This window comes from Malus sylvestris, chromosome 12 (assembly GCF_916048215.2).
Source record: "Malus sylvestris chromosome 12, drMalSylv7.2, whole genome shotgun sequence".
In the NCBI taxonomy this organism is placed as follows: domain Eukaryota; kingdom Viridiplantae; phylum Streptophyta; class Magnoliopsida; order Rosales; family Rosaceae; genus Malus; species Malus sylvestris.
In genome coordinates this window covers 31,397,688-31,521,523 of record NC_062271.1, presented here as the reverse complement: position 1 = coordinate 31,521,523, position 123,836 = coordinate 31,397,688, and the positions used below count along the sequence as shown (strand labels likewise).

The following is a 123,836-nucleotide window of genomic DNA, read 5'->3' as shown; positions in this document are numbered from 1 at the left end:
CTAGTAGTTTTCACTATTTAACTTTGGGGGTTAGTATCTTGATAACTGTTTTATTATTATATATATAACTTGGTCCACTCACCTTTGTTTTGTGCCCCCATTCAGGACTTAGAATCAAGGCACATAATCCCGGCATGAAGGCACTTCCGCAGCAGCATCTTTGAATCCTTTTGATGTATGACCCACTTCTTTATTCATTAAATTTTATTTAAATTCTTTTTAGTGATTAGGTTAGTTGTATGCTCTGAACACGTTCCTAAATTGTTAGTTCATTGTATTTCAAATTTCTAACCCTTATTTATTTCTTATTCTTAGATTTTATATCAATTAATGGCTTTCGTCACCCCCGGGTGTCGGCCAGCACGTGTCGATCCTGGTATTCGGGGAATATCAGGGTCGGGACGTGTCAATGGTTGAATGCCCTGGCATGAACCCGAATTGGTTGTCCGAAACCCGTGTCTCTTGCCTCAATCTATGCTCAATGACTCTCTCCCAGAGCTTCATTGTATGACTCATTAGCTTAATACCCCTATAGTTCATGCAATTTTGTACGTCGCCCTTATTCTTGTAGATAGGCACCAAAGTGCTCTTTTGCCACTCATTTGGCATCTTCTTCGTTTTCAAAATCCTATTGAAAAGGTCAGTGAGCCATGCTATACCTATCTCTCCTAAGACTTTCCACACTTCGATCGGTATATCATCTGGGCCCACTGTTTTTCTATGCTTCATCTTCTTCAAAGCTACAACCACTTCTTCCTTCCTGATTCGACGATAAAATGAGTAGTTTCTACACTCTTCTGAGTTACTCGACTCCCCTAAAGAAGTACTTCTTTCATGTCCTTCATTGAAAAGATTATGAAAATAACCTCTCCATTTGTCTTTGACCGCGTTCTCTGTAGCAAAAACCTTTCCATCCTCATCATTGATGCACCTCACTTGGTTTAGGTCTCTTGTCTTCTTTTCCCTTGCTCTAGCTAGTTTATAGATATCCAACTCTCATTCTTTGGTATCTAGTCGCTTATACATATCGTCATAAGCCGCTAACTTAGCTTCTCGCACAGCTTTCTTCGCATCTTGCTTCGCTCTTCTATACTTTTGGCCATTTTCATCGGTCATATCCTTGTATAAGGCTTTACAACATTCCTTCTTAACCTTCACCTTTGTTTGTACATCCTCATTCCACCACCAAGATTCCTTATGGTGTGGAGCAAAGCCCTTGGACTCTCCTAATACCTCTTTTGCTACTTTTCGGAACAACTAGCTATGGAATCTCACATTTGGCTAGCTTCCCCCTCTCTATCCCACACACACTGGGTGATTACTTTCTCTTTGAAAATGACTTTTTTTTTCTCCTTTTAGATTCCACCATCTAGCCCTTGGGCACTTCCAAGTCTTGTTTTTTTTCTCACTCTTTTGATATGTACATTCATCACCAACAAGCGATGTTGATTAGCCAAGCTCTCTCCCGGTATAACTTTGCAATCCTTACAAGTTATACGATCCCCTTTCCTCATTAGAAGAAAATCTATTTGTGTTTTTGACGACCCACTCTTGTAGGTGATCACATGTTCTTCTCTCTTCTTAAAGAAGGTGTTGGCTAAGACGAGATCATATGTCATTGCAAAATCCAAGATAGCTTCCCCATCCTCGTTTCTCTCCCCAAAATCATGACCACCATGAAAACCTCCATAGTTGCCTGTCTCCCTGCCCACGTGTCCATTTAAATCTCCTCCTATAAATAACTTCTCCGTCTGAGCAATTCCTTGCACCAAGTCTCCAATGTCTTCCCAAAATTTCTCCTTCGAACTCGTATCCAATCCTACTTGAGGTGCGTACGCACTAATCACATTGATAAGTTCTTGTCCTATTACAATCTTGATTGCCATGATTCTATCTCCTACCCTCTTGACATCTACAACATCTTGTGTCAAGGTCTTGTCCACGATGATGCCAACACCGTTTCTCGTTCTATTTGTGCCCGAATACCAAAGTTTAAACCCTGAGTTTTCTAGATACTTTGCCTTAAGACCAACCTACTTAGTTTCTTGTAGGCACATAATATTTATCCTCTCCTCACCATAACTTCCACTACTTCTATAGATTTTTCCATTAAGGTTCCTATATTCCACTTTCCTAAACGCATTCTACTCTTTTGAACTCTACCCTTGTGTCTCAGCTTCTTCACCCTCCCCCGTCTAATAGGATCAAAGTACTTCTTTTGTGTGTCCTGTGTAAAGTTGATAGGAGCATCTCCCAAACAACTTTGAGTGGAGTCGTTCGAAAAGAAGTTTATATGGCCTCCTTGCTCATTTAACACTGCATTCGGGTGCCGATGGAGATAAAGCGACCCTTGCTCACTTATCACTGTGCTCAGACCACACAACGCGCCACTTATGGGTGACGTCCTAACTTTAGCGCGAACAGAAAATTCATATACCTGATGCTGCACTCTGTGCCGAACTACGATGCACAGACACGGCACATCGGCCGCGTATCGCGTGTCGGATACGCAAATGGACACGATACGCCTCTGATACGGTCGGATACGCATTGGATACGTATTTGGATCAACGGATACGGCATTTGATAGATGGATACGGGTATCCGACGGTTTAGATACGGGTATCCGACTGTCTGGATACGGATGAAGGACACCTCGCGAAGAAGATGACGCCGTCGCACGGAGACGACCCGATCTGGTGGAAAGACACCTCGCGAAGAAGATGACGCCGTCGCACGGAGACGACCTGATCTGGTGGAGGAGGCTTCGGGAAGAAGATGACTGCTAGGTTGACATGTCGTTTGTTAGTTTCTGTAGAAAAAAACGACACCATAGTTTTTTTTTTGTTAGGGTTTAAATGAGACTAAAGCCCAAAACTACATAGCCCACCGAATTTACACCACTACCATCCTGTTTTTTTTTTTTTTTTGAAGAGTTTGAATAATATAAATTAGATTTTGAGTAATTAATTTTTTTATTGTTATTTAAAATATATTTTTTAAATATATATTTATTATATAAATTGTCGTATCCATGCCGTATCGTGTCTTAGTTTTTAGAAATTTGACGTATCCCCGTGTCGTATCGTGTCGTATCCTCGTGTCCGTGTCCGTGTCCATGCATCATAGGTGCCGAAATAACACCCAATTCATTCTTTGCAGTTGATAGATAATATGCCCTAGCGTCTCCAAGGGACAGCTTAATGAAAGAATCAAGGAAAGTAGGAAACTGTTTCTGTAATTAATCGCTGCAATACGAATGTTAAGCACAATTGACGTGGTATTAAATGTATCATGGAAGTTCACCCAGAAAAAAGATCTGCAATGGAAAGCCGTCATCTGCTAACACCTAACCGGTCAAGGGGTAAATGTTGAAAATTAATTAGAATATCTACGAAATGCCAATCTTTTCTGCATGACAATCTTTTTAACCTGATATTAACAGGGGCATTCCACACAAAGGATACAACATGAGCTCTGACAATGTCACCCGGGCGAAAAGACGAAAGCATATCCACTTTATCAATTTCGGTGGCTCTTACATCTTGAAGCCTGTTAATAGAAATAGCTTATAAACAAAATAACATTTTGAAAACAAAACAGAACAACAAAAAACTTCACTAGACAAACTGCAATCCAAATATGCACGAGATAAATGCAATGCCTATGTAGTCATTCTTCATAAGGAGTACTGCATACCTAATTATGCCACTAAATTCTTCTCGCACGGACTTCGTGCCGAGACACAAAATATCAGCAGAAGCCATCCTTTCCATCACTTTGGTAACCTGCCATAATGCCATGGGGCGAGATTTACATACACGAATCAGTCAACAATCTGCCTCATAATTAAAGAAAGGGAGCTATGTTATGCAATAATCTTGTTGATGAGCCCTTACTCTAGCAATGACAACTGATCCAGGCTCTGGAATGGCACCATGGGCCTTGTGACCAGTTACTTCCACAGTGGGTCTCTACAAAACCACAACAATCAATCGATATCATCAACGGAAATTCAAAGACCCCCGTATCATAAAAGTTCAAAAAATTAATACTGAAGTTAAACAAACAATATGAAAAGGAAATGGGAATGGGAATTGAAAAGTTCCAAACTTTTCTCCTTAATTTGGTGAAGCACTTCAAACATTCATAATTCAGGGCATGTTCGGGAATGCTTCTTAAAGGACTAAAAGTGTTTTCTAACAACCAAATCACTTCTAGCATAAAACTGCTTATGAGCGCACTTCTAGCATAAATACTTATGAACACTTCTAATGAAAGCACTTATAGTGTGTTTCGAATAAAAATGATCACTTCTACCATAAATGCTTATGACCACTTCTAATAAAAGGGCTTAATGAAAGCACTTCTAGCATAAATGCTTACGACCAAAAGTACTTCCTACAACAGCAATAAAAGTACTTCCTGCAATCCCAAATGATAGCTCTAAAACGGATAACTTATAACCAAATTTTGAATTTTCCATCCCTGAATCTCAATTTTCTATCCAAATAACGACCTTAGCCAAACTAGAGTTGGGCTCTAGAAAACTCAACCCAAGGCCCATACATAAATGGCCTATGTGACTATGTCTCCACAAATAAAACTAAGCCCGGGCCCAAAACTGTTGTGAAACAGACGTAATGAGGGGCTGATTGGAAGAGCGAGCTGCTGGAGAAAATGAGAAGATCTGAAAGTTGTTTTGTAAGAAGAGCTTCTAAAATACTTTTCAACTTTCAATCATTTATTTGATGAATTTATGTTTTTATTTTTGTGTGGTTATAATGTTATATGACGTTCGAAATCAGTGTACTTTCTAATTCACTTTATAAACATTAAATCTGTTAAAAAAATCAATCAAATTAGAAATTGTTAACCATTCAATTAACGTTGTCAAAAATTCAACTTCAGTTGAATAACATAGTTTTTTTATTTATTAGATAATTGTTAAATGCCTAGGCGACTTCAAAATTGATTGATTTTTTACATAATTGATCCATAAAGGGTCACCTAGAAAATATACAATTCAAATCATTCGGCAATATTAAAGAATGAAAAGGAAATCCGAGAACGTTCAAATGAAAATGTTGCTACCATTCATTATAGTCGTTTGGTCTAAATGGGCCTGTCAGTATTTATTGTTATTGTCAAGTCTTGTAAGGATATGCAATATTAAAGAATGAAAAGGAAATCCGAGAACGTTCAAATGAAAATGTTGCTACCATTCATTATAGTTGTTTGGTCTAAATGGGCCTGTCAGTATTTATTGTTATTGTCAAGTCTTGTAAGGAAATGCAATATTAAAGAATGAAAAGGAAATCCGAGAGAACGTTCAAATGAAAATGTTGCTACCATTCATTATAGTTGTTTGGTCTAAATGGGCCTATCAGTATTTATTGTTATTGTCAAGTCTTGTAAGGAAATGCAATATTAAAGAATGAAAAGGAAATCCGAGAACGTTCAAATGAAAATGTTGCTACCATTCATTATAGTCGTTTGGTCTAAATGGGCCTGTCAGTATTTATTGTTATTGTCAAGTCCTGTAAGGAAACTTGTAAGCAATTTCATTCGAACTCCAGTGTGATTAATTGGTGAAATCTCCCATTTGGACTTGGAAGAAATTGTGGTGCAGTTTCTGGATTGACTTGTCAAAATCCCAAGACAATTAGGCATGTCTCGCACTATGAAATTGATTTTGAATTGAATGCTTACATTGTATTATGGGAAACGAGCTATTTACGTGTTGGCTTGGTCTAAGTGCACCTATGAATCATCATTGTCATTGAATGGTCAAAGTTTTCCAAGGAAACTTGCAAGTAATTTCATCCAAACTCCATAGCTTGACTACTTGTTGAGCTTAATATCGGCCATACGTGCTCTCACGTCATCCGATATATATGTATTGTCCATGTATGTCGCTGCACGTGAGGTGAGGCGGAGAAGAGGGGATTGTTGAGAGTGTAAATCTCAAATCGGGAGGTTAAATCAATTGGTATTTTGCAAGATTTGAAAGAGCTTGGTAAAAATCAATTATTTGATGAATTTCTGTTTTGGGTTGGATTGTATTATGGGAAACGAGCTATTTACGTGTTGGCTTGGTCTAAGTGCACCTATGAATCATCATTGTCATTGAATGGTCAAAGTTTTCCAAGGAAACTTGCAAGTAATTTCATCCAAACTCCATAGCTTGACTACTTGTTGAGCTTAATATCGGCCATACGTGCTCTCACGTCATCCGATATATATGTATTGTCCATGTATGTCGCTGCACGTGAGGTGAGGCGGAGAAGAGGGGATTGTTGAGAGTGTAAATCTCAAATCGGGAGGTTAAATCAATTGGTATTTTGCAAGATTTTAAAGAGCTTGGTAAAAATCAATTATTTGATGAATTTCTGTTTTGGGTTGGCTTCTCATGTTCTAATAATCATTCTAACCAAAAACATGATACAAGTGCTTATTTATTAACTACTAGCTAGTAAAACTTAATTGAAAAGCCCTTACAATACTAATTTTCGCGCTACGTTTACAAATATGCAAGACACTACTGATTAGTGTGACAAGTTAACTTGACAGTGTTGTTCTTGGTTGATCTGTCTGAGTACTCGTGGAAGCAAATGGATTTGGTGGCATCATCAAGTTTTCAAGGCCTCCTTCTAGCATTCTAACAACCGCTTTCATGGAAGGGCGATTCACCGGGTACCACTGGATGCACCAGAATGCCACAGTCACTAGTTTCTTAGCAATCTGAGCATCTTCATCAGTATCTAGCTTCAAATCCAACGCTTCTCCTTGAACTAGACGATTGTAAACCAATTCCGGAAAGTAGACCTCACTGGATCCAGATGTAAGAGCAGGTTGTTTTCTGGATCCAACAATTTCAAGCACTAGCATACCGAAACTGTACACATCTGACTTGTGGGACACGCTCCCGAAGTTCCCATTGAACACTTCTGGTGCAATGTAGCCCACGGTGCCTCTAGCAGCTGTCATAGATATGATACTGTCTTCCTTGGAACAGAGTTTAGCAAGACCAAAATCCGAGATCTTAGGATTGAAATCATGGTCTAACAGTATGTTATGAGGTTTGATATCAAAGTGGAGGATCATGCGGTCGCACCCTTGGTGAAGATACTCGATTCCCTTCGCTGTACCATTGACGATGTTGTGAAGTTTCTGCCAATCAAACGAAGTGTTGTTGGATCGATCTTTATATGTGATGAAGTTCTCTAGGGACCCGTTTGGCATGAGCTCGTAAATAAGCGCACGCTTGCCTCCTTCAGCAGAAAACCCAAGTAGGCGAACCACATTGACATGGTGAATTCTGCCAATGGTTCCCACTTCATTAACAAAATCTTCTCCGTTTCCTTTCGAATCACTGAGGACTTTTACGGCGACTGGAACTCCATTAGTTGGAAGCTCTCCGCTGTAAACACTTCCAAAACTTCCTTCACCTAACTTCTTCTTGAATCCATTTGTCATCTTTTTAATATTGGCATAGGAGTATCTTGTTGGTACGTGAGATTTGTGATCCTTTAGGAACCTTTCAACCTTCAGTTGATTCTCCTTTTCCAGTTTTCTCTTTGATTGTTTTACATAGAAGAAAACTGCTACTGCTGCCATTGCCGATATTAGAACAAAAGAAGCTAAGCTTGCTCCCACAATAATCGACCTCCGAGTTGATAGACAACCTGAAATTACAAGAGTTAAACAAATTGAGCTGGTCAGGAATGGAATTTTAAAAATTCGCCTTGGCTGGCAGCAGGTAGAGTACTAGCATAACCTTTTGGTTTTGGCGCTTTTGGGAATGGTAGCGCTTGTGGGGGATCTCGAACGATAGGGTCAGGATGACACTCCATCCGGTTGCTGGTGTCATTGAATTCACACGATCCTGTTCCTTCTGTACAGTTTTGACATTGCGGGAAATAACTATTTAATTTCCATTTCAGCAGTAAAACATTGTCCGGCTCACAGTCATTCCGAGTACTATAGCCATCATCCACTCTTCGTAGCGGAAGCTCTAGTTGTTTCAAGGTACTGCAAGTTCTGAACGGCAGCTCCGTGACAGAAGCTGATGGCGAAACAGCCAGAACTTGATGATGTCCGACACTAAGACATGTGATTGGTATGTAGGAGCTCCCCGTGTTCAACTTTTGTGTCGTGGAACAATTCAAGAGCGTAAAATTAATGAACTGGGGATATCGCATGCCATATGGGTACCCATATGGGTAAGGGTCATATGGGTACCCATCTGGGTAAGGAAGATCACTAGGACGAATGTTATAGTAGGCACAGTTGAAACGGGAGCTGTACATCCCGGAATTGACCATCCTGGGATCGCTAGAAGGTATTGGTTCCTGAGAAGGTATTGCTTCGAAGAGCGAGGTGGTGGAGATTGTAAAATTAAGAAGGCGTCTCGGAAAGCAACCCTCTTCATCATCGTAGACGCTGAAAGTTCGCCTGCTGTAATTGACACTTTGGATGGGAAACAGTCCTGATGATGAGGAGAGCTGAATCATTGTCTTGTTTTTTAAGCAAGAAACCTCAAACTCTGGATGGCCACATTGAAGGGGGTGGTCTTTGAGACGGAAGGGAAACTTGATGAGGGGGCCGGCGTCGCTACAGTTTGAAACCGGGCAGTCAGCGACACGATCATAAGCTGCTGCTTCGCTTGGAACGACGTTAATCGCCATGGAGAAGACGATTACTAGCAAGGAAAACGCAGGTAGAAGGAGCAGGCTATCCACCATCTTTACTCTTTAGGCAGACCGGTGCAAGAACTGTTATTTTGAAAGTTTTGCCTTTAGTGTAAGTTTTCTTGTATATTAACATGGATCAATTTATTCAGTGTTGAAATTTCCTTCTCATTTAGACTAGTCGTTGGTCAATTTTGTATATTTTAATGGGGATGCTACCGACCTTTCGGACTTTGTCATTCCACCATCCATCTCTTCTTTTTAGGGATGGAAATTTTTCCCAAAAATCCCAAATCAAACAAAAAAAATTCTGATCTCATTCCTAAAAATTCTAACACCGATAATACTGAAATTTTTTATATCCATACCAAACCGATCTCGAACTTTTCGGTATAAGAATCGAGATTACATATGCAATGATTCGGGAATCCTAAACCGAACCAAAAAATATATATATATATTTATTTTGGTTGCATGCATCTTGAATGTTAAATTTAAGTAGTTTGATAGTAGACTATATTAAAAATAGAAGTATGAAATTAATTAGTTTGGAACTTTGGCACATCAATTTGACTTGGTAGAAATGAATTGGTATGAAATTTCAAAATAGTATAATGTAAAAAACTTAAATTTCAATTGATATGAAATTATGGAACAAAATTTTAGGCGAAAAGCCCAAATTTTTTAGTCAATAGTCCAAAAATTTCAAATTTCAACCCAAAAGTCCAATCCCAATTCATCTCGAAATACCGAACACATTTCAGGAATCCCGAAAATTGGGAATACCGAAATTTCGGTTTGTGATTGGTCTTCAAGTTCTCGTTCCGAAAATTTTCGGCTTGGGATTCGGGATCCCATTTTCGGTTTGGGATCACATACCAAACCACGCCTACTTCTTTTTATCTTGCAATGTCGTATGATAATTGAAATCGTCTTTTTTCTAGTTCACCATTTAACTTTGCAAAAAACAGCCAAATAAAAAATTGTTGGTTTTGAATTTTTTATTAATGTTGTTAGAAATTTCGATGTGAATTACACGGTTCATCTATTTATTAAATAACCATTAGATGAGTAAATGATTCCAAATTTATTAATTATTGGCAGAGTTAATTTTTAAAAGATGCTCTAGAAAATAGATGATTTGGGTCTATCACATGACATTGTAACAAAGTAAGTATAGCCGAGGTGAGATATAACCGGACTAGATACTTGGAGGAGTTCATGAGCAAGTTGGAGGTGTTTGACTTGGGCTTTAACGGCCCAAAATTCACGTGGCGTGGGAAAAGAAATGGGCAGCTAGTTGAGGCTCGGTTGGATAGGGGGCTGGTGAATGAATTTTGGCAGACTCTTTGGCCTAATTCCAGGGTCACCAATGGTACTACATTGGGCTCTGATCACAGCCCAGTGATTGTTCAGTGCGAACCACGTATTGGGAAAAGGAAGAGGATTTTCCGTTTTGAAGCTCACTGGGCAAATGATACAGATTGCAAAGAAATTGTGAAAAATGCTTGGGATAAGGTCCGAGTGGGTAACTCGGTGGAGAGGTGGAATCTGAAAATCAATGAGACTCGCTCTAATCTTTCCAAGTGGAGTAGGGATAAGTTTGGTCAGAGATCGAGGCAAATTCAGAAATTGACGGACCATCTGGGACAACTCCAACTTAATTGGAGAGGCAACTCCCATGAGATAGAAGAGCTGACTAAGAAGGTTGATCGTTTATGGAGACAGGAGGAGAGCGTCTGGCAACAAAAATCTAGGGTACAATGGCTTAAGGATGGAGATGCGAATACTAAATTCTTCCATCAATCTACCATTCAAAGAAGAAGGCGAAATCAAGTTATTTCGCTTAAGAATGGGCAGGGGAACTGGGTGGATACTCCAGGGCAGATTCGGCGCTTAATTGATAATCATTTTGTGGAATTATTCACGTCTTCGGGCAATAGGGAGTGGGGTGACATGCTCGACTGCGTTACCTTGAAGGTTTCGGAGGAGATGAATGTTGCGTTAACGGCTACGGTCTCTGTGGAGGAGATTAAAACTGCTGCCATGAAAATGGGAGGACTAAAAGCTCCGGGTCCTGACGGATTTCAAGGGATATTCTATCAATCACAATGGGACATAATAGCTTCTGATGTTAATAATATGATTGTTGATTTGACGAATGGGTCTCTGCAGCCTCTGCGCCTAAATGCCACTCATCTGGCTTTAATTCCAAAGGTTCAAAATCCGGATTCTGTGTCTCAATTTCGTCCCATAAGTCTTTGTAACTACTCCTACAAGATTCTCTCCAAGGTCTTAGCCAACCGATTAAAAAGATGGCTGCCGGTGTTGATCTCCACTACACAAAATGCGTTTGTGGAAGGAAGACAGATTCAAGATAATATCGGTATTGCGCATGAGCTTTTCCACTTTCTAAAAAATAGAAAGACAAAATGCAACTTTGAGCTGGGAATTAAATTGGACATGCATAAGGCGTATGATCGTGTGGAGTGGGATTTTTTAATGGCTGTTATGGAGAAGATGGGTTTTAATAGTCGATGGAGGAATCTGATTATGGGATGCATTTCTACAGTGAATTTTTCCATTCTTCTAAACGGACAGCCAGGTTCCAAATTCACTCCCTCAAGGGGGCTTAGACAGGGGGATCCCTTATCCCCTTATTTATTCTTGCTGGTCAGTGAAGTATTATCATTACTTATTCAGCGGGAGAGTGATGGGGGGCGGATTGAGGGGATTCAGATGGATCGTGCTGGTCCCATGATATCTCACATTTTCTTTGCGGATGATACGTTGATCTTTCTGAAGGCGAAGGCGAGGAACTGTAGAAATTTAGTCCAGGTTATTGATGAGTATTGCTCGGCCTCGGGTCAACAGGTAAATAAATCAAAGTCCTGTGTGTTCTTTGGGGGGAACGTGCCGGATCAGTTAGCTCTCCAACTGGCCACCATTCTTGGGATGGAGAAAGTTGGGAACCCGGGAGTTTATCTGGGAGTGCCGGCCATCTGGGGGAGATCAAAAAGAAGTGGCCTTGCGTATGTAAAAGGAAGGCTTTTAGGCAAAATTCAAGGATGGAAACGCTCCACTCTCTCTCAAGCGGGGCGGGAAGTTTTAATTAAGGCAGTGGCGCAAGCAGTTCCGGCTTATCCTATGAATCTCTTCAAGTTTCCGAAGACCTTCTGCAATGATCTGGATGCTTTGATATCCAAATTTTGGTGGGGGCAGAATGATGGGGAAAACCGGATTCACTGGGTTTCAAAGGAACAATTGGGGAAGTCGAAAGAAGAAGGTGGGCTTGGCTTGAGGTGCTTCACGGAGTTCAACAACGCTCTTTTGGCGAAACAGTGTTGGCGACTGTTATCGGAACCAAACTCTTTGTGGGCGTCGGTCATTAAAGGCCGATACTTCCCCAACTGCTCTTTCTTCGACGCGAAGAGGGGTGGAAGAGCATCATGGGCTTGGTCAAGCCTCCTGGTTGGTAGAGAAATAATTCGGGGTGGCGCTCACTGGCAGATAATGAATGGAAAGGATGTCAGAGTCTGGGTGGATAAATGGCTGCCTTCTATCCCTTCTGGTCATCCATCTCCCCTGGGGTCAGTTCCCGTTTCTTTAAATCTCAGGGTGAATTCTTTGTTAAGCACTGATTATGGTAGCTGGGAGATTGATTTCCTTAAACCCTTTCTGGTGGAGGAAGAGATCAAGGCGATTTACGAGACACATTCAGGTGATCCGAGTTCGAATGACAGATTAGTGTGGCCTTTTGTGAAGAATGGAATCTATTCTGCCAAATCAGGATATCATTGGGCTATGACCAGGAATATCCAGCAACGAATTGAAAACCCTCACCGATCTGCCCTCATCCCAAAACAGGTTTGGAAGTGTGTTTGGAAGCTTGAGGTTCAGCCAAAAATCAGATCCTTCATGTGGAGGTCCTTACAAGAGGCAGTGGCCACGAAAGTAAATTTGTTTATACGTCGATCCTCTTCGTCTACTCTCTGCCCTATTTGCAATAGGTATGAGGAATCTTTGGTACATCTATTTCTCCAATGTTCGTGGGTTGAGGAGGTTTGGATGGGGGTAAGGTTAATTAGAGGATTGCGGAGGGATGCGGTCACAAGTTGGGCTATTTGGTTGGGCAGTATTGTTGGCTTAGCTAATGGGCAGTCGGGTGTGCGGAACGATATGCTTTCATATGTTGCTACAACTTGTTGGTTTATATGGAAGGCGAGATGCAAGTTTCTGTTCAATCAACAACCTATAGTTCCTCGACAGATCATCGCAGTCATCACCCAATCTGTGGCTGCTTTTAAGGAATATACTCAGGCTACGGTATGTAGTTTGCCTATTTCTGTCAATGGTTTGGTTTCTGATATGCAGTGGTCTCCTCCTTGTGTGGGTTTTATAAAAATTAATGTGGATGCGAGCTGGTTAAGGAGTGGAGCTCCTGGTTTTGTGGGGGTGGTGGCTCGGGACGATGAGGGCAGGTTTATGGCAGCGATCAGGAGGAGGGTCACGGCCTCGTCTGTGGCTGTGGCAGAAGCCTTGGCAGTGCTGCATGGGTGTGAGCTTGGAAGAAGTATGGGATGGAATTTTGTCATCGTGGAATCAGATTCTCAGGAATCAATATCCTGTATTCGAGACTCGGATACGAGGGGTAGTTGGGAAGCTTTTCCAATTCTGGCGCGATGCAAAAGAATGGGGGAGGCTTTTATTGACTGCCGCTGGTCTTGGACTCCAAGATCGGCAAATATGGCTGCGGATCGTCTGGCGTTGCGGCAAAGTAGGGAGGTATGTGATAATGTTTGGGTCAACAGACCCCCATCCTCTCTTGTTCATGTTCTGTGTAATGATGGTCTTCCTTGTCCCCATTAATTTCTTCCTAGCAGTATGAGGAGTGACATTTTTAGCATTTGGTGCGATGTCGGTTGTACCTCTTTGTACTGCTTCTCCTTAGTTGTTTGTTGCTTGCTTTTGCCTCGGGGTAGGCTTCTGTGTATCTTTGGCATCTTTGCCCGGTTGTTATTGATTCCTGTTCGCCAAAAAAAAAAAAAAAAAGTAAGTATAGCCGAGAAGGTAGCACGAAAGGTTTCCGCTAGCATTACTGTATTCTTAATTGTCATCTTTCTAATTTAACCTTCCTGGCAAGTGCAAGCGACTAGTTTCTCCCTTGACCAAATTTTTGAGTGTCAAATTTAACTTTTCTGGCAAGCGCAAGGGCATGTTTGATATTCTATTTGAAAATTTTTATCATTTTTCAAAACATTTCTTAAGAACATTTTCGAAAAACAATTTTCTTTAAGACTCAAAAACTTGATTGGTTTGAGATTTAAAAATTGTAAATCTTACGACCTAAACAAAAATATCTAAAAAGAGGGGGTCGCAGGAGAGGGAGAAAGATGAGAGAGGAGGAAAGGAAGTAAGAGATGATTGAAGGAAAGAGAAAAAAGAGAGAAGATCGGACGAGATAGAGGGGAAGAGGAGTGAGAAAAAAAACCGAGAGAATGAAAATAGCGAATTGGAGAAGAGACGAAAGTTATTAAAAAAAAGGAGAGAGAGAAGAAAAGAGAGATATATTTGGAGTGAGAGGGGAGGAGGAAGAAAAAAAAATTAGTAAGTTTAAGTTTAAAAACTCTAAAAACTCATTTTTTATATTTTTAGATAATAGACTATATTTTGAGTTAGTCTTGAATTCGGTTTTCGAAAATAATCATACCAAATAAGTTTTTAAAGCCTAAAACTTGAAAATTGTTTTTTTAGTTTAAAACGTTGTATTCAAGTAGAGTACCAAACATAGCCTAAGTTTCTTTCTTGACCAATTTTTAATTGTCTTCTTTCGAATTTAACCTTCCTGGCAAGTGCAAGCGACTCGGTTTCTTCCTTGACCAAATTTCCATGTGTAATATGCAGAATTCAGCCGGAAACTTGTAAGGAGATGAGTTTTCCCTCTTTTTCTTCCTCCTCAATTCCGTTCATCTTATCGCTTACTACAATGCTGAGAAGAATCCGGTTACTAGCATGTGTTATAGCTATCAGCTTTGTAGTGTGCCATGATGCTAAGGAAGAAGGAAACTGTCGGAGGCATGCTTCATGTGGAGATCTTCTAGACATTCGATACCCTTTTCGCCTGAGAACCGGTTCTGAAGTTAATTGCCCCGGCTATCCAGCTGAGCTATCGTGCGACCATAACCGCACCACCTTAAATCTCTTCAATGCTACATATTATGTCAAAGCGCCAATCAACTATGAGCATCATACAATCCATGTTGTGGATCCTGGTTTGCTAAACGATTCTTGCCCTTTCAGGCCTCTCAACTGGCTAACAAGCGAGAACTTTAGCCAAATTTCATATAGCTATTACGTTGATTACCGTTATCTATCCTTCTTCGATTGCTTGTTACCAGTTGAGTCTCCGGATTACGTAGAACTGAACTGCAGTAATACTAACTCATCATCTGCCACAACATCACATTCTTATATTTTGGTGAAAGATGGGGTGAACAATCTTCAACCCTCTTGTACTCTGACCGGAGTCGTTATGGCTTCTGATATTATCCCAGAAGATGGAAGTGGCCCTTCAGTTTCTTTTATCCGTGATCTTTTAATAAATGGTATGGAGCTTTCGTGGGATGGAATTCTCCCCCACAACTACTGCTACGCCCGATACCAATCCCTCTACTGTGAGTATGGTTGCATCAGTTTGGCGAAGAGTCACTAATTCAAGTTAATTTTATATGAATAAGAAGATTTTTTCTCCAATATTCTCTTACTGAGACTAGTTAACTTTTGCAGGTTTCGGTGAAAACATGAAGAAGGGTAAGTTTTGACTAACACCACATTTTCTACTAGCTAATGTTATAAGATTGCTCTTAAAATTGCTTTGTGTAATCCTTTCCCTTTGTTCTGTTTTCCCACAGATCTCATAGAAGCCGCCAAGATCATCGGTAAGTCTTTCTCAAGAATGTTTACGTTGTTCAAATAGCTTAAATTAAATTCAAAAGAATATAGAGATAGAAAAGGAACAAGTATCCATTTTTAGGCACTTGCTACTATTATAAATGAAATTAAAGTGCCTTCGGAACTAGTATTGCGCGGTGGATTTTGAAAACTGAAGTTCCAATTACAGGATGAACTTCTAATACCCTCCTGTATTCTTATGGCAGGATGGTTTCTGATGGCGCGGATGATACTCGGCGTTGTTGTTTTGTTGGGTTTCTGTTGCTACAAACTGTACTGGAAAAAGTTCCCCAAGCATGAAGCAGTTGAAGAATACTTGCTTGCTTGCAAGAATCGAATAACAAGGTACTCGTATTCGGATATTAAGAAAATGACGATTGAGTTAAAAAATAAAGTCAGACAAAAGGGCTTCTGGAAAAAGTTCCTGAATGATGCAGTTCAAAAGTTCTTGGATGCATGCAAGAATGTTAAGAGAAGAAAGTACTTTTATTCAGACGTCAAGATGATTGTAGTTTCTTTGAAACAACGGAGTCAAGGAGTGTATTCGAAAAAATTCCAAAAGGATGATGCAGTTGAAGAATTCTTGGATGCATACAAGAATCTTATGCCGAGAAGGTATTCGTATTCAGATATTAAGAAGATTACAATCGATTTCAAAGATAAACTCGGCCAGGGGGGCTTTGGTTCCGTCTTCAAAGGAGAGCTTTCGGGTGGTCATCTTGTTGCAGTCAAGATGTTGAGTGGCTCCAAAGGTGAAGGGCTAGATTTCATCAGTGAAGTTGCCACAATTGGAAGAATTCATCATGTCAATGTGGTGCAACTAATTGGATTTTGTTCTGAGAGATCCAAAAGAGCTCTTGTTTACGACTTCATGCCTAATGGTTCCCTCGAAAAACATATATTTTCGGAGAAGGAAACAGGCGTTGTTCTTGGTTGGGATAGAATGCATGAGATAGCTCTTGGGGTGGCTCGTGCGATCGAATATCTGCACCAGGGATGTGATATGCAAATCCTGCACTTCGACATCAAACCTCACAACATTCTTCTTGATGGAAACTACACTGCTAAAATTTCCGACTTTGGTCTTGCGAGATTATACGCTAGAGATCATAACACTCTTTCTCTTACTGCTCCAAGAGGCACGATGGGATACATAGCTCCAGAAATGTTCTACAGAATCCTCGGAAGCGTTTCATACAAAGCTGATGTTTATAGCTTCGGAAAGCTGCTAATGAAAATGACCGATCGGAGGAAGAACTTGAATGCACATGCACAAAATTCAAGCCAAATATACTTCCCTTCCTGGATTTATGATCAACTGGACAGAGGATTGAGTGTTGAAATTGTGGATGCCTGTGAGAACGATAAGAAAATAGCCAAGAAGATGATCATGGTTGCGTTGTGGTGCATACAATTGAAGCCGGCGGATCGCCCTTCCATGAGCAAAGTCGTAGAGATGCTTGAAGGGGAAGTCGAAGCCCTACAGATGCCTCCGAAACCTTTCTTCTGTCCCCAACAGATGCCGATGGAGGATCCGCATGGTGGCACGGACAGTGAATAGGAAACGATCTCCATGGTATAAGGCAAATGCAATGCCGAATTCCACGACTTCCGTGTTGTATCACGGATGTCGAGGATTCTTAGTCTTTTATAAGAAACATTTTAATTGTGTTCATGAGCTATTAACTCAAATAAATGAATGATGATAATGGAGTAGGATGAATATATGCAGCACATACAACTACAACTCAACTTGAGAAGAAACCGCAGTCTCTTGCACGATTTTTCAAAATAATAAAACGTAAGCGAACCCATAAACCAGAGACGCCGGTTCGGAAAACCCTCGACATAGAGGTGCATGAGGGCTACCATTACTTCTGACTTTAACCTATAAGAAACTGTAAGGTTACAGACTCTCTTTGGAAAAAGGAGAAGAAAGAAGAACTATTAATTCCGAATTCATCTTTTCATCCTCCGACCTTAGCGACCTTTCTTTGCTCGATTTGCCCTGTCCTGGGGCACTGCATCTCTGTCCAGCTTATTGGTACCATTGTTTCACCTACAATGAACAAATAGAAAATCACATCTGAGTTCACATCATGCGGATATGATAGGGTTACTAGTGATACGCCGATGCACATATTAGATGTGGATAAGACGCTGTAAATGTGTCATAATACGCTTGCATTTTGTCAAAATGTTATAGCACTCGCCGAAATTCAATAAATACCAGCAGAAAATTCATGTACCTGATGCAGCACTCTGTGCCGAAATAACACCCAATTCATTCTTTGCAGTTGACAGATAATAAGCCCTAGCATCTCCAAGGGACAGCTTAATGAAAGAATCAAGGAAAGTAGGAAACTATTTCTGTAATTAATCGCTGCAATACGAATGTTAAGCACAATTGACGTAGTATTAAATGTATCATTGAAGCCGTCATCTGCCAACACCTAACCGGTCAAGGGGTAAATGTTGAAAATTAATTAGAATATCTACGAAATACCAATCTTTTCTGCATGACAATCTTTTTAACCTGATATTAACAGGGGCATTCCACACAAAGGATACAACATGAGCTCTGACAATGTCACCCAGGCGAAAAGACGAAAGCATATCCACTTTATCAATTTCGGTGGCTCTTACATCTTGAAGCCTGTTAATAGAAATAGCTTATAAACAAAATAACATTTTGAAAACAAAACAGAACAACAAAAAACTTCACTAGACAAACTGCAATCCAAATATGCACGAGATAAATGCAACGCCTATGTAGTCATTATTCAAAAGGGATACCACATACCTAATTATGCCACTAAACTTTTCTCGCACAGATTTCGTGCCAAGACACAAAATATCAGCAGAAGCCATCCTTTCCATCACTTTGGTAACCTGCCATAATAACATGGGGCGAGATTTACATACACGAATCAGTCAACAATCTGCCTCATAATTAAAGAAAGTGACTATGTTATGCAATAATCTTGTTGATGAGCCCTTACTCTAGCAATGACAACTGATCCAGGCTCTGGAATGGCACCATGGGCCTTGTGACCAGTTACTTCCACAGTGGGTCTCTACAAAACCACAACAATCAATTGATATCATCAACGGAACTTTGAAGACCACCATATCATAAAAATTCAAAAAATCAATACAAAGTTAAACAACAAAACAATATACAAAGGAAATGGGAATTGAAAAGTTCCAAACTTTTCTCCTTAATTTGGTAAAGCACGTCAAAGATTCATAATTTAGGGCATGTTCCGGATTGCTTCATGAAGGGCTAAAAGTATTTGCAACCAACCATCCAGAAGTGCTTCCTAAAAAGCACTTGGATTTTAATAAAAATCTCACCGTGCATGAAAGCACTTCTAGAATAAACGCTTATGAGCAAAAGTACTTCCTCAAACCCAAAGGACATTAAAGATTCAATGCTTATGAGCACTTCAAAGATTCAAAATTTAGGGCATGTTCGGGATTGCTTCTTGAAGGACTAAAAGTGTTTTCTAACAACCAAAATCACTTCTAGCATAAAACCGCTTATGAGCACTTCTAGCATAAACGCTTATGAGCACTCCTAATGAAAGCACCTCTAGTGTGTTTCTGATTAAAAGTACTTCTATCACTTCTAGCATAAATGCTTATAACCACTTCTAATAGAAGGGCTTAATGAAAGCACTTCTAGCATAAACGCTTACGAGCAAAAGTACTTCCTACAACAGCAATAAAAGTACTTCCTACAAAAGCAATCCCAAATGACAACTCTAAAACGGTGCATTTATAACCAAATTTTGAATTTTCCATCCCTGAATCTCAATTTTCTGTCAATGGTGAGCACCCAATAGTAAAAATTTCATATTTTCAGGCCAGAATACACCAAAAATTCAAACTTCATAATAAACTAATTTTCCCAGAAAAAAAAATTCTCAAACTTTCTCAGCAGCCAAACAGAACGAAAGCTAATAGAAACCTGGTCGGGCGAGTCGGAAGGGGGGGATAGGATACGGCGGGACCCAGTGAGGGAAGCGTAGACGGTGAGCTTGTCGGTGGACACGTAGGCACCTCTGCCTGCTTTGAACTTGGAGGCTTTACCGAGAACTTCCCCTGGGGTTACCCACTCACTATTTTCTCCCATTCTCAACTGTCGGGGCTGATTGAATTGAAGAAGAAGCACAAGAGAAGCGGTGCCGGTGCGGCGGCTCAGCCTTCACAAATAGAGCTCTGCTTTTTACTTTCTTAGCGGCGGGACGCTTCCTTCTCTTTTTCTAGTTCTTATTTTCTCTTTCTTTATTTTATTTTGTTTTTCTTTTTGTTTATTTGTTTAACAAAATATATTATCTACCCTAAGAATAAGAGGAGTAAGTTTAGCCTCGCAGGGTTAGTTCATAATGAACTAATAATAATGTGATTTAAATTCGTTTTTGATGATAATCAAACCTAAAAAACATTTTACTTATAAGCGAAAAGGAGTACCACTAGACTGTAGTATTAAGTAACAATTTTCTTTTGGTTAAATTACATTTTATCCCCTAAGTATGGGGTCAATTATAACCTCATACAATATCTTTAAAACAATTCAATTTTATACATTCAGTTATATTTTCTTTTTAGTTTCATACATCCAACTAAAAATCTGTTAAGTTAACCGTTAAGTGATGACGTGGCAAATGTAAAATCTATATTTGTGCTGACATGGCTGTCAACTTTGCACCACGTGAATAAAAAATAATTAAAAATGATTTATTTAATAAAAAATCAATTTATATTATAATTAAAAACAAAACAAAAATTGGTAAAGGGAATCTGGGCAATCACCCTCTTCCTCGTCTCCCTCTACCTCACCTCTCGCCACCACTCCCAGGCCTATAAGCCCCAGCCCAAGCCCGTCGCCGCCGTCCAGCTGGTTCCGCCGAACCACATCCATCATTGTGAGGTCCGATTTCTCCCCGTGTTCTTCGATTCTTACTCAAACTCGACGGTTTTCGAACAGAGCAAGTCGCTATGGCTTGCAACAATCTCTCATTTCTCACCTTCGTTCTTCACCTTCTTGGCGATAGGAAGGATGAAGAACTTCCATCACCGGAGAACCTATGCCGAGCTTGCAAATCTTTCTCCGATTTTGAGCGTTGTGCTTCTTCTGGCTCCGGAAAGCGGAGCAATGTCGAGGTCTTGGTCAAAGATCTGGCATTGGGCCTGACTCGTCTCAGCAACACGCCAGAGCGTGGCAAAGCTTGAGCGTCAAACAGTGTGCACGGTAGGATTAGCGACTGTGTTCATCGCCAGAGTCACAATGTCGCAATCCACGGATCTTCGGATATGGTTGGAGTCTGAGCCCCAGCGAAGTTTCCATGGGCCGAGTCGTTCAATGAGCTGGGTTTTAGGGAGAAGGTGGAGGTGAAGAGAGTGAAGGTGAGGGAGAAGGTGGGTCGAGGAGGTGAAGAGAGAGTAGTGGGTTTCAAAGAGAAGAGAGGGGAGAAGAGGGAGAAGGTAGGTCAAGGAAGATGGGTTTTAGGATTTTTTTTTTTAATAACGTAAATTATTATCTTTTAAATGCATAAAAAATAATTTTTTTAACCACGTCAGCATAAATAGATTGGAACTTTAACGAAAAACATCCGGTACTGTTCACTTTAACGAAAAACCACATTTTTACACTAAAAAGTCAATCCTGGTACTATTTACTTTACCCTTTATTTTGTCCTTATCATTAAAACTTAAAATTTTCAAGCTCTTTTCATTAGTTTTCCTTAAATAGATCTCATATTTGCCACATCATTACTTAACGGATTTTCTAACGGATGTATGAAATTGAACTAAAATGATAAGTAAATGTATGAAATTGAAATGTTTTGAAGATGTTGTATGAGATTGCAATCGACCCTAAACCTGAGAGGTAAAATGTAATTTACCTTTGTTTATACCATACTTAGGGTCTTCATATTTAGATCTCGTACAAATACTCGGGGGACTTAAATGTAATTATGTAATAAAGGAATGGGTAAATATGTAATAAGTGAGGATCCCTTATTCTATAAAATGACTCTTCACCCTCACAATTGGGGGAGGCCATTTTCTTAGGTCATGGGAAGAGTTCTCTCACCCTCAGAAGCCCTCTCGCATCCCCTAAGCTCTAAGCTCTCACCCTCACACTCAAGCTCTTACACAAAAATACAATAATCAGTATGGACGTAGCCTAAACATTGTGGTTAACCACGATACATCTTGTATTTACATATTCACGGTCGGATTTACGTTGTTCCAAGACCCCTCCAGTTTTATGCATCAACAACCTTTTTCTTTTTATTTTAATAACAAACGATAATACTACTCTAAAAAGCATTTTCACAATAATTTTTTTTTTTTTTTTTTTTTTTGAAGAAACTGATTTAATTCAAAACCAGAGCCAAAGTCAAAGAGACACAATAATTTAAGTGTAGTTAAAATGAGTGGAATACCTATATGAAATATTCAGGCACCGTAAATTTAAGTATTATACTATTGTGAATTGTCGATTTGAGTTTGATAGGATAGAGTTTTATATATTATGTGGGGCCCATAGATTTTTTATTTTTTTTAATTTGACTACCTATTTCCTCTCTTGTTTTTTTGTGTATAAATATCACACTCGTATAGTAGACATAGTACGTAATATTTATACCATTTTATAAAAAGAAATCCATAAATTGATCCGTCAATAGTTTCGTTGAAATCGTTATTTAAAATGGTGTTTTAACAAAACATTCTCTTACTGTTTACTTTTAACGAAAAACCACATTTTTACTTTTTTCTGATACTATTCACTACATCTTTATTTATCATTTTTCATTAAAACTAAAAAAAAATTGAACTTTTCATTAGTTTTTCTTATTTAAAACCTTGAACATATTCACCTATCCACCTTGTATCATTCAACTCTCCAACCCCTATGTTAAACCATTTTCTTCCAGCTAATCCAATGTATTTTTAAGAATTTTATAGTGTGGGGAAAATGACAAAAATGAGTTTTGATAGGAATTCGCAAGTGATAAAAAGTCATGAGTTGCCACTTAGTATTAATGTTTAGTGATATTTTTCTTTACTTATAAGTGAGAGGTCTTAGGTTCGATTATCGTCAAAAGACGAATTCAAACTGTATTATTGCTAGTCTATTATGATGTTAAGTCCACTTTAGTGTATATAATATTGCTTGTTCAAAAAAAAAAAAAAAAGAGTCATGAGTTACATCGCATAGTTTTTGTAAAAGATAAGAACCTAGGCTCTTTGCAAGATTTTTTTTTCTTTTGCGGTAAAGAAATAGCACTTTATCGTAGTGGCGAAAAACAATTATATGCATATGCACTCTGTTGTGTGTTTGATCGTCCTCAATTTCTCTTCCCTTAACAACTAGATGTCAATTCCACTATGCTACCGCATTACTGAAAAGAAAAAGAAAAAGAAAAAAAATATATATATATATATATATCTTTTATTAAAACTCTAATATGGAAAATAGGCAAATTAATAAAAAGAGTAATGTTAGGCAGACAAATTTTTTAGATCATATTTGCAAATTATATGACGTATCACCAATAAAATATAATTAACACATTAATTAACACTTAAGTAATAATCTAATTATTAACAACCATGTTATATGATTTATACTATATGATTTAAATGTCGGCATAAGATATTTTTGGCAGGCATAACGCCCTTTGAACGTCCTCCATGAATTTCGAGGTTATGGTGCGATAAGAATAACACGAAGTTAGGTTTCATGTATGAACGGGTTTCGGAAAATGACACAAACATTAAATATGATATGAAATGTCTTTTGTTTTTGTAAGCCTGGGGCCTTGAATGGCATGTTTCAGAGGACGACCGACGAATATTGAGCTGATTTCTTTGGTTCGAGGCATCGAGAGCATGCAGAACCAAAGATATAAAAAGACATCGTACGCATGATATGATCAAAAATTATAAGCACATTCACACTTGAGTAACGAAAAAGAAGCAAAGAGGACAAATATACGATCCTCTCCCTAATCCACAACCAAGACCCGACTCAAAGAAATCCTTACTTGAGCACTAATGTGACACGTAGCTAAGACATATACAAAGCGAAACTCTTTGTATTAGGAATTTTAAACGAACTATATTAGTAAACACGAATTTAAGGACGATTTTTGTGCGGTGTATGTCCCAAACAGATGTACAACGTGGTGCGGAAGGCACTATCCAAAAATGTTCTCTTATCCAACTCAACCCTTCATTTGACTCATTGATCAGTGAGATAAACATATACGATAGTTGGAATTGTATCACAAACTTCCAACTTGAAGAATTGTAGGGTAGTTACTTTTATACCACTTTATAGGTCTGCTCAAGACATACACAAGAACACCTCCATGCATTCGGATAATTTCCAAGATTCGAATTCAAGGGAAAGATTGCTAAAATGGACACTTTGGATGCGATCTCTAAGTATCAATATTCTTTGACTGAAACCTTGTGGGTTTTCAATTTTTGATCAAGGTTCCTGAAATTAATTTGATAATGTATTTCTATGTAGGTTACTATATTTTTTAAATTAAAAATTGAAATTTATAGTTGTTTAATGAGATTTTAAATAAATAAAAAAACCCATAATTTGTGGATTAAAATTATTAAAATATAAATTATACTCTCCAATATATTGTGTGTGTATAAACATGAGTACAGTCATCATAATTAACAAAAAATATATTGCACCAAAATATGGGTACATTCTTCAAAACCACACAAAAAATAATAGATATTAGGCTTAATAACATTAGTAAATTTATTTGATTAAACTTGACATGAATACACTCTCAAATCAAGAAAAAGAATGTACCCATATAAGTTTAAAAATAGATTAGAAAAAAATTGAATATATTTTATATAAAAAAAGGGTACATTTTACTACAACAAATTGGTATATTTAAGAATGGGTACATTTTAAGATTAAAAATTTGAAAAATTACATGAATGGGTACACATAAGATTAAAAAATTGGAAACCTTTTTATAAAAAATTAATGGGTACAAACTTATTCTAATTTATTTATTTATTTTGTAAATGTTTTGAATTGAAAATTATTTAGGAGTTTAATGAAGGTGAGAGTATTAATATCCAAAATCAATTATTAATTTTTATTTTAAAAAGTATGTAACTGATATGTAAATTCATTATTGCATTAATGTTAAGAACCTTAATCAAAATCTAAAAACTAATAAAGTTTCAATCAAAGTACATTAGTAACTAAGGACCTATACTAATTTTTCCTTGCTAAAATGACCAAAGGAAGGGGTATATACACCCATAAAATTATAAATAGTAGACCAGAACCGTCCTTGCCGACCTATTTTCTTATGTGTTATAGTAAAAGATGACGATGCATAAGGACCCTCGATCCCTAGTCAAAAGTCTGACGACAAAAACCTATGTGACATTTGGAATCGTGTGCATTTTGGGGGAGAGCAACTGAAAGTGAACTTTTTTCTGCTTTTGCTTGTGATATATTGTTAATTTGTCATTGTATTATTTGCATGTTCACATTGTCAAAAAAGTGATTTCTGAAAATTTAAGCATGGTTTCACGTGCATAAAGTTACAAAAAGAGGGCTTTTCTAGCTGCATTGCATTGCAAGATACAGATCCTACCTAAAAAATCAAGCTTTTGGTCAACAACCTAGCTAAAAATAAGCTTACCGGTCAATAAAGCAAGGAAAAGGCACCACCATAAAATCATAATCTCATCCGCATATGGAGTAAGATCGCCTTGCATTAACAAAAGTAGAATTATACTGTATTCATCCCTTCTTTTCTTTCTTGGATCCAAAGAGCTTGAATACAACTTTTTCATCAACGTATGAGATGCTTAATGGTGCTTAAACGCCTATTTTGAGATTATCAAAATTCATACATACAGGTGCATTGTAAAAATAGTAGTACTATCCACACATCTATTTTTACCTTGCATGCAGCCCTTACTAATTTCTTCATCTTCGACTCATTCGATCCGACGACTGGAGATTAAGAGAGTGTGTGGGAGATTATACTTAATTACATGCATTTCATGATTAGCTAAACAGAAACCAGAAGCTACGTACAATAATTAATGGAAGATGGCTAGCTTAATTAGCTAATTAATTATGATGATGAAGATGATATGATCACGAAGAATCGAATTTGTAGTGTTTATCGATAGCAACTGAGACGTCCCATATGCAACTGACTCCCTTGGGAATGGTCACAAGGTCCCCAGCACCAAACTCTACAAAATCTGAAGACGATGATGATGATGAGCCTTTTCTAGGGTATACCTTCACTTTGCCTTTCACCAGATAACATGTTTCCGCTGCGTCAAACTTCAATGTGTACTTTCCAGGCGGACACCCCCATCTGAAATATTACACGTAAAAATTAATAATATATCTCAAATCAGAATCAAATATTCGAAAGTAAATAGCTAACAAATTAATTACCAAGATTTCATAAAGACGGATCAACTAAATAGTCGGGTTAGTGTGGCCGGTCCTAAATTTGGACACGAGTTTGAATCTCTCTCTCCCGGTTGCTAGCTAGAGTAGTTTCAAAAGTATAACTAGCAAATTAAGTGTGTCAAGACTTGAGAGATATCATCATGAAAAACAACATATGTGGTTAGACCTTAGACACGAGTTCGAATCTCTCTCTCCCGGTTGCTAGCTAGAGTAGTTTCAAAATCAACGTTCAAAAGTATAACTAGCAAATTAAGTGTGTCAAGACTTGAGAGAGATCATCATCATGAAAAACAATATATGTGGTTAGGCCTTAGACACGAGTTCAAATCTCTCCCCGGTGTGTTAAAGAAAAGGATCATGAAAACGAAGAACTATAACCTGTGATCTCATTAGGAGTAAACTAAGCGAAATTAAGACTTACTTGGGCCATGAGTTAATACCCAACTCAGATAATCGTGAATCAGAGAGATTGCTTTCTACTACGATTCTTAGATTGGAAAGTGCTTCTGCAGAAGCATTTGATGATGCTGTAGCTGCCATGAGGGACAATGGGATAGTTGAGAGGAAAGGAGGAAGAAGAAGAAAGAGACAGCTAGGAGGAATGGATGAGAAAGGAGTTGTGGGGTGGTTGGCCTACTCATGTTTATATATATATATATATATATATATATATATAAACGATCGAGAGAGAGGACAGGAGAGGAATCTTTACATGAACCTAAAGCCAATAAAAAATACAGCAAAAAAGCCTTAAAAGAACAATTATATTTACACATTTAGACACATGTTCGAAACGTGGATATGTTCTGTGTTTCTCAGAATCTGATTCTGATATGTATGAAATTTGACTAAAATGCTTCTCCTCAAGGATAAATACAAGAGGCTATGTCCCAAAAAGCAGAAGCAGAGCAGAAGATATGTGCAAAAGTGCTTCTGGGGAAGAAGAAATCTCAAGGATACATACAACAGGCTATCCCAACAAGCAGAAGCAGAAGATACGTACAAAAGTGCTTCTGGGAAAGAAAAGAAAAAATAAAAAGAGAACAACCGGAAGCCACTCCTTATCAGAGCCAGGTTTCGATCCTGGGACCTGTGGGTTATGGGCCCACCACGCTTCCGCTGCGCCACTCTGATTTGTTAATGTCTGTCTAACATAAAAGCATATTAAGCTATTTACATTGGAGTGGGCTCCTAATTTAAAAGACCCCAGAATTATGACCAAACAAAATTATATGTTTTGTCACCAAGTAATATTAAATTATTTTGTAATACCAAAATAATTGGATTTTTTTGAGGATTTGATGCAGTTACTAATTCATATGATATGGAATGTATAAAATGAAAACTTTATTCTCAATTCTACGAGAATTTTATGAAAGTTTTTCATTTGCTTTACTTGATGGAAGTTTTATGTTCCAATAATGTATTCTAATTTTTTTCCTGGTAATCGATTCAACACTTGATATAAAAATATACTTTAGTTATATTTCAAATCTCTTCAACAAGTTTAATAATGAGCATAACGGTCCTATTGTTCAAAGTATGCAATAAAAATCTAAGAAAAATGCGTGCACTCGTAACGTACTTGTACGAATGGAAATTATGGGGATACATTTATTTTCAAAGAGCAAGATGCATTTCTGTTTTAAAACTAATTAATACCTTCCATCTTTTCATTTTCAACCATAAATGGAGTCATATCATATGATCCACTACAAAAATGTTGACAGACTCGGATGAGAAGCTCACAACAAAAACCAAATTTCACAATATAAACCCTAATTGTTGCTTCTTTCAGAAAGGGTTTCTTCGTCTCCCTTTTCAGTTTTGCTATCTGCAACTCTCTCTCTCTCTCTCTCTCTCTCTCTCTCTCTCTCTCTCTCTCTCTCTCTCTCTCTCCCTCTCTCTCTCTCTTTTTAGTTTCTTATTTATATATTTGCATGATGTTCATATGTATTTCAGGTGCATCAATATTGTTATTAGGAGTATCTGCAGAAGTAGAAGCAAATATCGAGACAGAGGCTGTCGACGTACAACGATGCAGACGTGATGTGGATTGCTTTTTCTTCCTACCAATATGCGAAGGCCTCAAATACTGTGATCGTGGCTGGTGCAAGTGTTTTGAAGGCCAAGTAATCATCGATCCTCCTCTTGCTAGTGTCGAGGCTTATAACTCGGCAACAGCAGTAGAAGAAGCTGCTGCCGATGCCAAATGTTGGCGAGATGTTGATTGTGAATTCGCAGTTAAGTGTCCGCCTGGTGACATCAAATTTTGTGTTCACGGAAAATGTGAATGCGTTGAATGCTCAAAGAACCCTCCTCCAGCTGATGAGGCACCTAACTTGGAAAATTAAATGTATCCCAAGCGGCCTCAAACTTATGCAAATTATGGAAAATGCGAAGGAGGCTAATGAAATTAAGCGTGCACGAAGATCATCGTTCTCTGTACCAATTAATTTTAATCAGCTACACTTTTTCTTTATCTAATGAATAAATCATTACAAATTTCGTATCAGTGTTGTGATTTATGTTTCCATTTTATTTAATGAATGAATACAATTAAGATGATTGTTATTAGTATTCTAAAAATAGATCTTCTGCATTCATCTTACTTTATTTTTCAATAATTAGCAAGCAATGCAGACGACTTTTTGAGATCGCAAATAAGAACATCCCAAAATGAATACAAATTTGCATGCATAGTATTTTTTTCTTATGAACTATGACATTTTATTCGCAATCAATAAACATCCAAATAAAACATTATATATCCATATCATGTGAACAAAATGAACAAAATTGCTACTACGTACATCGGATATACCACTGTACCAATGGCGGAGCCACCCACAAGGCTAAGGTGGGCTGTAGCCCAAGGAGGTTTTCTATAAGGATAGTGATATCCATGCACTCATTTTTACTTCTCACATATCCTTCTCAATTTTCTGTTATCGGATTGAATAAATCAAAGATTATCAAGCGCAAAAAAAAATAATAATAGTGTGTTGGAGGTAAAAACGGGTGTGTGGACAACACTATTCTTTTGTAAACTCGTACTTATAGCCCACTCAATTTCAATACAGGTTATTGTTTATTGTATATTTAGTAGAGGATAGGTAGTAAATAAGGAAAACTAATGAAAAAGACTTGAAAATTTTGAGTTTTAACGATAAAGACAAAATAAAGGGTAAAGTGAATAGTACCATGTTTGACTTTTTAGTATAAAAATGTGGTTTTTCGTTAAAGTGAACAGTACCGCGGGCTTTTCGTTAAAACTCCCTAGTAAATAATACGTTTTATGCTAAAAATTATAAATTAATTCTATCTCCCATCCCCCTTTTATCCTATTCGTTAAAGAAAAAGATCATTTACCCTATGCAATTTAGCCTCTATGCTTCTTACTCAAGAAAAGAAAAATAAATTTTTTAAATCAACAATTAAATCCCTATCTTCGCAATTCCTTACTTATATTGTAATTTTCCAATGAATGTAACCTTTGAATGTACCTTTTATACTGATTATTATATAATTTTTTATAAGCAAAAAAATAACATATGATTTTATGGTACTAATTTCAGCTAGCCCACCCAAGAAAATAATCCTGAATCCGCCGACTTTACCAATAAGAAAAAAAAAAACAAATGTCAAGAAAATTGAATTAGAAAGTTGATGTTAAGGAAGAAGTTTTGAAGCAAATTTGGTGGCAGATGCTCTTGCTATTGTTAGTCAGTTTTGCTCTAATACTCTGTCTTGTACGCAAACTCTTCCTATTGAGGTGCCTTCAGCTTTGGTTTTGAAATTTTTGTAGCTTTCTTGCCCTATCGGCTTTTCTTTGTAACTTTTCCTTTCCTATCGAAAAGGGAAGTTTAAAGAGAAAATAACAGAAAGAGATGGGTCACCAAAAAATTATATGAAATGGAAAGAGATGTTGATGTTATATGGTGTACATATACATTCATAGATGGCAGAATCCGCAAACGTTGCGGTTGTATAAACAAGGTCTTTGTCCTTCATTGACCAAAAAAACAAGGTCTTTGTCCTTCATTGACCCCAAAAAAACAAGGTCTTTGTCCTTCACCTTCTATAAATAGCCCAAGTCTAATAAAACAATATGGCAAATAGTTTCACTAGAAAATGACATAAAATTGACCCATTTCTTTTCGTCCTTCGTTCATTCTTTGTTTTTAAAATTTTATTATTATTAAGGGAATGGAGGGAGCTCGAAATTATTATTATAATAAGGAGAGATGAGAGTTTTAAATTTGGGATGCAAAGGTAAAAATTCAACACCGTATTCATCTTTTTCGTTCACGGTGTATCTTCATAATATCCATTATTATTCATAGTATGATTTTCATATTAGCATAAGATGAGCAAGGTACGTGGTCCAATATCCTAGTGGATAAGGTATTAGCTTTATACTTATGAGTCTCGGGTTCGAAACTCCCAATCTCTTAAATTACTGTAATAATTTCAAACCCTCCCCTTCTTAATAATACATGAAATAAATAAATAAGATGAGCAAAATTAGTTAATTGTGATATGGGTATGTAGCTTAGGCTCTTAAACTTTCAATAATAATAATAATAATTACTATTATTGACAAAATCATACCCTATTTTATTGAATAGGGAGTAGTTAGGTTGTAATATGGAGGTTACACTGTCTTGATTAACTAATTCATGTAATATTAAAGAGCTAATTACAAAGTACACTGTTGCTTGACGTCACTTTCACAAAACGGACACCGTCTTTTAAAATTTTACATTACTATTTACAATATCAAATTGTTAACAATTCAATTCACTCTTATGTCTAGCCGGCCATAACCCAATTTTTTAATCGCCCAATCTTTATTAAACACAAAAAAATGACTCGAATTATTAAAACTTTCATACGTCGGGTAGTAATGTGAAAAAATTGAAATGTCGTGCCCTATTTCAACGTTACCCCAAACTTTGTATGTATTTTGTAATTAACTTTTTATGGGTAAATTTTTGTAATTAGCTTTTGATATTAGGTAAAAAACCCAAAGAAAATGAAAAAAAAAAAAAACAAGGGGAGAAAAACAACCTCCACCAGGCTTCTGATAAAAACTTCCATCTTACACTCACCCACTAACCCCCACACACAGAGCATTCCTCTCTCTCTCTCTCTCGATTTGATGCGCATACTCTTCCCCCCAAACCCGATCAAAACCCCAACTCTCTTCAACTCCCTCCGTCTGCGATTCAACTCGCTCCGATCCCAGTGTGCCAACTCAATGGCCGTACCTCCGCCGAAGTCAGCCATGGCTTCCGCCGTCGTCGACAACGAGGTGGGTCTCGCCCGCCGCTTCTGGATCAAGTTCAAGCGAGAATCGATTTTCGCTAAGTACACTCCCTTCACGCTCTGTTTGGCTGCTGGGAATCTAAAGATTGAAACTTTCCGCGATTATATTGCCCAAGATGTTCACTTTCTCAAGGCCTTCGCTCACGCGTGAGTTGTTGATGCTTTCTTTAATTTCACTTATTTGTTTTTGTTCAAATTTGCTTAGTATGTGTTTCTTTTTCTTTTGGGGTTTTGGGGACTGTTTGGTTGCTGGGAAAATGTTATGATTGAATCTGAATCCGAATTTGAATCTGGGTTTGTTTAATTTTTTAATGACCCTTTAAGTGTTTAAGCAAATAAAGATAGATTATACTTGTCACAAAAAAAAAAAGAGGATAGATTGTAAGTGTGCCAAGAAAGTTTATCGCGAAGTATTCATTGTATTTCTTTGATCGTTAATTTGGAATTATTTGCTTCGTTTTATTGAGTTCTTTTTAGTTAGAGTGCAATTTTAGGTAGAAGGTTTCATGAATTGTTGAGATTGCAATTTACAGTTTTACTCTTAACACAAATAGTAAAGGGTTTGGTAAATTTTTGTGCTTTCGTTGTTGTGGTCTTTGTGGTGACGGGAAAATGTGGGAAAAGAAATGAAATTAGATTGTGATTGTAGAGGTTTTAATCAATAGGAGGAAAGGATATATGGTTTGATGAAAGCTTTGTATCGATTATATATTTTTCCTGGACACAGAGTTCTTGATGTTTCATTTTAGGGATTTTCGCCAAAAATCAAGAGTGGTATTCTTTTCGTTATCGACTTCTTACTTTTGCTGGTTGCTGAGGAAACATAGGAAATGACGCATTTGTTCTTGTATGCACCTTACCATGCTTGACCTTATTACTTACATTAGGTCATATTTTATGTAAGTTTTTTTGATATTATGTCATGATTTTTAAAGAGTTTTTCCCTTAATCGTCCCAGAAGATCAGCTAGGATTTTCAACAAAATTTGTTGTTTGGTTGCTGAGAAAAAGGTTTGAAAAGAAGATGAAAGAACAAAAATTAAATCTTAAATTTTGATTGGCTATGATGGCGAGAATTATCTTGTAATTTTGCTGATCATAATTTATCTGATTGATTAATTTGGGTGATTCTATTGTTCTTTAGTAATAGGAGCTACTAAAATCATATTATTTAAATTTATACCTTCATTTCTTTTTTTCAGTCTTCTCAGCAACCAAATGGAGGGTTAGTTATTTTGGAAATATTTGTGTGCATTGAATGAGGTAAATTTTTTGTTTTTAGTTTACGCAGAAATCCAAAATACCGTAGAAGATAAGAATAACTTTTATTTTTGGTTTATTCGTAGCAGCTGGAGTTTAGATTTGATATGTATCTTTAGGCGATTTATTGGTTTGATCTTTTTTTATGTATGAATATTTAGGTATGAATTGGCAGAAGATTGTGCAGACGATGATGATGCAAAGCCTGTGATTTCTGAGTTGAGGAGGGCAGTTCTGCAGGAGCTGAAAATGCATGATTCATTTGTGAAGGTATGGTGAAGCGTTATTTTGTCTGACATTGGTGTAGACATGTATATTATAATTGATCTGCAACAGTCCAACTAAGTATTTTGAAAGTAAATATTGGCAGAAAATGACTGTTTCATATTCTGTTAAGTTGTGTTTTGCATTGTCTAAAATATAAGAACCGTGCAGGAATGGGGTTTACAGGGTGCTAAAGAAACCCCTATCAACTCCGCTGCAGTGAAGTACACAGATTTCTTATTGGCAACAGCCTCTGGAAAAGTTGAAGGAGTTAAGGGACCTGGTAAACTTGCAACTCCATTTGAAAGAACCAAAGTGGCTGCTTACACCCTTGGCGCTATGACTCCTTGTATGAGGCTGTATGCCTTTCTTGGTAAGGAGTTCAAGGCACTTCTAGATCCCAGCAAAGGCAGTCACCCGTACTTGAAGTGGATTGACAGTTATTCTTCTGAAAGTTTTCAGGTACGTCATGTCATTGACTAATCACGTTTTCTCACCTTTTTTGTCTGAATTTATTTTCTTGATTCTGATCTCAAAGGTTCATGCATTCATAAATTGCCTATTTCACTTTAACAGTTGAATTATTGTTATCTTTGAATCTAGGCATCAGCTGTGCAAATCGAAGAGCTGCTCGATAAACTAAGTGTCTCTTTGACAGGCGAGGAGCTTGACATCATCGAAAATCTTTATCACCAAGCAATGAAACTTGAGATCGAGTTCTTCTCTGCTCAGTCTCTTGTTCAGCCAACTGCAGTTCCTCTGATCAGAGAACATAACCCTGAAGAAGATCGGCTCATGATATTTTCTGATTTCGATTTGACTTGTACAGTCGTTGATTCATCTGCCATTTTGGCTGAAATTGCAATAGTAACAGCACCAAAATCTGATCAACATCAACCCGAAAATCATCTTGCTCGGATGTCTTCGGCTGATCTCAGGAATACATGGGGTCTTCTTTCCAGGCAGTACACAGAAGAGTATGAGCAATGCATAGAAAGCATTGTTCCCACTGAAAAAGGTATAGTAACAATTATGGTAGTCTTGTTTGCTATTCATGAATGTTCAACTTTATTTTTGAATGCATGACATTGTTACAGTAGCATTTTATAAAGGTTACTAGCTCAGGTGTGACCATTTGCCTTTCTGTGGTTTTGCAGCCGTGTTTGACTATGAAAATCTGCTAAAAGCACTAGAGAAACTTTCAGATTTTGAGAGGAAGGCAAACAATAGAGTCACAAAGTCTGAAGTACTCAAGGGTCTAAATCTCGAAGATATAAAAAGAGCTGGTGAACGTCTCATTCTTCAAGATGGTTGTATTAATTTCTTCCAGAAAATTGCCAAGAGTGAAAACATCAATGCAAATGTTCATGTTCTTTCATACTGTTGGTGTGGTGATCTCATAAGATCGGCCTTTTCATCAGGTATACTTTCCTTCTGAACATTCGTTAACTTACATTGTTTCTTAATTTTTATGTGTATGCATTACTCAAACCAAATATACTCTTATTGTTTCGATCCCTATAGCATATCCTGATTGTTATGAACAAGCTGAGTTGGTTATTAAAGTATGATTCTTCTTGCCTCTAGAAATTAGACTTGAACTTGATCATAAGAGAATCTGATGTTTCAACGTATTGCTTCTTTTCTAGGCGTAGTTTCAACAGAAACATTCATAAGGCACCTTGAAGTTGGTATGCCTGGATTTTTAGGAGAATATTCTGGAACATATGAGTTATGGGAATTTAGCGGACATAGATTTTACCATAGTTCAGGATCTTTAGGCTCTGACCTTTGGTGGACATATAAGATTCCCATTGTTGACATTTGAAGTGCATATAATATCACCCGTAGCAACTTTATCGACATTTCTCTCAGAACTAAAAAAATAATAATTCGTGTCAGTTAAGGATGCATGGCATCTCATTCTTGTTTATGTGGTGTTTGGAGCAGGGGGTTTAAACGAGCTGGATGTACATGCAAATGAGTTTACCTTCGAGGAATCCATCTCCACAGGTGATATTGTTAAGAAGGTGGAGTCCCCTATTGACAAGGTTAAATCTTTTAAAGATATTTTGAAAAATTGCAGCAATGACAGAAAGAACTTGACAGTTTACATTGGAGACTCAGTGGGTGACTTACTTTGTCTGCTGGAGGCGGATATTGGAATCGTAATTGGGTCAAGTTCAAGCCTTAGGAGAGTGGCGACTCAGTTTGGGGTATCTTTTGTTCCGTTGTTCCCGGGTTTAGTTAAGAAACAGAAAGAATGCACAGATGGAAGGTCTCCTAGTTGGAAAGGGTTAACCGGTATTCTTTACACAGTGAATAGTTGGGCGGAAATACATGCCTTCATTTTGGGGTGTTAGAGTTCATTTTCTTCTTTTCGGTTCTTGTGCACTCAAACAACGTGCTTGGACAAACGAATCATATTCATATAGTGGAACACAGATTAAAGTTGGTGTCTTGTCAAAAAACAAAGATAAAAAGTTGGTGGCTGATTTTACAAGGGCCACAGATTTGCTCCTGTTTTGCTGTTCTCTTTTCTTTTTGTAAACAGGGGGATCTCTTTTGGAAATTTGATGTTTGCCGCTTGGGGTGCTGTAAACAGGGTACGTGCAATTCTCCTCCACTTCTTTCATCTTTTTTCCTCAGTCATTCACGTTTGGAGTTAGAGAATTGATTTTCACAGCCCCATTTTATCTTCCTACACATCCCTGTTTAATCCTGGATGTTGGTTCCGTTTGATTTATTCAATCCAATGACCATAAATAGAGAGGGGTGTATGAGAAGCTAAAAACAGTATGAAAGCACTTCCCTGGGTATTATTGTAACCGCGTTTTCTTATCAGTTTCTTGAAATCGTCTTTTTTTATTCTTTCAGGTATGGAGAGTTCTCAGGCAGCAATGATTTCAACAGACTGATATCATCATTTGTCCATAGAAACATTTCAAGTTCTGTATCTGTAATTTTGGTTAGCTGATTGCTATTCGATATTTAGGATGTATGGCAGTTTCAGAGTGTATTTCCGGTCATATAATACCTATTTCCTGCTATAAATGCAGATGCAAATGTTCATGTCAGCATGTTGGATCTAATCGTTGTTTTGGTTGGGTCCCCATATTTTCTCAGAATCCACTGTTTGAACTCCATGCTTTGCTTGGTTGGTTGCATCAAATTGGAAATATGCCAACCTGACATCCATGATATGCACTTGGAATCTCAAGGGTTGGTTTTAAAATGTCTCTTGATGACACTTTTGCTCGTAAACGCTTTTACTAGAAAAGTTTCTATTATATCATGATGAAATTTTTAATAAAGATTTAGGTGTTCTTTGAAATAGGTGCTTCTTTAAGAAAGCACGTCTAGATGTTTTTCTAATATAGAAACACAATTTTTTCATAAAACTCTGACGGTAGCGTTTGTAGTTATTTAAAAGCACTCAAGTGTTCCTTTTACAAAGCACTTCCATGATATGCACTATTGGATTTAGAAATCATTCTCCTACTTTCAAGTTGATCAATAAATTTTTCATTTTTTTTAAACATACATTTAATGTAGCTTGTCTAATTTCAATCCAATCATTTATACCAAACGGGACCTTATAGTTGTCTAAAAGAACTTTTACAAGCTCTTTGGACTGGTTTGAGGAGGCTTAAAATTTTCTTAAAAGCAACTTCTTAAAAATATTGGGGCCTTAATTGTGTTTGTAAATGAAAAAAAAAAGAAAACTTTTTTTTTTTTTTTAATTATGGGTCCAAATTAGCTGATAGTAGAAGCAGCTTTATAAATGCTTCTAGAAAAGCACTTTTTTTGAATTAGAGACAGGTAAACAGTACTACATAAAAACTTCATACTGACAATCCAACTCCATCTTTTTTTATTTTTTATTTTTTTTGCTAAAAATACTTTTAGCATTATAATTTACCAAACACTTGCTTATTTTTTTCACAGTTGTTTACCTCAAACTAGCCCTTAATCGGCAACGTTATTCTTGTGTTTCGACAAGTTGTGGAGTCAGAACAAATCCAACATCAATGCCAAAGCAATTGGAGCCCGAAAAATATGAAACAAAAATCTCTATTAATTCTATATTGCTATATAGTGCATAACGTGCATGCACCTAGAATGGCATACACGAAAAGGATGGTAAACCAATGGATAAATGACAGAACAGGTTGACCACTACTTTGTATATGCAATCGGACAAAGATATTTCCCTTTGCCTACACTTTGTCATTTGTGTATGTTTTGTACTTAAGAAACAAGGATAATAATTGATCCCATGTAAGGCTTTCAGAGCTAGGATTAGACAGTTAATTATGGTAGTAGATCCGCTCTTACGTCTGATTTCATTTCATTTTTTTTTTTGTTGATAAATGATAAGAATAACAAACTACAAATATACGCAACAATGAATCGTGATTTGGTATTAAACTCAAAGACGGAGCTAGTTATACGCTCTCATGCTAATATTTAGCATAAATTTGTGAAATACAAAACTTTTGACCCTCCCCAAATTTAATTTACACTCCATGCTCCAACACAAAGAATTTATTAGCCGACACCTATATAAATTCTTATCTCCGTCTTTTATTGAACTTACTAAAAAATTATATTTCATTCTCACATCCATATGGGTCGCTCGAAAACCACTTCTAAGTGAAAATTGGACACATTGAACTACGGTTGTGTGCTAAATCTCCTTCCCCAATCCATGGGTACGTAGTTTATAACATCGACAATTAAAAAAAGCAGCTTACTTTTTTTCCTTGGTTACATTTGAGATTTTCGAACTCTTAATATGACATATTCTTACATATCATCCTCTACTCCACTCTCACTACTGACTACTGAGCAAACCTTTGTATAAACTTTCTGTTTTCTTTAGAATAATATTATTCACACATCCATTATTACATGCCTCACATTCTTGTTATTTTTTTACTATTGATACGTTCAACTCATTCAATTCGAAAGTAGAAATTGAGAGAAATGTGTTAAAAGTAAAAATAAGTGTGAATATCACTACTTTTTTTATTTCTTTTTGGAAAATCACTACTCTTACTTTAACTAAAGAATTCTTACCTTTTCACACGCTTATTTGTGTATTAAATTTAAAAGAATTGGGCTTCCTAGAATTTCAATTTTCTTTTTCGTTTTTCCTTTTTAAAGGTGTCAAGGTAGAAAATCTTGTTTGGTGGAGACCATGATATATGGTGGGGTAGTTTGTCCAGTTGTACGAGATTATTGTTTAAAAACTATTTGGGATCATGGTCACTATTCCTGATGTGCTTCGTCCTGAAGATTTCATAAAATCATTATTGAGTTGAATATTTTTATTAAAAAAGAAAACTTTTCAGTGGGGTTGTAGCTTTTAGGCCATGAGGATCCTCTTTGGATTCTCTTTGTCAGGATTCTAGAAATTCTTCATGCACATTCTTTTATCGTACATCACGTGATCAGAAATTATTATAATTTTTTTATTTAAAGTTGAATATAAACAATACTTGAAAAAAACTGACCGCAAAATATACAATAAACGGATATGATTATAAAATATTCAAGATTTTTACAAAGAGAATCCGACGAGTATCCTTTCTCTTTTAGGCTATGAATTCTAATGCACTTTACCTCCGGGTGTCTGGACATGTTTCGAAATCCGATTGGTTCGTGAGGTTTTTTCAATTGTATACTGCTAATGCTCTGGATCTTGATTAATTTATATGCTTGTAGGGTTGATTAGATTAGCATTTGGTCGGACCCAAAATCAGGTTTAATAATGCAAAGTCCCCCACTCTACTTGAAACATCCATTAACTAGTCTGAATAAATCCAACAGACGTGGCCTTGACTTTGTTAATTCTTGTCCTTAATCCGGATTACTATTCAAACCACATGTTTACAGTAAACTCCCCACTTACGAGTCCTTACAAATTAATGGTGTCTATCTCTATTAAGGATAAGGATGGAGGGTAATAAGTACTCAGAGCTAGTTCAAGTGGAGAGAAAAGTAGGATCCTAAAGTAATGAGAAAAATCAAGATAGTCAGTTAGAATCAAGATAAAGATTTATGATTTGATTTTTTTAAAATCAAATCAAACAATGGAGGATGAAATGGATACTTCAAAAGAAAAGTCCTCTTCAATATTCATATAACTAAACTTCTCAAATGCATGCATGGGTGGGTTAAGACAATTAGCAAAGATAGTGTGTTCTAATCCCCATTTCTGCTACATATATACTAGTTTAGAATAAAATATCTAAAGAAAATTTGTTAAAATGATTAGAAATTAAATTTCAATTGTTGAACATTAAAAATCGACAACATAAAAAGTTGAGGATGTAACGGTATCCTTTCAACAATTGAGATTGAGGAGTTGAAGACCATTTACAATTTGACACAAGTCACAAGGCAAAGTCAAAGTGGGAAACTTACAAGAACCTCAAAAACAACTACATAAGTAACTAATTTAAACTAATGCTGCCAATTCTTGTATATAATGTCACAATTATATGGAAATACCAATAACTATCTTGTTTATTATTATTATTATTATAAATCCCTAGTGATTGACTTAAGGTCAGCTTAAGGTTGTCCAATATATTGGTAGGTTTTGGCCAACTACAAGATAAAAAATGAATATTGTATTTGCTTTGTTTTTATTAATGTTTGGTATGTGAAATTGTGAATCCAAATTGGATAAGGTCACCTCAGATTCCAACTTTAATTTATAAGGTAGGGGTCCTTTTTTACTTAATGGATATTCCTTTTACCAGTAAAACACATAGAGGACATGTGAAGTAGGTCCTCCCCATGTTCTTACGTGGCCTAAATTATTTAATTTTCAAACCTTTGTTTCATCTGTCTCATTATATAAGCATGACAAACCACCCCAAATTCTGTGGCCTCTCCTCTCTCTCTCTCCTCTTCTTCCTATTTCTCTCTCTCTCTCTCTCTCTCTCTCCAACTTAATTCTAATTTCTGCCTAACAAGTGACCAGTTTCTGAAGGATTCATAGGATCAATCTCTATTGTCGTTCAATTTCTTTCATTTGGTGTCACTGAATTTGTCCAAGGAACAATGGCTATGGTGCTTCAAAAGCTAACAAGAAGGTCATCAAGAGGAGATTATCAGTCTTTGATGTCGAAAAGTTGGGCCGGAGGAGGAGGATGAGGAGGAGGATTTAGGGTTTTCATCATCTTTCAGCCATGACCTAATTTACAGCAGTAAAGAAAGGTGATGAAATTGAGGAATGTAAACTCAGGCAAGTCTGATATTCTTGGCTTATCACATATGATATATAAAAAATAGTTATATATATCATCCTTAATATTCCTTGATCTTTTTCTTTCCATTGGAAGAAAGACCACCTTTTCTCCTGATTCTTGGCTTAGTTATCAAGAAATTAATTAATGGAGGAATTGCTGAAATAAATTAAGGAATATGTTCTAGCAGGCTGAGCAGCCAAAAATGGATATAATTTTGTGTTTCCCTTTGTTTGTCTCTAATCTTTATGCATTTGCTAAAAGATTTGCTTGTATTTTCCATGACTGTAAGATTTTTCTTCTTCTTCTTATTGATAAATGAATAATTGATTGCTTGACACCCACAATTGCTATATATATATATATATATATATATATATATATATAATTTTGTTCTATTTTCTCGTAAGCTTGTACTATATACTTATCTAAACTGGAATCCAAAGCTATAATTTCTAGGTAAATGGTTAGGGTATAGGATAGAATCTTAGTGCGTGGTTGGATGAAAAAGCTCCCTCTCGTGTCTGATTCTTTCCTAAAAATAATTTCACGCTATACATATGTATATATACGCCGTTGAATGATTGTCTGCGTGGTTTTTTTACCAGTCCATCTTCCAGTTAACAGGCATGGCAGCAGCATTCTTGATCTCTTGTTCAACGTCTCAAAAACCCCAAAACTTTGGTAAATGAATGAAATGCTGGTAGCCTAGGATCCCAAAATCTCAAATTTGTAATTAATATCCCCATCTGAAATCTTCATAAAATGTTTTTTATACAACATTCGAGCATTTCTGAGAACTAACAATGCATACATCTTTAAAAGGATCAAGGGCCTTGATTAGAGTTATATCACTAGATAATGTGAAAGAAGACTGAACCAGAAGATAATGTAGTGAGAACTTTCTAGTTAGTGACTAAATTATGTGATCCCTACCATTGTTCCTCCGCACATGTCTAGCTAGGGCACAAGAATAAAGAAGATTTGAGATCTATCAAAAAGTGAAGGGTGGGGGCTAGCAGACATGATAAAATGTTGAAGTATAACTGGTATATATGGAAGGGCTAGCTCCAAATAGTTGGGAAAGTAAACAGAGGAAAAAGAAGAAGAAAACACCTCGGATAATGTATATATTAAACTCCACTTCAGTAAATAACACGCAAAGTGGACTACTGCAAACGTGACGGTGCCTGTATATCCAGAGGTTTATGTTTGAGTAGTACATAATGTGTCCTAACATGGAATGGTTGTCAATATGCCAAATGTCTACATTTTATAGGAGTTTAATTGAAGTGCTACATGGAAAATGTTGCATGAGTCATGACCTTGCTCTAGGTGAGGGTTTTTACTACATCAATAATGAAATGACACTTAGTTATCGTTAGCGATACTTATCTACATATAACGCATATATGATGTAATAAAACTGTTATCTTATACTTTTTAAAGATAAGTACGCATAGTGATTTTAAAAACCTAATTCTATTCAAAGAAACAATAACACAAATTCTTATCGCTCTGTATACGAGCAAAATGCCAAAAACTTATATGATTCGTAGATCTTATACCAATAAAAACTAAGAAATGTTAATCCATAGACCCAATACCAATACAAACTCACAATTGTTGAAGAATCCTAAAAGAAAATGAAAAAAAAGGGATTAATTGGAGGATAGAGATTTCTTTCCAAATGATGCAAATTTGAGAGTGAAGGCTAATCTGGTTTTAGGAATCAGGTCGTTTTAGGCATGTGAGGACGGTGGGTGCCCTTTTGGGTCCCTTTAGTACACATAGCTATAGCTAGTCATTTTAGTTTGGAGCATAGTAATGGCATGGCAAAATGACTCACCATGTGTGTTCAACATAAATTGTTCTCTACATATCAAACACTCATGTATAGAAAGAAAAAAAGAAACTCTTAAATTGAACTTTCATGGGGAAGATAGAAATTTTTGGTACTCCAACATCTTTCACATTGTAAAAGCCATAACACATTCTGGGATAAGGACGACGAGGCGATCGCTAGCAAAGTCTAAACCCTCCCTCATTTTTTCTCTTCTTTTTTTCCTTTTAATTATTTAAATTTTGAGTAAGTCACCATGTGTGTGCCAAATGACGTGCAACTATATAAAAAGAAGAAGAAGAATAAAAAGACAATCCAATTTAATTTTTCTATTGGTCCGTGACTTATCAAAGACTCAGCGACAAAGCTAATTAAAAATAAGAAATTAATAATTAATAAGAATTGAAAAAGTTGATGATTAGTTCAATGACAGTTCATTTTTAACCTGTTGAGATTCAGAATCCCATGAGCAAATTAGAGAAGACAGACCAACTTCCAGCACCAAATCAAAAATCTTGTTGTAGCTTTGACTTGGCATTTACCTTCAAAGTGTTCAAGTGGCATGTATCATTATTTATAAATATTGCATCTTGGTGAAGGTACACTTTGTTGGGGTGTCCGTACAACTTTAGGGGTTTATTCAATTCAGCCAGTTGGATTAGTTCAAAGAGAATCCAAATATATGGATTGATTGAATTCAAAAAGTGTGCTTTCAATCAGTGGAAGGCGACGCTAATGGAGGAGGCTGTTTTTATACATTCATTTCTTGAACTGTTAAAGCATAGTGAACATGGTGAACAACAAGCACGGTTTTAGATTAAGATGGTCTCACCTTGGCGATTCTATATGAGAAAAAAACATTAGTAGGACAATCTAATCACATGGTTGACAAACCACTCTCTCAAAGCAGCAAGCTCCTCTATGTTTAAGTACTATATGGCTCCACGTAGTTACAATCCGCTAAGCATGAAAATTTGCATAAAGCAGTAGAGAAACCTTCGGGTTTTGAGAGGAAAGCAAACAATAGAGTCGCGAAGTGTGGAGTATTCAAGGGTCTTAATCTCGAAGATATAAAAAGAGCTGGTGAACGTCTCATTCTTCATGATGGTTGTATTCATTTCTTCCAGAAAATTGTCAAGAGTGAAATCTTGAATGCAAATGTTCATGTTCTTTCATACTGTTGGTGTGGTGATCTCATAATGTCGGCCTTTTCATCAGGTATACTTTCCTTCTTAACATTCGTAAACTTTACATCGTTTATTCATTTTTATGTGTATGCATTATCCAACTGCATGCTTTGCTTGATTGCTTGCATCACACGTAAAGAAATTTATACAACGCTTCAAATTGGAAATATGCCAATTTGACATCCATGATATGCACTTTGGATTTAGAATCTTAAGGGTCGTTTTGAAAATGTTTATCTTGACAACATTTTTGCTCGTAAACGCTTTATTGGAAAAGTTTCTATTAGATCACGTTGAAAATTTGAATAAAAATTCAAGTGTTCTTTGAAACAAACACTTCTTTTACAAATTAAGCATGTCTAGATGATTTTCTAGTTCAGAAACACAACCCTTGGCGGAAGCGCTTGTAGTTATTTAAAAGCACTTAAGTGCTCCTTTTACAAAACATTTTCATGATACACGCTAGTTGATTTAGAAATTAATCTCCTACTTTCGAGTTGATCACAAATTTTCAATTATTTCCTTCATCATTAATTTAAAGTAGTGATTTATCTATTTCAATCCAATCCCTTATACCATACAGCCCTTATAATTGTCTAAAGTACTTTAAAAAAAAAAAAAAGCTAGCCATGATTCATGTGTTTGGGCAAGTTGTGGAGTCAGAACAAGTCCAACATCAATGTCTACTATGAAACAAAACTCTCTAATAATTCTATAAGTCCAACACATGATTCATGTGTTTATACAGTGCATATAACGTACATGCACTTAAAATGGCATACACGAAAAGTATGGTAAACAAATGGATAAATGAGAGAACAGGCTGACCACTACTTTGCACATGCATTTGTACAATAATTTTTCCATTTGCCCAGCATTTTGTCATTTGTGTATGTTTTGGACAATTGAATATAAGGCTTTCAAAGCCAAGATTGGACAATTGATTATGGAAGTGTATCCGTCCTTACATCTGATTTGATCTCTTTCTTCTTTTGATGAATGATAAGATATGACAAACTACAATGATACACAACAATAAATCACAATTTAGTATTGAACTCAAGGACGGAGCTTGTTACCTTAAATATAAAAAAAAGGACAAAACTAGTTATAGGCTCTCATGGGCAATTACCTAGTGCAATTCTTGAAAAAAGATGGAAATTACTACTAATATTGAGCATAAATTTGTGAAATACAATATTTTTTCCCCACCTAGATTTAATTTACACTCCTTGCTCCAATACAGAGAATCTATTAGCCAACACGTATATAAATTCTTGACTTCATCTTTGATTGAACTCACTACAAATATATATTGTTCTCATATTTATGTGAGTCGATTCTAAAACCTCTTATAAGTGAAAAGTGGATACCATTAACCAATCGTTGTGTGCTCAATCTCCTTCCCGAATATACTGGTAGTTTATAACACCGACACTTTCAAAAATAGAAGCTTACATTTTTCTTTGGTTACATTAGAGATTTGGAACTTCCGATCTGAAATATTCTTACCTATCATCCTTTACTCCATTCCTCACTACTGACTATTGAGCAAACCCCAGTAGAAACTTTCCCTTTTCTTTAACTAAAAAATTCCTACCTTTTCACATATCATGCTTAGTTATGTTAAGCATTAGCCATTAACCAAGAAAACGAAGGAATTTAGAGAGAGAGAGACAGAACTTAGAGAGAGAGATTTCGGTAAATGTATTTCTATTTCTTCTTACTGAAGCTATTACATCACACTAGTATTTATAGAGAAGCCATACATCACAACTGCCTCTCCAATAATCCTAACTAATTACTCCTATCTTGAGCTGACAAGTGGCACTATATCTACCCTTGATTATACTCTAACATCCCCCCGCAATCTCATGTTTGGATGAACCAAGCATGAGATTGCTACAATGAGTGTGAAATAGGGGTGCACTAAGACCTTTAGTGAAAATATCTGCAAACTGTTCTCGAGATAACACAAACTGAACGTCAAGCTGCTTCTTGGCAATCCTCTCCCTTACAAAATGAACATCCACCTCAAAATGTTTTGTCCTTTGATGCTCAACAGGGTTAAATGACAACGCTATAGCCGACAAGTTGTCACAAAAAAGGACAGGTGGAGAAGATATTTAAACCTGCAGAAACGCAAGGATTTGTAAGATCCAATCAATCTCAGCAGAGGTAGTAGACATAGCCCGATACTCAGCCTCTGTGGAGGACCGAGAAACAGTTTGCTGTTTCTTGGAAGACCAGGAAACAGGATTTGAACCCAGAAACACTACCAATCCAGTGGTTGACCTGCGATCATTCGGATCACCTGCCCAATCCGCATCATTAAAAGCTCGTATTGTCAAGTCACTCTTGGAGTAAGTAAGACCAAGCTGCATTGTGTCTTTCAAATATCGTAGTATTCTCTTTACGGCAGTAAAGTGAGACACCATAGGATTTTGCATAAACTGACAGACTTGGTGTACAGAGAATGAGATATCTGGACGAGTAAATGTAAGATATTGTAAGGCACCAACAATACTTCTATAGGCAGTGGGATTGTTATATGGAAGGCCATCATCTTTCAAAAGCATGTTATAGGGTAAGCAAGGAGTATCACAAGGCTTGGCCTCGAGCATTTCTGTCTTCTGCAGCAGGTCCTGAATATATTTAGACTGGGAGAGAAACAATCCAGAATCTATTCTAGTGATTTGGATGCCAAGAAAATAATGTAACTCCCCAAGATCCTTAAGATCAAACTCAGAAGTAAGTGATCGGATAACCTGTTGGATAACAGTGATAGAGCTTCCAGTAATGATAATGTCATCAACGTATAGTAATAGAATCACAACATCGCTACCAATGGTGTTTATGAACAGAGAAGAATCTGAATATGTTGTTTTGAACCCAATTGTTGGAAGGAATGCAGTGAACCGTTCATTCCATACTCGAGGAGTTTGTTTCAAGCCATAAAGAGACTTGTGAAGCTTACAAACAAGATGTGGATGGCTAGAATCTTCAAACCCCGGAGGTTGTGACATATAGACCTCCTCTTGCAAAAAACCATGTAGGAACGCGTTCTTCACATCTAATTGCCTAAGAGACCAGCCAAAGTGAGCAGCAAGGGATAAAACTAACCTGACTGTAGTTGGTTTGACCACAGGACTGAAGGTCTCCTCAAAATCTAAACCAGGTTCTTGGCTAAATCCTTTTGCAACCAGACGAGCCTTATGTCGACCAATTGACCCATCATCATTCCTTTTGAGTTTGAACACCCACTTACAGCTTACAAGATTCTTCTGAGATGGTAAGGAAACCAATGACCAAGTGCCTTGAGAGTGAAGTGCATGGATTTCCTCCTGCATAGCCTTGTACCAAACTGGAACCTTAAGAGCATTCTTATAGGATGTGGGTTCAATAACAGATAGATCCACTTCACTGGATTCCTCCAAGGTAGCAAGTAATGCCTTTCTTTTGACAATACCACTTTTGCTCCTAGTTTGCATAGGATGCAAGTTAATGGGAGCAATAGGCAGGACCACTGGCAAGTGCTCATGACTAAATGTTGAGCCTATAGAATCAACAGGACTATGTATAGAATCCACAGGGAGCGTGGAGGAAACATTGTGACCAGCAGTAATGGACTGTGATGGTAATTGAGGCTGAGACCCTGCAGGAGAAATGGATGCTAGTGGCACTGACTCATGGGTTGCAGAAACAGTGTGGGTATGATTTGAAAGAGGGCATTTAGATGAGGAGGAAACCAAAATGTTATCTAGTGTGGGAATTAATGATGAATGTGAAATAGTGCTAGAAGACTTGGTAGAGAAGACTGATGCTTCTGAGACAGCAAGACTTTGTATGGAAACTCTAACTCATTGAACACCACATGCCTGGATATGTATGTACTTGTTCCGTGAGACATCAAAACAAATATAACCCTTGTACTGGGAAGCATAACCAAGGAAGACACACTTGATGGTCTTGGGTTGTAATTTAGATGCATTATAAGGGCTGAGAAATGGAAAACATGAACAGCCAAAGATCTTAAGATGTGAAATGATGGGGAGTTTACTATACAAAGCTTCAAAAAGGGAAGCAACTAGAGGATCGAAGATGCGCAAGCAATTCCGGCAATTGATACCATGTTAAGCATTAGCCATTAACCAAGAAAACGAAGGAATTTAGAGAGAGAGACAGACAGAACTTAGAGAGAGAGATTTCGGTAAATGTATTTTTATTTCTTTTTACTGAAGCTATTACATCACACTAGTATTTATAGAGAAGCCATACATCACAGCTGCCTCTCCAATAATCCTAACTAATTACTCCTATCTTGAGCTAACAAGTGGCACTATATCTACCCTTGATTATACTCTAACAAGTTATGCATTAAATTTAAGATAGTGTTATTCACATATCTATTTTTACTTTCACTCATTCTTGTTAATTTTTTATTATTAGTCTTCTTCAATTCACTCGTTCCGATGAATCAATATTGCAGGTTTCATCTTTCATCTCTCAATCAAAAATTAAAAAAAATACTAAAAAAAATAAATATGTGAATAAAAGTATTCTAAATTTAAAAGAATTTGGCTTCCTAAAATTTCAATTTTCTTTTTCCTTTTTCATTTTCGAAAGGCGTCAAGTTAGAAATCTAGTTTGGTAGTGATCATGAGATATGGTGGGGTTAGTTCGTCCAGTTGTACGATATTATTATTTAAAAACTCATTGGCATTAAACCTTCATCGTCACTATTACTGATGTGCTTCGTACTGAAGATTTCATAAAATCATTATATGTTTTTTTAAATAAAACAAACTTTTCAGTGGGGTTGTAGCTTTTAGGTTATGAATTCTGAAGCACTTATAACCTCTGTTTGTTTCGACATGTTTCGGAATCGGATTGGTCCGTCAGGTTTTTCAATTGCATTACTGCTGTACACTGGGTCTTGATTAAATTTTAAGTAACTTTAACAAAAAAAATTATAGTATTGTTCATTTTAACGAAAAATCACATTTATACATTAAAATATCAATTTTGATACTATTCATTTTATCTTTTATTTTATTTTTAGGGGTGTGCTATCCACACACCCCAAATTACTTCTCACACACCCTTGTTAATTTTTGTCCGTTGATCTTCTTCCATTCATCCGATCCGACGGCCGAAAATTAAAAGGGTGTGTGAGAAGTAAAATGGGATGTGTGGATATCACACCCCTATTTTTATTGTTAAAACTCAAATTTTTCAAACTATTTTCATTAATTTTCTTTATATTTTATGCATGTAGGGTTGATTAGATTAGCATTTGGTCCCCGACCCAAAATTAGGTTGAATAATTAAAAGTCACCCACTATAATTGAAACATCCATTAATTAATCTGAACAAATCCAACACCCTTGACCTTGTTAACTCTTGTCCTTAATCCGGATTATTATTCAAACCACATGTTTACAGTAACCCTTCCCACTTACGAGTCCTTACAAATTAATGGTATTTACCTCCATTAAGGATAAGGATGGAGGGTATTAAGTCGTCAGGGCTAGTTCAAGTGAGAAAATTTGGCTCGAAGTAATGAGAAAATCGAGGCTGTGAGTTAGGAATTAAAATAAGGTTTATGATTAATTGCCTTCAAAATAAAATCGAACAAAATGAGTTTGAAATGGATATTTCCAAAAGAAAGTCCTCTTTAATATTTTTAAATTACTGAAGTTCTCGAATGCATGCACAAGTAGTTAAGTCAATTGGTAAAAATAGTGTGTTCTAATCTTCAGTTTTACCTTGGAAAAAAAAATAATCTTCATTTTTACCAATTATATATGCTAGTTTAGAATAAAATCTTCTTTAAGTAATTTTTTTTTTTATCAAATGCCTTAAAACTCTTATTAGGTTGTTGAACGAAAATGGTTCTCTGAATTTTCAACTGAGAACTAGTCTTTCTATCAAATCAATAGACTTCACGTCTATAAACAATTGACAATTGAAATCATCCGAAATGCCTATATTTCTTTCATAAAAAACATCTTGAAAATGATGAAGTTAACATAACCAAAAGAGATTTAATGAGAATTTGCTAAAATGATCAAAAATTAAATATTAAATATCAGATTGATCAAAATTAAAAATCGACAATATCAAATAGTGAGGATGCAGCGATCAAATATAAACAATGTATTAAAAAACTAATCATTTCAAAAATATTGAAGAGTTGAAGATTATTGATACGTCACAAGGCAAAATCGAAGTAAAAAACTTACAAGAACCTCAAGAACAACTATATAAGCAACTAAACTAATGCCGCCAATTCTTATATATAATGTCACAGTTATATGGAAATAACCAAGAACTATCTTGTGTTATTATTATTATTATTATTATTATTATTATAAAACCCATAGAGGCCAGCTTAAGGTTGTCAAATATATAGGTAGGTTTTGGCCAACTATAAGCTCAAAATGGATATTGTTTTTGTTTTGTTTTTATTAATGTTTGGTATGTAAATCCAAATTGGATAGGTCACCTCAGATTCCAACTTTAAATTATAAGGTAGGGGTCCTTTTTACTGAATGGATATTCCTTTAACCAGTAAATTAAACACATAGAGGACATGTGAAGTAGGTCCTCCCCATGTACGTACGTGGCCTAAATTATTTCATTTTCACCTTTGTTCCATCCGTCTCATTAAATAAGCATGACCAACCACCCCCAAATTCTATGACCTCTCTTCTTTCTCTCTCTCTCTCTCTCTCTACAACTTTATTCTAATTTCTACCTAAGAAGTTACCAGTTTTCGAAGGAATTCACAGGATCAATCTCTATCGGCGTTCAATTTCTTTCTTTTGGTGTCACTGAATTTGTCCAAGGAAAGATGGCGATGGTGCTTCAAAAGCTGAGAAGAATGTCATCAAGACGAGACTATCAGTCTTCGATGTCGAAAAGTTGGGCCGGAGGAGGAGGGGGAGGAGGAAGATTTAGGGTTTTCATCATCTTTCAGCCATGACCTAATTTACAGCAGTGAAGAAAGGTGATGAACTTGAGGAAATGTAAACTCAGGCAAGTCTGATATTCTTGGCTTATCACATATGATATATATATATATATATATATATATATATATATATATATATATATAATAGTTATATATATCATCCTTATATTCCTTGACCTTTTTTCTTTCCTTTTTCTTTCCTTTGGATGAATGACCACCTTTTCTCCTGATTCTTGGCTTAGTTTCCAAGAAATTAATTAATGGAGGAACTACTGAAATAAATAAAGGAATATGTTAGCTCCTCTAGCAGGCTGAGCAGCCAAAAATAGAAATTTTGTGTTTCCTTTTTTTTTTTTTTCCCTCTGATCATTATGAATATTTGCTTGTATTTTTCATGAATGCAGGATTTTTTCTTCTTCTTATTAATAAATGAATCATTGACTACTTGACACCCCACAATTGCTATATTATTTTGTTCTATTTTCTCATAAGCTTGTACTTTATACTTATCTGAACTGGAATCTTTGATGTCCAAAAGCTATAATTCAAGGTAAATGATCAGGGTAGAGGATATAATCTTGGTACGTGGTTGGATGAAAAAGGTCCCTCTCGTGTCTGATTCTTTCCAAAAAAAAAAAACAATTTCACGGTATATATAGTACACACATATATGTATATATACTCCGTTGAATGATTGTCTGCCTGGTTATTTTAGCTGTCCATTTTCCCGTTAACTGGCATGGCAGCAGCATTCTTAGTCCTTTGCTCAACATCTCAAAAACCCTAAAAACTTTGGTAACTGAATGAAATGCTGGGATCCCAAAACCTCAAATTTGTTAATATATATTCCCATCTGAAATCTTCACAAAGAGATTTTTATACAACATTCGAGCATTTCTAAGAACGAATGATGCATACGTCGTTAAAAGGATCAAGGGCCTTGATTAGAGTTATATCACTAGATAATCTGAAAGAAGAATGAACCAGAGGATAATGTAGTGAGAACTTTCTAGTTGGTGACTAAATTATGTGATCCCTACCATTGTTCCTCGGCACATGTCTAGCTAGGGCACAAGAATAAAGAAGATTTGAGATCTATCAAAAAGTGAAGGGTGGGGGCTAACAGACATGATAAAATGTTGAAGTAAAACCGGTATATATGGAAGGGCTAGCTCCAAATAGTTGGGAACGTAAACAGACGAAAAAGAAGAAGAACACACCTCGGATAATGTACATATTAAACTCCCCTTCGGTAAATAACACGCAGAGTGGACTATTGCAAATGCGACGGTGCCTGTATATCCAGACATTTATGTTTGAGTAATATATTATGTGTCCTAACATGGAATGCTACTCAATATACACAACATACATATGTACATTTATAGAAATTTAATTGAAGTGCTAGTTGGAAAATGTTGCATGAGTTATGATTTTGCTCCAGTTGAGTGCTTGTATTACATCAATAATGAAATGACATGTAGTTACCGTTAACAATATCTACGTGCTTATAACGCATTGATGATGTATTAAAATTGTTATCTTAAACTTTTTTAACGTAAGTACGTACAATAATTTCAGAAACCTAATTTCCATCCCACGTTCGTATCGCACAAAATCTTGTATGGATTCGTAGACCCTATACCAATACCAACTCAGAATTGTTAATCCATAGACCCAATACCAATACAAACTCATAGTTGTTGAAGAACCCTAATAGAAAATGAGAAGAAAAAAAAAGAGATTGAATGGAGGATAGAGATTTCTTTCCAAATGATGCAATAGCAATGAAGAAATTTGAGATTAAAGGCTAATTATGATGCAATAGCAATGAAGAAATTTGAGATTAAAGGCTAATTTGGTTTTGGGAATCAGTTGGTGTTAGGCCATGTGTGTAAGATCCCACACCGTCCAGGGGAGTGGATCGTGTAAACCTTATATGTATATTCTCATCTTTACCTAGCACGATGCATTTTGAGAGCTCACTGGCTTTGGGTTCCATCGGAACTTCGAAGTTAAGCAAGTTCGCGTGAGAGCAATCCCATGATGGGTGACCCATTGGGAAGTTCTCGTGTGAGTTCCCAGAAACAAAATTGTGAGGGCGTGGTCGGGGCCCAAAGCGGACAATATCGTGCTACGGCGAAGTTGAGCCCGAGATGTGGTGGGGGCCCAGGCCGAGATGTGACAATTTGGTATCATATATATACTAAAACAGTTATAAACGTACTAACCCCCATGTTTTATGAAAACACATATATATCATGATAAACATAGGTTTTCTGAAACCTAGCATGTCGTGCAATGTCTCAAATCATAACTTGTATATATAATAATCACTAATTAATGTCTGATAACCCCCAGGCCCCATGCTGGCTCCCCATCTCTGAGCAAACAGTCAGAGGAAAATACACTCCAGGCCCCATGATGCCAACTCCCCGTCCCTGTGCTAATAGCCAGAGGAAACACACTCCAGGCCCTATGCCAACACCAAATCGTCGCCCGGGACGGACAAGAATCTATCCCTACGTCTCGTAGCGGAATAAGGACCACTAGATAAGTACAAAATCATTGAACATACATTTATTGAAAAGCAACTTCATAGTATAAAGTCATCCATCATCTATACTATAAAGAGGTGTTCTAAACATGTTCTAAATATCATATCATCATCCATCAGATATTCTATAAGAACACGGGTTATAGGAAAAATAGTAGTAATTCAATCTATGCTCAGTAAGCATGTTATCTCAAAGCGTTTCATAGAACATAATCATCAAATCATGCTTTTCATGTATGCATTTCTACTATCAAAACATGCATTTTTAGAAGGGGTCCACTCATGTTTGTTTTGCGCCCCCTTCAAGACTTAGAATCGAGGCCTAAAATCCTGGCATCCAAGAACCTCCGCATCGGCGTCTTCGAGTCCTCTCGGTGTAGGATCCATCCTTTGTTTCATTAGTTAGTTGTATGTTCTGAACACGTTCCTTAAATGCATATTCATTATTCGTTTATATTTATAAGTCTAATCCATCCATTGTTTTCAACATTTGCATTCAATAAATGGTTTTCGTCACCCTCAGTTGTCGGCCAGCACGTGCCTATCCTGGTATTCAAGGAATATCGGGATCAGGGAGCATCAGATTGGTATTCAGGGAATATCGGGATTGGGGCGTGTCAAATTGGTATCAGAGCCAATCCCTGGCCGGATGTGTGTCGAAGAGGACGTCGGGCCCCTAAGGGAGGTGGATTGTAAGACCCCACGTCACCCAGGGGAGTGGATCCTGTAAGCCTTATATGTATATTCTCATATCTACCTAGCACGTGCCTATCTTGGTATTCAGGGAATATCGGGATTGGGACGTGTCAATGTAGGGTCGGTGGGTGCCCTTGTGGGTCCCTTTAATACACATAGCTATAGGTGTCCATTTTAGTTTGAAGCATAGTAATGGCATCGCAGGGTTCTTCTCTTGCCAATCGATGCTTGAGAGAATCTCTCCTCTTACGCACATTCACACCTTCTATTTCTTCGTCACATTTTTAAACGCTTCCTCGCCATCTCTCCCTCTTTTCTAGTTCATGCTCTCTCCTCCTTTTTTTCTCTACCCATGTTTGAAAGAGAATCAGTGATATAATGTGACAGTATTCATATACAGTTGTTCAACACAAAACATTGTCTACCTTAAACACTTGTGTACAAGAAAAAAAAGGAGGATACTCTTTAGTTGAACCTTCATGGGGAAGGTGGAATCTTTTGGCACTCCACCATCTATCACATTGTAAAAGCCATAAATAGGGGGTGGGGGCATATCTGTAGCTTTTTTCGTGTTAATATTTATACTACTTGCTTATCTACTACTACTACATACACTTTGGGATAAGGACGACGAGGGGATCACTAGTAAAGTCTAAAATCCTCCATCATTTTCTCTCTTCCTTTTTCTTCCTTCTCATTATTTAAATTTTGAGTTAGTCACTATGTGTGTCGCCTAGCGCCAAATGATGTGCAACTATACAATGAAAAAGAATATAAAAAAAAAAAAACAATCCAATTTATTTTTTTATTGGCTCGTGACTCATCAAAGACACAGTGACAAAGCTAGTTAAAATTAAAATTAAATAAATAATAATTTATTATTATTTTACTATAATGGTTGAAAAGTTGATGATTAGTTCGATGACAGTTCAGATTTAACCTGACTGAGATTCAGAATCCCATGAGCAAATTAGAGAAGACAGACCAACTTCCAGTACCAAATCAAAAATCTTGTTGCAGCTTTGACTTGGCATCTCCTTTTTTTTTCCCTTCAAAGTTTTCAAGTGGCAACAATGATGTGTCATTATTTATACAGATAATGCATCTTGGTGAAGAATCACTTTGTTGAGGGGAGGGGGGTGTGTCCGTACAACTTTAGGGTATATAAATTCAGCAAGTTGGATTGATTCAAAGAGATTTTTTAATCCAAATGTGTGGATTGATTGAATTCGAAAGTGTGCTTTCAGTTAGTGGACGGCGACGCTAATGGAGGAGGCTGTTTTTTATTTATTCAATTCTTGATCTGTTAAAGCATAGTGAACACGTGCATGCTTTTAGGTTAAGATGATCCCACCTTGGCAATTTCATATGTAAGAAAGACTTTGGTATGACAGTATGATCACGTGATTGACAAATTGACAAGTCATTCTTTCAAGGAAGCAAGCTCCTTTATGTTTAGGTATTGTATGGCTGCATGCATGTCCAATCTGCTAAGCACAAGATCTCACTCTTGTAAGAGTGGCCTGACCAACCGTATGGTTAGATTACCCTACTAAAGCTTTTCGCGAAAGCAATTCAATAGAGGTCGTAAATACAATCCCTACTAAAGCTTTTCTCCATGAAAGCATAATCTGTGAGGCACAAAATCTCATTCTTGTGAGAGTAACCTAACCAGCTGCTTGATCATGTTACCTTACTGAAGCTTTTCTCCAATACATTTCAACTATAGTCATCACATCAAACACTACATATTTGCTAATCCACTCATCTTATAACACATTCTTTATTTTTTATATTATATTTTAAAGGGGACCAAATCATGTCACCATTATTTTTACACAACTTTTTACCCACGTTTTTATGAGGCCCACTTCATAATTTATTTCAACGATCTAAACCGTCTATCTTTAAAGTCTTCTCTCAAATATTACATCTACCAAAAATCATCGAAATTTGAAATCATATCGTGGTTGGATTCAGGGTTAGGTATTCTTTGTAGAACCGTATTTGTCCATTTTTTTTTTCCACTACATATGAATGCCTTAATGGATTTAAATTTGTCTAATATTTTGTAAGAATGATCTATGAATTATAAAAAATAGACGGTTCAGATCGTTAAAATACATTAAGAAGTGTGTCTAACAAAAACATGTCAAAAATTGTGTAAGGAAGTTGACACCGCGGATCCGTCCCTAATTTAAATCCATAACATACCAACCCATCCGCTCGTGTTATAAAATAGAGCTCTTGAACAAAGTGGGAGTATTTTGAAGGATTTTTAAATAGTAGCTAGGTGAATGCAACTAAGAAAACTTCCAACTTCTAAATGTGTGAGATATTTCAAATGGTTGTACCATTGTACAGAAGAATGTCGGAACTATGATTTATAGCTTTTGAAAGAATATTGTACCAAAATTTTATGAAAAGCAAAAAAATTCTAAAATCAACGAACTTACTGCAATACTTTACAAGCTAATCGTGGGGATTCCATGTGAAACAGGTTACAACAGACGGAATCAAACACAGGTTCAACTCGGTTTGCTCGCGGGTCAACACAACAAACAGAAGCTCCTACTTCTCGTACCATCTCGGTCTTCGAAGCCTCTCAAAAATGACCTGGTTGCAAGGTGCTCTGAAGCGTATGTCATGAAAGATGCCAAAACTAGACCTCCAACGACCATCAAACCCAGCCTGTTAAATGTCGTGACGATGCATATTGTTATTAATCGTTCTCTTTAATCGCATTATTTTCAAAGATGAATACGTAACCCAGAAAACTATAACTGGTCAAGCAAATTACCGTAAAAATAGAGCTGTTATCCCGAAAAGACATGGCAAAGATGGCGCAGCGACAGCCAGAAAAGCCATTCCTAGCCCATAATACAATGTAGCATTATCACATAAAGATGATTGCCGTTGATGACCTATGACACATCAAATAACCATTGATTGAGTTGGAAAACAAATACACAAGCAAACAAGGAACTAATTAGCTGAACTTGATCCATGAATGTCGACACTGGTTTAATTCAAGAAAGCTTACCTTTTCCAGAATCATAACCAACTGATTCGGGAGCAGAGGGCGAGGTTTCTGCTTGCACTGCTGTTGTCTTTCCCCACTGATAAATTAGATGCAGATAACCTCCAAATAATACAAAGAAGATAGTGAATGTCCACTCGTACATCAACAGTAAACCAGTCCACGGCATAACTTGTCGAGGCACAATTGCAAGAGAAAGGGCAAGGGCCACCAGGGCAGCCATGAAACAAACAACAATAGAGATTCCACCCATGTAAACTGGCACCTTTGACTGCATCACATTAAGGATTGTTTCACGACAGAAGTCTCTAGAACAAAGAATTTCTAATGACAACAGAACATAGTAAAGTTTGGGGTGAAGTTATTTTGTATATGATCCAACAAACAAAATTGAGACAAGGGATCTAACCTGATGATTGGGATTTATAGAGGAAGACGTGGAAACAACAGTATAATTAGGTGTCCCCATAGATCTAATTTTGTAGCAAAGGTGCTTGATTTGATCATACAATGAACTTCTACACAATGAGCTAAAGTAATCCTGTGTCTGCACCAAAATTGACACACCTTGATATCCAGAAAACAAAATAACTATTTCTCAACATTCGGCCAAATTAATCATGTAATTACTAACCTGAACACAAGACCGATAGTAACAAAATAGTAGAGCACAAAATGGTAGCAGGAAAAGAAACTTCACAAGAAGAGCATCATTTGGATTTCCGCCACCTCCAGTTTTTGGAAGGGTTTCCCTAAGCTGTACCCTAACATTCTGCAGTATAAATGAAAGTCATTGATTATAACTTCTTTGAATGCAAAAGTTACAGTATAATATTTAAAATGAAAAATCAGAGAAACACAGATTATTAGAAAATTGAATTCAAAGCAGTACCTGCCAGACATCGACCGGTTTCAAAAGCCAAGATGTCCACCAATCCCAAGGCTTGAGGGGGCCTAGCGTATAGTGAATGACATGGAGTTCACTTTCATCTACCATCCACTGAGAGTATAAAGCATAAACAGATTAGACACCTTAATTGGCATAAAAAATATTTTAAAAAAGGTGAAAAATAGAAATCAAAGGTCCATTTCCATTTATAGCCACTTCATATGTGTCACACCTTATTGCTCAAAAGGACAAACTAAGAAAATTCTATTCTAGAATGTAGATATAACAAATTTTTACTGGTCGAATTTGGAGTACCCTCTTCAACTATATACATGGGTCAGAAAGTAGAACCACAGAACCAGTGATATTCTTGGCAGTTTTTTAATCCAATTAGCTTCACATGTACCAATTAAAGGGTTGTTTTTAATTTATCATTAGACTCTCATATAAAGGTTCTACTTGGGTTCCGGCCCTGAGGTTTCACTATTGAAAACCAAATAACTTCTCCAATGCCAAAACTTATTCCTCAAGTGTATACAACAGAAATATTATCTCCTTCTATGGTACTTTAAATTTGGGAGTAAATGTGCAGGCATCGATATCATGCATGGCAATGAAGACATGTAAACTAGTTAAAAAGGTCGTACCCAGTGCACAAGACTCCCGCTTTACGCAGGGTCTGGGACATGTAAACTAGTTGATTAGAGTTTATATAACATGTCAAAAAGCTATTGATACATACCTTGTTTGCCAGCATATAAAGACCGACATCTGCATTATATAAAGTGGAAAGTCGCTCCATTTCAGGAACTGGTCTAGACTTTCGCACCTCCTGCGATAAATTGGGCTCAAAGAGATGGGCATTTGGAAAATCGGAATAATATGAATTCAGAAATCCCTGATCTCCTGTAATAAATAATAAGGGACATAAAAGTTTAGAGAGACGAACGACTATAATGGATTAGTGCTTTCTCCAAAGAAAACCCAATGAGTGAGAAACATATGATACACATTATAACAACCAACTTGACACTAAGCATGTACTTGAGTATTTAACCAGGGATATCAAGGAACTTGTGATATCAAGGAACTCCTTTTGACAGAGCGACAGATATGTATAAGAAATTATTTGAGCCATTGACATCAACAGTGCAATCCAATTTAATATGAAATCAGTTTTTACAGAACCATATCAATAAAGTTGAACTAAATTCCTTTTCCTAAACATAAACTTGACTTGAAAGCTCAAACTTTTTTCTCACATTGGGTTTGACTATGCATTTAAACTACACTCCAACAGTACAGACTACAGATCAATGTTCAATACAACATGCAGATGGAGAAAGAATTACGCTGAAAGAACTCACAGGTAGTGCAAAGTGATTAAATTAACATGAGGATTATGTTACCTCCAGTGTAAGAAGGCAAAGTGGTCACTTTTCTCATCATGTCGTTAAAAAGAGTTTCTGACGGTTCCACTACCATCACCCCAGAGTTCAGCCTCTCAGAATGCTTCAAGTTGGCACAGAATTTACTGCATTTGAAAAGATCCTCAATGCTCTTGACAACAATAGTATCCGCATCAAGATACACAACTGCACAATCAAACTCCCGGCGATAAGAAACACAAAAAATAGAGTGAAACTTCAAAATCTTAAAACTAAAAATATTGCATCTTTGATTTGTTATATCCTATGAGAACTACGAAATCATCGAAGTTTTCACCTTTCTTGTAGTTAGTCATGTTAAATATTTTGAGCTTTGTGTAGACACCCCAGAACCTCGTCGGCCGGACTTGATTAGGATTTGCCAATAAACTAATCTTCTCCACTATCCATCCATCAGCCTGCACAATTAATCACCAAAACTAATCAAGCTTACAATAAACCTGATTCCGGGCTGTTTCTCGCACCTCGAACTTCACTCAACCAAATAACCGATTCAGGAAAGAGCCGCTAACTTCAGATTTTTTCCAAAATCACTTTTCGATTCAATTAAATCCAACTTCACTAAAACCAAAAATCGATTTAGAAAAAAGCAGCTTTTTCTTTCTAAAATCACTTCTCCAATAGGAAAGTCTATCAACTCAACTAAAGCCTAAACTCAATTCAGCTTCCTTAACTAGAAACAGGAACAAGAATTAATCACCTGGAGAAGCTTCATGGCGTAATCGGAGACGCCGTCGGAGACCAGAGCCACCATATCCTTGGTCGATCCAGTGTCCCGTATCGACTTCCCGAGCACTCGAACGCCCAACAGGAACTCATCTCCGTACAGCAGCGTGACGTAAGCCTCCACCGAAGTCTGGCGGCGGGAAGACGACGACGACGAATCAAAGGCGGCGCTTTGTTGAATCGCGGCGGCGGCGAGCACAAGCGCTGTGAGCACAAACCACGCCTTGAGTCTCATTATAGTAAGGGAGCCTCTGAATTTTGGGTTGATTTTGCTTTCTCGAGAAAATTGGGGACTTTCCCGAGAAAATCAAAGTGTTTAGGATGGGGAAGGGTTTTTCCTTCGAATTTGGGTTTGATTTTCTGTGTTGTTGTTCGTCGCCTCTGACCTGCCGCAGAATAGTCCAACTAGTTTCAAACTAGAACAAATCATTTAAGTTAGAAGTTTTAAATTCCGACTTCCCATAATTTTTTATGTTCATATATAAAAGATTGATGAAGATTTAGAAAGCGCATACATCTTTTTTAGTTTTACAGTTTAATGGTTTTTTGTTTTTTTATGTATAAGTGATAGGTCTTAGTTTCGATTTAAGAATGTTAAATGAATGATCGTGTGTTAAGAACAAAATGTGTTGGTTCTAGTAAATGAATAATTATCAGGCTCTGAAAAGATACGTTAGCTCTAGCATAATGAACTAATCAACTTTGGAGTAGAAACTGGTATCTTGTGTGACTATGTGTCTGTGTGAGATCACTCGTGAGGAAGCGTATTGGAGTACATAATCTCATATCAAAAATGGTACCAAAATAATATATTTACATGTGGGAGGTTCGTGGTTGAACTCCCTCCAAGCTAAAATTCCTAGCGTGTATACTAAGACCATCTCCAATCGAAGGCTAAGCCAAAGGGCTTGTGGGCCCAACCGAACCCAAACCTCCAAATCAGGCTAACAGGTTGGCCATTTCCAACCATCCAGCGCCAGAATGTCAAGCTTAACATTTTGACAGCCCTCCAGCTCAGCTCATTTGAATGCTAACGGCTAGCTAACACCATGTTGCCGTCAGGTTACCATTAGAATTTGAATTATTTTTTTTGGAGAGGCTGCTCCCAAGTCTCGAACCCGAGACCTACCGCTCATGGGCGAAGGCACTTACCATCGCACCAAGTGAAAGCTGAAAATAAGAAATTATTGAGATTACATAAAGATAAGAAATTTGGAGACCTATTCATTTGACGACAAGTGACACTTAAAATTTGTCCGAAAACCTTATTTTAATATTATAGTTTAATTTTATTAAATTATGTTTGGCCTATGACCCTTTGGCCCCATCGATTGGAGATGGTTTTTTTATTTTTGTCAAAGGGCTATGTTTGGTCTATGGCCTTTTGGCCCTCTTGGTTAGAGATGGTATAAAATATGGTCTAACACTGTTCATTAAAATATAATTTATTGCAGGACTATAGAGCTAAAGGGAGTCATTTGGCCCTCCTTCGATTGGAGATGGCCTAAAGTTCAAAAAAGTGTCAGGTGCTAGTCGAGCGGCGAGTAAACGTTCAATGATAATTATGTTGGGTTTGTGTACTGTGCACCGATTACATTTAAATATATATTACATGCATCTGTGTACATGTAATGATAATTTAGGAGGGCCTTTCGAATCGGAGATCCCGTACATAAATGCATGTAATATATATTTAAGGTGCGTGATATTCACACATCTCTTTTTACTTCTCACACACCTTTCTAATTTTCAGTCGTCGGATCGGATGAATTGAAGAATATCAAATGACAGAAATTAAAAAGGATGTGTGAGAAGTAAAAAATAATGTGTGGATAGCACACTCCTATATTTAAATGTGACATTTTGCATACATTGTCGTCTGTGCACCGATGTATAGTATACATGATAAATAACTAAATCAAAATTACCAACATTCACCCATATAAAGTCAACCATCCAAAACAATAGTGCATCACATATACCGGTGCATTGTAGCATTTCCAAATTATAGCCTCCCGACGGACTGATCGTGTCACTGAAGTTGACAGACTGACAAGTTTTTGAGTTTCATTGCTTTGGTCTCCGCTGTGATGTTGTGACCGAGTATTGGGCTAATCAGAGTAGCATTGGGCCCATCACCACAATAGAAGTCCATTAGGTTTCTCCACTTTGGTCCTGATTTTCCATGGACCTTTTACAACTCAAGCCCAAAAGTCAAGATTCAACACCCACGAGGCCCAAACTTCTCAATCATGATGTGATACATTACGTCACCGCTTAAGTGCTAACTAATTAGTAAGTTAATACACTGTCAACCGCTTAATTGTGCTCACTTCACAATTTAATCATAATCTGAAACTCATATTTTGCGTAGAGTGGTATTGTTAGTTGGTTAAATAATAGTTATTAGGGGGAATGAAAATCAGTAAGAATTGAACACGCACCAGAGTACATAGATATTATTGCTTTCAGCCATTAAGGCAAAATTAGTTATTAGGGGGAATAGCATTTTTCGCAGGGAGATGGATGTATCGGAAATGGTACTTGTATAACAGCTGCGACAGTTGGTTCAACAAGACCAATCAAGAGTGGCCGTGGAGGTTGGTAGCATTTCAGAGAATTAACTTCACCAGTGCTGACATTCTGGCTTGCATACAAGAATCGAACATCATCGACATGGGCGGGAGCGGAGTGGTTTACAAGGCCGAAATCCATCGACCTTATTCTTTTTTTTTTGGTCAATTACATCCATCGACCTTATTCGGTTGTAGCAGTTAAGAAGCTATGGAGGTCGGGGACAGACGTCGAAAGTGGTGATAATTTTATTAGTGAAGTGAACCTACTCGGCAGGCTCCGGCATAGGAACATTGTTCGGTTGTTAGGGTACCTTCATAACGAACATGACGTGGTGATGATATACGAGTTCATGCCGAACGGGAACCTTGGGACCGCGTTGCATGGAAATCAAGCCGGAAAGCTGTTGGTCGACTGGGTTTCGAGGTATAACATAGCAGTGGGTGTTGCGCAAGCTCTGAATTATCTCCACCATGACTGTCAGCCGCCAGTTATTCACCGAGATATCAAATCGAACAACATTCTGCTGGATACAAACCTTGACGCCAGAGTGGCGGATTTCGGGTTAGCAAGGACAATGATCCACAAGAACGAGACAGTTTCGATGGTAGCGGGATCTTACGGATACATTGCACCTGGTACGTTAACTACCAGAATACGGTTTCTGTCAACAACTAGTTAGCCATGTTAATTTGAATCCTATTGCCCTAATGTTTTGTAACAGAATATGGATACGCGTTGAAGGTAGACGAAAAGACTGAAGAGGGCCTTGGAAGAAACACTGGATCCTAGCATAGCCGGTGAATGCAAGCATGTTCAGGAAGAAATGCTTCTCGTCCTCCGAATGGCGCTGCTCTGTACGGCAAAGCTCCCGAAAGACAGGCCTTCCATGAGAGACATAATAACAGTGCTCGGGGAGTCGAAACCGAGGAGGAAAAGCATTTGTGAGAGTAGAAGCCAGAAAACTGGCAAGGAGAAGCCTATCTTTAGTACCTCGCCAGTCATGGGTCTTCTGTAGGAATCCATTCTCCAAGCTTTATCTTCGAGTTTTATTTTCGTTCGTGTAAATGTATCTTCTATTTTCTTTCGACTAATTTATACTGCGCCTTCATCGCAGGATGCACCGTTGATGAACATTCAATGAAAAGGAAGTACATTGTTTTTAATCGACAATTCTTTGTAACTCCAGCAATTGCAACCATAAGTACCTTCATGCAGCTTGCATTAAGTCAAAGGTTCAAACGAGAGGGTGTACATGAGCTCACATATGTTCGTTGGTGGAATATGTGCGTTAAAAAGTTAATAACTTTAAAAATAAAATTTCCCACCACTTACATAAAAACACGTAGTTTACCACTCATATTCCCGTTAATAACCATATAGTCATACTAATTCATGTAACTACACTGGTTAATCAATTGGTTTGAGTTATTTAGGAGGAAGTTGTTAGAAAGGGTATTTGAGTCATTTTGTAATGATATATTAGCTATTATAAATAGCTGATGTAGCAGTCATTTGTGACAGATTGCGTTTCATAGATTCATTGAAATATACAGAGCTTTCTTCTTCTTCTTTTCATCATTATTTCTGCCATTGTTCTATAATCTTATGGCGCGTTTACGTAAGGGTAATGGGATTCGAGAAACGGAATTGAATTCCGATTACGGATTACACCGGTGTTTACTAACTTAAGCGGAATAAACAGTTCAGCGGGCCCTACATAAAATCAGGAATTGAATTCCTGATATTGTCGGAATTGGATTACCTAGAAGAAGGTGGTATTTGGATTCCGGGGAGAAGGCTCCATCCGGAATCAAATTTTCCTTCCCAAAATGCCCTGCTCTCCGCCATCCTCTCCAGCAGCTCTCTGCTGCTCCGCCACCTCCTCTCGCTCCACCACCTCAAAATCCTCCATGTCCTCCTCCATAGGATTCGGCAAATCGTCACAAGAGCATACAAAGGACTCGCTATCAATCACAATGCCTAGATCCCTTTCTGCCTCCGCATGCATTGCCGTGTCGAACGGTTTTGATTTGGGGCTTGCCTGTTATTCAACCCAACAAACCCATTGCTCCCTGTGCTTCAGATTATTGTATTCCTACACAGGCAGCCTTACTTGACTTCCCCATTTATATTCCCCTCCTCCCCACCATTCAGCATACCATCACCGAGATTACATCAAATTTTCTATCTCAATTGGTTTCATCGACAATTTTCATCACAAAGATATCCAATATGGGAGCTGAGAAGTTGAATTTCGCAGACATGCAACCTTTTGAGCCAGTTCTTGAAGGATAAGAGAACCCTCAAAGTCGTCCCTCCCATAACCAAGAACTTGCTGACGACCATGGAGGCTGCTGCTTCGAACCCAGTTGATCAGACGGCTCAGACTCTGTCGTCAAAACCCAGCATCGATTTGCTTCCGTAGTTTACCAAAAACCCGAAGCGGCTTTGGGAGATCAGCAGCCTGGATCTGCTGCCCGGATGACCATTTTCTATAGTAGGCAGGTGCTGGTTTTCAATGATCTACAAGCTGAGAAGGCGAAGGAAATCATGGGTTTGGCTACAACTGGAAGCTCCAAGATTTTTGCTGGATTTGTGAAGAAATTGGGTTTTGAGAATCAGTCAAATGTTGTTGCTGAAAATAATTCTCAGGAAATTAAAGCGCCCCAGTACAGAAGACCTTCAACAGAATAAGGACATTTTAGTAATTATAGTGATTTTTATTCCGATTCACGTGAATTAGTAAACAACTTATATGAATTTCATTTCATTTTTACTCCGATTCCAGAACATTTAAGTAAACAGCTTTAACAGGAATCTGATTCTGACTCCTCCTCAATCCAATTCCTCATCAATTCAATTCCTCCTCAATTCAATTCCTCTATTTTGATTACGGATACGTAAACGCGCTATTAGTATATCATGATTTCATAGGTTAATATAGTATCATCGCCGGAGAAGGCTCACTGCCGTTTCCGATCCTAAGGGTTTCTTCTGCTACTCTGGTTAAGTTTCTTGGTGATTCATCTGAGGTTCTTTGGTCGTTTGGGCTACTGAAGTTTACAATGGTGTTCGAAGGATTGATCGTGAGTCTTGTTTGAAGAATTGATCCATTTCAGGTGATATTGTTCATGTTTCTTCATCTGGGTTTTTGTCTTGAATGTTGATTTCGTTTCTGAACAATAATGGAGTTTGAGATTCTGTCATGATTCTCGTGAATTGGGGATTTTGTTATGTTTTCTCCTGAATTGATGAATGAATTCTGATATAGTAGTTGTGAGTTTTAATGAAGTTTGAGAACCTGTCATGATTCTCGTAAATTGGGGATTCTGTTATGATTTCTCCTGAATTGATGAATGAATTCTAATATAGTGATTGTGAGATAGTTAATTGAAGTGTTGATATCGATATTGTGAATTGGTATCTCAGTTTCAAGAAAGTGTTAGTCTTTCTTCTTTTCAAGATCTGCTTGCAAGAAAGTGTCAATCTTTCTTGAGTTGTCTAGAGGGTTATTCTCCAGAGTGTTATTCTCTGTGGTTAGTTGTCTTGAACTGTGGAAGTGTCAATCTTTCTTTCATGGCTACGTTTTCGTTTAAAGTTGAAGGTGTTTTGGGAATGCTTACTATCAAGCTTAGGGATGATAATTTTGCCAAATGGGCATTTCAGTTTCAGTCGGTGTTAAGGGGATATAAGCTGTTTGGTCACTTTGATGGTACAACTCCTTGTCCATCAAAGTTTGTTGTTGATTCAAATAATGGGGTTACAAGGGAGATCACAGTAGCATATACTGAATGGGAAACAACTGATATGGCTTTGTTGAGCCTCTTGCTTTCCACTCTTTCTGATGAGGCTATGGAGTATGTGATTGGGTGTCGAACTGCGTATGAAGCTTGGACTAATCTTGTTGATCGATATGCCACTGTGTCTAAATCCAGAATCAATCACTTGAAAACTGAATTACACACAATTCAAAAAGGGTCAGATACAATTGATAGATATTTGTTGAGGCTTAAGCATATTAGAGAACAACTGAGTGCTGCAGGTGAATCCATCTCGGATAATGATGTTATGATTACTGGTCTTGCTGGATTACCTAGGGAGTATGGTGTTATTCGTACTGTTATATTGGCCAGGGAGTCTACACTCACTTTGAAGGAGTTCCAAGCACTGTTACTCGGTACTGAGAGGGAAATTGAAGGAGAAATGAATACACTTACTCAGAATCTGTCAGCACTCTATATTCAAAGGTCGAGTTCTAGTTCAACTGCTGATTCTAGCTCTTATGCATCATCTTCAAATTCTCACAGTCATGCTCATATTCCAGTTATCACTGCTGTACCTTCTGCTTCACAACAATCCCTTCCACTACCTCAATTTCAACAGCCATATTATTCCCTACCTCCACCTCAGTTTCCAAATGACTCATATGGATACGGTTTCTCTGCAAATTCTAGTGGTCAAAATGCACCTAGACCACAGTCTTTGAATGCCTAGTCTGGATCTTTTGGGAATAACTATAGAGGTAACAACAACTATAGAGGTGGAAACAATTACAGAAATAACAATGGCTTCAGATGAAGAGGGTATAGTTCTGGAAATTCAGGGGGTTCAAGACAATCTTGGAATGGAAATAATAATTGGTCAGGCATGGTTGATACTAGAACTACAGTGCTGATTGAATGTCAGATTTGCAACAAACGAGGACACACTGCAGTTAATTGCTTTCACAGGAATTCAAATGTACCAACCACATGTGTTGTAGTAGAATGTCAAATATGTGGGAAGAGAGGTCACTCAGCCTTGGATTGCTATCCAATAGGAAACTATGCTTATCAATGACAACCTCCACCTCCATCACTGTCTGCAATGAATGCACAACAGACTTCATAATTCATTCCTCAAGATACTTGGATTGTTGATTCTGGTGCGTCACATCATATAACTTCTGATATCAGTGCTCTCTCTCAAGTAACACCTTTTGAGGGATCTGAAAAGATAACAATTGGGAATGGTACAGGTCTACCAATTAAAAATATTGGTTCAACTACGCTTCAAACTCCTACACATTCTCTGATTCTTAATAAAGTTTTACATGTACCTAATATTGCTAGGAGTTTACTCTCTGTGAAACAGTTATGTGCAGATAACAAAAGTTGGTTTATCTGTGATGATTCTGAATTCTTTGTGCAGGACAAGAAGACAAAGAAGATAGTGTACCAAGGAAAGAGTAGGCCTGAGGAATTGTTCCAGATCCCTGTGGTCACAAGTGGAAAGGGTTCTCAGTTCATAACAAAGTATCCAGCAGCTTATTTGGGCAAAGCAGTGAAGAATAACGTATGGCATTAGAGATTGGGACACCCAGCTCATGATGTGATGACTACAATGTTGAAACAATCAAATATTCCAGTACAAACAGATGATAATCATAGTACTTGTATCTCTTGTATTCAAGGCAAGATGTCTAGGATTCCATTTCCTATTAGAACTAATAGGTGTACATCTCATTTTCAGAAAGTGTACGATCCATAGAGGGATATAGGTATTATGTAACATTTGTTGATGAATATACAAGATTTGTTTGGATCTTTCTTATGAGCAATAAATCTGATATGTTTACAATCTTTGTTAAGTTCTACAAGTTTATACTTAAATCAATTTGGTACAACAATCAAGTCACTGCAAACAGATGAGGGAGGTGAATATACAAGCAAAAGTTTTACTTCCTTTCTAGCTGACAAAGGTATCTTGCAGCTAATATCTTGCCCTTATACTCCTCAACAGAACGGAGTGGCAGAAAGGAAACATAGACATATTTTGGAAACTGCAATCACTCTTCTTAGTGCTTCTGGTTTACCTTCTGAGCTATAGTACTTTGCTTGTGCTTATTCAGTTCTGTTAATCAATAACATGCCTTGCAAAAGTTTGTCTTTCAGTTCTCCATACTTGGCTTTATATAAGAAGGTACTTGATATACAATCTCTCAAGATTTTTGGCTCTGCTGTATTCCCATGGCTGAGACCATACAACATTAATAAGTTACAACCCCGATCAATGATGTGTGCATTTTTGGGCTATTCACAAGGGTACAAAGGAGTGGTTTGTTATAACTTGCAAACTAAGAAGTTTATCCTTTCCAGACATGTTTGTTTTGATGAATCTTTATTTCCTGCAAAAATGGTTCAACACACAAGTCCTGCAAGGTTGTATAGACATGAGGAACAGGACCAACCAAAGGATGTACCTGTTATTGTATCATACCAGTGTCACATGCACAGAGGCCTACAGATCATGCAGGATCACAGAGCTCTTTATCGCAGTCAGGCACAAAAATATTTTCTCTAAATATTAATACATCAGAAGACCATGTCTCAACAGAATCAGAAAATCAGGGGTCTGGAACACCTTATGCTCATTCCTCGTCACCTAACACTACTCATTTGCTTCCTGTCATTGATCCTGCACAACTCAAGGTAGTTCTTCCTTTTACCTCACCTCCACATCATAATAATTCAGTCATCACAGATGTCAATCAGAATTGTATCCAAACTAGGTTAAAAACTGGTACCATTACTAAGAAAAGTTATGTAGGATATCTTGCTTCACTACCTCAATTGCATTCCTTACATCTTGATAGGTTATTCTCTGCTGATTTCTCTACCAACTTCAGTGCACATTTGTCTGGGGGTTTTTCATTTCTTGCTGACATCACAGATGGTGAAGAACCTAGAAATTTTAAAGTTGCATCATTGAAACCAGAATGGCAAATTGCCATGCAAGAGGAATTTAATGCACTGAAAACTCAAGGCACTTGGATACTTGTTCTGTCACCATCAAATCGGTCTGTTATTAGTAGTAAGTGGGTGTATAAGGTAAAGAAAAATCCATATGGTAGCATATCTAGGTTCAAAGCCCAGTTGGTAGCATATGGGTATACTCAAGAGCAAAGCTTGGATTACTCAGAGACATTCAGTCAAGTGGTTAGACATACCACTGTAAGACTTATCTTAGCCTTAGCTGCTCAGTTCAGTTGGCAATTAAGGCAACTTGATATTAAGAATGTTTTTCTTCATGGAGACTTGGAAGAAAAGGTTTATATGAAACAACCACAAGGGTTTGTGGATGCTACATGTCCTGACCATGTTTGCAAATTGGTCAAATCACTTTATGGGTTAAAACAGGCTCCTCAAGCTTGGAATTCGAAATTCACTAACTATCTTCCAGCTATTGGATTTAAATCATCTCTTTCAGATACTAGTCTATTTGTCAAAGTTGATAGTGGAGACATAATCCTTCTATTATTGTATGTTGATGACATAATTCCCACTGGTTCAAACTCAGTTAAAATACAATCTGTAATCGATGATCTTGATGGTGTGTTTGATCTCAAAGATATGGGGAGGTTAACATATTTTTTGGGGCAGCATATGCAGTATCGAGATGATGGTTCCTTGTTTATATTACAGACTAAATATGCCAAAGACGTGTTACAAAAGGCAGGCATGGAGAACTGCAAGTCTACTTCAACACCATCTAAGCCTCATCATCAAATTCTTGCTGGTGAGGAACACTGTTATCAGATCCAAGTCACTATAGAAGCATAGTACCTAACTTTTACTACGCATGATATAGCCCATTCAGTGAACATGGTGTGTCAATTCATGGCACAACCAACTGATTTACATATGTTTCTGGTCAAAAGAATCTTGAGATATATACAAGGCATTATTGGCTATGGCTTACAGTATACAAAAAGCAAGGAATTCAATATAACTGCTTATTCTGACTCAGATTGGGCAGCTGATATCAACACCAGAATATCAATTACAGGTTTTGTTGTATATCTTGAGACAAATCCAATTTCTTGGCAGTCTAAAAAGCAATCCACAGTCTCTAGAAGCTCTACAGAGGCAGAATACAAGGCATTAACTCACTGTGCAACCGATGTTTTTTGGATCCGCTCAGTATTTAAGGATATTCATCAATACATATCAGTCACACCATCCTTATTCTGTGATAACCTCTCAGCATTGGCTTTAAGTTCAAATCCGGTTTTCCACTCCAAGATCAAACACCTTGACACAGATTATCACTTTGTGCGTGAGAAGGTTCAGAAAGGAGATCTTATGGTTCACTATATTCCAACAGAGGATCAGGTCGCTGATGTATTCACCAAGGGAGTGCATAGTCCAATATTTCAAAAACATTGCAGAACACTTGGCTTGGGAGTTGGTTCTGCAGCAAACTCAGCTTCGGTAGCTCAGCTAAGTTTGAGGGGGGAGTAATAACCATATAGTCATACTAATTCATGTAACTACACTGGTTAATCAATTGGTTTGAGTTAGTTAGGAGGAAATTGTTAGAAAGGGTAATTGAGTAATTTTGTAATGAGATATTAGCTATTATAAATAGTTGATGTAGCAGTCATTTGTGACAGATTGCATTTCATAGATTCATTGAAATATACAGAGCTTTCTTCTTCTTCTTTTCATCATTCTTTCTGCCATTGTTCTATAATCTTAGTATATCATGATTTCATAGGTTAATACCCGTCACAATTAAAAATTTCTCGTTTCCTGACAGATAAACATAATAACACCGCCATTTTCTTCAAAAATTCTTTGCAAATCCTGCCATTATCTCGTCCTGCAAGCCATCCTTCTTCCTCCTCACCGCCTTCCACGCCACCTCGGCGAGCTTCACATCCCCATTTCCTCCTCTAACCTCGCCCACACTATTCAGCAACACGCACAGCGTCTCCAGCAGCCTGTTCGTATACTCCAAGTTCACCTCCTCCTTATCCAAAACCGCCTCCAAACCAGCGGCGCCGCTAATGCGACACTCCGAACCGCCCGAAACAGTGAAAACCCGACTGCAAAGCAGAACAGCGCCAACACCACCTGCGTCGCAATGCGCTGGGCGGAAAGAGCCGGCCTTTCTTCTTCCCTCGAGCCAACACTTCTGGACGCTTCTAGAAAGCTAAAAAGGAGGGGAATGCGTGGAATTGGGAGTGGAATTCGGGGGTGTTTCGGGGATTTGGAAGCGAAAGTATGGATTTTGATGCGGCGGTTGACGGCGAAATTTGAGAAGCCGGGATTTCGGGACAGCGAGAAGCAGTTGGGGAGGGGGTGGAAGGTGAGGACGGAGTCCATAGTGACGTGGCCACCGGAAAGGAGTGAAGTTCCGGCTGGAGGTGGAAGCCAATAATGTTGTTGGTTTTTCCGGCGGGAAATGGATTGAATAGAAAATGCTGAGGAAGCTGGAGGAGGAGTGAGCACAGAAGAAAGTATAAAATTTGGGTCAATGGCCCAAAAGTATTTGGGTTAGAATTTAGAATTTGATTGCAATATAAGCCCAAAAATTAAAGAAAATTGAGCCCAAATTTTGTCCTACACAAATAAGGCCCAATATAATCAAATTTTGTTTAGAAATCAAATCAAATGGTTCTATTTCTCAATCTTTCTAACTCGCTCCTAGCCTCCTATGAAACCAAGGTCGAAGAGATTGAGAAAAATCAGTTATTCACAATCTCTGGTGAATGATTACTCAACTTCACACACTGTAAATAGTAGTATGTGAAGCAGATTACAACACCTTTACTCACATGACTAAACTTCATAACCACCAATCATTTTGATGTCCTATTTAGTTATAAGTGCACATTACAAGGATCGTCACCAATTTTGTCTCATTAAGCTTCATAAAAAATATCATTATTTGAGGGAAAACGAGAAAATTTTATCTATGTTCCCGTCTTGTAACCTTCTTTGTGTCCGCTTGACTTTCATTTTGGTTTTAAGCAATCATAATCATTTACACGTGCCAATTTGTCTTTAAAAGACTATGCTAGTTTTACCTCGTCTTTCCAACTTGAATGGACGAAAAATAACTTCAATCGTCAAATTTGATAATATGTCACAAGTTGGAAGGTTTAAATGATTTGGACGCTCAAAACTACATTAAAAATCGAGATAGCAAATCAGATGAAGGAACTAAATTCACAAAGCCCTGCTAAAATCCTTTTTTATTTGTTGGTGGAATCAATGTCAACGTTTGATGAATTATGATTTATATTCTACCTCTTGTTTTATTCAATTTTTATTTTTATTTTATTTTTATACATTATTTTGTGCCGACCTTGACATCTTCGTGTAACATGCACTCCGCCACCTTATATTACTTTTGAATATTTGAAGTCCGATGTGGCGGCTTTAGACTTTTAATTCAACTATTGCAACACTTGACGTGGAATTGAACATAGGACATTAGTTAAAGATGGATTTAGATTTGTTCTGAATTTTTGTGTTAGGAGTTAGCAAAGCGTTTAAGAGAGTAAGAAAATCTGAGTCATTCAAGTTTTTGATTTTTTGTGAAGGGGTTAGGAGGATGGGCTAATGAAAGTTGTAAAATTGAAATTGAGTGGCCTGGATCTCTCAATTCGTATACTCAGACACAAAACTTCAAAATAAATCTAAATCCGTTAAAGATGATGAGCCAATGTCATAGATATTTGGAAGACAAATAGTAATAACGTTGGAAGGCAAAATTATAATAATGTTGAACTAAAGAATGGACCCAATTTGATAGGATATCATGAAAGTGAAAGGGCAACTTACAAAAAAGCCAAAAGCACCAATCTTTGTCACCAAAAAAGCATATTTACATGTATAATCTAGTACTTATCCAACGGCCTTACTTGAAATAAGGGGCTAATTTCACATATTATTTTTAGTTTCAACATTATTTTTAAACAAATTAAATAAAAATAACGAATATGACTAAACATAAATGAGTATCAAACTTGTACGGAATTGCTATTTCAAAAACTTACTTAGGTAGTATCACAAACACTTTTATGTAAATTAGGTGTCAATCATTAGATAATGAATACTTTTGAGGAGTTGATGATTGTGGGATGGGAAATAGGACAAAAATCTTGATTGTAATTAGGAGAAGAAATAGTGTACACAGGGACAGGAACGTATAGTATTTTTCTCATCGCGTGTCACAACAAAAAATAATAGCTCAAGACTCAAGTTACAACCTAGATTTTCTTGTAATTAGAAGTATATCCGTCAAGAGAACTCTAACTACACTTTAAAAAGTTGCAATGATTCAAAGTCTTCGTTATCATTCCTTTCTTTTTCCAAATACATGTGTTTATTACATATAAAAAGAATTTGTAAGATCACGTTGTATTCAATTTAAACATATGAAAAACCTTTTATTACTTTCATTTATGTATTAATATTTTATTGCATTTAAAGTTAAAGGAGTATTGAGCGACTTAATACTACTGTATAGTAGTATTTCTCTTTATTTGTGAGTGGGAAGTCTTAAGTTCGATTTTTGCCAAAAGCGAATTTGAATTACATTATTACTAACCAATTATGAAGCTAAACTCATCTCTCCCCTTCAACATAGATAATATAGTTTGTTAAAAAAGAAGTCATAGGACTAACATAAAAAAAGTATTTTTGAAGAATATTCTCCAAGTCATAGAATATCCTATGGTCTTGTTCGTTTAAAAAATAAATGATTTTTTTCAAAAGTAAATTGTAGTAATGGTCCCTTAATTTTAATCAAATTGGAGCAATAGTCCATCAACTAAAAATTCATTACCTTTGGTCCCTCAACTCATCAAAATGTGTAACTATGGTCATTTTCATTAACTTCGTCAGAATTTTGTCAAAATGAGTTATATTGGAAGAACTATTGCTACAATTGGGGTCCCTCAACTCATCAAAACGTGTAGCTATAATTATTTTCGTCAACTTCATTAGAATTTTGTCAAAATGAGTTATGTTGGAATGACCAGTGCTACAATTGAGTTAAAATTGAGGGACCATTTTTCCAGTTGGATTAAAGTTAAGGGACCAAGGGTAATGAATTTTTAGTTGAGAGACCAATGGTAATGAATTTTTAATTGAGGGATCATTACTCCAATTAAGTTAAAGTTAAAGGACCATTGCTACAATTTACTCTTTTTTCAAAGTTTTTGTTCTTTGGCAAAGGTAGGCATAAAAATATACAAAATTTATAAAAACAAATAGGGAGTTTATTCAAGAGATTCAGTGCACTCATAACGCGTGTCAATATAACACATATCATAATATAAGTGCAGAAATATTAAAAGTTAAATAATCTTTAATTATATCATAAGATGTAATGTGCTGACTTATATTTTGATTACATGGAATATTTTTTTTATTAAAATAGACAAAGGGGAAGAATTTATATGGCACAAGGAAAAAATTTGGCCGCTTACTAAAGTGGAGAGAATAAGAAATTACATGACACATGTATACTGTTACAAAAAAATATATAATTTTTATCTATTTTAAAAAAGTATTTTATATATTTATGTTTATTAATACAAAATATCTCGTGGCGAGGAACCTATATAAGCTGTTTTCTGAGACGGAGAGGGAGAAGGAGATACTTATTAAATAAAGGCTTCACAAAAATTAATGAAGAAAAAGAACGAAACTTGAAACGAACAAAAGCCACCACCTTCCAAGTAGAAAACTCTTACGCAAAAAGCAAACAACAAATCAAACCGAACCAACCTCCCACAGCGCTCTCTCTCTCTCTCCCTCTCTCTCTAAGCTTCCTTTGTATTCACTCAACCTCTTTCTCTTTGCTATTCTTTTCAGCTCTCTCTCTCTCTCTCCCTCTCAAGACGCAATTGTAGAGAGAGAAAGGAAACAGCTTTCTTTCTTTCTTTCTCTCGCTAAAATATTTCAGAAGCATGGTTGGAGAGAGAAATTTGAGAGGGTGAGGGAGGAGGAGCATAATCTTGGAGATACCTTTTTTGTGGGTTGTTAAATTTGAGAGAGAGGGGGTGAAGATGTTGGGGTGTGAGTGTTGGTGGTGGAGGAGCAGTGACTACCAATTGTATGATTACTCAGAGCCGCAGCCGCAGCCGCAGCCCTTCTCTCTGCCTTCACCTCTTCCACACTGGCCCCAAGGTAATATTTCCAACCAAGATCCTTTCTTTCCTCAACAAAAAGCACTTTTGCAGTTTCACTTATCTCTTGTAACTGCTTTTTTAATGGGTTTCTTAAAGTTGTCCATCTTGTTTTTAGCTAATTATTCTTTTTCACAAGAACTTAGTTCATCAGATTTGCTAAATTGTGTTTGTTTGAAGAACATAAAGGTCCCCATCGGAAATATGACAAACCAAAATATTTAAATGTTAAAATAGTGAAACACCGGAACTATTTGACATTTAAGCTAATATAATATATTAAATGGTTCAAGATTTTTCTTTCTTTACCTTGTACTCTTGATTTTTCATATGTTTTTTTCTCAATTTATTTGTCTTTGTTTGGTGGTCCAACTTTGTTTTTGAGTAAATAAATAAATTATAGGCAGTTTGGTATTCCCAATAAGCTCAATGCCATTGGCAAAGAAGGTGATTCTCTTTTCTTCTGATCTCTCTTCTCTTTTTTCCTCTCCTACTTAAATAGTTACGGTTAAATCATGTCAACATCTTACATTAATCTTTTTATAAAGATAATAAGATAAAAAATAATATGAGTGAGGAGGAAAAGGAAGGGGATGAGAGTAGGAGAAGAAAAAATTCTACTTCCACGGACGGTGCCTACTGAGGTTCAGGTCCACATATTTTTGCAAAACTTGCAGCTCCCCTTTCCCCCCAAACATCCCCATAAAGTCAAAAGCAGAGAGATTTTATTTATTTATAAATAATTCGGAATTTTATCAAATCCATGAACTTGGTCAATATTTGAAACATAGATATGCAGAAAAGCCTTGAAAGTTGAAGCTCTTGGAGTTTGAAAGCTTCAATGTTCTAAATTTTGTATGTTCTCCAATGCTTGATTAAAATGTCAAATTTTAAGAAGTTTCAAAGTTGTAAAATCTTCCCTGATTACACTTGGGCTGCGTTTAGCACGCGGAAAAGAATTCATAACGTAAAAGTTTGAAGCTTTGTCTCCAAACTACATTTTAGGAGCTCGATTTCGAGTTTCTTTGAATCTGTTACAAATTGATGTTTTGCGTGAACTCAGGTCGAAGAAGAAAGGAAAGATTACAACTAATAAACCTAGAACAACAATGTCATGCTAAGATTTTAAGAAAAACTAACAAAACGTCCAAAAAAACTTCTCTTTTAACGAAAAGCCCTTTTTAAAGGTATAGTGAATAGTGTCAGTTAAAGGTAAAAATGTGGTTTTTCGTTAAAAGTGAACAGTACCAGGAGTGTTTTGTTAAAACTTCCAAGATTTTACTGTCACGTTTATGTCGTCAAGTAAATGTTAATGTATTGTTATGAGCTCGTTTTCTGAACAATGTGTACCTTTCTTCAGGCGAAGGATTTGCTGCTGGAAGAATACGTCTCGGAGAAATTGAGGTTATCCAAGTCACCAAGTTTGAGAGCATCTGGAGCTGTAGTCTGTTGCGTGGAAAATCAAGGGGTGTCACATTTTATAGACCTGCAGGGATCCCCGATGACTTCTTTTGCCTCGGTTACTACTGCCAGCGGAATGACCAGCCATTGAGAGGGTATGTTCTTGTGGCACGTGAAACGGTTGCCAGAATGGTGGATGATGGTTGTACCCGAGGCTCAGCATTAGAGTTACCGGCTTTAAAAAGGCCGGTTAGCTACTCATTAGTCTGGAACGCGGATTCAAGTAAAAATGGTTGTGGTTATATTTGGTTGCCAAACCCACCTGTTGGTTATAAGGCCATGGGTTTTGTGGTCACTGACAAGCCTGAGGAACCCAGCCCCGAAGAAGTTAGGTGCGTACGAGAAGATCTTACAGAGACTTGTGAAACACATGATCGGATGCTAGCCATGGATTCAAAGTTGGACCAATTTCAGGTGTGGAATACAAGACCCTGCAAACGAGGTATGTTCTGCAGTGGTGTTTCCGTTGGCACATTCTTTTGCAGTACCTACTTGGATTCCGATGAAGAGCTAGAAGTTGCGTGCTTAAAGAATTTTGATTCGTCTTTACACGCAATGCCAAATCTGAACCAGATTCATTCACTAATTGAGCACTACGGCCCCACGGTGTTCTTCCATCCTAATGAGGTTTATTTGCCATCATCGGTGCAATGGTTTTTCAAAAACGGGGCACTTTTGTACCGGGAAGACACTGGAAATGGCGAACCGATTGATTACAGAGGCTCCAATTTGCCTGCTGGAGGGGAAAATGATAGTGATTTTTGGATAGATTTGCCAAGCGATGATGAAGTGAAAAATCTTCTCAAAGCCGGAAACATAGACAGTGCGGAGCTATACGTTCATGTAAAACCAGCATTGGGAGGAACTTTTACAGATATTGCTATGTGGGTGTTCTGCCCCTTCAATGGACCATCCACCATTAAAATTGGTTTGGTAAATATTGCACTGAACAAGATAGGCGAACATGTCGGTGACTGGGAGCACTTCACTCTCCGAGTGAACAACTTCACGGGAGAACTCTGGCAAGTGTATTTCTCAGAGCACAGCGGTGGCAGATGGGTGGATGCTTTTGACTTGGAGTTCATCGAAGGGAGTAAGCCGATTGTGTACTCATCAAAACACGGTCATAGTAGCTATGCTCATCCCGGGACTTACCTCCAGGGTTCATCCAAGTTTGACATAGGAGTAAGAAATGACGCTGCGCGGAGCAAGTTCTTCATTGATTCGAGCACCAAGTATCAAATTGTTGCGGCCGAGTACATTGGCAATGGCGTTATATCCGAACCATCTTGGTTGCAGTATATGCGAGACTGGGGTCCGACCATTGTGTATGATGGACGATCGGAACTAGATAAGTTGATTGATCGCCTTCCATTCTTTGTTCGATTCTCTGTCGAGAACTTAATCGAGTTGTTTCCTACTCAAATCTATGGCGAGGAAGGGCCAACTGGCCCTAAGGAGAAGGATAATTGGGTAGGAGATGAAAGATGATAGCTCTTCCAAGCAAAATTGTCATATGAACTGCTTTCTTTCCTTGGCTATGGATGGTTAATGGATTGTGAAAGAATGTTGTAATGAGATTTCTTGGGTAACAAGCAATCGCGTGAGGCGGGAAGTAACACGACCCACGGTGCTACGAAAGGGTTGTCGAAACTTGCCAGATGTATTTATTGTCGTCGGAAAAAATAAGTCCGGTAGGGATCCCGATAATCTCTTCCGGGAGAGGGGAGAAGGAACTCGATTCTCGATGAACGAAGGGGGCATTGTAGGGAACTTCCATGGCCATGTCAATATTATGAAACACAGTAATCAAATTGGCTAAATTTCATTGAAGATTTATACGATTTAAAATTTTCAACTAGTATTTTTCTCATTTTGTTTTTAAATCCTCGAGATTCAATTTCTCCACCGTACTTTCTTTGTGTCGCCTTCGCCTTCGCCTTCGCCTTAGCATAAGAAGAAAAAGTGTGAAAATCGCTTCCTTAAATATGATCTCAAATCACACAATCATTAATCAATTAATTAATTAATTGAGAAAAAATCACAAGAAATTCATAGAAAGCAAAAAAGAGATTTTCATTGCTCATTTCATCGTCCTCAGATTTACACAAACCTATTTCTTTGGTATCAAAAGAACTAAAATCCTTTTTCTTCCCCCACCAAAACCCAAAAACAAGTATCCATGGGGAAAGGGCTCCTCATATTTTGGACACTAATCAACACTCAGATCAACAACCACCACCAAACCTTATCCTACTAAGTGGGGTCGGTTGCAAGACTTGATCAATACACACAACAAAAAGAATGTTCCAATTTCCAAATTGTGTTCAAGGGGGCAATGAACTCACAGCAATCGCAATACAATTGGACCATTTACATCGGACAAAAGACGAGAACAAATCGGAAGGCACTCCCGTTCACCTGAGCCTGCTATCTCGATTGTGCTCCTCCCAGCTTAGCTCTCGGCCACATTCCCCACACACAGTAGTGCAACCCTGTTTTGTGCCCTGACTTCTTAGCGTCAGCAAATGCGAAAGGTTAGTGCACTTCCGCTGCACAAAAGCATTCTTCGCCTTGGATTCAGCAAGGATGCTTTTCTTTGGTGCAGATGACGCAGTATTTGATGCAGCTGGTTTTTGGTCGATTGCAGATTCTTTGAGAGGAATTCTCTGCACTTCCTCCCATCCAAATGATTTCTGGTATACTTCCCAGGCCATGTCTTGCTCCTCCTTTGTGAGCCTTTCTTCTTCATTCTCTTGCAAAAGGGTCTCATGTTCGTGGAAATTTGCGATCCACCTGAAAACAAGGTAGGTCATGCGTAAGAGGACGGAAGTATGAGTTGCCAATTGCACCAGAGTAAAAGGCAATTACCCTTACCAACAGATGCTAAAGAAAACGAGAACAAAGAACAGGAGTGTACCTTGGAGAATGCTTGCCAATTAACCTTTCCATGAGCTTGTCAGAAGAGCAACTTCCTTGAGAAAGAGGAACTACGTGTTTTGGCAAAATTTCCACTTCACCAGTCATATTGTCGTTCATGCGTCCGTTATCTTGGTCAAGCTCATGGTTCTCATCATCACCAAATTCAAAAAGATGCAACATCTCTTCCTTAGATATTGTCCTATGTACCTGTTGTCGGTCAACAACCCTTGCAGCCAGGCCCTCCTTCGTTACCTGACGCTTATAAATTTTTTCTTCCATAGTTCCATGTGCCATCAATCTGTAAGCGAACACTGGCTTTGTTTGGCCATACCTGGAAATAGAAAGAAAAAAAAAAAAACATATCATTTACGATGTACCTGCCCTACCGAAGAATGGAAAGTTGGAGTGATAAAGGAGGAATAATCATCAGGCTTGCTGTCTGGCACATTCGATGTATGGCCATTCTAAAAACAAACCCTCCCTAATGCTATATAGCCCCTAATCTACACTTTATCAAGGCACATTTACCAAACAAAAACTGAGTTAAGGACTGCAACAGAAAATTCAAATTCACCTCCAAGCACGATATATAGCCTGAAGATCGTATGTTGGATTCCAAGAACCATCAACTATTATTACGCGATTAGCAGCATATAGATTTATCCCTAATGATCCAGCTCTGGTGGAAATTATAACACATTTCACCCTCTTATTTAGGGGATCATTAAAGCGTTCAACCAGCTTTTGCCTTTCTGAGCCCTCTGTTCTCCCATCTAGCCTGAAGAGCAATAAAGAATCCAGTAAAAACGACGTAACCCAAATAATAGCTTTTATGCAAAAGACATTGCAGCTACATCTGCAGGAAATAGTCAGAAGAAGGATATATAGTATGGAGCAACGGCAAAGCTGAAAAGAAAAACCTAAGCTGTCTGTCAAACTGTAAATTGTTCTCAGTAATATGTACCAACCTGTACCAATCTTTTCCTTTCTTCCAGGACTTCCCTTTCTTCCCATGTCGAGGTAGCCTTGAAAGATAAAGTTCAATAAGGTCTAGGGTTGGTATGCTCTGGCTAAATACCAATGCCTTATCGCCCACATCAGAACTCATAGCTAGAATGTCAAGCAGGAGTACCATTTTGCCACTGTAATCAAGCTCTTTATAGTTATTTTCATGAAGAAGATCATTCCACCAATTCTGAAAAGTGATAAGGTTGTTGGTCAGCATTACGCTCCACGAAAACAACAATAGTAATACAAACTACAAAGTAAAGCTTTTTTGAGAAACAAAGTAAAGCCTTTCTTATTAGTCTTCCTACTAAAAAAACAATGGCATATTTCAAATAATGCCAAATGGACAGTAAAAGAAATGTAAAGAAGTGCATAATGAATAAAAACCAACATTATAGTTTGTCCAAATCCATACCTTATGAAAAATGCCATCTTTTTTTCCTGGCAAAATTTCATTCACATTTTTCTCTGCAAAGCAAGATATCTTACCATTGTTAGATATACTTTTAAGAAAGTGTCATCAAATACGTGAATATATACATTCACCCAACTGCATTGTATATCCAGTTCTATCATACACCAATACCGGGAACATTCATGCAAGTCCTGGAAAAAACAAGGAAAGAAACAAATACCTCCCAAACCCAAATTATAATCAATGTTTTCGTCACTAGAGCTGTCATCTGCAAGAAAATTCTCAACGGCATCTCCACTTCTCTCATAGTCTTTGTTGTCTTTTCTTAGTTGCACAATCCCCGGATGGTTCCATATCTAATAACCAACAATAAGGTCATATATTACAACAACTCGCATGAAAGACAGATAGACACACAATAGACTAGCAGACAATAATTAGCATTACATATAATGTCAATAAAGGTCTACGAAATGCTTAGGAGTCCCTTTGTGTAAGACTAGATGCTTTTGTGATCATGCATACATGAGTGTGTGCGTGAGTGAGTGCATGTTATTATAATGAATAATGGAAGTTGGGAACTTAAAGCGGGAGCCTTATGCACTGGGTACGACCTTTTAATGGAAGTTGGGAACTTAACAAGTGTGCGAATCTATTACCTGAGCTAAGGCCTGGTAGCCGGCAAAAAAACTTCTCTTCCCTATCTTTTCATTATAATCATTGTCCTTGGTAAATCCATGGACATCAAGAAATCTCTTGTATAATTTCCTCTGTAAGGTTGAAAGTTTCACAGCTATTACAAACACAGTTTTTGGTGGTAAGTCCTTCTTCACAACAGTCATGTCCATTCTCTGAACAAATCCTTTCAACTGTTCATAAAGAATATGAGACCGTTGGTTCATGATTTTCACATCATCCACGGTTGAATTAGTATGCTGACCGTACTCTATGGGATTTTGGAATCTGCATGCAAAGGGATGGAATTTTAAGATACATTAAAACAACAAAAATAAATTAGACAGAAAACAGGGTTTAAATGATGAAATTTTACCGATTCCGAAACTCATGGCTGCTTCCAAGAAAACCTTCCCTTACAAAATCAACCATCTGCAAAAAAAATTTAAATTTAAATGAATCAAGATAGTAGGTTGCGTGTAAGAAATGGCAAAATGAATAGCTTTCTGAGTAACTCACACAATAATATTCCATGAGATTGTTCTGAAGTGGTGATCCAGTTAATGCTATCCTTCTCTGGCATTTCACTTGTTTTAAGGCTTGGGTTACATCAGCCCTGGTATTCTTAATAACATGGGCCTCATCACAAACAAGTATATCCGGTCCATCCTGAGTTGGAAATGTAACAATAAGAAAGACTCTTTAAAAAAAAAGATCGCTTGGATCATGCTAAATAAAGTATCAATGTGTGCTAATGACAGTATGTGTTTAACAGCTTACAATCTATATATCAACTTGGCAAGAATAATATTAATCCAGAAAGTTTGGCTTTAAGTCCAACGAGTTGAAGAAGAAATAATGCACATGGTAACAAAGAATTGAAAAAGCATGACGTGTAAAGACAAATATAGAGGTTAACGTCAACCTACCTGTAAGGCACGACAAATTTCTGTAGCTATCTGCCTATCCTTCACATGCTTCCCAAAGGATAAGTTTCTAAAAGCAGAGTAGCCAATTAGAAAAACACCACCCTTCCTTCTCCACTTTGCAAGCAACTCTGCTCTTCTATCCCTGACAAACAAGGGAAATCATGTCAGCATCTTGGTGTCACCACTCACCATCTCCCCAATCGGAGATATAATTTGCTAATGACTGCAAGACATCCCTCAAAACAACAACTTCATTTCTTAATGCCATAATCTTAGATCAATGTTTGATAGGGATGAGAATGGAATGAGACAAAATAGATATATTTCAGCAAACCTTGACACATCTTCTAGCATGAAGATGCGAAGAGGCTTTAGTTCTGAAGGTCTCCACTTCATGAACTCTTGACGCCAATTGTGCAGCACGTTCACAGGGGTGACAATAAGTGCGGTTTTTAATCCCAAATCAATACTTCTCATTGCAGTGTACAAAAAAGCTATGACCTACGAAAGCAATTTGACAAGTTATGTGGAGTATATAAATCAACCACTTAAAACAACCTTGCATTTTGCAAGATGGCTATTCGACTAAGCTGCTGGGTCATTCCACATGCACCAACACCTATTTCAAAACAAAACTCGCACATCTAAATAAACACTCACAGTTCTTGGGAAGAGTTTGCAATAGACAGAATAATACCTGAAAAGTTTTACCAAGGCCCATCATGTGAGCTAGAATGCAACCAAGACCTTTATCCCCAGCCTTCACTTTTCTGACTGACTGTATGATATTCTCCCACATAAATCTCACACCCGTAATCTGTAATAATGAATCAGACCTTTACTTCATGTTGCAGTTTGTAACAAGGACAAGATAACAGCACTATATCATTAAAAGTTATCGACACATAAAGCAATAACAAAAGATACTTAGTACCTTTAGTGAAGGAGATCAAATTAAGATAACCATGTGAAACAAGAATAGGTTTAAAAGAACATGACAACGAAGTTCAAGTGAAAAAGGTGAGCCATGGAAATCTTATCATGTGTCCTGACATGACACAAGGCAAACAATATACTGCCAGTTTTTCAATAGCTGAAAATAACTGATAAGAAACTGTCATTAAATCGGCTTGACAGTTCCTTAACCAAACATAGCACAAGGGAATTCATTCAAGAAAATCCAACAAACAAATAGTTAACAGATCAAGCAAACCTGATGAGCCTTCAATTTAGCTGAGATGCTTGGAGGAATTCTGACAGCTTCTTCACCTTTCTCCCTCACAACATTCACTACATAACCAACCGATGCATCACCTAGCACTTCAGTGTTGGCGCCTTCGGGTAATCTCCCATTACAGGTTGCAGAGCTCTTCATCTTAGATTTGGCAGAAAATTGTACTTGCAAAGACATCAAGCGCTCTTGACGTTCCTACAGAAGAAAAGTTTATGAAAAAACTTCTAGTACCACAACATCTTTTTTTATTACAAAATCAGCACTAGATTGTACCTTTTCAATTGCAATTTTCCTTCTGGTTTCTTCTCCTAATTCAGTGTCATCAATGATCCTTCGAATTTTCTGCTTTCTCCTCCTCTTAGAACTGACACAGAGACAAAATATGTTCAGAAACACAATAATCTGAGAAAAACATAAGTATCCAATGCTCAAGAATAAAAGTTCACCGCTTTCTATTCAATAGATACATGCCTCAGCAATGGGGAGAGAGAGAGAGAGAGAGAGAGAGAGAGAGAGAGAGCAGTATACTAAATATACCTTACAGTAACATCTATCTCTGAACCTGAACTATCTGAATCACTATCAGAGCTAGAATCTATCAAATCCCCACAACCTATTGCTTGCTCTAATTGTGACGTCAATGTCTTTAGAAGACTTGGGCAACAGAAACAACATTGCCAGCCAGAGGTCTGGGCATCAGATAAGCATTCCTCTCCAATATTCCTCTTTATACAAGTTGTACAAACCAACGTCTTGCAAGAGTTACAATTTACTAGGTCCTTGCTTTGTCCACACCACCCACAGTAACACTTAGTGCAATCAGGATCCTGCACACCTTCATAGGTCAATAAAAGATCTAGCATTTACTTGAACAAATGATATGAAATATTAGCATTAAATGATGTAGGAAATCAGGTAACACTATAATTCCTTAATATGATATATAGAGAGAATATTTCTAACTGAAGATATCTATTCACTAGATACTATAACATCAGTTGCTAATTTGCTGTTAATCAGTAATTAGGTTAATTCATTTAATTACCTGCGCTCTCGTGAACACGTTACACAAAATGTTCAGATAAAGAAAGAAGAGTCAAGAAAGGTTCCTCATGGCCATACCTTCACATGCATCTTTTCTTCCAATAAACATCTGCAATCTGCACAAACAATCACCTTCAGAAGTGGATGTGAACACACTTTGAGAGCATGCTTACTGCAAGCAGTGCAGTAGAGCTTATCATTCAGACTCTGTGAAGGAAGACCACCACTGGCAGATATGCAGATATTTTCTTCCACATAGGACTGGTCCTCGGATTTTATTGCATTGCAGTCTGAATTATCTTTCAGTGGAGTGTCATCATCACTATCTATTAGTACAGTTCGACTCCTCTTATTATCAATGTTTAGCTCCTCATCCTCACTCAGACGCTTGGAGCCTCTTGCTTCACTGGAACTAGTCACCGGAGATGCACCGTTACTCGTTATGCTTTCTTGGTCAATGTTATTAGCGATTTCCAGATCTTCATCAATTTTCTCGAACTACATTAGCACAAGGATAAACTCAAAAAAGTTAATTAAACTGCAACTTCAAAATTGAGGAGCGAGATATAGGGTAATGCAAGCACAGGATACCTGTTTACGTCTCTTTCGATGTCTCCTTCGTTTCAAACGAATTTGAAGCTTCCGATCAACATTTACATCATCTTCTTCTTTGACCTTTCAATGAAAAAGTACAGAAATACTATCAACTTCAGTAAAACTCAACTGGGTGCTAAAAAGAACATGTGTCTATGTTAAGTCTAATCGCAACATAGGATTAATTATCAACTGCAACTGGTGAAAAAAGTAAATAAACATATTGACATATTCGTATACAGAAAGGGTGAATCAAGTGTGTAACCAACATTGTACCGAAAAGACAAGTTTGTAAGCAACAAGAATATGACCATCAGATAATAACACAGAAAGACATCCAATCAAATACCAGTAATGATAATGTTAGGTGCAACAAATAAGACCACATAATACTCATTCAAAAATTGCACGAATATAGGGAGACTGAAAACCAATGGAGGGTTTATTAGAGGATTTCTATATGAATGTCTACAACCCCAGACAGTAGTGAAAACACTTTCGACATCTTCCAACTAATATCAATTACAATGTAACAGCCCTTTCCATGTTAATTTGTTTTTTTATATAAGAAACCAAGTTTTACTTTATAACAAAAGTTACATACAAAATGAAAACAAAATAAGTAAATGTAGCAAAATAAATTTGTGTGTGACATGAAAATATATTCAAATATGATGTTGGGACAACACAACCATACCTTCCTATAATTTTTCTTTTGTTCTTCAGTGAGATCCAGTTCTCTTTCGTTTGCAACAGCGTCTGCAACAAATGGATCACCCGAATTGCCATCAATGTCATCAATCTCCTCTACCTCATCAACCCCAGGGAACTTGAGTCCCATCTCAGCAGCTTGCTGTGGCGTACTGGCCAAATAAACAGAAGCCCAGTGCTTACTGCCAAACGAGGCACCACCCGCAGTTGCACCATCAGAAAATAATTTGTTAAAAGAACCCCAGTAATCAACCTCAGCTGTCTCAACATCCTTGATTCCATCTACGACTAGTTTTTTCTGCAGAAATCCACTAGCGCCATCCTCCAATAGTTTACCATGTCGCCTAAGTCCACCAAGCAGAATCATGTACCATCAACTTCATACCTTGCAGAATCAATAGTGCTAAAAGGAAAGAACTGTACCTTCTCACAGGCCTGTGGGTTTGGAGATACTTCTCTGCATCAGCCCTTGACTCGGTAAATTCGCCAGTCTCTTGAGATCCTACCCAGTGTATCCGTCTTTTCCAAGCTTCAGTGCAGCAACCATTAGGAGCCTGACTTTCAATGCATTTATAAAGGCTTGGTAGCTCAATGCCGGCCCCATCAAGTTGTTCCTATTTACAAAAGCATATAATGATAAGAGGCCAGAAATTAAAATTACATTTCCCTTGTTTATATATAATTATATTACCAAAACTGCAAAAGAATTATAGAAAGAATGTGGTTATGATCCCTTGGACACCCGAATAATTCAAAAGGCACAATCTATTTTATTGTCTTTTAATAAAAATAAAATAAATAAAGGCATTGCATGGAAGGTCCACAACAAACTATGACAGGTGTGCTAATACCAATCATCTAATTATTTGGAGTTCTCATCAATATAAATGCAGCACTCAGAACCAAATAAGGGGTGATTAGCTAAATTCATATCCAACTTGTACAGTACAAGTCACAAGAAGAGGCAAATCTTTCTCGCTCTGATTTATATTTTCAGTAGAAATTTATCACATTAGAATACATGCGAGCTCTAAACAATGCATTAGAAGCCAAAGATTTACTCAGATTGAAGAAAGAAGCAGACCAACAAATGAGCACTCTCAGTCTCAAGTTCATCAAGCTCAGCTTGCCACTCTTCTATCAAAGTATCCATTTCATTCGCAACAGCTGCTTCCAACTATAGACAAGAAAAAAAATGCATAAGTGATTGAAAAGGACAATGTAATCCAGAAGGAGGAATTTGGAGGAAGAAACTAACATCATCTCCATGAAGGGTTTGTGCCAACTCCTCTCTTACTTCACTCTCCACCTTGGCAAGAGACTCTTTCTCAAGTGCCTCTTGAGCCTCTGCAGCCTAAATTGAGCGTCAAAGAAAAAACCAACAAATTAAGCATCACGTGCATAAAACACATATAAACGTATGTGTATTTGTGTGTATGCGTAGTTGGAATCAACGTTAATCAGTACGGAAAAAATAGATACCTTACTCTCAACCTCCAAAAATTCAGCAATAAGCTCCTCTATTTCTTTATCAGATAATGGTTCCTGCATACAAAGATCAAATCATCATATTTTTGGAAATTAAAAAGGGGTTTCTTCCAAATCTTAGATAATAGCACTAGAATGCGACAACAATGTCTAATGGGTTCGTAGCTTCATTGAGAAAATATATTACGGCAAATAAAAAACTATCATAAGTGAGGACTTGCCTCTGGCTGCAATTTTCCATCTTCGCCGGATATCGGTACTTCATCAACTTCTGAGTCATCTATGAAAGAATCACTATCACTGCCACTAGAAGCACTCCCAATATTTTCCACTTGCTCGCCGTTTTCCTCCATTTGCTCCCCCACTTGCTCGTGGCTTTCCTCCATTAACTACTCAACCAGACCAAGCCTCAAAACAAGTACCTAAGAAGGCCAAAACAATGAACAAAACAGGTCACTTTTTGTAACGCCGAGTTGCTCTCACCTAAAACCTTCCTACTCTCCGATAAGCGAAGTTAGGAACAAAACCCAAATGATAACATCACCACCGTAATCAGTCTAATAAGTTGAGTGTTAAGACTAAAGCAACTCCAGTCCAACTCCTCAAATGATAAATACATAATCTCCAACAGCCAATGCAAAAATGGCATAGGAGTTCACACGAAACCTTCATCCGTTACGATATCATTGAATCCATTTACTTTTACGGATATAATAATCAAAGTTTCCGAAACCATTTTTTTTATTCAACAAAGTGAAACCCACATTCCAAGTTACATAAAAACCAAAACTTTTGATATGGGGAAACAAAAAGACCAAATTTTACATCGTCCCCAAATAACCAAACGAGCAAAAGATCAAAATTTCGCGCCGTTTCCAAAGAACCAAGCCACTCTCAGTACTGGGTATTTCCCATTTTCCACCGAACCGGTGTCATTTCACAGCACCCAACAAAAAGAAGAAGAAGAAGAAGAAGAAGAAGGGAACCTGAAACCACTTACCGGAAAAGGGAAGACGGGGCCGGGCACGTAGCTACGGTGACGCGAGAAAATGCAGAGCCTTCGTATTCACTCTCTCTCTCTCTCCTGCGTGTGCAGAGCAGAATATGCCCCGTGGAGTATGTACTCTGTGTGATGTTTGAATTTGTTTGAATCCAATTGAATGGGGAGGAAAGAAATGGTTGATTTCCCCAAAAAACCGAAAAAAAATTGGAAGAAGTCGGATGGCTTGGCAGCCTTGTTGGCTACATACACACACACTTCGCAATTGTTTTTCTTTTTGGTCACCCAAATTGTGTGTAATTTCAAGATCTAGGGTTTTTGGTTTTGTGTTATTTTACGATTGGTTGGTGTATATTTATTGGGAGGGCCGTCACGTCACATTGGGAAAGTGAGGGTTATTTGGTTAATTTGTAATGGTATTGGTGAATTTGAAAAAATTTAAACCTAGCCACTCCCAACGTTTTGTATATAATTAGCGGAAAACGCATACTATTATCGCACTTACGATATAACCAGAATTTACGAAGCTTATACAATAGAATTCGCCACAATTTATTTTTTCTAGATACAATATGCACTAAAATAAAATCATATTTTGGAGATATATTTCAAAATTTACTCTATTGAGTAAGATTTTTATTTTTTCGTAGTTTAGATATTAGGAAAGTGAGAATTATTTGGTTAATTTGTAATGGCATTTGTATATTTTAAAATATTTGTCATTGTTGAGATTTTTAATAAAATGCATAATATTCTTGCACTTACGATAAAACAAGAATTTACGAAGCTTATGAAATAGAATTTGTCACAATTTTTTTTTTTCTAGATAAAGATTGCGTTGAAATGAAACCATCTCTTAGGGATATATTCCAAAATTTACTCTATTGAGTAAGATTTTTATTGTTTTCATTGTTTGAAACTTAAACTACGATTGGTTTAATGCTTAGAGCAGAAAATTTTATTGTGTAAGGAACACCGCTTTTTAATAAATAAAAAAAAACTCTGAAATTACATTTCAGTGATTTATTTTCCAAATGCTCCAAGATTCTTTTAGTATTCAAGATGAATCAATAATCGTAAATACTTTGTTGCTTTTAATCTACAAATATTTATCCTTTCGATATTCAAAAGGTCCTAAATTTGAGTCCTTCTAAAGAAACACAAACGTTAAATACAAATCACACATACACTATTTTGTTCCCTAACCGAAAAAGTTCGCAATACATTCGCAATGAAGCCATCATCGAAGTGAAATAATGGCAATATATTTTTTCTTCAAAAAAAACCAAACAAAACAAAAGCTAAAAATAGAAACTAATTGGACCAATTGAAGTGACCTGACCCAAATCGGGCGGGCTTTACAGCTGCAAATCTGCAACATGTCCCTACATGTTTTTATGAAATAATATCTTTCTTTTTTTACAAATTAATTTAGAACTCGTATGATAAATTGATTCAGTGTTTTTAAATTTTTAAATAAAATATTTTTGAAATAAATTCTTAATAAAATTATTAGTTCATTCTGAAAAAAATTTAAAAATGCTTTCAATTATTTTCTCTTAAAACGCTTCCAAACATTTATAAGTCCTTGCAGACGAACTCTTAACCAGATGAACTCTTAATTCAGTCATCTTCTTTCTTTGACCAAGACTTGACAAACAAGAAAAAAATGAAGGCAAAACACAAAGCAGCTGCTCCTTCCACAACGATTGCCACCGATTCATTTCCCCCATTTCCTCCATCTCCGTCTCTATGTTTTTCTGCTAATAAAAACAATAAATTGGAAAGATTAAATTAATGATTAATCATTCATGATGTTAATTACGTTCATTTAAAAATAAATAAATAAATATATATACATATATATATATATATATCAAGAATGTTATTGTACTAACTATTAAGTTAATCATGCATTGTTACGTAAAAAAAATAGAAATGCATGAAATTCAACGTCATTGGTTCCGAATATCGCCCATAGGTTTACTCTGAATATTAAAAAGCAGTTAAAATATGAAAAATCATTCTTAGATTCAATCACCTGGATCATGTGGGTGCTCATCTGGTATCTCATCTGGATGATAACTATAGCTCAACACTCCTCCAAATAAATCTGCCCAGAAACAGCGCCACCACATTCCTCTTCTGCAATTTGCACCGCCCTACCCACACACTTTCCACACTCACATCCCCCCAAGCCCCCGGAACATTGCGCCATCACTTGCACCGCCTCATACCCCGTTTTGCAAAACCCACCACCGTCAGCAACTTCGCTCTCCAAGGCAGCAAACGCAGCGTCTCTCATCTCCTCGAACACCGCCGCCACCCCATTTGCCAAATCCTCCCCATAAGTCTTGTGCATTAATCTATCGTTAAAAGGCTCTGAGTCGACCCCATCGAGCTCGTAGTGCACGTAGCATCCATGCAGCTGAACACGAGCCGAACCTGATTCTCGATAAATTATGGAGAGTGTTGACGCAGCTGTGACACTCTTCGTTGCTGAGGTCCTGTCGGCACTGGAACAGGCCGGAAATACCAGCCTCGTTGTTGTCTAAGCCGGCTTCGGCATGCCTGTAGAACTTGGATTGGGAGGAATGTGATGTTAGTTGTTGCAAAAGAGACGAAAGGGTTTGTCGTGGGACTTGCGATTTAGTTGGGGGAGTTGCAAACGTTCGATTTGCACATTTTGTGTATACCAAACTGTTGTAGTCGGAATTAGGGTTTGCAGATGATGTGAGAGAAATAAGTAGTAGTGATGCAAAACGGAGAAGAGTTGAATCCATTAGGGTTTGAAGCTGTTTCAATGAAATTGCATATTTTCAATATGTTGGTTTTCTTTTTGTGTTTTGGGATATGGGAAGTTGAGGTTTAGGGGTTTTTTTTTCCTGCCCACTTCTATCTAACTACAGTGAAAACTTGTGAATTTCTTCACCAGAAAGCTTACAAACTTTTTAAATCAGCAGCAAAGAAAAACAAGTATAATTAGGTGTATTGTTACGGAATTAATCATGTACGGTTTTGCGTATGTTGAACAAAGATTTGCATTGATAATATAAACTATAAATTGAGAAATGCTATGGGAGACTCGCAAAAGTGGGGCTCTGCATAGATTATCTGTCACATCATGTTTTTTACATAATATTTTATAATGTTGAGACTAGAATTAACATTAAACAGTAAGGTGATAGAGAGTTCATGGAGAGACTCCCACTTTTGAGAAAGTCCCATTAACATTTCTCGTCCTTTATAATGTGAGCACGAGAATTAAAGTTAAGTTGTGAGGTGGCAGATGGTCCATATAGAGTCTCACTTTGGAGAGAGCCCCCGGTAGCATTCCCCTTATAAGTTATGTTGGGAATATTCAAAATAAGGCCGAATGACTTTTAAAGTGTCAATAACAACTGTCGTATAATATGAACATGCAAAACAAGGAGCATGAATTAAAATAATGGTTAATATTTATTAAAGTCCTCCGGCAAAAAATTACTAAATATAACTGTAACATCCCACATCACCCAGGGGAGTGATCCTTAAATGTATATTATCATCCCTACCTAGCACGAGGCCTTTTGGGAGCTCACTGCTTCGGGTTCCGTAGGAACTCCGAAGTTAAGCGAGAAGGAGGTCAGAGCACTCCCAGGATGGGTGACCCACTGGGAAGTTGCTCGTGAATTCCCAAAAACAAAACCATGAGGGAATGGTAAGCCCAAAGCGGACAATATCGTGTTACGGTGGTGGAGCGGGCCCGGGAAGTGGTCCGCCCCGGGCCGGGATGTGACAATAACAACATACAATCATTTAGTATTACCATATCACGTGTTGTACTATAATTAAATTATAATAAAATAAACTTATTGTAAAACAAATGAAATTAGTAACATTATTGCGACCGTCGAACTCACGCTGATTCATCCTGGTTGAGAGTGGTTAGTCAGTTTCCAAATAGTTATGTACTTTCAAGCACTTGTTATAACTTTATGTATAAACTAAATTAACAAAGTTAATAATTAATTATCATGGGTGGGAGGTATTAGAAGCTTCTAATTAACTTGTTAATTCGCAGGTGGTCAACGAAGAGAAAGCTGGCCCCGGCCTCATCGGACTTAAATTTGAAAGAAAAAAAATTTACAGGAAAAATATTGGAAAAGTTCATGTGGTTGAAACAAAATTGCATGGTTGGAAAGACCAATTGTAGTCACTGCGAGTAAGAAAAGTAAAATGTAAATAACAGATAAATAGTAACAATTTTTCTGTTTTTATCCAGTTCGATGTGTCTGAATTTGTACAAATTTAGATTTGTTAAGAAAATTATGGTTGTAAACACCATTCAAAGTGTAACAAACTTCCCTAACCAAACGCCTTCAATAAAAACCTCAAATCTCCACAAACTATTCCTCACTGCAGCACACACCCTCTCTTCCCAAGTAGATTATACGTTTCCGGCGGCCGGTAGCGAAGTTGGTTAATTAATCGGGTTCCGGCGGCCGGTAGCAACGTCGGTCGGTTAATTAGTCGGGTTGTCGTTGGCAGTCTGTACGATACGAGTGCGTACGTACATCAACACATACATTTATTTGTTTGAATACAGGAGACAAATCTAAAAATCCAAACACCACCCTTAACAAATTCACCTTGTTTTCTTTTTGTTAATTAATTGTCTGCAGGATTTACTTTATTTAATTACAGTGATTGCTGCGACAATTAATTAACTAATTAATTAATTACGTTTTCCGATTTAATTACAAATCATGCCACGGCCGTTCAACTCCTCGTTCCAGCTGCTGGAGATCAACCTGATCTCGGCGCAGGACCTGACGCCGGCGTCGAAGGCAATGCGGACGTTCGCCGTCGCGTGGGTCAACCCGCAGAGGAAGCTGACGACACGTGTCGACCAGAACGGCCACACCAATCCGACGTGGAACGAGAAGTTCGTCTTCCGAGTCGACGAAGACTTCCTCCGTGACGACACCTCGAAGATCATGATTGAGATCTACGCCTCCGCGTGGCTCCGCGACGTCCTGATCGGAACCGCCGCGGTGGTGGTGAACAATTTGCAGAACAAGTCGAAAATGCGATTCATGGCGATCCAGCTCCGCCGCCCCTCCGGCCGCCCGCAGGGGATTCTGAACATCGGGCTCGGCCTCCTGGATAGCACAATGCGGAGCATGCCGCTCTACAGCGAGCTCAGCTCCTCCGCCGTCGGATACTGGGATCTGATGGAGGGAAAAACCGGCAACCACCAAAAGAGCAACGGTTCCAATTCGAAGGACCAAGACAAATTCATCATCTTCCAACGATCTCAGAGCGATCGGACGGGTAGCGATTACGGATTCTCGAAATCCAGGCCTGCATCCTCCATCTGCGACGGCGTCACAAAAAGCAGGCCGCCGAGCTCCATCTGCAACGCCGCCGCATACAAGCCCAAACATCAAGCCTCCTTCTGCAATAGCTCGATTGTGAACGGATCTGAGGTCAGCACCGTGCAAAAGAAGGGGAATGTGAACGGGTCTCTCTGCTCCGACGTCGGACCCTCGCCGTCTGTGGTTGCGGCGGCGATCGCCAAGGGAATCTATCCGTTGCCGTACACCGGGCCCCGCGCGCAGCCGGCCAATGATGCCGGGAGCTCGTTGCTTGACGAATGGACGGACCAAGACAGCGTGGAAGGGTTAAAGACCAAGATCGAACGTTGGCGGACGGAGCTGCCGCCGGTGTACGACTGCGCCAAGAACGCTGCCAAGAGCTCCCAAAATCAGAAGCTACTCCAATCGTCGCACCGCCGGCCCAGCAGTCAGAAGACGCGGCGGAGACGCGGCAGCGGCCGGGGATTGTTCTCCTGCTTCGCATTGGGTTGCGAGATCTCGATCTCTTGCGGAGGCAAGCCGAAGAAGAAGAAGAGCGGGAAGGTCCACCTCGACGACGACTCGTACTTACAGTAGACGAACAGCTCAAAACGCCGCCGTTTCCTTAATTTTTCTTGGGCGGGGGCGGGGGCGGGGACGAGATAAAAAACGACACTGATTTTATTGACGTTGATGCTGCTGATTGCATGTTCGGCAAAGCTATAAGCCGCGCGGAGGTAGATTTTACGCATGAGAATTTGTTGATAGCTTACGGGATTGAATGTCGTTTTTTACATTTGAAATTAAGATTTGTAATTATTTTGGAGTTGATGAATTGGATGAACGTTGGGTCGTTTGGATGGAGAAAAAAATTGTTTGGTACGTTTTATAATTAGAGAGGAATTCAGGGTGTGATTTAAAAAAAAAAAAAAAAAAACGGTATAATTAGTGGCGGACCTCTAAAAGGGCACTACACTTGCTTTAAAGGCAAAATTTGATCCTCCATTAAACTTGCTTAAAATCTAGGTTACCGGTCGACGTAGTTTTCGAGAAATTTTTCATTGTAACGGAAATACGGGTAGTACACTACGTGTTGTTATGTAAGTGGTGAAAATTTTTATTTTTTAAGTTATTAACTTTTTAAAACAGATATCACACTATTTGTATAATAATACGTGATGTATCATCCCGTGTGCCAGTCACACTAAAAAATCTCTCGTAGTTTTCATGTCAGTTTGATTGTAACGCAGGTGTTAACCTATATGATTAAGTAGATCTTGCTTTTTGAATCATTATTGTCGGACCTCTAAAAGTGCACTAACTTGCTTTAAAGACCAAATTTGATTCTGCGTCAAATTTGTTTAAAATAATATTAACCAATTGACGTAGTTTTCGTATTAGTTTGATGACAAGCTCTTCGTTGATTTGCTTAGAGCCGAACAAGTGCTTTGTTAATCTTCCAAATTCTTCCTAAACCCAAATTCTTTATCTTCTATTAATTTAGCTCGTCGAGATTCGCTACTTCGTTTATATCTCTAATTTGCCAATGTGGTTTACTTATGTTTTCATTGGTTTTTTGTTATTGTTGTGAATACAATAACATATGTTTGCAATAAGAGTCGATGAATTTCAATCAAGGCCACTAATTTAGTATCGAATTAACCATTTACATGAATCGAATTCAAAACTTTTCACATACAAATTTAAAATAATATACTAAACTTTAGTGCTAAGTAACAGCATTTACATGGTGGTGGGCCCCATAAATTTAAACAGGCAAATTATCCAAGAAAGAACACAAGCCAACATCGAGGATGTAACACGTAATATATCATTATATGTGCTGATTACAAAAATCAAAATATGTATGTAAAAAAGTTAATAATTTAAAAAATAAAATTTTATACCTTATATTAAAATACGTAGTGTACCATCAATCCATGTTTCTATTTGAAAACATTCTTAAGGACTGGACTATTCTCCCCCGTCCTGCTTTTGCTTTTGCACAATGGCGGCAGGTGGAGCTCTGCTCTGAAACCCTACACAGACTACAAAAATCGAGAAGGTAATTAGCATTTCTTTTATTTCTTCAATTTTATTATTTGTTTCAAAACTCGATTTAATGATTTTTTTATTTTATTTGAAAAGTAGCCTCTGAACTTTCAGCAGGAATCGGATCATCTCATAAGCAAACCCAAGATCATTCTGACATACTAACACGGATCTTTTGATTTAACGACTATAAATAAGAAATCTTTCTAAATTTATAATAATTGTAACCACTGAATTAAAATTTAACTTTCCATTTTATTGGGTCAAGAGTATCCGAGGATTTACCTCGAGGAGGATCCAATTCACTTTCAGCATTATCGAGCTTGATTACCTTTTGTTATTTTTCAATTTTTGCATGTACGGTTTTTGTAATTTGTTTGCTGTCAGACCCAAACGCTATGAATTTTCAGCTTTTTATTATTATTATTTTTTATTCCTGGGAGTTGAGAGATCAGTCCGTACAGTGTGTGACAGAAATCAGATTCTGTGCTTTATCTTTGTTTTTGTTTTGCTTCTACTTGTTTGGATTGTGGGAAAGTTTGTGGCTGAGGAGGAAGAGAAAAAGCTTCGGGCTTTCTTGTTTCTCCTACATTTTTCTCGGAATCCAAGCAGAGCCTTTTGAGTTTTTGTTTAGTGGGTTTTGATTTTGAACTGCTTGTGATCGCTATGTCCGAGCTTTTTGAGTTTTTGTTTAGTGGGTTTTGATTTTGAACTGCTTGTGATCGCTATTTGGTGAGGGAGAAAAAAGGTCGAAGCTTTGGGATTTATCACATTTTCTCGGCAGCCAAACAGAACCTGATGCCAAAAAAGATATAGAATTCGGTGCAGTAGTACTTGTGGTTAATTGATTTGTGGGATTGCAGGTGAATAGGGCACTAAAATATCCAGTGTTTGGGGGGGTCGTGTTTTTTCTGTGGGGATGTGGGGTTTTTTGGAATTAGAATTATTTTTGGTCAACCACTTGTATTTTGCATTTTTGCATTTGTTGGAAGAGGAACAGTTAGGAATGAATTGTTAAATCCAACACGAAGTTAGCAGGGTTTGCGTTTTTTGTTACTTGACATAAACACGAATATGATATGATTTCACTATTATATTAAGAAACGAGTCAGATTAGTGTCAAATATGAACAACCTAATTTTAACTTTTAGGTTATAACTATGTCAATTTACTTTGTATTGTTGTTTTGTTGACCGAAATTTTTAATTTGGTGACAGCCTCCTTCCAACACAATTTCACTCTTACTCAAAGTCGAATATAGTTTTATTATTTTTCGGACTCACTCAAGATTAAATGATCCCTTGACCCAAATATCCGAACATGTGTAACCATATATCAAACTTGTGGAACTAGATATTTGGAACTAAACTTTTAGAGTTTTATTAGCGCTGAATTTATATCATTGTGGAACTATAATGACATAACTTTAGTATTATCAGAGAGACAGGCAGAGGGCTCACTTCCAACAACACTGATATTATCCTCATCTTGATAATTATCACATGCACAATTCGTCAGGTGTGAGATTTTATCACAAAAGTCTCGGTATTAGTTGAAGTTGAATTAGAATATTTAATTTTTTTTTCTCATAAATACGATCAATGCGGGACCTTTCAACACAACGTCACTGCTAGAAAGAGAGGACAATGACATAACTTCCAACCAAATTTCATCGCTATATAAATTGTGGAACAAGACATCCTAACTTATCTAAAAAAAAGAGTGCAATATAAAAAGATATGGATTTGGATCCCATCCAGATCCAAATTACGAGGATTCTTACATCTTAACAATTCATCGTGCATCGTGCGGTCAGAAATCATTTAACTTTTTTTAAACACAAATAGTATATGACGAAGACTGACCGCATGATGTATGTTCATTTTCACTTGTAACCTATCTACCTTCTTAATATAGATAATATCGTTTATTCAAAATAAAATATAAAAAATTATAATTTTTTTTTAACACAAGTATCTCTTCACTTATATAACGACACGTGGTGTACCACTCTCGCTTCCGGTCACATTGGAATATCTCTCATTTAGAGGAAGGGTAGTATGCTCCAGTCATACAGAAAATTTCCATTTTTAAAAAATACAAGTGATCATTTACCACAGTGGTTGAAAGGAGTGAGCATTTGCATGACAGCGTGGGTTCGAACCCTTTCGGTGACAAATATAACCTCTAATCTAACAAAATCTATAAACTAAAAAATAAAAAAATGTTAGTACATAAAGAAATGCCGTGCCCCTAACCCAAACCCCCGAAATATACACTCGTGCAATCTCTCTCGCTCTCTGAAAGTCATGGACCGTAGTTTCACGGCCAAGGATATCAGACAAGCCCAACGCCCGGAGCTCCTGTTTGGGATCCCGACTCGTATCCCTTCGTATGGCTTCAGCACACAACTGCAGCAGTTCCGAGGTGAGATCCGGACTCATATCTCTTTGTGTGCTTGCTTTTGGTTTTTGTTTTAGGGTTTGTGAGTGAAGAGGAAGATTGATTATTTGTAATTTCAAGTTCGCAATTTATAATTGTTGCATTAGATCTCCGTTTGCAATCTGCTTATGTAAATTCGTGTTTTCGAGCTTGACTGCGAGAATTACCCTTTAATCGATTTCATACCTGATTAAATTTTTTGGGTTGATATTTAAAATTCTCATTTAATTTATATTGAAGGGTATTAAATAAATGTAAATGTGTATATATATATATATATATATATATATATATATGTATGAATTTCGAATTTTCAACTTTTTAATTTTTGTATCAGATCTCCGCGTGCAATCTGTGAATTTCGAATTTGCATCTTTCGAATATACATGCTTCAACCCACATCTGGATAATTCACGTGCTCGTACAGGATCCATGTCGAGCTCGAGAGGGCTGTAATCAGTGTGTTGGCAGGGGAGATATTCTAGTCTTTGTATGGTGGATGAGTTTCATTATAAGAAACTATTATTATTACAAATTGAAACTAATTTATGCAGTAAACAGGAAAATTAAATTAATACTCACATTCTAACCACATATGAAAATCTCAAAGTAATGCCGTGATTGGTTTTCGGTGTCATATGTATGAGCATGTTTGTGAATTCCCCTGGAATTTGAGCTACCCGTTCCAACTCATTGATGAGTGCAATCGCCTACAGAACTTTCCCTGAAATGTTGCTAAAACAGGGGGTCATTGAGTATTTGATGAACTTTTTTCGACTTCACGGCAAGTCATTCTTTCCGTCTTATTAAAAGAAGTCATCGGGGATCCCTGTAGGTCTATAAAAGTTCGTCAAATATTAATAACACGTAAAGAATGACTTATCGTGAAGCCGAAAAAGTTCGTCAAATACTCAAAGACCCCCTGTTTTAGCAACATTTCAGGGAAAGTTCTGCAGGCGGTTGCACTCATCAATGAGTTGGAATGGGTAGCTCAAATTCCAGGGGAATTCACAATGTAAAGGTTAATCAAACACGCCCATAAATATGAAACCGAAAAACAATCACGGCATTACTTTGAGTTTTCATATGTGGTGAGAATGTGAGTATTAATTTAATTTTCATGTTTACTGCATAACTTAGTTTCAATTTGTAATAATAATAGTTTCTTATAATAACAGGATTACACGGGGCTGTCGAGAGCCTTTTTGTCGTTGTCCATATACGTTTGTAATGGAATGTTGTGATATAGAGGGAGGACTCTTCTGTATTGGCTCTGGGGCTCGGAGTGCAAAACATTATTTTGAGAACAAGTACAGTGTAATGGGAGTTGAAGCGAATCCTGGTCATTAGCATACCAATCGGACTGGAAACGGAAGAAGATTTTTTTCAAGCCATGTGTAAAGCTGCCATTCAAAGTGGTGGCAACATTGGTCCACCCTTCGGAGTTGATACGATAATTGACGGCCTTCGGAGTTGATACAATAATTGACGGAAAACCACAGGTATTAGCTTTACGAAGACCCTTCCTCCACAAGGTTCTCGACTACGAGGACGAGTTCTTCTTCTTGCTCATGCTCATTCTCGAAACTCATAGCTTACGAACTACAGGTGCGTTTTCGGAATTCCGACTCTTGTACCGATCAGTGGCTGTTCTCTTCTGTTCTGTCGTTACTTTATTCATGAATTTGATTTTGTTTTCTGGGTCCTGTTTGTTTCCTTCTGCAGATGCTTCGTTTTCCGAATTACTATACGGGTTGAGAAGGAGGGCTGTGAAGATAAAAGCTATGAGGAATGATGATGCTGGACTGAACCCTGGTGATGGAATTCAGCATTATGGCTTAGAGAAGCGCCAGAGATTCTTTCAGTTGTGTTTTTGGTACAGCCTCTCCTCTTGCTTGCTCATTCTGTTTATCAATTTGATAGAAAAAGTTCCTTTTTTTATTGCGCATTTGTTTGATGAAATAGTTCTAGGAACATTTATGAAGTACTGGAGCAATTGGTGATTGTTGGGTGTAAAGAGTTGTAATTTTTAGACATGTGGTCGCTTATCGTTTGTAGCAAAGACAATCTTAGGTGTGCTGTAGTTGTGATCTTTGTGTATCTTTTCTGAGGGGCAATAGATTGACTGCTCAAAAGGAAAGGATATGTTTTAGATGGTGGAACATGTGACTATTTTAAAAGTTTCTGTTTCGAACTTCATTCGTCCGAATTCATCCAATTTTTTTTTCAACATAGTGCTATGTTGGTTTCTTTTCTCTTTCAGCTCTAGCTATATGGAGGAGTAATGATTTGTGAACCAATATGTATCAGGACTTGTTGCCTTACTTTAAGTCAAAATTGCATTCAATCTACAATAGAGAAAGGGAAGCGAGACTTCAAGCAAGTTTATGGGGACACGTTGATGAAAGATTTGATGATATTGACACATTTGGTAGAGGAGAGGATGCTGTTGTTTCGCGAGGAACTTCGGATATGGTAGTATCAGTTAGGACCCGTTTGACAAAAAAAATCCAGAAATTTATAGGTGCTTGGTACCCGTTGCTGCACGCTAATCGTGAAGGTATGTGCATCTTTCTACTTGGGTTATATTCGCAAAGAATGACTTTCAAATTTTCCAGGTCTGATTTTCTTTCTCGCATATATTTGTGAGGATACAGATGCCATGCATAAAACAATAGTAGAAACTGAGGCAAGTTACTTAATCTGTGTAATTATATAAATCTATATTCAGAATATTAGTACTTGCATACTTTTTCTTATACAATAGGTCATACTGACATGATTGTTAATTTTTAATGTAATGGACAATGTGTATCTACAGTCCCCTTGATGTCTAGTGTTCTGTGTAGTATTTTCATTTGCTTATCAGATGTTATACTCGTTCGATGCAACTGGATTCTATTCCTTAGGATTACATGCGCTTGGGATTCATGTCTGTCGAGCTGCAGGCCAAGAGCTGGTATATAGTGTGGCAAAGTTTTCTTTTGGATCTGTTGTATTTATTTTTTTATATTTTAAGTCCATTTATTTTAGTCAGGGGTTTCGTGTTGCTTTATACTTTTATCAGGTGAATGTTACATTGAAGAGAGTGACCAATGGATTATCGATAGTTGACCTGTTCATGAGTCATGACATATTTTTTCTGTGCATATACTTCAGTAGTTGAAATACAATTTTTGGTGTCAAGGTAGATGGATACTTCTTCTAGAAAACAAAACGTGAGAGACATTGTGGCCCTCCATGGTTGAAGTTATAATTTCATCTGGTTAGTTTGAAGACTCCCTGAGGCTGGCTCAACCCAATACTCCAGCTTCAAAGAAGTAGGAAGAAGAAAAGCTTTGCGAGAAGAGAAGGATCTTGAAGGAAGAGTGGGACAAATGGGTATCTGAGTGGAAGTAGTCGCACAAAGAAGAGAAATGACTGAGGCAATTGCTTAGAGACGGAGAAGCAAGTGATGACAAAAATGTGTTCGGGGAAGAAAAGGTGGTACACCTCATTATTTGATTAAAACCTTAATAATATTCAAAGTTTGATCAAAGTCCCTTGACTTTGTACACCTCATTATATTACTATTAATATTTTTATTTTTATAGTTTTGACATTAATTGTTGATATTTTATGAGATTTATAATCCTATAAATTTAAAATCCCTCATTATAATACTATTAGAAACAGTTACAATAAAAAAATTCAAACATTTTGATTTAATAAATGGATAAAAACTATGTAAAAATAAGAAATAATAAATGGCAAAAGAATGTATCCATAGTGTTAAAAAAATTGGTACATTTTATATAAAAAAAAAGGAACATTTCACATATAACAAAGTGGTACATTAATAAAGAAGAATGGGTACATTATAAATAAATTAGGGTACAAATAAAAGATTAAAAAATTATGAGTACAAATGAATTTAAAAAATATATAGGTGCTAAAAGAAATTAATACATGGGTACAAAATAAAACTAAAAAGAAAATACTACAAATTTAAAAAAAAATGTTGCAAATTAAAAGTGGGTACAAACTAAAAATATAAATATATGATACAAAGTTTAGGTATAAATATAAATATACCATATGTAATTTTTCTATCATTGATTAAATATATAATGTCACATGACGATATACACATGGGTACAACCACAAATAAAACTTTAAAAAATTGGCACAAAAAGAAACTAATATATGGGTACAAATTAAAAATGAAAAGAAAATTGGTACAAATTAAAAATATTTGCAATTCAAAATAAGTACAAACTAAAAATAAAAATATATGATAAAAAATTTAGTCATAAATATAAATATACTAATTGTAACATTTTTAACACTAAATGAATATATTTAAAAATAAAAATGTTTTATTATTCAAATAATTAATGATGTTATTAATACCCAAGAACCTTGATAAAAAATGAAAAATGAATAGGATTTTAATCAATGGAGTAACAAAAATAAGGATGTAAACCTAATTTTCCCTTTTTTCATACTGTTTTTAAAATTTTAAAAACTAATCGCTCCTTAATAAAAACACAAAAAATAAAATGAAATTGTTCACACACACAGTGTGTGCTCATCGGCTAGTATCCCTCTAATATAGCTGACTAACTAACTGCATCTTAACAATACACTGATCGCTCCTTAATCAATGGAGTAACAAAAAGAATGATGTAAACCTAATTTTCCCTTTTTTCATATTGTTTTTAAAATTTTAAAAACTAATCGCTCCTTAATAAAACACAAAAAATAAAATGAAATTGTTCATACACACAGAGTGTGTGCTCATCGGCTAATATCCCTCTAATATAGCCGACTAACTAATTGCATCTTGTAACACATGCTACCATCATCACATTACATTGATTGAACCTCACAAACATATAGATAAATCATGTGACACTTCGCATCACCTTCACCCTATGTACTCTTAACAGATTGAACTCGAAAACAGAAGACCTTGAATTTCAATGAAGTATCAATAGGCTGTCCACAACAAAGTAGAGTGTATCAAAGAAAATTTATAAAAGCATGCTAAAAATTGATATAACACAATCAGATCAATACCTTTTAGAGTTTGGCATCTAACAACAATAACATCAACACAAAAACATACCGATCACTGGCAATAAACATGCTGCATAACATCACCTGCCTAAACATGCCACAGACATCACAAACGTAAGTGACAAAGGCCGGAGATGTAGTCATCTAAACTGCAAACAAAGAAATCATCATTGTGATTTGTCTCGGTACATATTATTAAACAAAGGGTGACTGTATTATTTACATTTCAATATGAAATGATTCTGTATCATCTTAGGTTAGTTGTACAATACCATGAGCGAGGATTAGATCCCTCTAACGCAGCTCACTCACTTAACTGCATCTTAACAATACACTGATTAGTAATCAGACGGTTTAACCTTGTGACATATGCCATCATAAACATGATGCATGCATCGATAACCTTTCACGAAGATGAGTAAAATCAATTTGTTATGAATGTTTTGTTGGAAGTTTTGAGACTCTTGTCCCACATTGGTGAAAACAAGATTCCCAAGTACCTTTATATATGTTTTGTCTTCTACAATATTAGTTAGGTGTTGGACCATTTGGAATGAAGATTGAGGTTTGGGCCACCAATTGTTGGATTGGGCTTGATGATTATACCATAATATTAATATAAATTAATATTAATTAATCAAGACAAGGACGGGCCTAAGAATAAAAATTAATCTGATCAATTAGTTTTAATTTTGAATTAAGTTTTTAATTAAATTAATTAAAAACGTTTTGATTAAAGATACAACCTTTTGTAGAGAGTTGTAAAGCTTCATATACATCCAAAAGGTATTTGAAGAGGTATGAAAGAGCCTATATAACTGGAGTCCTCAGTTCATCATCAATCATCTTTTCTTCTTCTTTTTCTTCCGTACAAACTTTCTAGAGAGAGTAAACACACAAAGCAATTTGCTAGAATTCTATAATCCAGTGCGGGTTGTAGGATTAGGTAGTTGTATCCTGGTCGAGCAGACGTTATAGAACCACAAGTACAAGAGTGGGACGGAATTACTGTTCGAAGGACATAGCTTTTACGCTAGCCTCTACCTTCTGTAATCAAGTTAGTACTGTTGATATTCTTATATTAATTTATGTATTTATTGTATACTTTTCATTCTGTACAGCAAGTACTTTTTGTGAAATAAAATTGTGAATTTCAAGTTCTATTTATTTCTGTTATTTTGTTTATTTCTGAATTGTTCTGCAACATGTTATTCATGTTTTAACCTATTTACATTAATAGTGTAGAAAGTCAAGTAAAAATCACTCTAGGGGGAACTATATTTGGTAAAATATGTCAATAGTAGAACAATGGCAATAGAATTGAAATTGCAGGCCAAAGAGTTAAATGGTAAACTGCCATAGATTTGAGGCAACATATTCCGGTTTCTACACATGTATATACTGCTAGCGAAGAAGCATTCAATTGATTATCTCCAAGTAGCACAAATACTTGTGCGCACCCATTTGTATAAACCGGAATATGTTTATATTTCTTCTGTTGCTAAAAAGGTTTATTTTTACTCTTATCATGAGCAAAAATACATCGCTTACGAACAGGAGGAAAAAATCGATAATATCGACGAAATATCGCCGATATTATCGTTTTTTTGAAGTTCCGAAATTTTTTTAACTATCCAACCTATTTTCGTCAAAATATCGTAATATTATCAATAATATCGCGATATTTTCTAAATTATCGACAATATCACGATATTTTATTAAAAAAATACTTAAAATATGTTGAGAAAACTCAACACATATTTAACTTGATCATGGCCCAAAGGCCAAACAAGTTTTGGTTATCTCACCAGGGGAGTGTGAGTTTTATAGGAAAAATTCATTGCTCACTTCCTTGCATGGGCGATGTGGGACTCGCCCAATGGGGGAAAAAATCAAAATTTCGGCCGAAATTTTACACCCACTTTAAACGGCCATAACTTTGTCAAAACTCAACGAAATCAAGCAAGAAAAAAACGCAAGTTGTAGCCCTCGAAGAGACGAAGAGAATGGTACCTCAAACGATGTCTGAATCGTAGTGGTTTGGCCGGAAAATGCCTCGAAAGTCACTGAGGTCGCTGAGGTCGTCGGAAACTGGGTAAGATTCAAATGAGTATAACTTTTTCAATACGCAACGAAATTGAGTGAAACAAAAAGCAAAGTTGTAGCCCTCGAAGAGACAAAGAGAATGGTACCTCACACGATGTCTGAATCGTAGTGGTTTGGCCGGAAAATTCCTCGAAAGTCACTGAGGTCGCTGAGGTCGTCGGAAACTGGGTAAGATTCAAATGAGTATAACTTTTTCAATACGCAACGAAATTGAGTGAAACAAAAAGGAAAGTTGTAGCCCTCGAAGAGAAGAAGAGAATAGTACCTCACACGACGTCTGACTCGTTGTGGTTTGGCCGGAAATTGCCTCGAAATCTACTGAGGTCGCCGGAAACTGGGTAAGATTCAAATGAGTATAACTTTTTCAATACGCAACGAAATTGAGTGAAACAAAAAGGAAAGTTGTAGCCCTCGAAGAGACGAAGAGATTGATACCTTGCACGTCAGCCAAAATTCAATTGACACACTCCTAGCTTCCAAAATTCAATACTTTTACTTTATATCAAGTTGAAAAAACATAATCGGCATTCAAATTAAAGTTTAATCTTATTCAATGTATTGATTTTCAATCGTTAATTGATATACTATAATTTGGAACTTCAACGCCTAGACACATGCTTATGTGTAATAAATTTAAATTGTCAAATTCGGCACATTATTCTTCATCATTTTATTCACTTCCTTTTTTTTTTTTTAATATCCTAAATAAAACCTCCAAATATTGTACTAATTAATTATATATAAATGATTATGGTGTGTTTAAACTTCTTTCATTAATTACTACATATTTTCTACACTCACAATGTTTGCCAGCTCGCTATATAATCAACTTAAATCAGTTAAATTCATCATGCAATGCATTTCCATCCAATTTTTTGTGATAAACTAATAGATAATTGACTAAATAAACATCATACAAAGTTTCATTAAAAATTTCCAAGTTTTTCTTACAATTTCCGTGGTTTCCATGTAATTTTTATCGATATCGATATTATCCCGATATTTCCATCGATATTTCCGTGTTTTCGGACTACCGATATTTCCGATATTACCGATATTTTCTTCCTTGCTTGGAACCAATAAACTCAAAAAAGTCCAAGAAGCAGAAGCTCAAAAACAAAAATAGAAAACAAAAATAGAAAACAAAAGGCCATTGGCAAAGAGAGAGTCTTTGCCTTTTACCTCCGGAAGAAGAGAAGGTCGTGATGGATGTGGACGTCTGAGAACGCGGATAATTGGAGTGACTCAGTGCGTTTGAAAACTTCACTTCTTAAATAAAGTGACTATACTGAAGAATTTGATTAATCAAACAAAGATTGTCAAATCAAAATCAGTCTCTCTTTCCTCTCTTTTCTCTCTCAAATCATAAGAAAATTTTCCGAAACTTTTACTCTATGAGCTCCACACGCCACAAACATCACCTGGATTGTCTGCTTTCCCTTTCCCAACCTTTTCTATTTATGTGGTCACAGTTAAGTTACGTCAACATTTTATATTTTCATTGCTTTTTGTCTTATTATTTCTATAAAAAAAATATATAAAATGTTTACGTGACTTAACCATAACCACATACATATGAGAGGATGAGAAGAATATAGGATGAGGAGGTCAGATAATCCAAGTCTCAGCCAGCTATACCCCGTCTAGTTTTAAGTAGGGTGCTTGTTTTGTAGATGTCATGTTCTACTGTGAAGATAGGACTTGATTTTACGGTTTTTCCATGGCACCCATCGCACATTACAATCCTGGCCGTTCACTTTTTATTGAACACTCCTGAATGATCTGGAGATGATCCGATCCCTTTGTGTGCAGGGACGTATTGAGAGTTGTCTCACATCGATGAATGACAAGGTTTGTTATGTGCTTATATAATCTTAGACTACTCCCCATATTGCCAATTGGTTTTATAATGGATTTATAACGGAATCGGAAAATTGAAATCCAACTTGCATGCCTCTGTACATTAGACGAAGGACAGTGTGGTCAAGTCAGACGAAAAATTCCCATTAAAAAGATAAAAAATAAATAAATTCATCATCTTCCAACGATCTCAGAGCGATCGGATGGCTATGGAAAATTGGGGGATTGGGTGTTTCAATCCACTTGTAAAGTTGTAGTTGATAATTGACTTGAAAACCAATTTGTACTAGTCCTTGCCTTTCATATTTTTTGTTTTGAAATACGGAAAAGAAGAGAAAAGAGAAACTGCCATGGAGTTTGATGGGCCTGAAAGACCAGGTAAAAGACTGCATTCGGTTGTCTAGCTCTTCCAGATTCGTCTGGAGGTTCAGCTGCGGGTAACCCATGATCATCCTCTTCTGAAGTGGGTACAAGTGCTAGAGACCTCACTGGTTGAGGTAACCATGTTTCAAGACCGAAGAATCGGCAATGTGGAATAGAACAATCACAGGCTGAGTTAAATGGTGTGGATTCAAGCAGTCCCATCACTCGTGAGGGCAGGACGGCATTCAATTTTTTCCGTGACACTACAAAATCTACAGAGAAAGTGAAAATATCATTGGTAGACGAAACTGGAATTGAGTGCCTTCCAAAGTTGAATTATATACCGCAGAATATTATCTAACAAAATGCCAATGTCAACATGTCGCTAGCTCGGATTTCGGTTGAAGATTGCTGCACTGACTGCTCTGGAGATTGTCTCTCAGTGGCAATACCATGTGCATGTGCTCGTGAAACCGGTGGGGAGTTTGTGTACACAGCACAAGGCCTGCTTAAAGAAGATTTTTTAGCAGCTTGTGTCAAGGAACCGGAGGCGCGCAACTTTGTTTATTGTCAAGACTGTCCCAATGAGAGGTCTAAGAACGAGTACTACCCCGAAAAATGCAAAGGTCACCACATCAGGAAGTTTAATAAAGAATGCTGGAGAAAATGTGGACGTGACTTGTCGTGTGGAAATCGGGTAGTGCAAAGGGGTATTTCTTGCAAGTTAGTTTCACTTTGTATCTTTCGTTGGGAACTTCCATTTTGGACTTTTGAACTGTCATACTAAAACTAAAATGAGTTTCCTTACCTTGACATCTAAGTTCGAAGAAGTATAGTGAAGCTGCATAATATTTCAGCAATCTTTTAGTTTCTTCGTGAAGCATCCATGGAACAACAATGAGCACTAGTAGCTCTCCCAAATTTGTTTTCATCGCTAACCTTACGAATTTTCATTTTTTTCATGAGGCGTTATGTTGATACAAACATTCCATTCGAGTTCGTACTTAATCCAATAAGTATTTCTTGTTCTGATTTGCTTCAGGTGTTTGTGACTCCTGAAGGGAAAGGCTGGAGTGTTAGGATACTAGAGGTCTTGCAGAATGGGGCATTTGTCTGTGAATATGTTGGGGAGATACTGAACAACACCGAATTGTACGAGAGAAATACCCAAAGCTGGGAGCTAAGAGACATACCTACCCCGTATTGCTCAGAGCAAATTTTGAAGGATGACGATGCCCTTTGTCTTGATGAAACATCTCATGGAAATGTTGCCAGATTTATCAATCATAGGTAATACTCCAATTCCTGTGGATTTATGTATATTTTGGTGACTTTGTTCTTTGTTATCGTTGTCTTAGGCTGAGCAGGTCATCTATCTCATTTGTATGTCTTTATAAATTGCATATTTACCTGCAATTTTTTTAATCCTTAGTACGCTTGCCATTTTGGTGCTATGGTTTAGAATGGAGGAGTCTTGGCATAAGTTAGCAAGTTCACCACTAATTCCAACCGAGTTACAAAAACGAGTAGAACTTCTTGCATTGTATTAACTATTAAGAGCAATTGTCATATTCATTTATCTCAACAAAAATCATCTAAATCTGAAGTTTTTAATCAATAGCTAAGCTTGCGAATCGTCTGCCTGTACTGAACTTGTGTTTGTTTGGATTTTCTCGTAATTCCAGATGCTCTGATGCAAATTTGATTGATATCCCAGTTCAAGTGGAGACCCCTGACCGTCACTATTATCACATACGGGTTCGGTTGCTTTCAATTTCAATTCTTACACACTAATTACACTGGATGAAAAAGCATCTGAGTACCTTATTTGTGCGTATGCAGTTTGCATTTTTTGCTACGAGGAAAGTGAACGCTTTTGAAGAGCTGACATGGGTGAGTGAACGCTTGCCTACTGTTGTATGTTTGCTATAACTTATCCGTTATGGTAGATGTTTTTGTGTCCATAAAATGATGAGGAAAATCGTTTTACAGGATTATGGTATTGACTTTGATGATCATGGACATCCTATAAAGGCATTTTCGTATAACTGTGGAAGTGTACCTTGCCGGGGAATAAACAGAATGGACGGAAAGAACGCAGAGGTAAACTAAAACTACACATGTTAAGAAAATTCCCAAAAAGGGTGTTCGAAGAATCATAGCCCTTCTGTTTACTCTATGCGCTCCATACGCCACGAACATCATATGCTCTACTGAAATATATTTTGCTGAAAGCAGCTATACCCGGTCTAGTTTTAAGTAGGGTGCTTGTTTTGTAGATTTCATGTTCTACTGTGAAGATAGGACTCGATTTTTCGGTTTTTCCATGGCACTGCTCGCACATTACAATCTTTTCAATAAACTATAGACTGAAACCAACATTGGGATATCCCTGAACTGAGAAGTATAGAAGATGAATGAATTTGACTGTGAAACAAAAAGGGTCAATGCATATTATGCTCCGGCCTCCAGTCACAAACGTTTAAGTTTATCTACTTCAAACCCTCTTCGTTGCTGGTAATTGTCGCTGTGTTCGTGTGCAGGGAAAAGATTAGTGTTGGGGTAGCTGATGGTAACTATCACTGGTACCGAGTACCCGCGGCTGATCATCCGAGTATGGCAATGCTTCCGAGCTCCGAAACTGGAGAATTTTGTTTTGAAGTAGGAAAATGTAAGCAGAATGTTGGAGATGAGCTTCTGTAGAAGCTGTACAAGCGTAGTGTTTTATACACACAAGATGATAGTAACTAAATCTTGTTCTCATTCAGGTTTGAGAAATGACCTTATGTTTTTCCAATTTTGGTAAGAAAATGTCCAACCAGCTAGGCTGCAAGTGTGTCTAACATTTTGCCCGCCTGCCTATGTAACTATGTCAATTTAATTTGTATTGTAGTTTTGTTGACGGAAATTTGTAATTTGGTGACCTCCTTCCAATACAATTTCACCGCTACTTAAGAAGAGTATGGTTTTATCATTTAAGTTCGAACTCATTCAAGATTAAATAAACTCTTGACCTAAATATCCGAACTTGTGAAACTAGATAGTAGCAGTGAACTTAACTTGTAGAGTTTTATTAGCGGTGAATTTATGTCGTTGTGGAACTATAATGACATTAACTTTCAACACAATTTCACCGCTAGAACGAGAGGACAATGTCATAACTTCCAACATAATTCACTGCACCAACACAACTCAAACCGTGGACCATTGGAAATAGTGTTTTTGCTCACCACCTTCCCATTGATTATCGTTTGTTTAAAATATTTCAGCTCGAAATTTTGAAATACATTCCAACTAATAGCGGAATCGGAAATTGAAATCCAACTTGCATGCCTGTATATTTATAGAAAGGGCAGTATCGTCAAGTCACATGAAAAATCCCCACTAAAAAAAGATAATAACAATAGCAAAATGTTTGCAATACTATTAGTTTAGGAATGTAAGTGGCTAAATCTTATCAAATCTAAGATATTTTTATGGAATTCTACCGTATATTTTAGACTATATATTATCCTATTAGAATTGTAATTCTATTAGCATAAGGAATTTCTCTCCTATCATAAATAAAAACAGAATAAGATGACATAACGCACCTCACATTACACATCTCTCTTTTTTCTTTTGGTGCGGCCACACCCCTCCCTTTGTCTAAATTAGGCCTATAACAATAATAATAAAAAAATCACATTGAAAAAAGCTAGTAAATAATAGAAATACAGAGCACAACTGAGTTACCCAACCCCACAAAAAAAACCCGTTCTATCTCCCTCTCTCTCTCTCAAGCGGCCAAGCCTATTAGGACCACATAGTTTGGGCCTCTTAGCTCTTTCTTCCAGCCCATGCTTGTTAGCCCTTAACTAAATCTCTCTCCAAGCCAGCTAGGTTCCCTTTTCAGATTGTATATAAATAATATGTTGTAATCTGAGAAAGGGATGATGAATGAAATCGACTCTTCCCTTTTCTGTCTCTATTCCCTTTCTTGCTCCTTTACAATTTCTGCACTTTCTCTGTCAATTACCGTCTTTCTTGTTTGTGGACCGATTGGGCGTACCAATTGGTATCAGAGCCCGTCGTTCGATGGGCAAAAATACTCAGTCCGCCACCTCCTCGGATCCGGACGCGGTCGCCGCTGCCATGGACTCACGCCATGAACACCTCCGCTCTCAGGTGGAAGGCGTCTGTGATTCTCTTGCAGCTCTTGAAATTATTATATATATATGAGGAGGAAGATTGATTATTTTTAATTTCGAATTTACATATTTTTAATTGTTGTGTTAGATCTCCGCTTGCAATCTGCGTATGTAAATTCATGTTTTCTAGTTTTTATTTATTTATTATATATATATATACAGCAGGGCTTTGTATTTATTTGATTTGAATGAGATCGAGAATACAACGCAATTAATCATTTCAATCCGGTGACAAGCAGGTGATGAGAAGAAAGAAAAAGAGAATGGTGGATGCTCCTTCCGTCAACTCGAACTTGAAAAAATAAAAGAGCCTGTTGAAGACTCCCTGAGTCTGACTCAACCCAATACTCCAGCTTCAAAGAAGAAGAAGTAAGAAGAGAATGGTGAATGCTCCGAAGAGTTCGTTGAAGACTCCCTGAGTCTGACTCAACCCAATTAATACTCCATCTTCAAAGAAGGAAGAAGAAAAGCTTTGCGAGAAGAGAAGGATCTTGAAGGAAGAGTGGGACAAATGGGTATCTGAGTGGAAGCAGTTGCACAAAGAGGAGAAATGGCAGAGGCAATTGCTTAGAGACGGAGAAGCAAGTGATGAGGAAAGTGAAGAAAAGGTGCTGGTGCGCACTGGTGCGTTTTGGTTTCACTCATGAGGAGCGAGTGCCGAAGATGGAAATGATTAAAAAAGAAGACTCACTGAGTCGATACACTGCTCATACATAATCCATGCCCGATGGGCTGTAACCGGTGTTGGCAACATTTGCGGGGAAAGTTCTGCAGGGGATCCCCGATGACTTCTTTTAATAACACGGAAATAATTACTTGCCGTGAAGCCGAAAAAGTTCGGCAAATACTCAAAGATCCCCTGTTTTAGCAACATTTGCGGTAAAGTTCTGCAGGCGAGTAGCTCAAATTCCAGAGGAATTCACAATGGAAAGGTTAATCAAACATGCCCATACATATGCCACTGAAAACCAATCGCATTCCTTTGAATGTGGTGGGAATGTGAGTATTAATTTAATTTTCCTGTTTACTGCATAACTTAGTTTCAATTTTTAATAATAATAGTTTCTTATAATAACAGGGGTACCATATAATATTTTATCCTATATTTGGTCAAATTGAGGGCTGTCGAGAGCCTTTTTGTCGTTGTCTATATACGTCTGTAATGGAATGTTGTCATATTGAGGGAGGACTTTTCTATATTGGCTCTGGGACTGGGAGTACAAAGCATTATTTTGAGAACAAGTATAATGTAACGGGAGTCGAAGCGAATCCTGGTCATTTCTTTGACAGCATACCAATCGGATTGGAAAAGAAAAAGATTTCTCTCAAGCCGTAAAGTTGCCATTCAAAGTGGTGGCAGCACTGGTCTACCCTTTAGAGTTGATACGATAATTGACGGAAAAGTTGAGTATCATCAACGCATTTTCATCTCTTTGTACCAAAAGACACAAAGAGATGAGAGAGCAATGCGAGAAAGGACATCATTTGTTTGTCATGTATCCAACTATCCTGGAAGGCTTTAACCGTGGACTTGTTATATCTAAATTGTCCCATGTAAGTGTTTATTGGTAGTCAATTACATGCTTTTAATGCTTCTTTTAATGCCTACGGATGCCGTTCTTTTAATGTAGGATACGCTTTGATAAAGTGATGGATAGGGGATTTTGTTTAGCTATCCAGGGTGATACTGGACCTTACTTGTTACAACTTTTGAAATTTTCTATGAGTAAACATGACGAGAATCCTTATGCCCTACAAAGGGATGAAGGATTAATAGACCGTACGTGTTACAACTTTTGAAATTTTCTACAAGCTTTTGGAGAGTTTACCTATAAGAACTTTTAGAGAAACAAAAAAATTAAAGTCTTACGAGTTGCACGTGAATTTGGGTAAAGAGGTTTGGAGAAAAGATTTAGATACCCGTTATTGCAACAAACAATGGACGGGTGTCCATATGAATATCGGTGCCTGTATGACACCCATCCATTGTTTGTTGCAATGACGGGGATCTAAATCTTTTTTCCTAACCTCTGTACCCAAATTAACGACCAACTCGTAAGACTTTAATTTTTCGTTCCTCTAAAAGTTCTTAGAGGTAAACTTTCCAAAGCTTGTAGGGCATAAGGTTTCTCGTCATGTTTATTCATAGAAATTTTCAAAAGTTGTAACACGTAAGGTCTATTATTGCTTAGATAGTGGTTAACCGAAATCCCCTATCCGTCACTTTATCGAAGCGTATCCTACATTAAAAAAAGGGCATCCGTAGGCATTAAAAGAAACATTAGAAGCATGTAATTGACTAACAATAAACACTTACATGGGACAATTTAGATATAACAAGTCCACGGTTAAAGCCTTCCAGGATAGTTGGATACATGACAAACAAATGATGTCCTTTCTCGCATTGCTCTCTAATCTCTTTGTGTCTTTGGTACAAAGGGATGAAATTGCGTTGATGGTACTCAACTTTTTCGTCGATTATCGTATTGACTCTAAAGGGTGGACCAGTGCTGCCACCACTTTGAATGGCAGCTTTAAACATAGCTTGAAAGAAATCTTCTTCCGTTTCCAGTCCTATTGGTATGCTGTCAAAGAAATGACCAGGATTTGCTTCGACTCCTATTACACTGTACTTGTTCTCAAAATAATGCTTTGCACTCAGAGCCAATACAGAAGAGTCCTCCCTCCATATCGCAACATTCCATTACAGATGTATATGGACAACGACAAAAAGGCTCTCGGCAGCCTTCAATAGGATAAAATATCATATGGTGCCCGTGTAATCCTGTTATTATAAGAAACTATTATTATTACAAATTGAAACTAAGTTATGCAGGAAAATTAAATTAATACTCACATTCTCACCACATATGAAAATCTCAAAGGAATGCTGTGATTGTTTTTCCGGTGGCATATGTATGGGCATGTTTGATTAACCTTTCCATTGTGAATTCCCCTGTAATTTGAGCTACCCGTTCCAACTCATTGATGAGTTCAACCGCCTGCAGAACTTTCTCCGCAAATGTTGCTAAAACAGGGGGGTCTTTGAGTATTTGACGAACCTTTTTGGCTTCATGGCAAGTCATTCTTTCCGTGTTATTAATACTTGTTGTTGTTCGAGAATCAAATCCTATACACACTCTGCCTATCATCAGAGCAATGAAGATCGTTGTCCCATGTAAATTTAGAGTGATTTTGGGAGGCCCCTAACAAATTGCTTAGTTCCCAGCAACCATTTCTCCTTACCACCACCAACCTCCCTTCTAATCTATTTAACCAATATCTCGATTTTAAACAATTCTTGAGCTTTGGATTCCATTTTTGATTGAAAATTCAGAATTTTGGACTCCATTTATGAGTGAAAGTTCAGAACGTTGGATTCCATTTTCAAGAGAATGTTCAGAACTTTAGCCTCCATTTCCGACTGAATTTTCAGAACTTGGACTTCATTTATGAGTGAAAGTTCAGAACTTTGGCATCCAACCCCTTCTTGCGCTCCTCAACCTCCCGCTTCGGAGCGAGTTCCGTTCCGAGTAAAAGCGGTCATGGAGCTCTTTGAACCGTGTTTGTACCGATATTTATTGGAAAGCGTTCTCTGCAGTTTTTCAATGGGTTGGAGGAAACCTACGAGTTTAATGGTGCACAAAATCCCATGCATTTCTATAGTGGCTTGAGAGAGATGGTGTATGACTTTCATGGTGAGTAGATTGTCCCTAAATATGAGTACTTTGTTTTTTTTATCCTGTTCTGTGCTACTAATTTTGTCCTAACTACCTGTCATTCTGTTGTCTACCTCTTCCATGTTCATCTGGAAGCTCAACTACGGGTAACTCTGGATCATCCTCTTCTGAAGTGGGTACAAGTGCTCGAGACCTCACTTGTGGGGGTAACCATGTTTCAAGACCGAAGAATTGGCAATATGGAATAGAACAAGCACAGGATGATTAAATGGTGTGAATTCATGCTGTCCCATCACTGATGATGCCAGGAAGGCAGTCAAAATTTTCAGTGACATTACAAAATCTACAGAGAAAGTGAAGATATCATTGGTAGATGAAACTGGAAATGAGGGCCTGCCAAACTTCAATTATATACCATATGATCGCAGCTCACTTACTATGTGCCATGAGAAGACCCTACCGTTGTAAATTATGGGTTAGACAACGCCATCGAAATAAAAATGCACCAAATATAATGCATCACAAAACCGGCATGGCAACAGGGTAGACACTGCCATCGAGATAGAGAATACCTCTACACCCAAACATTTGCCACGGTACGCTGGTAACTATGTCAATTTACTTTCTATATATTGTACTTTTATTGACGGTAATTTGGTGATTTTATATGATTTACTTAGGGTTTTGATATGATTTGATTTGGTCTAGGTTTCCTTATCTTGTAGACAAGGGATTGTATTGATTTGTTTCATAGTATACTCCATTGTAATCTTATAAATACCTCCTTCTGGAGAAGATTGTTATTTGAGTTTGTGAGATTATTGAAGAATTCTTATATTTGTCATAAACCCTTTATTTTCAACTGTCTCGATAAAAAAAACAAAAAAAAAAAAACTCATGCAATCGCCATCTCTCTCTGAGAAAATCATGGACAGCCATGCCTAGGCCAACTGGAACAAACGAGCACAACCGCCAGAGCTTCGAGGTGAGATCCGGAGTCACATCTCTTCTTGTGGTTGCTTTTGGTTTTTGTTTTAGGGTTTGTGAGTGAGAAGGAAGATGGATTATTTGTAATTTCAACTTCGCAAATTGTTGTATTAGATCTCCGTTTGCAATCTGCTAATGTAAATTCATGTTTAATTTTGAGTTTGAGTGCGAGAATTACCTTTTGATCGATTTCATACCTGAATAATTTTTTTGTGTTGATATTTAAAATTCCCATTTAATTTATTTGAGGAGGAAGATTGATTATTTTTAATTTCGAATTTACATATTTTTAATTGTTGTGTTAGATCTCCGCTTACAATCTGCGTATGTAAATTCATGTTTTCTAGTTTTATTTTTATTTTATTTTATATATATACACACTCACAGGGCTTTGTATTTGTTTGATTTGAATGAGATCGAGAATACAACGTAATTAATCATTTCAATCCGGTGACAAGCAGGTGATGAGAAGAAAGAAGAAGAGAATGGTGAATGCTCCCTTCGTCAACTCGAACTTGAAAAAATAAAAGAGCCTGTTGAAGACCCCCTGAGTCTGACTCAACCCAATACTCCAGCTTCAAAGAAGAAGGAAGAAGAGAATGGTGAATGCTCCAAAGAGCTCGTTGAAGACTCCCCGAGTCTGACTCAACCCAATACTCCAGCTTCAAAGAAGAAGGAAGAAGAGAATGGTGAATGCTCCGAAGAGCTCGTTGAAGACTCCCTGAGTCTGACTCAACCCAATTAATACTCCAGCTTCAAAGAAGAAGGAAGAAGAAAAGCTTTGCGAGAAGAGAAGGATCTTGAAGGAAGAGTGGGACAAATGGGTATCTGAGTGGAAGCAGTTGCACAAAGAAGAGAAATGGCAGAGGCAATTGCTTAGAGACGGAGAAGCAAGTGATGAGGAAAGTGAAGAAAAGGTGCTGGTGCGCACTGTACGGGTGCGTTTTGGTTTCACTCATGAGGAGCGAGTGCGGAAGATGGAGATGATTAAAAAAGAAGACTCACTGAGTTGATACCGACTTGAACCCTGTGCTCATACAGAATCCATGCCCGGAGGGCTGTAACCGGTGTTGGCGGAGGAGATATTCTAGTCTTTGTTATTGTGTCTGAGTTTCATTTCAGAAGCAGTGAACACGTTCAATGTAAATATACGTCAGTCATGTCTGTTTTGGAATAAGCTAGCTAGCCCCGTTGTTGTCAGTCGTGGTCGTTTTCTTGTGTCGTGTGTGTTTAATTCGGGTTTGGTTTGCTCTTTGGACTGCTTGTCTGGGAATGGCTATTAATTACTATTAGCTAGCAGCAGTGCCTGCTGTTGTTGGGATTTCCTACTGCTTGTGCGTACTGTACTGGTCTTGTTGGGATTTCCTACATCGAAAAGAGTAGGGATCACATATGGCATCGTTAGCACAACTTCTAGGGCACCAATACGAATGCTTCTAGGGCACCAATACGAATCATGAAGAAACAAAGAATTGTATTTATGTTGGGCGTCAAAAATCATTAGCCATATGGGCAGTACAAAAACAAAAGGCGCACAACCACAAAGGAACAAACTCGCACTTCGAAATCATAAATAATTGAACTGAATACGTTGTCAATTACGGGTTAGACACCGCCATCGAGATAAAAAAAGCACGACAACAACCAAATATAATGCAGCCGTCGAGATAGAGAATACCCTATTGCTATGGCAGTTTTGTGCATTATATTTGGTTGTTGCCGTGCCTTTTTAGTAACTTCACCACGTCCTTAAATCACCATGTACTCAATCTATCGTTATTAGATTCAAGTTTAGGAGGCACAACGGGGAGAGAAAAAACGAGAGAGATATGGGTTGACCTAGGCCACGCCGCCGTGAGGGAGATGAGTGGACTTATCGGGGTCTAATTGGGAGAGGATTCTAGTTTTTTCCCTTTTTCTCATTTATGATATTTTAGTTTTTTCTTTTCAACTTTGAAGTATATAACTAATAATTATGTGGCAAGACATAGTTAGTTGGTCTTTAGGTCTTTGTAGGTCATTTACAGAAGGATAGATTTGTCGATAAAATTATAATTGTAAAGTGGGAGAAAAATAAGACTATATGGTGTGTGTATAGCAAAAATGTAAAAAAGAGAAAAACAATACTAACAATATAATAATAAAAACAATGAAAATGTTAGTATATAATAGAATACCGAGCCACCCTATAAGAGCAACTTCATCCTAAGACCATCTCCAACCTTTGGGTTAAAATCCAAAAATTTTAGCCTATAAAATTTAGGTTTTAACTCAGAAATAGTTTTTTGGCTCCAACCCTTATGGGTTAAAATTTTAGCGCAAGATTATTAAAGAATGAATTTAGGCTAATTTTTTTTTCTTAAAGTAACTTTAAAAAAAAAAAAAATTATATATACTATCCTACTTTAATTTTATGAACATTTTAACAAAAAAATATTTAGATTCCGACAAATATAGAAAAATCACTAACCGACATTATGAAACTCGTGAAACACTATGAAAGAATATGAAACACATAAAATATTATTTTTTAATTACTTTAGCTGTTGAATTTAAATTTGGACCGTTAGATTTTTTTTTGTCGTTAGATTTCATCAAATTAAATCTTAATAGTTGGATTCAATGAATTTTTAAATATAAAACTAAAAACAATACATATATGGTGAGTCAGCCCCAATAACCCAGGGGGGAATCCTGGGCTAAATTTGGCTCAAAAATGAGTTTTGAGTTTTAACTCATATTTGCCCCAAGGGTTGGAGAAAGTTGAGGTAAGTTTAGAACCTAAAATTTGAGTTTTACTCCAAGGGTTGGAGTAGGTCTAAACAATTACTGCCCAAGCTACTAAGCTAAGGCAATTACCATCTTTAGTGAACACTAACCAGTGGCGGAGTCACAACAAATTCATGTCAAGAGGGGTCTTTAAAATCAATGAACGAAATTAAATATATATATATATAATTATTGGAGAACAACTAAAGGTTAATTGTTCTAGATTTTTAGTTAAAGTTAGAGCTTTAAAACTAGATGAAAAATTTAGTATTGAGATGATTATATTATAAAAATAGAGCTTGTTTACAAGCTTTGGTAAAAATGGATTTAATACGTTAGATTCAAGTAAAAATTTAAGGTTACGACTAGTTCAAAAATATTATAAGATGTTTCCTTCAACATAACTAGATCTTACACTCGAATGTATAGACCTTATTTTATATAAACTGATAGAATTGATTTAAAAAAAAAATATCAGAAGGTTTTTTGCTATGGACATCTATTATTGGGAGTTTTAAAAATCTTCGAACAAAGGACCTGGTGTATAATGAAACTTTACTTCACCAATACACAACATACTCATTTTGGTAATATTGTGTGGATAATATGTATAATAATGTGATTCTAGGGTGGGCCTTGCCAAATCCTCGCCCCCATGTGGCTCCGCCACTTACAGTAATTGCTTGTGTGGACAATATGTAAAAGAATGCAATTCCAGGGGGGGCCTTGCCCAATCCTCGCCTCCATGTGACTCCGTCACTGACAATAATTACCCAAGGATATCTCCACCCCTAAACTAAAATAATAAAAGATAATTTTATTTTTAATTTTGGATAGGATTATAACCAATCTCATCACGCCACGTGTTATGATTCTGTAAGAATTTTGTGGATAGATTTTCGTTAAAATTTTTAATCAACCACATTGCGTCACGCATCACTATCTGTCTAGAATCATTGTTGATAGATTTAGATAAGATTTTTAGCCAATTAAGGCATGCCACGTGTTAATATCTACAACCTCATCTTTCTTTTTCTCCATATAAACCCTACATCTATCCTAAAGTCACACACCAAAATTAAAATCTCTCAAAATACTTCTTCATAGTTTATAAATCTTGGCTTCTTACAATATCTTCTTCAAATAGATTGTTATAGAAATCGATGAGCAAGAAAAAGTTTATGTGAGTATGTATGCTTTTTTGTATATCAGTTTTGTTTGATTTGAAAATAAATAAATAAATATCGAGAGATTTAGGTTTAGTGGTAATTTGGTCAGGTTTTGGGTTTAGGGTTTAGGGTTTTGCACCATGAAAAAATCATTCATTTCTTCCAAGCCACTAAAGAATTGCATTGAAGGCTTTGCCATAAATATTGGAGCACGTATGACACCCTGCACGGCTTGTTGCAATCTTACCCAAATCCACTTCCACTTCGTACGATCTTAATTTCTCTCATCCTTGAAATTTCTTGGAGGATTTGGGTGAGATTGCAACAAGTAGTGTAGGGTGTCATACGTGCTCTGTAAAAATATATTTGATTATGTTGAATTAAATTGAAAAGGATACAAAAGGCCTTTTATACAGACTCATTCTCTTGGAAGAGAATTAACCTAGCCTACAATTTAGCTATACAAAAAAGGAAGATTTTGTACAAATCAATTACAGACTTTGTTTCCTATTCTAAGCTAAGATATCAGGGATCTTGATATCATTGACTTCTCAACACTCCCCCTCAAGTTGGAGAGTGAACGTCGAGAACTCCCAACTTGCGTATGATGGATAAGAAAGCCTCATTTCCTAATGCCTTTGTGAAAACATCTGCAAGCTGGTTTGAAGAGGGAATGTATCTTGTGATAACCGAACCATCTTGTATCTTGTCTCGAATAAAATGACAATCAATCTCTATATGTCTAGTTCGTTCATGAAAAACTGGATTAGCAGCTATATGGAGCGCCGCTTTGTTGTCACAATGTAGCAAGGCCGGTTTTGGGTGAAGCAAACCTAGATCCTTCAGAAGATATCGAAGCCATGACAGTTCACAACAAGTTCCAGTCATGGCTCTATATTTGGCCTCTGCTGATGATAAAGAAACGGTCTTTTGTCTCTTTGACCTCCAAGAGATCAACGAAGAACCCAAAAAGACGCAATAACCTGTAGTTGACCTTCGTGTCGTAGGACATCCTGCCCAGTCTGAATCACAATATGCACTTAAGTTTAAGTTGTTTTGAGAAGAGAAAAACAAACCCTGTCCAGGCGTACTCTTCAAGTATTTCAGGATTCGGAGAGCTGCTTCCATGTGCGGTTGTCGTGGTTCATGCATGAATCGGCTCAACACATGCACGGGATAAGTGATGTCTGGCCTTGTAATAGTTAAATAGATCAATCGACCAACCAACCTTCTATACTTTGCCGGATCTTTAAGCAACTCACCAGTGTTAGAAAGTTTAACATTCTGCTCCATAGGAAACTCCACTGGGCGAGCTCCCAAAAGACCACTATCTTTCAAAATTTCTAAAGCGTATTTTCGCTGAGAAATAAAGATCCCTTTCTTTGACTGAGAAACCTCTATTCCCAGAAAGTACTTCAAGTTACCAAGGTCCTTGATTTTGAAGTGACCATGAAGAAATCTTTTAAGAGCATTAATTCCTTCATGATCATTGCCAGTGATCAAAATATCGTCAACATAGATCAGGAGGGCTATAAAGGATTGCCCTTGCTGCCTCGTAAACAAAGAATAATCTGCCTTTGATTGGATATAACCAGCGGATTTAATTGCTTCTGAAAACTTTGCAAACCATTGCCGGGACGCTTGTTTCAAGCCGTAGAGGGATTTATTAAGGCGACACACGATATTCTCCCCCTGTCGCCGAAGACCAGGAGGAAGGGTCATATAGATTTCTTCATGAAGATCACCATGAAGAAAGGCGTTGTGGACATCAAGTTGGTGGAGAGACCAGTTGCGGGCAGCAGCGAGGGCTAACAAACAACGAACAGTGACCATTTTAGCAGTAGGGGAGAAGGTATCGTGATAATCAACACCTTCAAGTTGAGTGTAACCCTTGGCTACAAGGCGAGCCTTATAACGTTCAATAGAACCATCAGAATGATGTTTGATCTTATAAACCCAACGACAACCAATGGGAGTTTTGCCGACAGGGAGAGGAGTGAGTGTCCAAATATTAGTGGCCTCCAAAGCACGGAGTTCAGAGTCCATGGCAGCATGCCAATGGGAATGAAGAGCAGCCTGAGCATAAGTGTGAGGTTCGACCTGCCGAATGATAGAAGCAAGGAAAGATTGTTGTTGAGGTGAGAAACGATGATAAGTGAGAAAATTAGCAAGAGGATACCTTGTACCGGTGGTAGGACCTGTCAACGAAGAGGATGAATCGATTGGTTGGGTAGAAGGCAAAGTAGGGCAAACATAATCACTGAAGCGAGCGGGAGGAGCTGAGCGACGGTCAGAGCGGCGAAGCACGGGTGCAGAGGGCACGGGAGGTGCTGGAGGCACGGGCGCTGGGAGCGCTGATATGGCAGGATCAGGTACAGAGGGAGATGTAGCATCAAACGCGGGAGGAAAAGACTCAACAAGTGACACAGGAGAAACAATGGGTACGGAAGGATCAGTGTAGTCAAGAAGGGGTTGAGGTAAGACAGGTCCTGGTTGGTCATCGGATGGGGATTGATGTTGGTAAGGGAAAATATGCTCGTGGAAAATAACATCACGGCTTGTAAAAAACTTATGGGTGGTGAGGTCGTAGAGTTTATAGGCTTTTTGGCCAACAGGATACCCTAGAAAAACACACTTATGAGCACGGGGAGCAAACTTATGAGAAATGTGAGTATTTGTGGCATAGGCAAGACAGCCAAAGACTCGTAAGTGGGAATAGGTAGGGGATGTGGAATAGAAACGTTCAAAAGGTGTAGTGTTGGAAAGAACTTTGGTAGGGAGACGATTAATAAGGTGAACTGCTGTGAGCACACATTCACCCCAAAAACGAAGCGGGAGGTTGGCTTGAAAACGCAAACTACGGGCTGTTTCAAGGATGTGACGATGCTTGCGTTCTACAACCCCATTTTGTTGGGGCGTATAAACGCAAGAGTGTTGGTATATGACACCGTGTTCTTGGAAAAAATCACGAAGGGAGAAAAACTCACCTCCATTGTCCACACGGATTTGACAAACAAGTGTATTAAATTGAGTACGAACATAAGAGAAAAAATTCTTAAGGAGGTGTTGGGTCTCATTTTTGTGATGCATAAGAAAGATCCATGTGAAACGAGAATAATCATCTACTATAGTCAAAAAATATTTGGCTCCACAAGTAGAGGCAA

The 123,836-nt window shown here is 37.3% G+C and overlaps 9 protein-coding genes, 3 long non-coding RNA genes, 1 other non-coding gene and 4 pseudogenes across 17 annotated transcripts; 9 read left to right on the top strand and 8 right to left on the bottom strand.

Moving 5' to 3' along the window:
• Window positions 1-6,442: 6,442 nt before the first annotated feature.
• LOC126594024 (rust resistance kinase Lr10-like) lies at window positions 6,443-8,209 on the bottom strand. Its single transcript, XM_050260222.1, has 2 exons — window positions 7,781-8,209; window positions 6,443-7,688 (listed from the first exon to the last, which is right to left on the bottom strand). The coding sequence occupies exons 1-2, from the start codon at window positions 8,202-8,204 to the stop codon at window positions 6,562-6,564; spliced, it is 1,551 nt and encodes a 516-aa protein (XP_050116179.1). The 5' UTR covers window positions 8,205-8,209; the 3' UTR covers window positions 6,443-6,561.
• Window positions 8,210-14,556: 6,347 nt separating this feature from the next.
• Window positions 14,557-17,363, top strand: LOC126594022 (PR5-like receptor kinase). The gene is made up of 4 exons (XM_050260220.1): window positions 14,557-15,367; window positions 15,480-15,503; window positions 15,605-15,631; window positions 15,851-17,363. Exons 1-4 carry the CDS (start codon window positions 14,623-14,625, stop codon window positions 17,203-17,205), a joined length of 2,151 nt encoding a protein of 716 aa, XP_050116177.1. The 5' UTR covers window positions 14,557-14,622; the 3' UTR covers window positions 17,206-17,363.
• On the bottom strand, window positions 17,345-19,948 carry LOC126594032 (uncharacterized). The gene is made up of 6 exons (XM_050260234.1): window positions 19,618-19,948; window positions 18,647-18,721; window positions 18,448-18,536; window positions 18,216-18,300; window positions 17,894-17,978; window positions 17,345-17,703 (listed from the first exon to the last, which is right to left on the bottom strand). Exons 1-6 carry the CDS (start codon window positions 19,780-19,782, stop codon window positions 17,612-17,614), a joined length of 591 nt encoding a protein of 196 aa, XP_050116191.1. The 5' UTR covers window positions 19,783-19,948; the 3' UTR covers window positions 17,345-17,611.
• A 5,484-nt stretch (window positions 19,949-25,432) lies between these two features.
• On the bottom strand, window positions 25,433-27,091 carry LOC126592590 (uncharacterized). Its single transcript, XM_050258339.1, has 2 exons — window positions 26,573-27,091; window positions 25,433-26,050 (listed from the first exon to the last, which is right to left on the bottom strand). Exons 1-2 carry the CDS (start codon window positions 26,689-26,691, stop codon window positions 25,822-25,824), a joined length of 348 nt encoding a protein of 115 aa, XP_050114296.1. The 5' UTR covers window positions 26,692-27,091; the 3' UTR covers window positions 25,433-25,821.
• A 122-nt stretch (window positions 27,092-27,213) lies between these two features.
• On the bottom strand, window positions 27,214-27,285 carry TRNAM-CAU (transfer RNA methionine (anticodon CAU)). The gene has a single exon. It is a non-coding gene; the product is annotated as a tRNA-Met (tRNA).
• A 3,941-nt stretch (window positions 27,286-31,226) lies between these two features.
• LOC126594182 (bifunctional TH2 protein, mitochondrial-like) lies at window positions 31,227-36,097 on the top strand. 2 transcript variants are annotated; one of them, XM_050260399.1, is made up of 8 exons: window positions 31,481-31,629; window positions 32,684-32,744; window positions 32,903-33,011; window positions 33,177-33,467; window positions 33,609-34,023; window positions 34,163-34,426; window positions 34,956-35,611; window positions 35,883-36,097. In XM_050260399.1, the coding sequence occupies exons 2-7, from the start codon at window positions 32,740-32,742 to the stop codon at window positions 35,366-35,368; spliced, it is 1,497 nt and encodes a 498-aa protein (XP_050116356.1). In that variant the 5' UTR covers window positions 31,481-31,629; window positions 32,684-32,739; the 3' UTR covers window positions 35,369-35,611; window positions 35,883-36,097. The 2 variants fall into 2 exon arrangements, with proteins under 2 accessions (XP_050116355.1, XP_050116356.1); XM_050260398.1 differs by lacking the exon at window positions 32,684-32,744 and having other exon boundaries at window positions 31,227-31,629.
• Window positions 36,098-39,899: 3,802 nt separating this feature from the next.
• LOC126591932 (uncharacterized) lies at window positions 39,900-50,717 on the top strand. The gene is made up of 2 exons (XR_007612548.1): window positions 39,900-40,238; window positions 50,310-50,717. It is a non-coding gene; the product is annotated as an uncharacterized LOC126591932 (long non-coding RNA).
• A 5,178-nt stretch (window positions 50,718-55,895) lies between these two features.
• Window positions 55,896-60,083, bottom strand: LOC126594169 (inositol phosphorylceramide glucuronosyltransferase 1-like). Its single transcript, XM_050260384.1, has 10 exons — window positions 59,604-60,083; window positions 59,181-59,301; window positions 58,865-59,050; window positions 58,198-58,361; window positions 57,459-57,566; window positions 57,201-57,338; window positions 56,976-57,113; window positions 56,570-56,837; window positions 56,327-56,450; window positions 55,896-56,217 (listed from the first exon to the last, which is right to left on the bottom strand). Exons 1-10 carry the CDS (start codon window positions 59,862-59,864, stop codon window positions 56,076-56,078), a joined length of 1,650 nt encoding a protein of 549 aa, XP_050116341.1. The 5' UTR covers window positions 59,865-60,083; the 3' UTR covers window positions 55,896-56,075.
• A 4,231-nt stretch (window positions 60,084-64,314) lies between these two features.
• On the top strand, window positions 64,315-64,900 carry LOC126592375 (jasmonate ZIM domain-containing protein 1-like; annotated as a pseudogene).
• Window positions 64,901-74,640: 9,740 nt separating this feature from the next.
• LOC126593190 (hypothetical protein At1g04090-like) lies at window positions 74,641-78,493 on the top strand. Its single transcript, XM_050259117.1, has 2 exons — window positions 74,641-75,174; window positions 76,534-78,493. The coding sequence occupies exons 1-2, from the start codon at window positions 75,054-75,056 to the stop codon at window positions 78,123-78,125; spliced, it is 1,713 nt and encodes a 570-aa protein (XP_050115074.1). The 5' UTR covers window positions 74,641-75,053; the 3' UTR covers window positions 78,126-78,493.
• Window positions 78,494-78,685: 192 nt separating this feature from the next.
• On the bottom strand, window positions 78,686-88,977 carry LOC126593189 (protein CHROMATIN REMODELING 20-like). Its single transcript, XM_050259116.1, has 24 exons — window positions 88,655-88,977; window positions 87,876-88,076; window positions 87,649-87,711; window positions 87,425-87,520; window positions 87,251-87,343; window positions 86,590-86,780; window positions 86,153-86,510; window positions 85,453-85,536; window positions 84,940-85,359; window positions 84,355-84,644; window positions 84,091-84,181; window positions 83,797-84,012; window positions 83,281-83,400; window positions 82,918-83,084; window positions 82,584-82,725; window positions 82,174-82,323; window positions 82,031-82,086; window positions 81,639-81,942; window positions 81,200-81,335; window positions 80,980-81,032; window positions 80,525-80,751; window positions 80,131-80,334; window positions 79,555-79,887; window positions 78,686-79,430 (listed from the first exon to the last, which is right to left on the bottom strand). Exons 2-24 carry the CDS (start codon window positions 88,038-88,040, stop codon window positions 79,052-79,054), a joined length of 4,338 nt encoding a protein of 1,445 aa, XP_050115073.1. The 5' UTR covers window positions 88,041-88,076; window positions 88,655-88,977; the 3' UTR covers window positions 78,686-79,051.
• An 890-nt stretch (window positions 88,978-89,867) lies between these two features.
• LOC126594298 (plasmodesmata-located protein 4-like) lies at window positions 89,868-91,468 on the bottom strand (annotated as a pseudogene).
• Window positions 91,469-93,314: 1,846 nt separating this feature from the next.
• Window positions 93,315-94,647, top strand: LOC126591931 (uncharacterized). Its single transcript, XM_050257648.1, has one exon. The coding sequence runs from the start codon at window positions 93,403-93,405 to the stop codon at window positions 94,588-94,590; it is 1,188 nt and encodes a 395-aa protein (XP_050113605.1). The 5' UTR covers window positions 93,315-93,402; the 3' UTR covers window positions 94,591-94,647.
• Window positions 94,648-98,354: 3,707 nt separating this feature from the next.
• On the top strand, window positions 98,355-102,092 carry LOC126592374 (peroxisome biogenesis protein 12-like; annotated as a pseudogene).
• A 3,453-nt stretch (window positions 102,093-105,545) lies between these two features.
• LOC126592640 (uncharacterized) lies at window positions 105,546-106,159 on the bottom strand. Of its 2 annotated transcripts, XR_007612742.1 has the most exons (4): window positions 106,090-106,150; window positions 105,920-105,988; window positions 105,741-105,818; window positions 105,546-105,639 (listed from the first exon to the last, which is right to left on the bottom strand). It is a non-coding gene; the product is annotated as an uncharacterized LOC126592640 (long non-coding RNA). The 2 variants fall into 2 exon arrangements; XR_007612741.1 differs by having other exon boundaries at window positions 105,920-106,159.
• Window positions 106,160-107,604: 1,445 nt separating this feature from the next.
• On the top strand, window positions 107,605-110,743 carry LOC126592373 (histone-lysine N-methyltransferase SUVR4-like; annotated as a pseudogene).
• A 1,048-nt stretch (window positions 110,744-111,791) lies between these two features.
• Window positions 111,792-118,062, top strand: LOC126592639 (uncharacterized). 3 transcript variants are annotated; one of them, XR_007612740.1, is made up of 5 exons: window positions 111,792-112,044; window positions 112,307-115,765; window positions 115,883-116,343; window positions 116,683-116,732; window positions 117,196-118,062. It is a non-coding gene; the product is annotated as an uncharacterized LOC126592639 (long non-coding RNA). The 3 variants fall into 3 exon arrangements; XR_007612739.1 differs by lacking the exon at window positions 116,683-116,732; XR_007612738.1 differs by having other exon boundaries at window positions 115,883-116,732.
• The last annotated feature ends 5,774 nt before the right edge of the window (window positions 118,063-123,836 follow it).

Bases quoted from the DNA above. Each gene is read 5' to 3' on its own strand.
- LOC126594024 (XM_050260222.1), bottom strand. From the start codon at position 8,204: ATGCGATATCCCCAGTTCATTAATTTTACGCTCTTGAATTGTTCCACG. The intron at 7,689-7,780 runs GTTATGCTAGTA...TTGTAATTTCAG, and splicing joins AAAAGCGCCAAAACCAAAAG to GTTGTCTATCAACTCGGAGG.
- LOC126594022 (XM_050260220.1), top strand. From the start codon at position 14,623: ATGAGTTTTCCCTCTTTTTCTTCCTCCTCAATTCCGTTCATCTTATCG. The intron at 15,504-15,604 runs GTAAGTTTTGAC...GTTTTCCCACAG, and splicing joins CGGTGAAAACATGAAGAAGG to ATCTCATAGAAGCCGCCAAG. The intron at 15,632-15,850 runs GTAAGTCTTTCT...TTCTTATGGCAG, and splicing joins AGAAGCCGCCAAGATCATCG to GATGGTTTCTGATGGCGCGG.
- LOC126594032 (XM_050260234.1), bottom strand. From the start codon at position 19,782: ATGGGAGAAAATAGTGAGTGGGTAACCCCAGGGGAAGTTCTCGGTAAA. The intron at 18,722-19,617 runs GTTTCTATTAGC...GTGGTTTTGTAG, and splicing joins CTTCCGACTCGCCCGACCAG to AGACCCACTGTGGAAGTAAC. The intron at 18,301-18,447 runs GTATGTGGTATC...TTCTATTAACAG, and splicing joins AAGTTTAGTGGCATAATTAG to GCTTCAAGATGTAAGAGCCA.
- LOC126592590 (XM_050258339.1), bottom strand. From the start codon at position 26,691: ATGGCAGCTACAGCATCATCAAATGCTTCTGCAGAAGCACTTTCCAAT. The intron at 26,051-26,572 runs GTAAGTCTTAAT...GTAATATTTCAG, and splicing joins GGTATTAACTCATGGCCCAA to ATGGGGGTGTCCGCCTGGAA.
- LOC126594182 (XM_050260398.1), top strand. From the start codon at position 31,316: ATGCGCATACTCTTCCCCCCAAACCCGATCAAAACCCCAACTCTCTTC. The intron at 33,012-33,176 runs GTATGGTGAAGC...AGAACCGTGCAG, and splicing joins TGCATGATTCATTTGTGAAG to GAATGGGGTTTACAGGGTGC. The intron at 33,468-33,608 runs GTACGTCATGTC...CTTTGAATCTAG, and splicing joins ATTCTTCTGAAAGTTTTCAG to GCATCAGCTGTGCAAATCGA.
- LOC126594169 (XM_050260384.1), bottom strand. From the start codon at position 59,864: ATGAGACTCAAGGCGTGGTTTGTGCTCACAGCGCTTGTGCTCGCCGCC. The intron at 57,114-57,200 runs GTTAGTAATTAC...ATTTTGGTGCAG, and splicing joins ACTATCGGTCTTGTGTTCAG to ACACAGGATTACTTTAGCTC. The intron at 56,451-56,569 runs GTAAGCTTTCTT...GATGTGTCATAG, and splicing joins TGGTTATGATTCTGGAAAAG to GTCATCAACGGCAATCATCT.
- LOC126593190 (XM_050259117.1), top strand. From the start codon at position 75,054: ATGTTGGGGTGTGAGTGTTGGTGGTGGAGGAGCAGTGACTACCAATTG. The intron at 75,175-76,533 runs GTAATATTTCCA...ACCTTTCTTCAG, and splicing joins TCTTCCACACTGGCCCCAAG to GCGAAGGATTTGCTGCTGGA.
- LOC126593189 (XM_050259116.1), bottom strand. From the start codon at position 88,040: ATGGAGGAAAGCCACGAGCAAGTGGGGGAGCAAATGGAGGAAAACGGC. The intron at 84,645-84,939 runs GTATGGCCATGA...GAAGGTGTGCAG, and splicing joins AAGAAAAGATGCATGTGAAG to GATCCTGATTGCACTAAGTG. The intron at 82,324-82,583 runs GTAGGTTGACGT...TTTCCAACTCAG, and splicing joins AAATTTGTCGTGCCTTACAG to GATGGACCGGATATACTTGT.
- LOC126591931 (XM_050257648.1), top strand. From the start codon at position 93,403: ATGCCACGGCCGTTCAACTCCTCGTTCCAGCTGCTGGAGATCAACCTG.